We start from the raw sequence: 144,179 nt of genomic DNA on the forward strand, positions 1-144,179 counted from the left end.
GTATGAACTGCTTTTCTTTAGAAATAACAAATACAGACATAGCAGTATTTATGCTGTTGACTTTGCAAGGTGTTTATTTTGTTTGAGAGGTGAATGCCAAGAAGTTTTTCATTTATATTAAATACATTCCAGCAGTACAGCGTTTAAGTATGACAGAGTATCATACTTTATTTCTTACATACTTTTCAGTCCTTAGAGTCAGCACGCAAAGTAATATATTGTGATATTTATTCATATTTGAGGCTGCAGTGCTTTGCGGGTCTGGACTAAAAGAGCGTGGTAGATGGTGGTAATCCAAAAGGAACTTCTCTTGCTTGAAAAATTGATTTAAATGAGGATGGCTCTGTTGTATTTTTGCTTGCATTTTATTCAATGGCATTTTTTACAAAAGAGTTCTGAGAAATACGGTTACAAAAGGTGTGTGGCTAATAGGTCATCACCTGTGCAGGAGCTTGCTTCTCCTGTTTTTAGCTAAGAATGAAGGGGTTTTATGTTTTCTTACCCTGAGCTTATTATGTATGCCACTAAATACTGAGAACACTAAAAGCTACAAACCTTGTGTTTCGGACTACACACCATTGTAGTTAAGACTGAATGTGATCTTCCCTGCAGTTGCGGAGCTATTTTTCATTTTTACAGTTAAGAAGAAAATAATTTGTAATATTTTGTCAAAGAAGAAGAGAGCACTTTGATTCCTGGCAGATGCAAAACTATAATGACAATTGTGTTTAGCAGTCTATGTTGATGAGGTATAAAAAAATGCTTTGTGAAGCTGTTATCCCATAGGTTTCGATGCATTTATATTCATCTTAAAGATGGTTGTTTTCTTGCTTGCTTGTTAAACAAAAAAGATAAAGAGTTGTAGTATAATTGAAACGAGGCATCCAAATTCTGCATTTTCACTGCCCTTTTTCCCCCACACCTCCCTAATCTCTCTCTCCCCCTCCCCTCCAGGTTTATAAAAAGGATTTTGAAGAAATTGTTCTACACATCTAGAAAGCTACTTATAATAATTTCTTCAAATAGTGTCTTTAAAACCTGCATTATTGTATTCTCTTGCTAAATTTGTCATCCTTGGAACTGGTAATGTTGCCACAAAGTTCATTTGTCAAAAGATGCGGAAGTTCCAAACCAGTAAATGTACCCAACCCCAGGGTTTCTGCATTTCTCTTGCCTTTACAGTTTGCCATTTACTATAGAAACATTTTTCCCCAAGCGGACATTTGTAAATTGGTTGTATTTTAAAACCTTGTTTAGTTCAAAGTGAATTTCCATCTTAAATTTCCTTTCATTTTCAACAAGGTGAAACACTGTTAGAAACTCAGCTTGAAAATATTTTATAAGGACAAATAAAGGACACAGTTTGATGAAAACTCATGAGAAAAATACTGCTATTTTTGATCATGTTTGTAGATGAATAAAGACAAGAAATATTGTTGCCACAGTAAAGAGATGCCATTTATTAAATACTTGTTCAAATATAATTGAAAGTGTTTCGTAAGGAGTTCTTTGGACTGCTCATGTTGTTTTTAATAGGTCTTTCCATGGGAAATTCTCAGAAGGCTGAGGGTAGACTAGTGTCATGGTATTTAAACATAGGCAATTACAGGCCTGTCAGCTTCTCATCAGTCTCACACGAAAATAATGTAACAGCTGAAAGCCAGGTTCAATTAATGAGGACTTAAACCACGGTAGTATAACACAAGCCAATCTATGTTTTCATAGACCATATTTTGCAAAACGAAATTGACAGATAAATGCAGTTATTGGATTTTGTTACTAAACCTACTAATATGTAGTAACAGCAGTGGTGGTACTATATGTTGGGTATAACACAGTTATAACAGGGTTGTATGTAACTTGGTTCCGTTTGATATTTTATGAATTGAAAATGATACAATATCAATGTGACACACATTAAGTATTCCTGGCTGGCTGACAGGCCTCAAAATAAAATCATGAGTTGTGAATCATCATGTTTTTTAGTGGGATGCTGTAAGGATTGATGCTTATCTCTGCTATCTGGTAGCTTTATCAGCAGTCAGTCAGTTGACTGCTACTAGCTTTTCCAGATGAAGATTTCTGGGGTGTTATTTAATGAAAAAGTCTGTTTTGTAACAGCCCATGATCACTTGGCAAACTACCCAAGGAAACAACCCCATGTTAGTAGCCAAAGTCAAAATTGTCTACCTATGAACAAGGAGGATGACCTTCCTCCCTCCCCAAATGTGAATGTGTCTTAGCAAGCACTGACTTCAACTGTCCTGAAGTTCAGAAAAGCTCAGCTGATTTTTTTCTGTGATAATAGGATTGAAATAGGCCAGTGTGATCCATGTACCCCTGCCATGAGACAGACACAGGCTAGAAAGAATGTGTGGTTTTGAGTCTGGTTACTTACTAGATGGTTTAGCGAGAGTTGTAAAGCAACTTTTAAATCAGGACTGACTCTTTTTTTTTGAAGCAATGAATTTATTACTATTATGTTTGTGGGACCTGAAATGATAAGGTCCAATGTAGGGGAAATGTGCTGAATAGGTTATGGTAGAGGATCAGTATGTCTCTTCTGATGTTATCAAATATTTGTGTTACTAACAGTTCATTTTTAATAGAGTTCCACCACCTACATAACTTATTTCTTTTCCTTACAGAAATCTTCTGTTCCTTAATCAAAGAACCGTCCAGAAGTCATTCCATGGAACTGAAATTGATGAATTAGTCCAGGTTCCATAAAGGACTGTAAAATGGAGCCAATTACATTCAAAGTTAAGAAGCACCAAATACCAAATGATTTCTCAGCAAGTTTCAGCCTCCAGCTCATTGGTTCTCTGCCAGTGCATTCTCTAACCACCATGTCAATGCTGCCTTGGATTGTGGCAGAGATCCGGATGCTCAGTGCGAAGTCTTCCAAAGAAGAACCTAGCGTCAGCCAAATCCGACTGTATGTTTCACCAGAGAGTTTGCGATGTGAACCAGACACTGGGAAAATCCAGCAGTGGGACCCTTTGAATTATTCAGGTTTGTTTGAATACAAGCCACAGCATGTCCACAAACTGATACACAACAGCCACGATCCAAGCTACTTTGCTTGTCTGATAAAGGATGGAGCAGCAAATCATCAAAGTATCTGCTATGTATTTAAAGCTGACGATCAGACAAAAGTAAGTAAAAAGAAAAAAAATCACCAGAGCAAGCAGCCCTGGAGTTGCTTTTGTGCTGTTTGAAACTTTTCACTACAGTGTAAGATCTTAAGCTTGTATTTACAGTTAGAGATTGGATCTCAGTAAAACGTACTGACAGGTGCCACTTTACTTGATGTTAATGGTTCCGTTGAGTTTGAACTGTACAATATGTGCAGTGAAGGGTGTATGAATCTTCTACAGGATCAGAGCCTGAATTTCATCAGCTTAAAAAACACTCACGTTTGGCATATGGGCTGAAATCTTGTCCCTCAAGTCAGTGAGAGTTTTTCTGTTGATGTCACTAGGGCTAGGATTTCACCCTTGAGTCACTGTGAACTTTATCTAATCCTACAGTCGGACCTCTCAAATTTCTGTTCTCCTGAGCTAAGACCTATGTGACTGGAAAATAGAGATAGCTCTTTTCTCAGAAGGAGGAGTAGGTAGGGTGGAGCCTCGGGATGTGGGATACCTCCAACCACAGGACGCTGTGGAAACCTCTTCCTAGCTCTGTAATCCAGAGCCTCGTGGGAGGTGTCAGAGAATGAGAGAGAGGCCACACTGCAGTGCTGTGACTGTGACATGCAGGCTTGCTGCTGCATGGTGTGAGACAGGAGTTGGGTGTGCATGTCGCATGCAGTGGGTGAGATTTGGCTCAGTCTGCATTTCTCAGGGACAAGTTGTATCCTTGCTGAAAAGGTGGAAGCATTAAAATTAGTCTCTTCTTTTGTTTGAGGCCACTCTGAGACAATAACTCTCATAAGGTGAGTAGGATTTGGCAGAAAGCTGCTGTGATCTACTGGAGACAAACCAGTGACATATCCTTCACCTCTTGAGTGCAGACTGTAGTTTTATAATGTTGGAAAACAGCATATTACTACATGCTGCTTGCTTTACTCATAGATGTCCTGCTGAAGCACCGTGGAGGTATTATGTGTATATACACCATACATTTGATTTATGCCAAACTGTGCAATCTAAAAACATTGTATGGTTCCAAATCTGTGGTCTTGAGCTTAGAGCTCAAAACATATGGAAAGAGGTTTAGTTAAATCCACCCCAGATAAAAAGGCAGTTCCAGTAAATTACAAGGCAAATATGTTGTAAATCATAAATATTCAAGTGAGAAAGCCTGTCAAGTTAATACCAAATTTGTGTATGTAAGAGAGCAGAAATAACAAATAGATGTTTCAGAATTTGGCATTGAATAAATGCATTAGTAAATACATTTTTCAGTTTTTTCATGCACTTATTTTTGCTTGTGATTTTACAGGATTATGGTGAGTACACAGTACTGATCACCTCTGGTACATTTTCTTTTGCAACAAAGGATTGAAGTACTTTCTCCTAGATATGTTTGAAATTAGAGAGAACAAAATAAGTCTCCTGTTACATTTGCAGCTGTGTCTACATCTTTTTGGAGAGAACACCCAGAATTTTTGGGTGCCTATTTTAACTATTTAGTCTCAGATTCACATAGCTCTGTGTCCTTTCAAAAACTACCCTCCACCTGGGATCTTAACTTGCCTTGATTGCAAGGATTGTTTCGCCTGACTTTTTGCAGGCTAGGTTCCTCATTAGGAGGTAGACATCTAATTGGCATTTGTGGGTCTATATTTTAGCAAAATGATAATGTGCATGTCAAGTGTTCTTCTCATCTTCTAAAGTGAAGCCCTGCCAATTTTACTTAAATTCAGTGCGATTTTTGATTAATCTTACCTTTAAGTAAATCACTTATGCTTTATAGGGTGGTGTTACTCTGTCCTGAGTTGTTGTTGTGTAATGCCTTTTAGCTAATCGGTACTTCTATGGTTATCAAGAGGAATGAAATGATGTTAGCTGTTTTGCAGATACCCAATTTGCAAGCATAGGAGTGCACTGTATACCTCTGTTACACTGAGCTGTTTGTTAAAAGTGAGTTAGGATGAAGAATTTAACACTATGTTGCTGCAGCTTATGTTTAGTTTCAGAAGAAACAAATTTTAGAAATTGGACCTTTGCAGCCTATGTGACACGGCAGACTCCTGTGAACTCTTTACCCAGTAGTCTTAGACATCCAAACTTATGTGATAATTGCACTTAGTCTATTTCTTCTGTTTTCTTTTTTTTTTTGGGGGAAGGGGCATGGGCATGACAACCCAGCAAAACAACAACCAAACAAACCCCAAACAACTAGTTTTACGATTACAATAATTCTGTAAACTGCAGAAGTTACACTTCTTTGTATCTGCATAGATAATCTGTAGTAGGGCTGTATTTGGAGTTCTCAGGTTACGGCAGGTCTGACTCAGAATTTGAAGTAAAAGATACTTTGTGGCTTTACAAATTCTGAATATATTCCCACCTTAGGATAAGTAGAGGGATGTCTGTTGGAGGAGTGGGAAGATTAGTATGTTAAGACAAAAGTAGGTGAGTAGAAGACTAAACAGGGAAGGCCTTTGAAGAGGAACTTGAACTTCCTTCAGATAGATGAATAGCACTGGAGGTGGTAGAAAGTACTGAAAACCAGGATTGCTCAGGCTTTTAGCATCAGCATTGCAGATAGACAGGAGTCCATTACATGTGGTTGTACTCCTTTATATATACAAATTGAGCGAGAACATGTACTTGATTAATGAAGGATTATCTTACTGTTTAACATGAAAGCATTTTGTTAATGGGAAATTCTTTCTTTTCCTGGGTAATACTTAGCTCAAAATTGATGGGGTGTGGGAACATGTAATGGTTTTTCTGGATATGAATACAGGACTGTTAGGTTCATTGTTGCTCCATTACCATCATGTTCACTTTAGAAAAGAAATCAGTATCACAGTATCACAGTATGCTAGAGATTGGAAGGGACCTCAAAAGATCATCTAGTCCAATCCCCCTGCCGGAGCAGGAACACCTAGATAAGGTTACACAGGAATGTGTCCAGGCGGGTCTTGAATGTCTCCAGAGAAGGAGACTCCACAACCCCCCTGGGCAGCCTGTTCCAGTGTTCCATCACCCTCACTGAGAAGAAGTTTCTTCTCAGGTTTAAGTGGAACTTCTTGTGTTCCAGTTTGTACCCATTACCCCTTGTCCTATCATTGTTTGCCACTGAGAAGAGCCTGGCTCCATCCTCGTGACACTCCCCCTTTATATATTTATATACACTAATAAGGTCACCCCTCAGTCTCCTCTTCTCCAAACTATAGAGACCCAGCTCCCTCAGCCTTTCCTCATAAGGGAGATGCTTCACTCCCTTAATCATCTTAGTTGCCCTGTGCTGGACTCTCTCCAGCAGGTCCCTGTCCTTCTTGAACTGAGGGGCCCGGAACTGGACACAATATTTCAGATGCAGTCTCACCAGGGCAGAGTAGAGGGGTAATTAACACTAAATAATGTCAGGATTCTTTGCAAGGAATTCTTTGTTCTATTCCTCTTCAGAAATGAAAGAAAAGGCAAAGCCCCACTGTGGTCTTTGTCTTCATTCTGTAGGATCTTGTATAATTATTTCAATTGCATCATCATGTCGGTGTACAGCTCACTTTCTCTGCTGGTGCAGCAGTAAATAGGAGAGGATGTAAGAAGTTTCCTGTCAGTCTGCTGCTTGGCACATTACTTGAAAACAAGCACGTGGATATAGAGATCATTCCACTCCACTTAGTACTAGAAGGATGGTTTTACACTGCGTAGGGAGAGCTTTTGTGGGTTAGAGTTACTTTCTAAGCAGATCTGTTGGATATGGGATATGGAGCTTTCCTTCCTTCTCTATGCATAACTTCAGTAAGTTTCCAGTAGTTACAGATAGTGGAGTGTTTTATCCCTTCACCCTCATTCTGTGGAAGTTTTGATGGGGCCTCATGACTGAGTAATTTCTGCCTGAGGGGGGGGCTGAAGCATTAATGCATATTCTTTGTAGATGCTCAGGAATGGAGCTGGATTCAATAATATTGCCTGCAGGGAGTTTATGAAGACTACTGACAGGTCATTGATTTGGATTATGCATACTGTGTTGAGTAATGGTGATGAAAGCTGAGGAAGCTCTCCTGTAAATCTCTGCTTACAGAACAGTACCTTCATCATCAAACACAGCTTTGTTGAACAGCTTGGCCACAGTGCTTCGGTACTGTAGGGAGCATGATGGCATAAATGAAAACATACATGCTACCAGACTACGTATCTTCCCATCTGACATTTGCTTACGTTCTACAGAAATGTCAGATGGTATTGACGTCATGGTTGTTGAAAAATAAATACGTTAAAACTTATTTGTGACCTACACTTGAGATGTGGTAGATTGAAAGTATTTGGAACTGTAGGTGAGGTGTGCTGTTTCCTTCATGGGCTCATTCTCCACAATCACAGCATGGTTTTTCTGTAGGACACCTTGCTTTAGTGCATCATTCACTCAGAGGAGTGAAAGAGATAGATAATAAGAAGCTAATGACATACAGTCCTGGGGTATCCCTCTCCACTAAACACAAAGTAACCAAAACATTACAGAAGAAGAGTAATTCCTGCTCTTAGTTTCAGTTTGGAGAAGTCATTCCACATGCCATTATGTTGATCTTTATTCGGTGTATCAAATTATTTTACTTAGGTATGTTTAATCTAATTTGATGGATGTTTTGGCTAGCAAATGGAATACTGGTCACTAGTTTACCTGATCATGCCCTGGGCTAGTTTAGGTTTAAGGGAAGTTAAGGTTGCACTGTCCTTTATTATATTTTTTTATTTGTTGTAAGTAAAGAATAGCAATCCTAAACTTAAAGGTTTCACAGAAGTCTGAGTCAAAGAGGGCATTCAGTACCTCGGCCTTTTCCATGTCCTGTACTTCACTGAGAAGCAGGCCCACATTTTCCATAGTTTTGTCATCTATGTAGCAACAGATGCCCCTTTTGTTACCTTTCATATCCCTTGCCAGATTCAACTCCAGGTCGGCTTTGGCTTTCCTAACCATGTCTCTAAGACAGTGTCTACATATTCCTCTCAGATTACCTGTCCCTGCTTCTACCCTCTGTATTCTCCTGTTTTATGTTTGAGATTTTACAGGAGCTTCTTGTTCATCCATGCGGGCTTTTTTTTTTTTTTTTTGGTCATTTGAACGGACTGCTCTTGAACTTGAGGCTGAATAACAACCAGCATTCTTGGACCATCTTCTCTCCGGGGTCATTATTTCATGGTACTTTTTCAAGTAGATCCCTGAAGAGGCCAAAATCTGCTCTCCTGAAATCCAGAGTTGCGATCATGCTGTTTGCCTTGCTTCTCAGAATCCTGAGCTCCACCATCTCAGGGTCACTGCAGCCAAGGCTGCCTTTGACCTTCATATCCCCATCAAGCCCCTTCATGTTGTATGTTGTATGAGATCTGGCAAAGCACCTCTTCTCATCACCTCTCTCTGTCACTTGGATCAGCAAGCTGTCATCAGTGCTGTCCAGAAATTTGCTAGGTTGACTATGACCTGCTGCGTTGTTCCTCCAGCAGATACTTGGATGGTTGAAAATCCCTCATCATGACCAGGGTTTGCAAATGTGCTTACTATACTGAAAGTACTACACTAGAAGTACTAGCTGTCTGTAGAATGCTTCATCCACATCTTCTCCCTGGTCACAGGGTAAAATAAATTCCTTTGTGCAAAGTAAAAGTCAGCAAACAGTGTTGTCACCTTTTTTTTAGTGAAGCAGATGCTAAGAATGTTTGAAAGTTTCTCCTTTTTTCTTTATGTGATATAAACCGGGGGGTTAGAGGATTTAAGGGAGAGCCCAGAAACTTGAGCCTTATGTCTTGTAAGGAGAAGTATTTCTGTGACATTTATCAATGACTAATACAGAACTAGAGTATGAAGGAATGTAAAATGTTCAGTTCTCATTTTGTAAGGGTTTAGTTCTTCTCTCCCTTGCAAGAGTCTGGACAGAAGCTGTCATAACAGCCTGTAATATATACTTGTGTTTACCGGAGCTATTAATGTTACAATGGCAAAACACAGAATAGAACCGTTCTGTTCCATTTTATAGAGAAATACTGCTTTTGCTCGTGATTTAAGCAGGATCACAGCTGCACAAGACATGCACAAGTCTGCTTGTTTCTTATGAATCTGTTCGTAGTGTCATAAATCAGGGGCATCTTTTGGCCCAGGAACTGGGCTGCTAGCAGCTGCAGGAGTGTTGCCATGAGAGCTGCGGTGCTGGTATGGTTGCAGTGGACTGGGACACCTGCTTGAGACCTGAGCCTGCTCATGGACTCTGTGCCAAATCTGCCCCATGGCAGACACAGATAAGCCCCATCTCCTTTTTAAAATGTAACCCTGAGGCACTTTTTAAAGCGTAGCACTTGGCCTGCTGTTGAGCTGTTTGGTTACAACAGTAATCTCGCCTTTTGTTAGAGGTCTTCATTTTTTGGGTCCAATTGCTTTAACAGTTACTATGTTTTTTAAACAACCTTCACCTACTTTTATGAGGTACTTACGCACTTAAGTAGATCATGCTGTATTACCTGGAATGCAGTACTCCTTATTACATGTTGTTTGTGATCAGATTATGTGCTGGAGAAGCTGGTTTCAGATAATCAGCACGTACCTACCTCCCTGTGAGCTGCACGGAACTGATGTGAGTGAACTTCACATTATTCATCTATAAAAGGAATGGCAGACGCCCAGTGAACTCCAAAGCAGTTGTTGTGAAGCTTAGCTTCATGACTGAGAATTGTTACACAACTTGTTTTTACATTAAGCTCTAAGATGTGGCCTCACTAAGTATCTCGTTTTTAATAGCACCATTTCCCTTTCAGAAAAGAATTCAGGCAAGATGATTTTAAAGATAGGGGTGATCTTTTCCTACTGTATTTTACTGCTTGATGAGTCTAAGGAGATTAAAACATGTCTCTTCTTTTGCAAAAAGCATAAAACGCTGAAACAAAATGAGGAAACTGGACTTAGTGCAACTGAGAGCTTAATTTGGCTGGTTTCTGCCTCCTGTTTGTATTCACCTTTGTTTTTTTCTGATGGAATCTACATAAATGAAAACTGCTAATACTGCTATTTGGTTTAGGAAGTTTCGCCTGTCTCCCAAATGCTAACTGGAGAAATTAATGTTAAAAAAACCCCCAACAAAACATAATCCCCCACCAAAAAATAAAAAAAAAAAAAAAAAGAAGAAAAAAAAAAGAAAGAAACAAAACCAGAAAACAAACAATAAAAAACAGAAGAAAAAAAATCCAGCAGAACAAATGAAACATCAAATATGTACTTGTACGCATACATAGCCTGGTATATAAAGTAGGTCAAAGTTTAGCTGTGTAAATCTTAATAGCATGTCCTATGTAATTCAAACAGCTAGATGTGCTTTGGACACTCTCACAATTAATCAAGATTTATACTTATCCTGAGCCTAGGGCGTAACTGTGACTATACCAGCTCTATCCTGGGATCTCTTCAAAGGATTCGTGTATGTGAACTCTTCTTTCAGGGTGCTTTAGCGGACAATGATCCTGTCCCTAGCAGCATTGTCCCAAGCCTTTATGGGCCTCTTGTCAGACCATGACTTTGTGCCATCCTGGCTCAGCTAAGTGCTCCTGTTTCACCCTCATTTTACAAGAAATATTGTGTGATTTCCCTCAACCTCATGTATGATTGCTACACAGAGGAAGTAATTTGTGCAATACCAATGCTGTTTCCTGACTTAGAGATAAAGTCTTACCAAGGAAGATGAAATTAATCACATGGTTTATAAGGAGATGCCTATTCCCACTCTTACAGTGGCAGCAACATAAAATTATATTTTCTTGTGATTTCTTCCATTTTCTAAATCGTGCAGAAATTTCTGCTTCAGAATGACTGATTAGTATAGGATTCTGTATCAGATGACACTGTTAGTGAATTTTTCAACTTAAATAATAGTGAAAGTACCTATATGTTACTTATGCTGCCATGTGCACTTCATTTTAGAGCCAGAGTTCACACCAAGATTATTTATTGTTCCTTCACTTTTTCTGTTGGAGATTGTAGCAGATATACGAAACAGTGGAACTGAGGCTAAAATCTCAGTAGCAGATTTGTGACGCAAGCTTCTCACCTGACTGGTAGCCATTCCTTTTGTCTGACAAGGTCTGATAGTTACAGCCTATGAAGTCCATACAGGCAATTGGAGCCATAATATCAAAGCATTCTCCAGAGTCAGAGTTTCCTTTAGAAACTTCATCTCTACATAGTGAAGAGCTTCCTTGCATATCTCCAAAGAAAAGCTCACTCTTAACATCTTTGCCCAGTCTGCGTGCACCTTTTTCTCTAGTTTCATGTTACACTGTGGTATCACTCAGTGGGGCAGTTCAGAGCAATTTAAATATTCCAAAATATTGTGACCATCTTCCTAAACTTTGCAAGAGTTTGGTGATGCTGTAGTCTTCCAATTTGATTGAAAAGCTTGAACATAGCTTACTGTGGAAAAGTAATGTGAAAATTTGAGTATTCGTTCAGTCCACACAGTTCTCAAAGTACAGTGTTGGTCTTGAGATGAGAGGCTATGTTTATCCACACATTGTCCCAGCACTAAACATATTAAATTCCTTAGCTTCACAAGTGGTAACAATAACAAAATAGGTTACAGCAAAGTTACTCAGCTTACCTTACTGTAGTGCAGTAAAGTCTGCCTTCTGCAAAACTGTCAGATGCAATACACACAGAGTAAGTGAATGGGTCTTCTCACCACCTTGGAGCCTAAGCCCAGTCAGACTTGCAGCTTCAAGCCGACTCACAACCCACAGGAATTTCTGTGCAAATAAAACAGAAAGTGGGAGTTGCACCTGTGAGAAAGTTCGGAGTGAGAAAGAAAATGAGTCTAGAAACCCAGGTGGCATATACAGAGTGAAGAGTTTAGAAAATACTGTTTGATCTATAGTAACACTAGATACTAAGCTGAATTTACGATACTACGAACAGCAATAATTAATGATAAAGGAACTCCAGTGTATTTCCAGCAGTTACCCACTGCTGTGGCTTGCTGAAATTAAATTAAGACTAGGGGATGTTTGGAAGAATGCTGCGTTATTGACCTCCAAGCACAAGTCAGCCTAATCTTGATTTAGTAGATGGTTTTTATTTTCATTTAATCAGTGATTTTAAGGAATATAATGTATGCACACTTATGATGTTTTTAAATTAATTTTGTGGTTACATGGTGCAATGATATTTGTATGCAATTTAAAGGAGAGGGGGGAGTGGAACTGCTTTGAAAAAGAACAATTTTAATAAAATATCAGTCTTACTTAATACAGTGTTAGTTTTCATGGCACATAGTACAATAACATATTGAGGACAGTGTAATTTAGTTAGTGAAAGAGAGCATTCAGAGCATGTACAATCTGTTTCTAACATGTGGGAAGATAGCTTTTGTCAAATATATGAATAAACAAAGGTTATATCTGCCACGTACATTAGTACAATCTCTCCAGACAGACTCAGGAGTGATTCTGGCATGAGTCAGATTGTAGGACTGGATCCTACGTCACTGATTTTTCCTCAAGACTGGTGAAACCAAAACCTTTCTATTTTCCTTGCTTCACAAGTTTCTCTGAAAAGCTTGGTCTTCAGCTCACTTGGATCTACTTAAACATGCATGTTCAGGCAGTTGTATTTTTTTTTTTTTTTCAGATCCTAAAATGGCCCTAATTTGTCAAAATCAAGCCATCCGCATTGAAATATGAAGATATCAATTCATAAATTATGATACTGAGTAATCACCTCCCTGAAATAGCTCCTTATTTTTCCATGCAATTGGCTTTTCATGTAGAATTTTGCCTGCATTGAGCTGATATTTGTGCTGTGCCCTCAAGGTCATCAGACGTGGGTTCTCTGGCTGTAGTGGAGCAGAAAACCAAAGCAGAGGAGGCATATACAACTGCTTATTTACTTTAGCCGCACAATCTCCCATCCTATTATATGTCAAAGTGAATAACAGCAACAAATCACTTGCATAAAACCAGTGCTTTCCCTTGCCTAGTGCAGGCACTGTTATATATTTCTGGGGTTTTTTACCCTCTCTGTGGACATCAAGTTATGGGAAGGACTGTGGGAAATATTTACCTAAAGAATGATTTGTGTGACTGGACAAATGCAGGCTTAAAATGGATATGTGTGTCTGCCCTAAAGGTTGATTGTCAAGGATCTGATACAAGGATTGAGTGGATAATGCTGGTTTATACTTGGTTTGTCCTTTGTATGAAACTGCTGGTTGATGTGGACTTTCTTCTTTCCCACCCTCCCCCCACTTTTCCCAGAGTGACAGTAATTGAGACCTATTGCTGGTCATAAAAACAGCTTCGCTGCTGGTGATTCCTCTTGCATTGGGTTAAATTTGATCCTTCTACATCAGTGATTAAATGCTTTGCATTTGCAAGCTTCTCGTTTCAGCCTTTAAAAGAACCTCACAAAGCTAGTTTCACACATGCAGAATGTGCTTAAAAATTGCATTCTTAGTAACCATGATCTACTGTGGCTTGTTGAGTTGTTTTGTTGCTTTTATGCTGTGCTTCTAAATAATAATGTAAAGAGCTTTCACAGGAAGAGAGAACAAAAGATAAAATTCATAACTCTTAATTTGAGATTTCTGGAGGCCACATTCAGGACAAACAACTAACACCTGGTGATGTATTTTATGTCTAAACCTGTGGCTGACTGAAACTGAGATTTTTTTTTTGAGAATCTAAAACGCGAATTGTGCATGTCTTACTTCTGAGTCTTTGATGCTGAAATCCTGTATGCACTTTTAAGTTCAGGCTAGTTTGATTGAAGACAACAGAAATACTTCCAACAATGACACTGAACATGCTTGTAGATACTCGCCTGCCTAGCACCTAAAATAGCTAATATATTATTTTTCTTGGTTTTATCTTCAGGTTTTTCCCAGTGACAGTTTCCAATGAACAGTTATTCATATGAGAAAAAATGGTTTCCAATTTCTGTAATTATTTAGAAAGATTTTTAATGAAGCAAAAGGATTTTTAAAACCAGATAAAAAGAAAAATGATAACTATAATGCATTAACATATTGAGGATGATTAACACCCCTATTAGGAAAATTAGGTTTCTTTCTTTGATTGAAAATGCAAATGAAAGTATGACATATGTCTAGGAAGCAATAATGTGCTGATGTCTTAAGAAGAGCAAAACTCCATTCGTCACTTTTGGTTCTCTGATGACTACTCAAACCCCTGATGTGCATCTGCAGGTACAAATAGCATTTGATCCCTGCAGAGATCTCTAATTGAAACTGAATTCAGAGGCATTGCTAGCAGATACTAGGCTGCCTTAGCTTGACCTGCGGTCCAGTGATGATAACACACTTTCATTTTCCTGGTTTAAGTGCATATTTTAAACTGGCACAACAGAAGCTAATGATCTACTGGAACGAGGCACTTGGATTCCCAAAGCAGGAATGGGATTTAGGAGGCGAAGCAGTTGCTTCTGCGGAGCTCTGCTCCTGCAAAGCATTGTACAGCATTTCTGCCAGTAACATTTTCATACATAGTCAGGCCCTTTGAAAGTTTCTCTAATTGCAGGAAGTGAACTTCATTGTTCTTAAAAGGGATTAGTCTCCAGAGTGCATAACTCCTTTTTACACGCACCCCCTCCCTCTCCGCTCCCTTCACACGGATTTGCAGATTCACTGTGGTTTAAGATGAGGTGTTTAAGTGCCACTTAGTGGCTGTCCAGAGCAAATGTAAGCTGCTCCGATAGCTGTAGCAGTTTTCACCTCTCCTCCTGTTGCTTCCAGCAGCAGACTCGCTCACCTAATCTTAGAGATACTGAAGGCTTAATCTAAGACTGGTTGAAATCAATTAAAAGACCCTGGTGGGCTTTCGATAAGAATTTCAGTACTGTCATTCCCATTTTAAGTCGGGTTTGTTTAGTTTTGTTTTTTGGGTTTTTTTGGGGGGGGATTCTGTTGGTTTGGTTTGGGGTTTTTTTCCCCAAAACAAATTGTCCTTATGAAATTCTTTGGGTTCTTCTTGTGGTTTTGATGTGGGGTTTCTGTTTGTTTGGTTGGTTTTGGGGGGGTTTGTTGTTGGGTTTGTTTTGTTTTGGCACTAAATGCCTGTAAAAGTATGGTAATGAGTTGATATTTTACTATGAAGCAAACTAGTACAAGAACCAACAGTGACTAAAGATGCTGTCTCTCGAACTGAAATATTGGTGTTCCTGGAGTTTATTCTTAGGTATGAAATTCACAAAACAAGGCACGTGCTGACCTGGGGTTAGTATTTGTCATCAGCTAATGTTCTGGGATGTCTCAGCTCCCCTCAGCAGAATATCTGATAGATGTGAAAACATCAGCTCTCAGTCATGTCTGACTTTGATATAATGTGCTTGTAGCTGGATAAGGACCAAAGTTGACCTTCTAGAAACTTCAGAATATTCTTTACATGTATGTTAGTAACTCCTTAATGAACTAGATCCATCCAGGGAACAATAAACCTCAGACTTGTGTGCATTGCTCATGTTCAGGCTTTCTTTCTACTGGGAGGAGGTTTTCAATGGGCATTCTGCAGGCCAGTTGTGTACTGCAGAAGGCATGCTTCAGGTCTTTCTTTAAAATTAATTCTTTTTCTCTTCCTTTTCCTTGCCCCTTCTTATTTCAGTTTTTTGTGTTTTAATAGACTGTCCATAAGCAAGCACGGACTGGAAAAGTTCCCAGGAACCTCAACCAAACAAAACATAGGTTTCTGAAATATAGATACATTTCATGTTAATAGAAACTGTCAAGGTCCTGGGATAAATCCTTTCACACAAGTTGAGACTGTGCACTTCCAACAAGCCATATAAAAACTACATATGTGGCAAATTTTCCTTACCTGAATAACCCTCAGTGAGCTGACTTTTGCACACACACATATGCACAGGCATGTCAGTCTGTTCTGGAAGCCCTGATGCCAGCTTGAGACATCAGTTGAATTAGACTTGCAGGCCTTAGTCTTAACTGGAACTCAGTCCTAGCTGGGTTGTAAGTGAAATCAAAACATGTGCATTAGGATGACATTATGGATTTATTTGCATGTTAGAAACAACTGGGAAAACAAATTAAAGCTGGCCTACATGCCACTGCTAAATTATGATTGAAATCAACAGGAAATTTGGAATTTCTTAACGTCCTGGGGTAAAAGACCCTGCTCAGCTAACTTCTGCGGTTCACTTATTCATTTGGGTCTTTATGCCTGTGAACACATTCAAATATGTGAGCTCAGACTCACACGTTGCAGAGATATCTGAACTTACGCCTCAGTGAAGAGCTCTGTTGTCCAGGCCATCCTTCCAGCTGTGTGCAGGTATCTTCTGGAATGCCAGAATTCCCTATTGATACTGAGAATACCAAGGAAGAAGGAAAGGACAGAATCAGGCCATGGTTATTTTATTGTAACTTTATTTATTTCTGTAGTGTACCACATGTCAAGTAATATTTTGGGCTTTATTCCTGAAAATATGTACACATTTCGTAAATTTCGCCTCCTCCAGGAGTCTTACGTGAGCTGACATAGCTGTCTGACATTCTCGGTGATAAAACATGGTTAAAAACCCATGTAGTGAGGGAATGTGTTCAGTTTGCGTGGATTCAGGATCCATCGTTGTGGGATAGCTGACTCAGCATATGGAGGCTTCCATTGTTCTGGCAGAGGAGCGGAAGCACAGTCAGCACATGTGGCCAAAATGTGCAGTGGTGTCTTACAGTAATACATTCTGAGACCTTTGAAGTGATGCAGCTTTATCAAAACCACAAAAAAGCCGTAAGGACAAGTCCTGTCATTGTATTTTAAAAGTCTCTGTATCGTATGTTGTATTTCATAAGTGTTTTCCAGCGTGTTTTTAGGAGTTAAAACAGTATTGGCTTACAATAACTGAACGTGGAATATTGTTTGTAATGAAACCAGGAGCTGCAAACTTCTGAATAAAAAACGTAACTGAATGGTGGGGAAGGTGTTCTTTTCAGATCAATAGAGACAGTACTTGAATCTTGTGTTTTAAAGATGTTTTATTGCCATTTTGTGGCTTTTGCTATAATTGAAAGACAGTATGACTTAGACAAAAATACATAAAATCAATCACAAGAGCACAAGAATCCACATCATTGCCAAAGAAACACTAGATGGGTTAATAAGCCCTGAGAGGAGAGTAGGAAGGGGAGAGATAAGAAACAGTAAGTTAAAAGCATGTGCAAGGGAACATTGCTGATAAAACTTTCCACTTTCAAGACAGCTGGGAAAGAATATAATCAACAGCACAACACAGTGAAATAAAAATCACAGATAATTCAATAAAAAGGTAGATTTATATGCACCATACAAATTACTATACCGTTATTTTAGTAGGTTCCAGTGGTATTCTCAATTCTATATTACACAGGAAATATCTAGGGAAGGACTGTGCTGCAGCTTGTAATCAAATGGTGATGGGAAGCTGTGTGGAGCAAGGGCTGGGCGGGTTATTGAGTGCACTGGTTAATCGGCTGTGAGGAGCTGCTGTAGTGCTCAGCAGGCTGCTGCAGTTCTTCCACTGGGGTTTTGTCCAAGAGCACCAGAGCAGTGTGGCTTGTGATATGAAGGCAGCGTTACAGAAATTGAAATTTCTTCAGCTTGATTCCAGAAAAGAACAGGACTATATGGTATTTGTTTCCTCTTTTTGTTATCTGTGCTTAAGCTCCATAAGGATGTAGTAGCAACTTGGTGTATGATTTTAGTGGGGGCAGGACTGGATCTTTCTCGAATGGCTTTTACACCCAAGTGCTCATCATATGTAAATTGCAATAAAGCTTCATTGACTGTAGGTAAGTTATGGACCTTGCACCTGCTGAGAGATAAACCTGAACTGATATTTTTATTATTAAGCTCTTTCCATCAAAACCAAGAGTATTATGGGTTGGAGGTGGAATAGTTAACACTTAAAGTTTTATACTAACTGTTTTTTTCAGTGTACTGAAATGGAAGTTTCTTTAGAGTATCCTGTACTGCAGTAAAGGTCCAGTAGAATCTGTGTACTGTCTATGGGCATTGTGGTTGAATTCAGTTATGAGAAATCAATGCTGTTAGAAATAGATTTATTAAGTTATTAAATAAATTGTGGAGAACTGAGAAGACTGGTTACTTTTCATGGCTCTCAATACTGTGGAACTCAATATAGTTTCCTAGTCTCCTACTGTTGCAACTGAATTACACAAAATTATATGCTTAGGTGGGGTATTTTATAGTTAGTTATGTGAACCAAGAGCTAGGCTATAACTGTAAAATTATGCACACAAAATTGCATGATTTATGTTATTCATTACTAGAGTGTTGTAGTAGGATAAAGTGAATATGGACGTCTTCACTAACATGAAGTCCCATGTAACGGAAATAGGCGTTCATAGCATGTCTCTCTCCCATAGCACCTGGGGAACTGGTAAATTTTGTAATTATGTTTTTAACCAGTAAAGTGAGAGTTGTCATGTTCTGGTCATAGTCTTGTTTTCCTGAACACTTTCTAGACCTTTTTTGCTATGTAACTTAGCCATTATGGTAAGTAGAAGTGCTTAGTATTTAACTTTTTTTCGAGTTGTGAGATAGTCCTTCTCCACAAAGGAAATGGGATGTATTTTCAAATGAAGTGTCTGTCTTCCTATCTGGATAACCTGAGTTAACCATATACATTTCAAGACCTTTAAGTATAACCTTTAATTAATTGCATTTTACAAAATACTTTTTAAACTTTGAGAGGTTTTTTTTTTTTTCTTTCTCCTGAGATCATTCAGTGCTTGCCACAAGGAATCCACAGGAAGCTGGAGGAAAAGGGTGGGAAGTCCTTCCATGGATGTATATCTAGTGCCAGGGGACATTAATCTCAATTTAATTCTCACGTCCTTCATGCCTCATTGTCAGAGGGATTTGTAAAGTAAGCACTCCTGCATCGTTAGTATTTTATGGTTTATCCAGTTGTGTCAGGGGGTGTGTGCAGGTGTGTCTCATCTCTGTGGCTGCTGATGCTCTCTCTCTTAGAGCCATCTCAGCAGCCTGGATAGCTCAGCTTGAGAAAAAGATGAAGTTTCCAACTGTTTCAACCACAGTCAAGACCTAGTTGATGATCTCAAGGGTTCAACTTGTCTCTTTGTCACTAAACACTGGGAGCATCCCCATTTGATCTGAGCTCTCTAATCTGCTCCTGCAGTTTGCCGGTTTGCCTGTGTTCCACTCTTCCTGGTGCAGCTTCACAGCTGCCAGAAAACTCCCCATTGTGACACTATAAATGTGTGGAACCCCTGATGTCTCTGCGTGGCAGTTCCCCACTATGCGGTGAGTTTTCTCCATAGCTCATTTGCCACATTGTCCTTGTGGGTTTTTTGCATATAACTATTCACATCAAAGAGATCTCTTTACAAGTCTCCTGGACTCATCTGCAGATTCAGGCTGGTTTTTTTCACCCATTTACAGGGATCTGATCAGTTGATCACAATCAAATTATTCAGCAGTACACATTTGATCTTGGTCAAAGGCACAATTATGCTTGAACAGAATTAGTCAGAAACCATGGCAAAGTCCCTGACAGCTTTAGGTTTTTGTTTCGGTTTTTGTGAGGGTTTTTTGTCTGTGTGTGGGAACACAGAAAATACTCAATCCAGCATAAAATTTGCCAATCCAAAGTTTACTCATCAGTGTTTCTGGAAATGTTTGAAGCAGTAGGATTATTTCAGTCCAGATGAGCACTTTGAATTAGTTGGCCTTAATGTTTGTGAATGGGCACTTGTGAACAGTGAAGGAGGACTTCGCTGTCTGCTGAGCAGCATGGTTCTTGGGCTTTTGTGCTTCTCTGCTACGTGCTGCCTTTCCCTTCACAGATCCCTTCTTCCCTCAGTCTTCTTGCTGAGACAAAGGATCCCAAATGAGCCTCAGCACATTGTAACACTCATGTTCTGACACTCTGCTGGAGAGAAGATGGATACTGCTGGTAGGGAAGAAGACAGATAACCCATCACCAATGCTACTATTCATTCCTGAGCAAGAAATGCTATTGTCACTCAAATTAAAGCATTTGAGCAGTTACAAATTTTGTGGCTGGAAGACAATCATATATAAGCTAAAACCTACAGGAGAGGGCGGAAAGGGTGCCACTGCTGAGTCAGTGCCCACCGCTCTGGTGAGGAATTGTTCTCTTCTGTCTGCCACATGGGGAGCATGTTATCTCTGGGCACTGGCTCAGTGTCTAGTGTTTTTCATATTTACTACTGGTTAGCATATATCCAGAACATCAGTCTGCACTCTTAACTCACTAACAGTACAAAGGTTACCCAAAACATTGCCATTTCTGTTTCCACTGAGCATCTGGAAACCACCAAGAAAGTCATCCCATTTTCTCTGGTGAGAGCTGGATTTCATCTTAGTGTGGATGTGCAGCCCAGGGTGGTGGGCACCTAGGCACTTTGTGTTAAGGGCACAGCCACTCCTAAGCAGTGATTAGCTGTCAAGTCTTGCTGTTCTCTCTCATCAGGGAGCTGATGCAGATCTTGTTTGGTAAGGTAATTTGGCTTTGTGATTAATCTTTTATTTAATTTTGTATTGAGAAAAAAAGAAGTTGTTTATAATTTGGCAAAAAAGATGTACCAAAACTCACTCTTCTTCACCACAGTATCTTTTCAGAAGCTAGCTGGTCAGGCTTGATTAAGTCTTTAGATAGGATGAAATCAAAGTGGATTCATTATTCTTTTAGTTCAGTGGATCCAGATGAGTAACTTGTTGCATCTTGCATCATATAAAAGCCCGAGATTTCCTTAGACACCTTTGTTTTGATATCTTTTAATACAGCTGTGTCTGAGAACCAAACCTGACTACATTTTAAATTCACATGACAAACAGTACTCTCACAGTAGTTTCTTTCTTTCTATCTTTTCCTCTGTAAAATATGGTTCTATAAAATAGAAACCATCTAGACTACTACTTGAAATGGGAAGGGATGAGACAAAACTCGAGGAAATCCTAATTAATGATGAAAACTAAGTAATAAAGGATAAAAATTGTGGGTGTTTTAAACAAAGACCAAATAATGGATACTGGTAATTACTGGCAGGCATATTCTTTTCCTGCATTTTTTCAGCTGAATTTACAAAGGCCTTTTTGTGTTAAGAGAAACAAAAGAGATAAATGAAACTTGTATCAGTGAATGTGGGCAGAGGGGATAATTAATGAAAAGAATAGCTGCCAAAACATAATTAAGAACAATTCAAAGGAAAAAAGCTGCAAAAGGGAATGGAGTGTGCTGTAAAACCACCACCAAAGTTAACAGAAAATCAACAGGAGAGGCCAGTTCTCAGGTGGCTATGCTTTTAATGCAACTTCTTGTAAGACATCATTCAGTGGTGACATACTGTGGAGACTCTCAAAAATATTAACAGCCATTAAATCTAAAGAAAGCTGAAATCAGAGGAGAATGAGTCAGAAAATACTTTTGTGTTGAAAGGTTGACTTCAGCCTCCTTCTTAATATTTCCTCATATCTCACATCCCTTATCTCCAGTTTCTTTTAATAGAGAGAGAGTTTTGTTGGGGAAGACATAATGGGGGTAGTTCTGTATGTGTAAATTTCTGAAGGATATCTGTAAAACTGAAAGATCATCTTTCTGACAATGTAACTAGTTTGTGGCTTTGAGGTATTTTAATTGCTACTATTTTAAAAACAGCCACAAATATCCTGATAATATTTTCCATGATAACATGGAACAGTTCATAGGAATGAGGATTTTGTTTTGTTATTCAAAAGATCATACACTTAGATAAGATGGTGTCAAGTGCTACTTACTGTTTATGCAATACAGATGTTATTTGCAATACAGATTTTATTCCCTGGCCCTGAATTTTTCCATTGACCTAAAATGGATACATAGTACTTTTGGAGAGACAGTTATTTGCACAAGCCAAACTTAAAATAGAAAAATAAAGAGGTTCTGTTTTTAGAAAGTTGAACATCCTGAAAAATGAATGCACTTATTGTTCCTCCTGCATTACTAAATCTATCTTTTTTGGAAAGTGAGTGACCTTTTCGTTTACACTGAAGAATTTCATGCATTACCAAATGTTCTTATATTTGAACATTTAAGCCTAGGTGCTAGCTATTTCCTAGTGCCAAATGTGCCCACTCCTCCTGCCTTCAAGGCTAGCAGATATTGTCTCATTTAACAGATAAACTAAAGCAGAGAGAGCAGTGATGTAGCATGCCTGAAAATCATGTTAGCAGAAACTGGAATACATTCACTGTTACTCTATATCCTAATTCATTGTCTTCACCACAACAACACTCTTCCTCCCAGTTTTATAGAAGCAAGTGGGTTTCAGAGTGCATTTAAAATCACACAAACAACACTATAATAACAATTGCACACAGAAGCTAAGTAGTGTGAGGTGACTGGAGTCACTCTGGCACTCTTTGAGCCAGTTGCAGTCAGGGTGCCAGATCTTCTGACTGACATCAGAGTTTAATGTGGACTCAGAGGAGATGTGTGTATTGTTAGTTTAAAACTGTGGAAGGGTGCCAGTCAGGAAGGGGGAGCTGGAAAAACTCCCAAGCAGGCAGGATCTCCTCAAAGGGGAAGAAATAATTATTTAGAAATAATATTGTTCATACTCAGAGAAATGCAACTCTAATTCTACCACCAAATAGTGAATATACTGTACAGCTGTAAGCAGCAGATAATGAGAAATATTCTGCCTTGCTCCTGCTCTCAGTTGCTCTATGACATAAAAGCATACGTAGTTCTGTACTTCAGGAGGTAATACTTCTAGTGTTCTTGGAAGGTACCTTGCTTAAAGCCCTGAGAACAGATGTTGCTTATTCATGTATGTGCTCTATATATCATGAACAATAGCAGCAGTCGAAATTTCTCCTTCTGTCATGCCAAGAAATCTTTAGAGACCACCACCAGAATAAGTGTTGATCATATTTGTCATTTATTGGGCTTATGGCTAAGAATATCTGTGCAATCAAACTGCCCATGGCCATCATTGTACTGACAGAATGAGCTGTTGGCTTGTGAATCACCTCTACTTTAACCTGTAGAACTATTAGAAAATGGAACTCTATTCTCCTTTATGAAAATGTCAAATGTATTTGTTGTGGTTTTAATTCCAAAAACTATGGCGTAGATTGTCAGTTGATTAAAAATAGGTCCAGGCAGGACCTTTGGGCTCTCCAACCATGAGAAGGTCACTGTAAGTAACTTGCATGCTGATTTATTAGCTCATATTGGTCAGTATTTTGTGGCTCCTTGGCAAATGTAGCTCAGGAAGAGGATTTCAAATTCCCGCATCAGATTTCTTCTCCAGATTAGCTGTGTGTCTTTGAGCAAGCCAATGAAACTGGTCAAGATTTAATTTTACAGATGGGTAAACTACTGTTTCTCTAGAGAGTGCTAACATCCAGTGGCAGCTGATTTCCCCACTCCTATCAGCACCAGTTCAGCTGGGCTGCAGGGCCAGGCCAGGGCTGGGAATGCACTGCCATGCACTGGCTCATGCATCCACTGCAGCTGGATACCTCCATTCTCAGCCTATCACCAACTTATTGGCCATGATGGAGATACTGCTCTTCACTGGCCCAGTCCTTTGTTTTGCGGCACCTTTTCTGGGTAGGTGTTACTGTTCTGCATCAGCATTCTGGTTTGTTCTTTTGTGATTCTCTATCCCTTCAGAGGAAGTGGATGGAATTGTCATGCTTAGGACTGTGTTTGCTGCAGGAATGAACTGAGAACTGTTTGTGTTGCCCTCTCAGCCCACTGTGGCTCATTAGACACAGTGCTACATCGCTCACTAGTGCAGCATGAGTAGGTGATACAGCTCTCAGTTGCAGGATTATGCAGTCTGGGGCAGCAGCTGAAACTGCTCCTTTTATGTCTCACTGAGCTGCGAGGTTGGCTCTGCTGCTCCCCAGCCCCTGTGCATTTGTGTCATTCTTGCTTCTGTGGTCGTCTAATAACTTAGATTTAAGTGGAACAGTGTCAGCTCTAAACCAGGAGGTTATTCCATTTGCCCAAAACAAAGGACATGCAGGAAACTTCCACCGGGTGACTGTCCTGGAGAGAGTGTCTTTGGGCAAAGCAAAGAGCTGAATTTGGCGCTTCAACACCTAAGTTCTAGCAGTTGAATTTTATTGGGCACAAGTGCAGAACAGACCACTGTGCTTTCCTGTTATGATTTTGGAAATCTAGTTCTGCATTTTGTTTCTGTGAGGTGATGGAAAATAAAGGGCTGTTTGTTACTTGGGGCCCAGTGGATTATTTCCTGTGAAATCCAGGTCCTTTTTTTTTTTTTTTTCCCCGTATTTCTATGCCCTTCCTTCAAACTGAGGAAAATGAGTTGTTTTCAGGCGGCCCTACTCTACTGGGCAGGGGGTGTGTTCACAGGCAGTCAGGCTAGAGTAACAACAGGGCTGAGCACCTTTCCTGTCTGGGTGACAGGTAACTTCCCTTGACCTGCGAGGAATATATGTACTTTTGACTTCTGCTGTGCTGGTTTTTTAGTTCTCTTCTACGACAACTTATTTCTGGAAGCAGAGCTGCTAGTGTGTGATGTCAGATGCCATTAGCTAACATGATTGGCGACCCTGACTGGAAGTGTAACGTTTTGCAGTGATTTCCAACAGATGATTTTTGATGTTGGTGTTAAGTCAGACTTCACTGCCAGGGTATTCCCAGAAAGCTATGTGGACCTCGTGAGATTTTTGTTTCTAACAGTCGCGAATGCTGTCGTTCGCGCTGAATTTCATAGAAACGCATCGCGATGAGGTAGCAGGCGGTTGCTGGCGCTCTCGGGCCCGCTCCCTTCCCGCCTTCCCGGGGACCGGTGCCCGCAGCCCTGGGCGCCGCAGCGGAGGCGGAGCGCGGCGGAGGCGGGACGCGTCCCCGGCCCCCCGCCTGGCCCTTCCCTTCCTTTCCCTTCCCGCCCCGCAGCAGCAGCCGGCGCCGCCGCGGGGAGCCTCCCGGCCCCGCCAGCTCACGGCCCCGCCGGCTGAAGCCCGGCGCCCGAAGGCGGCGGCAGCAGAGAAAGTTTCGGGCTAGCTCTTGTCCCGGCGAGTGAAGCTGCAGCCGGGAGGCGGGGGAGAGGAGCGGCCACAGCCGGGGATCGCGGCCGGCCGCCGCCCCGGAGCTCGTAGGATGTCACCATTGTTCAGCTGGGTGTCTAAGGTAGGCGGCACCGCACCCGCCGTACTCCGCTCTCGGGAAATAAAGTCCAGCCTAAGAGTTTGCAGATGTTCGCGCTTAATTTCAAGGCAAGTCAACGGTCGCTGGGAAGGTAGCAGAGCCCTGCTGTATTGTTCAGCCAGGGAACAGGAGAAGCGCTCAAACTGACCAGTAGAAGCAAACTGATAACACTCATGGCTTGGGCTGAGAGATTAACACCCCAGCTGCAGTCCTGGCGGGGTGTGCTTACCTTGCTGCGGGTCTGTAGAAGAGGCGAGCTGTAATTAAAACGGCACAGAAGGTGGGGTCTCGCTGCCCGCTGAAGTCTTAAGGCTTCTTAGTGCTCTGAAGAATGTGTAACAGCACTCCTACTGTTTGTTTTGGACTTTTTTCCGGGGTTTTGTCATACTCTGAATTTATGAAGAACAATAAGTTAACTTCTAATGGGAGACCTACTTGTGTTAAGTTTGACCATGCATGTGTCATGCTGGCTTTTACATCTGTGTGTCTGGGGCTTCAGTAGGGTTCTCCACTGTAACTGTGAAACATATGCAGATGCAAAGCAGTAGAGATGGTTAAAGGTATCTAGAATATAATTTTGAGCTGTTTTCAACTTTTCTTCAAAGAAACAGTCATTCTGAATGTAAAATGAGCTGTATATGATATTCTGTTGTGAGGCACGGTATAACATGTAGAAGCAGACAAACAGGAGAAACAGCTGTATGACAGCCAAGAACTGGGGGTTCTTTAGAGAAATTACCTGGGGAGGGTGGTGGTGGGGAAGACTATCTTGAAATTTAACAAGCAGCCTAGCCTACTAGGCAGACCACATAAAAACTGGTTCTCCCTTTTGTTGTGCCAGGTGTAAATGGTCTGTTGCTTAATTACTGTTATACATCCTTCTTCCTGAATATGTAACAGGTGAAATGCGAACCCGAGGAAGATAGAGGTGTTTCATGTGTGACTATGTGCTTTTGTTCAGATTCTGAGATGGAAGGATTTGCTCTATTCTGTCTTAAAAGAAGTCTCTTTACTTTTAGCCATGCCCTGAGAGATAGAAACATATCATTTCCTCTTTCCTCTTGTCATTTTTTCATCTGTTTAAAGAGCTGCCGGGTGGGGTGCTTGTTAAAATAGTTCCTTCTCCTGTCATCGATGTGGCTCTGTCTCCTGGGTGATGTGAGAGGCCTGATTTGCCCTGTTATCCATGGGAATGATCCTGGCTGATTTCCATGCCAAATCTTACAAACATAGAATCATAGAATAGTTAGGGTTGGAAGAGGCCTTAAGATTATCTAGTTCCAACTCCCCTGCCATGGGCAGGGACACCTCACACTAAACCATGTCACCTAAGGCCTCATCCAACCTGTCCTTGAACACTGCCAAGGATGGAGCATTCACAACCTCCCTGGGCAACCCATTCCAGTGCCTCACTGGCTGCTGTCAAAAAAATGAGAGATACTGTTGAGTAAGTACTGCTGGGATGCCACCAAACAATGGTCTGTTTCCCTGTCTTGGTGTTCACCTGTAAACCTGGACAAAGCAGCTAGTCAGAGGAGTTAGTCTTGGAGGAAGTACAGGGCAGAACATGTAGCTCACAGAATTGGCTGAGTTTTAGAGAGAGTAACAGAAGCTCTTGCAGAAACACACTTCTAACTGCTTTATGGAATGCTTTCTGGGCTTTCAGAACTAATTATTGCAGCATTGGTTCCTTGCAAGTGTTTAGTTTTATTCTTTTAATGGCTGTTAATCAGCAGTGCTAATTTGGGAGGGAAAGCAAAGCAGTCTATTTAGAAATATAAAATGAGCTTGTTAGTGGGGAAAGCTTTCCTGCCTGCCAAAATATAATCCATAAAAATGTAGGAACTACTGCTGTAGGCTTTCAACACAAATGCAAGCTTTTCCAGTTTTTATAAGAGAGTAACCTGTTCCAGAACAGGGAGCGACTGCACGACTTGGGTGGGGGGAAACTGCCCTTCTCAAAGCAAAGCCGTCCCCCAGCATCTATTACTTAAAAATGAGTAACCCCCATATTCAGTAATATGAGTGTTTAGTGTCACCCCAGGCCTGCAGATACTTACAGGTGAAGTAATTTACTCCCATATACTATAAAATTGGTTCCTAGTGTTTGTATAAACGTTACCTTTTAATGTGTCTTCATTACAGGTTTTTACGTGCTGTTTTACCCAGCTTGTCTCCCACCTACTTGCAGGCTCCTTGGGGATGAGTTCTGAGGTGCTGCCAGGACGAATCGTGGGGCCCATTTTGGGATGGAGGATAAAGCCCTGCTCGAGTCTTATGTGGGTTGATGCTGCCCACATTGGCCATGTGGATGCTGGCTGAACCACTTACCATGATGACTCGGTAGATAATGAATTCATAAGTACTGACTTGGTTTAGTCTCCTAAAATTATTTAAATAAAACAGAATAGTTATACCTGTTTTTCCTGCACAGTTTTATACAAAGTCAGACAGTTCACTTCAGGGAAACCTTTGACTAAGCACCTTAAAAGACAGTTTGTTGAAAGTGTAAACTAGCTTTGCATTGTGTAGGTAGACAATACAGTCACTTTTGTAGACACACAGATATTTTAATCTATAATCAGTTTAGTTCACTTCAATAGCTGTTACTAAAAGTAAGGAAATAATTTTGGAGTTGAAAAACATCAGTTTTCAGTCGGCAAATAAATATAGAAATTAAGATTTTTACTGATTTGTGGTGCATTTTCACACCATTAATTCATTAGTAGGAGGTAATAGTACAGTGATAGTTGTTAAGAGAAAATTCATGTCTGTTTCTGTAATAAATTGTATATAAAGAGAATTTGAGTAAATGTGTTCTTGGATTCTCAGTTCGGTAAGCAATTTATATATAGTGTGTCTTTCTAGTTCCATATATAATATAAAAGCTGAGTTTAGCTTTAGCTTATTTTGTCTAAAGGATTATAAACCAACAAGGAACTAGTAAAGAAAACAGCTAAGGGAAAATGCAAAGCAAGGTCACATTATTTAAATCAAAGTGTCTTCTATACTGATGTTGCTGGTGTGGATCAATCAGCCCTGGTCAGCTGCCTCCAACCTGCAGGACAGCAGGTGGAAAAGGGATGCTCCTGGTTCCCTCCTGAGCAGAAGCGCACAGCAGGTTTTTGACTGCAGCCTGAGGAAACCTTTAAGAATGGGCCACCAGCACTGGCAGAAAAGGGCAGGTTTACAATGTAGCTGTCCCCCCAGCTGGCCTGGCTATCTTGGGCTTTGGACTGAGAAGCTGATCATTTGGGTTTCTTCTGCTCTGAAGAACAGATTTTAGGGTATATTCGCAATAGATGCTCTGAAATTCCCAGTAGCAAAGCAAGAAGTATTGTGGGTTTGTTTTCTAAGAACTGCTGGGTCAAAACTGCCTGCTTCAATTATGAAGCTCTCAAGCCACCAAGAAAGAAAGTTTCTATGCTGTTCAGTGGAGCAAGGCTTGATTGCTTAGCTTGTGCCATGAAACATTACTGGAGTAGTAATTATAGTAATATTGGAAATGCCACTTTTTTTTCTTGGAGTCCTAATATAGCTTAATATGTTGTGTTATAATTGATCTTGCTGGTGTTTTGCCACTATTTCTAGTATTCTCTAAGCGAGAATAGTAGAATAGAGTGCCTAGTAGGCCTCTGAGGGAGAAAGAATGCATGGGAGTAACAATCTACTTAGTTTAGGTCAGAAGCTACAAATGAAATTGATTTGCCTTCTACAGGAGAACGGGAGGGAATGAGAGAGTGAAAATCAGGAAGCCCAAGAAGTCGCCCTCTCCTCTTTTTCCTTTTTAAGTGTTCTGAAAGGATGATCTTGGCATTTTTACTGGTCTGTTTTAGGGTATATCACACTCATTTAAGAGGATGTTTTGTTCCAACTGACATGTCTCTTTGCCTTTTTCACCACAGCTTCCAGAAAGTTGAGCACCTTTGTGTGTCTTTAATCTCTCAGTGAATGACTTGCATTGTAGCCAGGCAAATCAAGGTTTGGTCTCTTAAGGAGCCCACATAACCAGGCATTTTAACACTGTCTGAAGCCCAATAAATTTAGGAGTTATATTAAGCCCACCTTACTTTTAAGCCCATTTTACTATTAAGATGGTGAATTATTTTGGGAGGTGAATAAATGTTGGTGGTATCCCATGGGGTACAACTCTTGTTTGTGCTAGTGCATTTACCCCTGATAGCCCTTTTTGTAAATGAGTTTGGTTACTTGGATACTGTATCAAGAATCAGAGAGTAATAGAGAGCTAGTGTTGGAGAAGAACTGGAAGTCACGGGGGAAGAAAGGCTCAAATGCCACAGTTTCACTTGTGGAAAAATCTCCTTGAAGCCATAGATACTGTGGGTAAGGCTGGAGGGACAGACCCTCACTTGTCTCCCAGGCCAGATGCCAGCAATGCAGCAAAGAGAAAGTTCAGATTTCTGCCGGAGCTGGGTTTTAGTGTCTGAGTTTGCACAATCCCCCGGTCAGAGAACACTACATTGCTGCTCCCCAAGTCAGTTTATGCTGAGGAAAAAATGTTGTTACCAATTGACAGGTTTTCAGATAAATGCAGATTGTCACTGAGTGCCAAGAGGTTGTAATGTGCTGTTTTCTGTATGCCAGTCACTCCCCACCATCCCCGCGGGGGTCTGAGCGATGACCGAGGAATATGCGCTCAGCATTTGAAATTAATTCAGTCCTGTGGTTAAACCTCTCTGTTACTCAGCAGTTATGTTCCCTTTGGAGCTATTAGCTTTTATTCTTCATCCTTCCATTTCTTTTTTTGCATGCCAGAGGTGAATTGCACCCACTCTGTTTAGACATCCCCAGTTTGATGGGAGAAAGACAGAATACAGTCTGGCTTGCATGGCTTTTACATCGCTGGGCAGATGGAGTAGGGCAGTGTCCTCTGTGTTTGTAAAGTACATTATGGGTGCTTAGTAAGAAGTGGGGCTTCCCATAGTGAAATTCCTGGCCATGTAGATTGCAGCTTACCAAGGTTTTTCTCCTGAATCATTTATGCCTTTCTGAATTAATTTCTTATGAGTGTCTACTTTTGGGTTCATGTTGACCTTCAGATTTAATAACAAGCCAAGTCCGACAAGGTAGCTGAGCTTGCTGTTTTGTACAGGTCCTGCCCCCTGCAATTCAAAACAGAGCTTTTAGGTTCCAGTCAAAAACTGATTGCTTTCCTTTGCTGAGCTCTCTGGAAATTGGTGCTATTAGCTGTCTTACAACAGTGTTAGTAAATCTTGCAGGACCAGGGAAAACTCCAGGTCCCATCAGAGATGGATGGTACAACTAAGGGTTTGTTGAGGGTTTTGCCATATATATGGGACACCATAGTTTAACTTTATTTGCTTTACATTTGACGATCTAAAATAATGTTTCACATCACAGCCTGCTTTTCTGGAACGCTGCTATAGTGAAACAGCCTTTTATGTGCACTAGAGGTGTTTCTGAGAACACAAAAGCAGCAGTTGGGCTCTTGATTCCCCAAGTAGAAAGTCAGGCAAAACACCTCTTTCTTCAGAGATCAGATCACAGAGCTTCAAGATAATTCCTGTTTGTAATTTCCCATCATCTTCAATATAGAAGCTGCAGCACTTGTGAGAAGCCTCTGCTTTAAGGGAATGTTGGAATGGTTTTTCTGTGCCAACAAACAAATAAGATTCTAAAACAAAGTGGTTTAAAAGACTTCCTGAAGTTGAAGGAGCTGGGGTTGTGTATAGTATACAGAGGTTGACTAGTGGCTTAACAGGTAAATCTTCAATAGAAACACTGTTAATTGAATTAAAACTTGTATGTATATAAGGAAGCTGTGAATGCTCCATCCCTGGTGGTGTTCAAGGCCAGGTTGGACAGAGCCTTGGGCTACATGGTTTAGTGGGAGGTGTCCCTGCCCAAGGCAGGGGGGGTGGAACTAGATGATCTTAAGGTCCTTTCCAACCCTAACTGTTCTATGATTCTATTTTATTATTAGAAGCCTTTACAGCTCCACTGTTCAAGCTGAAATACTCATGGATGGCAATGACTGAGGAAAAAAAATCTTAGCCTTGGTTTTGTTAGTTTTTTACATATCAGTAAAGATACACAAAATACGTCAAGAGATGTGCCCATATATGAGCTTGTTTACTAATTTATATGGGGAGGTAAGGCAGCAGAGCTGGAAAAAGCAGCAAGAACTCAGAGAGCAGAAGCCGAGGCAAGGAATTACATTAACCACTGTGTATCAGTTTTATCAGTGAGTTATTTGTGTACTGGATTGTATCTGCATTGGTTTTGGTTATGGTTAATTTTTAACCAAGTTACAGTAACAAATCCTGGATGAATTAATGCATAAATATAAATCTTTAATAGTAAAGATTTAAAGTAAAATCTCCCTGAAAACACATTTTGCTTACTGAGGAACAAGAGGGAGGTTCAGGCACCTTTATCCTGTTGAGGTGGACTAGAGTGTTAACAGCTGGGTTTCTGCTACCTGTTTTCTCTTGTGCCTGCAAGTTTCCAAAAGGCCAAGCCAATATTTGCAGGTCAGCTGGCCAGATGTGTGAAAGCTGCACAGTAGCCTAGATGAAGTCACCTGTAGGTTGCATCTACTTTAGCAAGTAGCATATAGCAATAGATTATTCAAGGGAAACTGCTGGCGCTGAAGACAGGTTGTGTACCTCATTTAAGGAAGTTGGTTTTACTTTCAACTAGCCCTTAGTGCTGTGAACAAATGCCTGTTTGCAGTGAAATGCATCACAAAGTGAAGGCTTAGTTCTATTTAAATGGACATTGTGGAGCTGTTCAGGCACTTTGAGACAGCTGCACAATGCTGTCACACAAGATGTGGGTTGGGAGATTCCACTGTCAAACATACTCCTGATCCAAATTAAAATAGTGTAGTCATACCTATATAATACTTGAGAATCCAGTTAGAGAAGCTGGACAAACAGCATGTATGCAGCTTTCCAGTAGATTCAAGGAATGGGGGTCCATCGGAGAGGTTTTGTTTTGGCTTTTGGCTACTGTTTTGTGAGGATTTCAGGCTGAAGAGGTTGTCCAGAGTTTCTGTGAGCTAGACTTCTGCCTGCCATTAACTGAAGCAGTGTGAAGAGAGAGCAAACAAAAACTTCAACTTGGCTGGATGTCTGGAAGCTTCTTCCCAACTCAAAAGTTGATAGCTTTGGACATGTGAATGCTTCTCTTTGTGCCTTTACAGCATCATTACTGTAATCAAAAACATATGTTTTTTTCCAGGGGGAACCTTTGATATGCAGTAACGAAACAGGATGTTCAGGTACAGATATCTTGTGAAATTGCAGGTTTGGGGAGAAGAGACTACTTGCGTGTAGTTACACAGGCACACTCCCAGCTACTGAAAGTGGTACAGCTGAGCTAAACTAAACAGCCCCTTTTATTTTTCAGTCAAACATGTTTATTTCAAGGAGCTGTGTAACCAAGTATCTTAATTTTATTAGGTCTTAGCATTTGCCTCTACATTTACTGGACCATTGGTCTGCTGCTATAGTACCAATGAGGTGAGCTCACTGCAGGTGTTGTCATGGAAATTTGGATGGTTAACACTAAATGTTTCGTGCTTGTTTTATTCCTTTAGATGTTTTTATAGCTTACAGTTTCCTCAGGTGCAAGCCATGGAAAAGGAGATTTGTAGAAGTGCTTTGGAGTTTTAGATAATTATGTACAAGAGGCGTGTCTTTAAAACTCTGATCGTAGTTGTCTAGAACCTGAACCAAAAATGTGTGTTGGAATTTCAGATTTTGGCTGAGTCCCACTTGGATCTGTAGGATTTAGCTTCTCTGGAAGCAATTGCCATTTCCATGTGATATGCAGTTATTGGAGGCTGACTTTTGTACACTTAAGAAAAATGTTCTTTTATATGGTAACACAGTTTATGGAGCTGATGCTATGTGTTATTTATGAAGTGCATAATTATACACAAAAATATTTATTGTAGGTTGTTATAATTGTTACAGTTCAGGCAGTACTCTTTTTTTGCTTCTAAAGATTTGATAATGCTTTCATGTATGTTTAAAAAACAACACCAAGAGGCCCAGTCCACTTGTCTGTTAGGTGTGGCTGAAATATCAGAAGTCCTTAGTGCTGACAGAGTCTGTTGGAGGGGATAGAAGTTGGCATTGAAAGGAGTCTTGCCTCAAAATCTTTTTTTCCTTCCTTTCTCCCTGCTTCCCTTCAGCTAGTCTGTGTGCTGCATAGAGCGCATCCTTGTATCTCCCCCCAGCTCTTGTGGAGATGCTGTAAGTCTGTGACATCTGTGCTTTAGAAATGTTATACACTCACCACACCCTTTTAGGCTTCCTCAGCAAGTAAGTGTTTAAATATAGAGTACTTTGGAAATATTGTGAAGGTCAGGATTCAGTTACTCTGAAAGGGGTGTGACAGCGTAGTGTCCAGCTTAGCTGCAGTTCAGTATTTGGTGCTTGTCTGTCTGATTTACCATTTTTTAAAGGAACTCAGCCTTAAACTGAGGGAGAAAGTGAAACAACAAAAAGGAATAGTGGAAAACTTACTGTTGGAAGAGACAGGGTAGGCTTAAAATAGCAATTTCATAAGAGAACAGATTCTGAATTTTTTTTTTGTGGATATTGTTGTAAGTTGTGGCCAAATAAAGTACATTGTGGATCAAATTTGGTATTTATTAAGTGGTAATACAAATGTATGGTAGGAGCTCCAGAAACGCACATGATCTTGAGAATATCTTCCATTTTCAATCAGTCTGGCACTGTCTTCCATGCTGTGGTTTTACTTTTTTTCTCCCCTTTTCTCCTGTATTGCTTTCTTACATAGGAATGAAAAGAATTTTAAGACTGAGACTCAAATTAATGAAGTTCTCTGAAGTTCACCTCTTGTTCATCAACTACATCATTAGTATTTCCAAACTCCTTTCAGGCATTATGTAGGACTTTGATACTGGTTGCTGTTACTGTATTTATTTAAATGAACCAGATTATGCAGGTAAATGATCTGATTGCAGCTTTAGAGAAATGTTAGTAAGATTGTAGTATGGCTAATGGAGAAGGTACAGAAGGATGAATTTCAGCTGTTACTCTTTAGTTACTAAGGTTTTCCTAGATACGTACTGCTTCTGAGACCAAGTAGCAGCACCTTCACAGGCCAGGTAATAGTGCTGAACTGAGCTATGACTGAGATGTTGGCTATATGCTGAACTGAGATGACCGAAACAGTTGTTGGTGCAGGCTGCAGATCTAGAGATCTACCACTGTGGGTTTGTAGTGAATTTGGCATGGGACATAAACATCAGAATTCTTGTCAGCAGGGAGAACTGTCATGGCATTTTTATCATTTGGAGGCATTGCTAAAACTTCTCTTCTGGCTTCTTGTTCTTAGGTATTTCTGGGGTGACTTAGCTCTGGGATGACTTTCAGGAGTGATCCCATAGCTCCATTTGTCTTGATGATGCCTTTTATCAATGTTGTGACAACTCTTCTCCATTCAGGCCTTAAAAGAATGTGCAGTTTTATCTAAAAAGGATATTGACATCTTGGGGTTTATGTTGGGACATGCAAATTCACTATTGACTGTCAACACAAGGAGCATGCTTGGGTGCCCTGTAACAGTTAAAATGATAAGAGAACAACCAGTGAAGGTGCCAACATTCAAATGAAGAAATGAAATCTGGTTAAAATGACCAAAATCATGGACAAGTGCAGTTGTGCTGCATAGGATGGTATTGCAGGACTGCCAGACATAGGGTAGGTAGTCTGTAACCCTGCGCTGCAGCTGATGCATTCCTACCATCCATGATGGCCTTTGCAGTGAAATGCAGTCCTGCAGGCAGTCTGTTAAGTGAACAGCACATTTTTCACACTGGTTGTCTTCTTTGAATACATTGTTAAATAACTTCTTAAGATTTCTACTATCCCATTGGTTTTCCTTTCTCTCCTCAGTTTTCTAGCATGTTTATGTACTTAGTGCAGACATTCTGGGTCTCTTACAGTGACTTTCAGAGGCACCTGATGTAAAGACTTATGGAACAACCATTCTACAAAAGCATTTTTCCCAAGCTGTTTCTTTTTTCTCACGAGATTTTTGTCTAATCTGGATCTGAGATGAAGAATAGAATACAGAGAACTTGAACTTCTTACCTACTGTAAAATTTTAAGAGGTTTGTCTTTTAACAGAAGGGAAGTAGAGTCTTGTTTGTCTATCATCAGCAGAAACTGGGAGGACTGGCTTTTTAGGACAATGATCCTTGACTCTTTGCAGTCCTTTCCTCCCTCTGGAGGAAGAATTGGTAGTTTCCCTAATGTGATCTGGCTGTATCTTAATAGAGGGGACCTTGAATAAACAGATTGCCCTTTCCTTTTCTGCCCAAAACCATTGCATTGATAGCTTCCAGTAAACGCAACATAACCTAAGGAAAGCAATGTGTTTTCCACTGTCCTCAATAACAATTTAGCAACTATTTCCAAGAGAGTTAAAATGTGACCTATCCGATTGTAGCTGAATCTCTTCACATAAAGCTGAATAGTTTTAATTCAAATTACATGATGAGTGTTTTAGTGTAAATAGTCCTTAGGAATCATAGGAGGTCAGTAAGCTTTCTGTGAGTTGTTTGTTTCAAAATACAGTTTGATTCTGTAGGTTAACAATTTCCTTATATGCTTCCTATGTAATAAAGGTCTTGCTAACAGTCTGAGAGCTCTTTAGATGTATTGTTCTTCTTCCATTTTATTGAATGCATAGTACATTAAGGATGCCTAATGTACAGTAGCATTAAACTTCAACTTTATAAAACTTTAACCTATGTCAGTACCATAAAAGTTGTAGATGTTCTTAAGATGACTATTCATGTAGGAATCAAAGGCTGGCAAACACCTTATGTTCAAAGGAAGTTAATTTTCAGAAATACATACATTGTTATTCTGTGTGTTTTACAAGGTATTTTAGGGAAAAAAAAAACAAACCCAAACAAACTAGTATCAACTACACTTGTGAATTTCATGAAGTAGGTAGTTGACAAGTTTGAAAATCCCGTTAGACCTTTTGATGTTAGAGCATCACTAGAAGTCATAACTTAGAAAAAACCCACCATAAATCAAAAAGTCCCTAGACATGAGAAACCATTTGCTTTACATCCAAAAGGACTAAAACTGGTGAACTAAATAACTGCTTTTTTTAAGTGGAAGTCTGTGTAGTTTTCATGTGATGTTTAACCATAACTTTCCCATCCTGTTCTTCTGTGAGCTGACCTGTGGCAGCTGAAATCTACTGCTACACAACAAAGCAGCAAATATGTGCTTATCTGTGAGCAAATCAGTTCACTGGCATTTGATACCAGTCAGGCAGAATTCTGGAAAAGTCTTGTCAGCTTCTACACTCCAGTTCCATTGGGGCCTTTATGAGTTTAATGTTCCAGACAGAGTCTTCCCATGAAAAACTTCTGTCCCCCTGCCTCCTCCCAGCAGTTCTAGGGAGAAGGACTCTTTCCTCTGGAAGTTTTACTGAGTTGTCAGAGTAAAAGAGATGGTGTTTTACTCTATTGCAGGTAGAGCTAACTTATGTGTCATGTCAAGCGAAAGCATTCGTAGGATAATCCTACTTATCCCCTGTGTAAACCTCAGAATATATTTTGAGAGGAGGGGGATTTTGACACGCATGTGGATCAGCAGTCCAAGAAGGTTCTATCAGAAATAACTTCAGTTGTAACAAGGACCCAAATTGCAAATGGAGTTTCCCTCCCTTCTTGTTTGCAGTTGGATATTGCTAACAGGACAGAGCAATTTCAGGCTTTGTATCATTTGGAAAGAAATTGCATTCGCTTCTGTCTGTTTTGTAGCCCCTCTTTTGCCAGTTGTACCAATTTTGGTAACTGTGACAGAAGCCTGAGAGCAAAGGAGGCTGGGAGAGAGCCTGTCTCCTGTTGTACAAGTGGAATTTAATCTGATAAATAACTTTTTTTTTTTTTTTCCCAAAATGTTCTGGGTAACTCATTTCCTGTTTTAAATCCTGTTACTGCCTGTCAATTAAAAAAACCTCCAAACTACGAAGAACCTCCCCCCCAGAAAAAACAAAACATAACCCACCAAGAAAAAACTCCTTGTCCCAAAAACTTTCAAATGTCATTGGTGTATTTTTATAACTAAGAATAGGCTTCCTTCTGTTTCCCACCCCATAGCTTCCAACTCAGCCCCTAGGCCTGTCTCAACCCCGTGGAAGGAGCTGAATTCTACTCCCACACCCTTAAAAAAGGATTTAATCTCTGTTGATAATGCATGAGCACAGAGGTTTCTAGCTATTACTTTACAACAGGTATTACCTCCTTGTAAAATGTGAGCCAGGAATCCTGCAGGTTTGACCAACTTTGAAGACGTTAATGTCTTCAGGTGCTGTTTTCATTTGTGAAATTATGTGAAAAGAAAACTGAAACTAAAGATGGAGAATATAACACTATGAAGATGTTAATGGGCTATTTGAAATATCTGATGACTTGCTTTGTTTCACAGTTCAGTTTATGGTACTGAATGGAGGAACTGATGAAACAGGACAAGATAAAAAGAGTTTGTATTGTAAAGACAGAAGGGGGCTGGAGAAAATGAGTTAGCAAATGCCATGTGATAAATCTTCCAGGTATGGGGCGGAGTATACAAATAGGCTTCCCAAAAGTAGATTTTGTAGGAATACCACCTTCAGAGCCAGTCAGGTGATGTTGTATTTGGAGGTACACTGAAAGCCCATGGAGGCCTTCCATCAGCTGCAGTTTAGTTTTGGTTCATTCATTTTCATGGGGAGATGTCCAAAAGTAAGCAGCAGTCTGGGACATGGTGGTTTATTTACAGGAAGTAGTCAGGTTTTGTTGTATTTTGGGTTTCAAGGAAGGTATGTCTTGAGAGCATGAGAAAGAAAACCTTAAAGTGTATCAGCAGCGTGGTGTATTTCAAGGAGGAAGTACCACCACAAAATAGAGCAGTCCAGCTTCACGAGAACACTGAGTACAATTATGTTCTATTTCTGAGCTTGTTTACAATAATCTATAAACAGATTCTGCAAATATTGTTCTTTCAGAAAGAAAAGAAAAACTTTTTGTGCAACTTCAAATTGCTTGGAGTGCTCTCCAACTCACATGACTTGCAAAAAGTGTAACCCTTTCCATCTGGCTGAGGAGTCATGAAGAAGGTTCTTGAGCTGAGATTTGTCTGTAATACTAAAAGGAATGTGATACTGTGAAAGTTACAAACAGTACTCACAGAATCAATCTGCGTTACTTAGCAATCTTCTGGAAGCAGCACCTGACTGCCTGATGTCTGTAGGAAGTCTAGTCACCTTTATGGCTTTTTATGATGATGTGTAAACTGTAAGAGTACGTGTTGGCTACATGGAGCTCTTCTTGGTGCTTACTATGTCAGAGTCATCTCAGAGGACATGAATGGCACTCATCTACCATGCTCAAAGTCAAAAGAACTGGATTTAAACACATGACTCTTTTCTCACTTTGGATTTTAGTGCAGTTTTGTTCATCAGCTTCTTATATACATACCTACAAAACTTGAGTCTCAGCCCCATCACCTTTGCTTATCCCATTCTCTGTATAACACCTGTTTAAACCTAACCAAGTAAACTGCTCCTGCATGTAGACACATGTATAATTTTTTTCCTTTCATAGGTCCGTGGTGATATTATTCAGGGTTTGAGCTTTTCCGTATCAAAGTTGGAATGACATCCCTGCCTTGCCTTTGCAGGTCTGGTTTCAGGGTCTTTCCCGAGCAGCACACCTGTGGTGTGGTTAGCCTGGTTGGCTGCTAGCCTGGCTGCCTTTCCCAGCCCTGTGATTGTGTTCTGACTTGTTCTCCTTTCTCCAAAGATCCACAGGTTCCCTGGTTAAATGAGGCACCTAGTGCATTTTAAGTACTATAGAGAGAAATCAGTTAGACCAACATGCATGAGTGGTGAAGCTGCAGAGAGTGCCACAGTTCATAGCTGTTTTATGAGTAGTGAGGATACAACAGCAAAGTTTTGGATCATTTGTGTTGAGGTGTGAAATGATGGAGCAAAGGCGAACTGTCTCCCCATCCAACCATTGATCTTAAATACTTAAGGAAGTGTTGGTATTATTCTCACTTTTGCTTTATCCATGGTGTATTTGTTATGCACAGAAAAACTGATGAGAGTTTACTACGGATGGTCATAATCCAGGAACTGAAGGAACTATAACCTTTCTGCCTTTGGATTAAATCTGGTTTGAAAGTGGCTTTGCGGGAGGAATAAAAGTCAACAAATAGCAAAGGAAGAAAGCTAATAATTAAAGCACATCATGGAACTGCTCATTAGGAGTGTAAAGGGGTGAAACTTTGGACAATGAGAATTGAGGTTAATGGCTGGGAAAAGTCTGGAAGGTGTAGGAGGCTGTAGAGCAGTCTTTAAGCAAGACAATAGAAGAAGAAAAACCTGTGAGGACTGTTGAGATAAGACATGAGTATAAAAGGTCTTTCACTAAACTGTAAATGTAAAAGTTTGTAATTCTTTTCTACCTTGAATTTTGACTAATGCCAAGGAAGAGGGAAATTCTGTCACCTTTGGAACTTGTTTTTTTTTTTTTTTTTTCTTCAGTAGAAAAGCGAAGGAATAAAGACTGTGGGTTTGTGCTGGAAGCTTTTAGTCCATTCTTTGTTTAAACTAGTAGGCAAAATTCAGTCTCAGATGATAGTGTCTTACTTTTCTTTTTCTGGCAGCTGTAGGTTTCCCATAGGGCGGAGGAGGTTCTGGGGTCCCCATTGTTGGAGTTACTTAGAACTCAGCTGGATGTGACCCCCAGTGTCTTGTCTAAGTTTGAAGTTGGATCTAACTTGAGAGTTTGTCTTGCTTTATGTGGGGGGCTGCACCCTCAGATGTTACACCCAAATTCAATTATTCTGTGATACTGAAAAGAGAAATTGTGCAGCATCTTGATTTAAAAAAAAAAAAAAAAATCCCAGAGAAGTCTGTAAATTAAAATGGTTTAGATCTAAAAATGCCAAACTTTAAATCCATTTAGTGACTGAAACTATTCAGAAAACTCGGTTAACCACTAGTGTGAGTTTAAGAAGTGATAAAGACATGAAGCACTGATCTGTTTTATTACTGCACAGCTGTTTTGCTAGAAGAGTGCTGACAAAAGATCAACTACTTTTTAGTACATATCAAGCTACTGAAATCAAAGATTTTCTGCAGTCTTTTAAAAATGCAAATGAACACCTTGCTGTCTCATCTTTTTATAAATGTTTTATATGTCTCAAAAATTATTTTCCTTTCTTCTGTTCCACTACTTTTACGAAGTATTCCATGATTATAAATGCCTTATGGATGACAAAAGTACTGCTGACTGTCCTGTTAGAACTAGATGTCTTCTCCCAAGACACATAGTTGTAGACCCTGTTTTTCCTGTAGCAGCACTCTCTAGTAAAATAGAGAAGGAAAGGTGTATTAACAGCAAACATCATGTTAGACCCCTTGACATATTTTATTGAGCCTGCTATGGTCAGGAAAAAAGGCAGGTAAAACCACTTAAAAATAATTCAGATGTCTTCTCATTCTTGAGTACGCAGGCAAAACTCAATCAAAACATCTATTTGCTTCAAGAGCTTTGTGAAAGATTTTTAAGGCTCTGTTCTTCTGAGGCCTTCTGAGGTTCAGCTCAAGATCTGACCCTAATGGTTTTCAGTCTCCCAAAAATTTATGGAGTTTATTGTGTAAGACCAGTTCCTGATAACACAGATCTGTTTTATGTTGAAAAAAGCCACCTGCTCCTTTAAAATAGTTTAGTCTGTGCTTGAGACCTTCACTTCCTTATGGAGAGACTGGTAGGTATAAATGGGTAGGTTTATACTGTAGGTATAAACCCTGCATAGCATCTAATGTTTGTTTGGGTTTTTTTTCCCCCAGCCCTGGCCAGTTGATATGTTAACAGTTCCTTTTCTGTGGCATGCTTTGCTTTGTTATCTAGTGTGTATTAAAGAAACAGAGAATCATGTTTTTTTTAGTCTGCCCTTATTTAACAAAAGGCAGCTGTTGCGATTAGCTGTTACTGGGCTTTTTTCGTTAGAATAGTTTCTCACTCTTTCTCAAACACACTGAGAGGCTAAAGGCATTGACATCTTACTATATGCTTATATGTATACTTTCAGGGTGACTTCTGGTTTCATGTAACTGTTTCTGTGAAGGGAAAGAGCTATTCTTTCTTCTTCAGGTCATGCAAGTCTGTGCGTGTTTAAAAATTACTGCTTTCTCTCATGATTTGGTGCATGGCATAGAAGCTTGTAGCAGACTAATGTGAATTAGAAAGTTCTAGATATTGGTTTCTGTTTTGCTTGATTACCCAAGAATCAAGTCACAAGAATACTCAGCATTTCATTTCCCTGCTTTGTCTCTGAAAAATAAACATTCTCATTGTATCAGAAATAACATGGTATACTTAAAAAAAAAATCACAGCAGTCCAGTGTTAGTTTTAAGGGTTATAGAGACATCTTTTTCTGTATCTAATTCAGACACTCTAAATGCAAAAATGTTTCCTAATATATTTCAGTTGTGTCTTCTGTTCACCAGTCCTCTTGGGCCCAAACTGAGTGATGAGAAGGTAATGTTCTGTGTTTAGTAAAGTTTCATTGTTGCTTACACTGTTGTTCTATACTTAGTTTTGTGGGCTTAGAGGAATAATTTTAGGTCGTCAGCAGTTGTTTTTCTGATTACAGAAATAATCTTTATCCACTAATTACATATTTATACTGAGAAACAAGTCTGAAAACAGTTAAGAATAGAAGTAGGAGAGAAAAGAGAATTTGTGTGGCAGGAAGAAATTGTACACATGTGCAGCAGTCCTCCCCCACTGTCTTAGCGCGTTCAGATTGGTAGACACCAACCTCCTGTATGTCTGTACAGAAGATGTTAGTGTCTAAGTCACCAGGCTGAGATGGGATGAGGCCTCTGGAGGTCACCTCATTCAGCCTCCTGCTCAAAGCAGAGTAACCTAGAGCAGATTGCTCAGGGTCATTTCCAGTGAGAGTCTGCATACCTACAAGGATGGAGACTGCAACCTCTGGATAACGTGTACCAGCACGTGGCCACCCTTACAATAAAAAAAGACTTTCTTATGGTCAGGAAGAACCCCACAACCATTAATTTAATTCAGGAGTAACTTGATCCTTGCTCCTTCTTGATACAAATTGAAGAGCCATAAAACCTGATTCAGTTTACATCTTAATTAATTCCTGGAGGTTTGCAGAGATGTGATTACTGTTTGCCCAGTGGCATGCTGCTTAACCTGGAAAAATTCCAGCTGCGGTTAATAAACATTTGCCAGGATACAGCCTACATTGTTTATATTAATAATTTGACAGAATTATAAAATATTTATGTATTTATTTACATTTCACAGGTGTCTTTTTTATGTCTCACCCTCTTTATTTAAACTAATGTTTACTTGATCTTCATGTACTCAGCATCCAGATTTGCTGAGAGCGCCAGATTCAGAGGATGCAGAGGAGCCTCTGGATTCTTAGTTTCTAGATACTTGCATAAAAGACCTGAAAAGGTACAGCTAAATTAAAAAAGCACAGATCTTGATCAGGCCAAGAACAGTTCCAGGGAAATATCTATCTCATTCATTGTAGCTTTTTTATACTAATGAAGAGAGATTGAGTTTAACATGGGTAAGGGTCACAGGAAGTGAGGTGGTGATTTGCTGCTTCTGCTGTAGCAGTACTGCGTCAATTGCCTAATCAGAAGTAATAAAATTATATTAACAGGCTGTGGGGTTTGGTTGTTCTAGGGGGGTTTTGTTGGTTTTTGTTTTAGACTAATGAGCAGGAACAGAGGAGGCAGTGTTTTTCAGTACATGTAGCACGGAAGCCAGCTGTTACTTACAAATGACATAATTCAAGCCTTAGCATATGTGAAAATAAATAATTAAATACTCCCTTTGGTTTTCATCAACAGGCCTCTTAGGTCTTCTGTCGTGGTTTAAGCCCAGGCCGTAAATTAGAACCACGCAGTTTCTACTCCCGCCCCCCCGCCCAGAGGGATGGGGAGGAGAATCGAAAGAATGTAACTCCCACAGGTTGAGATAAAAACAGTCCAGTAACTAAGGTATAACACAAATCACTACTGCTACCACCAATAATAATAATGATAAGAGAAATAACAAGGGAAGAGAATACGATACCGCCCGCTTCCCAGTAACTCCCAGTTACATCCCTGGGCATGACGTGCTGTGGTGTGGAATACCTCTTTGGCTAGTTCGGGTCAGGTGTCCTGTCCCTGCTTCCTCCCGGCTTCTCCTCCTCCCTGGCAGAGCATGAGACTCACAAAGTCCTTGGTCAGGGTAAACATTCTGACCAGCAACTGAAAACATCGGCTTTATCAGTATTATTCCTAGGCCGAAAGTCAAAACCACAGCACTTCACCAGCTACTAAGAAGGAGAAAAACTGACTGCTGCTGCTGAACCCAGGACAGTCTTCTCAGACCTGAAGCATATTAACTACTGCAGTCATTCCCTGTGATGTAGTGTCTTTCTCTTACTCTCTGTATATGAAGTCTAGTCACTGCTGAATAGCAATTTTGTCAATGTCCAAGGTGTTTGATAACAAATGACATTAAAGAAATCAAATTCAATAACTACACATCTGTGATGGATCCCTAATGCCTTGTCTGGGCTCTTAGCTCAGCTATAACCCTTGCAGCAGCTGTGCTGGTGGAAACTCTATATAGTTGTCAGAATGGATTGTGCTGGGTAAGGTAGTGGCACCCTTTGTCTGGGTGAGAGGTGGTGTTCCTGGCTTTAGGAAAGTGGGTGTTTTCCAGAAAATACCTCACTCCTTTGCTGTCACCTCTGCAGCTTTGGCAAAAGCAGAGGTGGGATTGCAGGTCTCTCTGTATTCTGGGCAACTTGGAAATAAAATTGCCCATGGCTGGTGAGACAAGACACCTCCACAAGAGTAAAACATGTTTATTAGAAAATGTTAAAGCAGTTGCAGCTTGAAATATGGGTAGAAGAAAGTTTTATGTTTCACTGTCATCCTGATACATTATGCAACTAAAAATTGAGACTTTGAAGGAGTACAAGGTAGGTGAAACTGAGACGAGCCTTGAGCTCACAGTGGCTTTCTAAAAGGTTCATGACATAGCTGAGACTTCTGAAGTCATGACCCTGTTTTCTTACCTCTGTCTTTTCTGAGTGATAAGCTCATGACTCATTCCTTGCGCTCAAGGATGAAGTAATGCTTCTTGTGTCATCTGTCTTATTTTGTAATCTGTTACTTATTCTTTTGAATCCACTAGCTCTATGTGTGTGTATGCATATCTATTTATCCATATCTATACGCCTGTGCTTCGTTGTCTCAAAAAAAGTCCTACTGAGGTCTTTTTGAGCACCCAGAATATAACCATTCAGGTTTCACTGTTCAGCCTTTTTTTTTTTTCCCCCTTGGAGTCCTTTGCTGTTTCCTCCATTGGTTTATGTACATTACTGCATTATGCTTAAGCTGTGGATAACCATAGAAATGTCTGAAAAAGACAGAGGTCATGTCTCTGAAGCATTTTTTTTTTTATGTTTGGGGATACTTTTTCTCATCGAGGATGTGGTTCTTTTGGGTTTCTGTTTTAGTCTGCTGCTCCTAGACTTCTTTCTGTACTATCTGCAACCAACTACTTGTAAACAAGCAAGCTCCAACTGATGCTTGACACAGGATATTTGTTTTGTTAGGAAACTGGCACACTTAGCATGGATTTTTTTTTTTCTCAGAATAATTTGGGGAAATTAAAAATTTGGCAGAATTATCTGTTGTAAACATAGATGGTAGCCCTGCATTTGTCATTACAGAAGCAGCACAGGCCACAGAACAACCGTAATGCCCTAGGCCAGTCGAAGCAGTGGGATGTAACCACGCATCGGCCCCACAGCAGTTTAGCAGATAGCATATGCATGTTCCTGTCTTACAACCACATCAGAAACTGTGACTGTTTAATGTTACTTAATATACTTGTAATTATACCATTGGATATATTTTAACATCTGTGAGCTGCAGCAGACAGATTTGAGAGTATCATCTAGGATGGTAGAATAAAAATGAACACCTAAAATAAGGAATGTTTCTTTGAGAAACACACATATTTACAGTTTAATAAAAAAATCCCAAACACCAAACTGCAGTAACAAGGTAATATGCTATTATGACAGTGAAAGGAAATTTACAAGGGACTCAATAACATGGATGCTTGAATAAGAGAAAGAAGTGAAAAATAACAGATTGCATAACTTTCCCAAGTAATTAGTCAGTAGCTTCTCTCATGCTTTCTGAAGTACTTTTCATTTTGAGTTTGAATTTGTCACATTATACTGGTTCCTTCAGGTGCAAAAGTTTTACTGAAAACATAGTGTATTGAAGATGAAGCTCTTTTGACAAAGTGTTGGTGATAGTGAATTCCTGGCAGGGAAACAAATGAGCAATTCGTCTAGTCAGTGTTTTAACTTTTATAATGTGCATGTTGGACAAATACAAATCACTTCAACTGGTCTTTCAGAAAACAAACCCAAATTAGCCATCCCAGAAAAATAACAGCAGGAAGCATCTCTTACTATAGCGACTTGTTTGTCATAAACAACCAGATGCTAATGTTGTGTATTTTTTTCCCCTCTTCTAGGTGCCTGAGATCATAAGTTCTATTCGACAAGCTGGAAAAATTGCTCGTCAGGAAGAGTTTCAGAATAATCTCTCGGATGTCGAAGATCCTTTTGCCAAAAAGTTTGAGGTGCTGTTCTGTGGACGGGTGACAGTAGCACATAAAAATGCACCTCCAGCACTCATAGATGAATGCATTGAGAAATTTAATCGTGCAAGTTGTACAAAACAATCGGATTGCAACTCATCAACCCAACAACATGAAACTGCCAATAACTTTGGAGGCTTCTCTTTCAGCGACAAATTTCGGTCTGTTTTCCAGCCCTTGGTCAGCGAAGAAGAGGAGAAAAAGCCAATTAGAAAATCGTTTTCCCAGCCTGGGCTGCGTTCCTTTGCTTTTAAGAAGGATTTGCAAGAGGGAAGCCAAAGGAGTAGCAGCTTTGTCAGGTCGTTCGAAGAAGATGCCATTTCACTGAACCTAAAAAGTCAACTCATCTATGGACAGAGTGTTGTGCAGCCAACAGACATTGCAGAAAACCGGACAATGTTGTTTATGGTAAAGCAGCTTTTGGTGCTTTCTCATCTTGGAGTCTGGAGTGGCAAACACCAAAGCAGACATTCTGACAGATGGCTGTTACTTCTTTTAATAACTTAATTGCAGTTACCACAGCTTAACTTAAACTTGTCTATTTCTCTAGAAAGCATTGCTAGCCAGCATAAATTGTTTTACACAGTCAAAATCAGTTTATATTAAATAGTTTAAAACAGCACTGCCTGTAATATTTGGCTTCTAAAAACAGCTTTTAGAAAGCTGCAGCAAGTTAGTAGGTAGTTATACAATTGCAAAATGGTATGTACAGTTACACTAACTAGTAACAGCAGAAATAAATTTCCAGGTGAATGAGTTAACTGTAACTAGAGCAGAAGGACCAAACCGTGACTGGGGGCTGGTAGACTGGTAGACTTTATGTCCTATGATAGGTAGCGTAATTCATGGAGGTGTTCTGCTGCCAACATGCCTGTGTAATGGTGGAGTAGTGTAATAGGTTCCTAGACTACTCCACACCTGCCTCCACTGCAGACCTACTCTTGTGTGGCTAGCAATGTCTTGCCTTGATAGGTAAGCAGCAAAATCATTTTTTAAGACCTGGGAAGTAAAGAATATGTTATTTGCTCCTCTTATAATCCTCTTGATACATAAGTTATGTAACATTTTGTATATATATCTTGTATCATGTGAACAGAATGCAAACCTGGAGCTGATGCTGTGATCCCTGGCTATCATAAGATCATCTTGGATCTGTCAGCTGCTGTTGGGGCTGGGTGGTTTTACGGACAGAAGCAGAGTGGAGTGGGTGCAGTTACAGCAGGTTTTTTGGAGGAGGGGAAGAGAAGCATTGCTTTAAGATGGATTGCCCAAGTGTTATATCTGTAAAAAGTAACACACAGAAAAAAAGGTGTAGTTAGTTATACCTGATTTAAAACTTCTGGTTAGTTGTGGCAGGCTGGCATCAGAGAGAGAATTGGAAGAAGGTAGAGAGAAATTTTATGGCACAGTAAAAATAGTTCCATGTTTACTTTCTTTCCCTGAGCATGTATATATATATAGAGAGAGTATATATATATAGACATCGTTTATAATAATGCCTAATTTTTAAACAATTCCTGACTCCATTATTCATTTGTGGCACATGCTGTAGGGATAGGGACATTATATTATAGATGGACTGCTCAAAGTCCAGATCTTCTTACTCCAGTGAGTGCATTTTTAATTTGTATTAAATAGATGCAACAGTTCTCAAAGACACATGCAGCTTCAGCCTGAATATAATGTCAGTCACCTGATGACAGGCTCATTTCCCAGTTGTGAGGTTCTGCTGATCTGCTTTCTATCTTGGGTTGGTTTTTGCCTGGGAAAATATTGTTTAGAATGCACAGTTGTATTATTTTGCTATTCAGTTGGTCTAAATTCAGCTGAATAAGGAAGTGAAGTAACTGTGGTTTGTGCCTCCGGTATCCACAAGTTCGTGGCAGAGCTGAGTTTGTTGGTTAGCCATCCCCCATGGTCAGCAGATTCTGAGTAATGGTATGCATGCAGTGTGCACAGGTCAGTCAATTGCTCATCAGTTTGTGTATGGCTACATATTAAGCTCTTAAAAGTAACTCCATCAGGAGTTCATCAGGAGGGAAAAATTTGTTTGTATTTTCACAGTTAAATTTTTTCCTTGGATATTCCCCAGGACTGCAGCAGAGGTTAGTCGGTGTATGAGGTGTGGAAAACATTATCTGCTGAGTCTCCTCACCTTGTTCAGAAAGTCCAAATTTGGTGTCTCTTCCTGAAGAACTGCTTTCCTAGCCAATTTCTTAGGATTTTTTTTAATTCATTTTAGGCTTTTCTCCTGGCTGTGCCCTTTTTTTTGGGGGGGAGCATGGGTGGGGAGAAGGGGTGTGTTGTTGGGCTTTGTTTTTTTTTTTCCTTTGCTCAGTTGGCTTCAAATGATCCCTGCTGCCCTGGGACCAAGTGTGAAAGGAGTATGTGGGGCTGAGCTAAAGGAGGGGAAGACAGCAGCGAGCAGGAGGGGGCTGCTGAGTAGATGTTGGAAGGAATAACCCATGAGCACACGCAAGGTCAACCTGGGGACAATACAAGGAAACCAACAGGGAGTTGGGGAAAATCATTGTGACTGGTTGAAGTGAAAGAAGAGGTGGAATGTGACCATTTTTAGACACACACAGGTGTGGCACATCTCACTTTATTCATACACAGGATTCCCACCTTCCTTAAGAAATTATGGATATATTGGTGCTTCTGGTGTTTTTATGTGCATCTTTGGGGATTTGGTAGTGGTTGAAGCTTCAGCAGGTTTGTTGTTGTCACACTCCTGAATGTATTGCGATTCCACCCATCTTCCCTAAAAGCTGATATAAGACTTGTCCTTTGCAGAATGTTTGGTGTGCTAGAAACTATGAGGAATTTTAATTCTATCTGTTAAAATGGTACAAAGATGTTGCCAGAAGCTGAAAAATCAAAAACAGCAGTTTCACCTTAAAAATGCCCTTTGGCCATCAAAAGTTAGGATGAGCTTTTGGGTCACTGCTGTACAAACAGCCCACAGATTAAATTAAGCTAGAAAATATGCTCCAGTAAGCTCACTTTGTATAGTTCAAGTTAAAGCCTTTAAATTAAATGGTATATATATCATAAGTAAATAAATAAAAGCCTAAAAAAATAATCAGGTGGAATATAGGTAGAGGCACACACTTGGACTTAGATTTTTAGAACCAGTTTCACTAATTCCCTTTTTGGGAATGTGGTATGTGCCAAGACTGCAGAAAATAAGAAAAGGGAGTGTGAGTGTATTTTCTCAGTGCAAACTAAGTTATTTATGGTATAATGTTACTCTCATCTAATTAAAGTCTCAGTCTCTTGTCTTGTGAAACTAAATCTTAATTCAGTAATGTGGGGAGCTCTGAATGCCAAATCAGTGTTGTTTCAGTATTCTTGCTTTCTCTGGTACACTGATTGGTCTGTACACTGATACAGGTAGAAAAAAATAGCGACTTATATCCAAGAAACATTTTATAGCGAGACCAAAGGAAGCGTAATGGTATTTGTTACCATCTTGATTTTTACTTTGCTCTTTTTAGATTGGCCAGTCTGAAGTTTACCTTATCAGTCCTGACACAAAAAAAGTAGCAATTGAAAAAAGCTTTAAAGAAATATCCTTTTGTTCTCAGGTAAGATTGCAGTGTATTCTCTCTGGGTTTGTTTTTTTGGTTTTGTTTGTTTGTTTGTTTTGGTTTTTGGGTTTTTTGTTTGGTTTTTTTGTGTGTGGTTTTTTTATTATTTTTATATTCTCCACTTGTAAATGCTCATATACTCCTTCCTGTCTCCTAGCATTTCAAATGGATTCTTATCCCAGCAGTGTCAGTGATTGCTATTGACAAGTTGCTGGTTAATCAGCAATTTTGTAAAACCATGGTTATTTTCTCTTGCTTTACATTGTAAATTCTGAGATAAATACTCACTTCTGTGTGCAATGGATGAATAATATGATCTAGAATGGACACCCTGATCAGCTCTGGTTTAAGATTTCAGCAGGCCTGACACACAGTTGTTCGAAGTCCTGCTTGGCATCTTCACATGGTTTAAATTTCACTAAAATTTCTAATATACTGTGATTTATCATTATGGTTATTGATACACCAGTGTATTGCTTCTCTTTATTTGATTTTAATATTGTTGTGCTATAACATTTAGCAGGTACTAAGATGGTGCTGAGCATAAATGCATTTCTATAAACAGACTCTACCACTGTGCATGCAATTCATAAGTATGAGTTGTTGGGTTTTTTTCTTTAAACAAGCATGGTGCACTGAGGGGATGTGCACTGCGATCACCTAACTCAACTCATCTGAAAGTCTTTTCATAAAAGAAAAAAATTCCCAGCAATTAAAAAAAAACCTTCTTATCATTTTACCAGGATGCAATGTTTATCTACTGTTGCTGGTTGATTATGCCTGAATTTGCATGCCTTTAGGGAAAATAAATGCTTCCATGTGTGATCTTTAAGTCCTATATTAAATAATTTTCATTTTTTAGCTAGCCAAGCTTTTATTTAGATAAACAAAAATGTTTATCCATTTTTCACTATTGCTTTCATTTGCTCTTAGAAATGTAAAGCAATTGTTGACCACTTAAGCAAAGGAGAAGAAAAACAGAGTGAGCTTTTTGCCCCCCTGGTCTTTCTAAAACTGAGTAAAATACATCTTGAATAGCATTTATTCATCTCTGTAAGTGTTTTCCAACGAATCCATTCAAATTGTCATTTAAAAAAAAAGAGGAAAAAAAACCCAACAAGAAAACCCCACCAAAACCAACAAACAACCTTAGACTTAAGTGAAGTTTAAGATTCATGAAGAAATAGAATAGATTTTTAATGGCCAGATGACTTTAATGTAGCTGTAACAGTGATATGGGACCTACCTGTAATGCTGTTGGGCCTTTCATGCTTCTGTTACTTGAAGAAATACTGGCACAAAACACTGAAAGTACATATGACTGCTTCATTACTGTTGTTTTTGTACTAGGGAATTAGACATGTGGATCACTTTGGGTTCATCTGCAGAGAGTCTGCAGAAAATGGAGGCTTCCACTTTGTTTGCTACGTGTTTCAGTGTACAGATGAAGCACTGGTAAGTGCCTAATGGAACAGTAGGCCCTAAAAGTCTTCTGTTGCTCTATGCTCTTTATTTTGCTGAATGTCTTTAAATCCTGCTCTGCTTGGAAATATAATTATTTCAAAAAGGTAACTAACATAGCAGTCTAACATACATGTACTTTATAGTGCATGACCAGCAGGTCGAAGGAGGTGATCCTGCCCCTCTACTCTGCTCTCGTGAGACCTCACTTGGAGTATTGTGTACAGTTCTGGTGTCCTCAACATAAAAAGGACATGGAACTGTTGGAACAAGTCCAGAGGAGGGCCACGAGGATGATCAGGGGACTGGAGCACCTCCCGTATGAAGATAGACTGAGAAAGTTGGGGCTGTTCAGCCTGGAGAAGAGAAGGCTGCGTGGAGACCTCATAGCAGCCTTCCAGTATCTGAAGGGGGCCTACAAGGATGCTGGGGAGGGACTCTTCGTCAGGGACTGTAGTGACAGGACAAGGGGTAACGGGTTAATACTTACACAGGGGAAGTTTAGATTGGATCTAAGGAAGAAATTCTTTACTGTGAGGGTGATGAGGCACTGGAATGGGTTGCCCAGGGAGGTTGTGAATGCTCCATCCTTGGCGGTGTTCAAGGCCAGGTTGGATGAGGCCTTGGGTGACATGGTTTAGTGTGGGGTGTCCCTGCTCATGGCAGGGGGGTTGGAACTACATGATCTTAAGGTCCTTTCCAACCCTAACTATTCCATGATTCTATGATTCTAAAAGTACTAGTATGTATGTTAGTACATAGTACTAACATAAAAGTTACTAAAATGTAACTGACATAGCAAAGGATTTTTAATTTGCTTTGAAGGCAGAAGCTTAAATCCCCTTTAAAGTCCAGTAAAACAAAGTTAAGACTATTCCTCTTTTTGGGAAGAGGATTTCTTCATAGAGCACCCATTCAGAAAATCAGGACTACACTGTGCTTTAGGTCAGGCTAGTGCATCACAACTGCAGTAAGCTTTTTTATCACAGACAAGATAGAGGTAGTATCTTTTATTAGACCACAGTCATAAAATTAGGTGGCCTGGAGTGATATGACTTCACAATGAGTTTTGTCTTCCCTTTGTGTTTGTGTGCAGAAATGGCAGGGGAACAGCTTTTCTTTTTAATCATAACCACATTCCCAAACAAGCATCAGTATTCTAAAAGACTGTCGTGTTTGCATTAAGGAAAACAGAAGCTCAGTGGAAGAGTGAAATTCTGTTCTTTTGCACTCTACTCTTTTCAGGTTGATGAAATCATGATGACATTGAAACAGGCTTTCACCGTAGCTGCTGTGCAGCAGACTTCCAAGGCACAGCCCCAGCTCTGTGAAGGATGTCCTATGCAAAGCTTGCATAAACTCTGTGAAAAGATAGAAGGTGAGGTTTAAAAACTTCCTAGTTGAATATTTCTTCTAGTAATTTTCCTGGGGGACAGTCTTATATGTGAAACTCTATGGGAATGAATGCTTAAAAAGAGCCTGGAACTTGGGATGGAGGGTTGAAAGCCAGTCTTTTTATTTAGCAGACTGCAATGTCAAGTTGTCTGTAAGGTAATAAGAATTTTCTAAACAAAGGTTAAGCTCCTTTCTTATATTTTAGTTGAATTTTTGAAAACTAATAGAGTCTAAATATTACTGAATTGCATCTAGCATGGCTCTATTAGCCACATAAATGCTGAAAATTGCAGGTAAGAAACTCCTTAAGAATATATGCTGCAACAGCTTTGACCTCCTGTCCTGTGGAATCCACTTAAATACCAGCATTACACTACCATAAACATGAACTGAACAGTATGCTTTTTATTCATGTTTGTGGTGTTGATTTATGCCCCTTCATGAAAGTGCAACAGTTAAGAGTTTTAGGTGTTGCTCAGAAAACAAGTTTAAAGGAAAAAAAACCAAACAGAACCTCTTTGCATTTCAGCAAATTTCACAGTTGGGTTTTGTTTGTTTAAGTATTATCTTGAGTGAATAAAGGGCAACAGCAGCTTGTCAGATCACGTGACAGTAGCTTGTTGGACTAAAACCTATCTAGTATTAATTTGATGAAACTGGAGAACTTCCAAAAGCATTTTTCACTCTATTTTGGTCTTCAACTAGCTATGATTTTTGAGTAATTTCTTAAAGGCAAAGGATTCTTAATGCCTTTAATCATGCCATCTGGTTAAATATATCATCTGCTTCTGAAGGAGAAATGCCATGATCAGAAACTGAAGTACAAAATACTGTTGATAGTCTGCTCTTTTTCCACAGAAAATAGAGGAAGAGAAATTAATCCAGGATGAGAGCAGGAAAAATAATCTGAACGAGAGTAGTCTGCTTTAGACTGTCGGTCAGTAAATGTTGTCAGCGAGAGGCAAAGCAAGAAATTTACTAATATGTAATAAATTTACTCTTTTTCAGAAGAGGCTAAGGTATACAAATTGGAGAAAATCAATGGAAATCATATTTATACCATTAGCAAAATCTAAGTAGTACTGCATAAACCACCAGCAAAGCAGTCTGCTAAAATGCAGTCGATTGTGGGTTTATTTTATCTTGTGTGATAATGGAATCTTCAACTAAGAGTATAATCCTGGTCTGCTCAGTAAATCTCCTCGTTACAGAGTTCATGTCCCTCATTTTAAAGACATGAGTTCACTAACAGCTTTAAATTAACCTAGAGTTCTTTCTAATGCCCCATTATGAAATCACTGCAATGGGTCAGCTTGAATAACTGACAAGCATATTTATGTTGATTGATTAATTCTGACAAATTTCACCCTGTGATTTGTTCCTTTTTATTCTTATTGGCAGGGTTACACCCTTCTAAGACTAAATTAGAACTACAAAAGCATCTAACAACACTAAATAACCAGGAGCAGGCCTCTGTTTTTGAAGAGGTTAAGGTAAGCTCTATGTTTCCTACAAGATTTCAAAGCAATTGATGTTTTTGCTAGCATCAGCATCAAGCACCAAAGTTGTGGGGTTTTTTGTGAATTATCTTCATTTAATAGACTGTTAATCACCTTGTGCTTTAATTTCAATATCATTATTTTTTAGAGCTGTTAAAAACTTGTCCTGTTATAACAATGACTCATTTTACTTGTTTTTCTTCTGCTTTCAATGAAAAAAGTTGACTTCTCTCTGAGTAAAAATGCACACATTTTTTGCGGGTGAAAGCAAAATAACTTACACTGTGAGAACATTCAACTGTTAATTTGACCAAACCAAATTACTGTAACATTCCCAGATCAAAAAAAAATCCTGCTTAAAATTTATCCTTGGTCTTAATACTTGTCAAACTAACTAAAAAAGTTTAACTTTCTATCTTCTGAATTAAATCCATTTTAGCACAGAGGAAAGCATAGCTGGATGTAAGACAGATTAACATTGTAGGAAATCGCTTTGGGATTGACACACTATTGAAGATTAGGGAATTTCAGACTTTTTAAAAATAATATTTCCTTCCTCTCTTGAGTCATTTCAGTCTCTTTGTGTGTTTCCTTGTGGCAGTTCATCATCCAGTACCAAATTTGGAAGTTATTCTGAGGGACTGATTCCATGACCTAATTAATTTCTTAGTATATAGTAGCTAGCTGGCATTGTTGCCTTTTAGTATTCTGTACACATTTTAAAGGTCTAAAGCTTCTAGTAGTCACAGGAAACTGTTAATTGATTCTGATGAGAGTCTGCAAATGTTCAACTTGGTCAAACCAAGGGGATGTCTCTCTTGTCTGCCTTTTTCAGCTGATTTTTTTGAGTTGGACTGCTTGAAATTTTAGTTGTAGCATTCTCAGAGCTCCATATGTTGTAACCATGATTTGCATTTTTCGATAACTGTCCTTCTAAAGATATTTTTATTAATCTGATGTGCTACCTTGGCATTACCTAATTCATAAGGTATCCGCTGCATTACGTCATTAGTCTTAGAACAGCATATACTTTTCAAAAGTTAGGTTTCTGGGGTTAAATTCTATAATAACTTGTTCTAAAAACATTTTCATTTACAATAGTTCAGATCTAAATAGAATACAGCAGGGAAACATGTTCACCTTGTGCACTGATTTTTAAAATACCTGTGTAATTTCCTGAAACTGAAATGTCCAGTGAGGTTTTCTAGCAGAAGGGTTTTGCAGCAGAACCACAGTATTTTGGTTTTCATTACATCAAAAGCTGATTGGCAAAAATATTTTTTATGTCTTAATATGCTTGTGACAATTTAATACCTCCAGAGTTGTCCTTTCATGTGAATTCTGCTGTGTATGAAGTGAGGTCAAGTGTTTCCATACCTGTGTCCTGCTTTGCCTGGGACACTGGTGTCCTCTGGTGGACTGGAGTAGCAGCATTAACCAAGTTAAACTGGTTCTTACCTTAGTGATGTATTGACAGTGACAAGATGAAAAGAGTAAATATTTGCTAACTGGTATACAAATGTATAATTACTGTGCTTGTGGTGTTTTCAATTAAAGAAATTAAGACCAAGGAATGATCAAAAAGAGAATGAGTTGGTTATCTCTGTTTTGAGAAACATGTATGAAGAAAAACAGAAGGACCATGTCCACGTTGGAGAAGCAAAACAGGTAAGTAATCATTAAGTTTTAGTTCATGTAAGGAGAATCCATGAAAAAAAAAACTCCATTCCATTTTTATATCTTTCCAAAGGCAAATTTCCGTCACTGGCATTTTGGAACTTCAGACTGCCGGGAACAGTGAACGCTGGTTTTGCTTATGATTCATAGGCTGTTGTTCTGTGCCACAACAGGCATATCTGATTTTGAGGTACCCAGTACAGTCTGATTTCAGGCCTAGGAGATAAGTATGTGAACAAGGTAGACCACTGATCTGGTTGTTGCTTTCTTCTCACTGCAATGAAAATTCATTGTGTGTGAGAGAACGAATTTGTAATTGCTCTTGGATAGTCTGTGGCGTTTGCCATCCCGCTGTCTGTATGAGTTAGTGTCCTGACAACAGAATGGATTTGATTCTTGATAAAGACTTAGATTTACTTAATAGCTGGAAGTTACTTCTTGTGTACAAACTACCGTTGGAAGTGGCCTCAAGGAGGAGTAGCTGAGTAGGATTGCTGCAGAAACCACATCTGCAGCTCATCCATTTCTGCAGAGTTTTCATTCTGTATCAGGGTGAATCAGTGCTGTTTAACTGGCTATTTATACAGCACAGTGAAGATTTTTCAGAAGGGGTTAGTGATTTGGCATGCCTTGCTTTGTGACTAACTAACTAACTTGAGACACCTCGGGGACATTTGTGTTTGAAAGAGGATCAGCACCAGTTCTCTGAAAACTTTCAGTTCCATTTATTTGACCCTTTTAAAAATCTTGGCTGTCACACCACTGCTGGCTGGTAATTCCACCATGATGACTGCTGTTGTCCATTTGTGATATAAACTAGCAAGTAAATATATGGAGTGTAATGAGACCCAGAAGAAATTCGGGACATAGCAGCAAGTCTTTATTTACTGTTTGTTCACTTTGCTAATCTCTTCTTTATGGCTTACTGGCTAACTATTGACCTCCCTGAGGAAGCAGGAAGAAAATTTTGCATGTTTTGTTCTCTGATTTTTTGCCTTGGGCATCTCACCAGAAATATGCTTTTAAGAAAAGAGCATTGTAGTTGTGGTATGACAGGAAGAAACATTGCCTGAGGTCCTCTATCATCATACCTGAAATATTTTTATTTAGTCTAATGCCAGCCGATTATCGAATAGTTGTCAGTCGTGAATGGCTTGGAAATAGGGATATAGGAAGCAAGATAATATCTTGATATGTCTTCAGTGTGATTTGAAAATCCCTAAGGCCTGCTGCAGTCTGTTTACTCAGTTCCTGGAACCAAAATTGGTTAATCTAACGTTTGCAAAGATGCCAATGCTGTAACAACAGAGTTGACTTGCCCTTAGCCCATCATTTGTCTTAGCACAACATTTTATATTTACTCTGATAATTTATCTCCAGTGCTGTGTAATAGCAGATACCTTTGAACATGTACACTGGCAGTGTTATTTGTCTCAGCAATTAGTAACCCGTAACACCCTGATGTCCCTGTTCCCTTCTTTTCTGAAAAGGTATTCACTTTACAGCTTTTCATAATTCTTTTTTTTCCGAATATTTAAATCAGGAGAGGGAAAAATGTAAAAAAAAAACCAACCTCAAAACCTGATACTGGTACATAGATTTTATGTAACAAAAATGACCTTCAAATTAAGTGTCTTTTTCATAAGAATGTAATAGCAGGCAGCATCAAATTTGTCCTTTGTGGATAAAATGAGTGAAGGTAAAAAGAAGATAAGCATTCGGAGCTCTGAAGTTAGAGCCAAAAAGATAGAGCAGCCTCAAGATGAACCCCCAAGACAACACTGAAAATTGTGCTCTGGTATCAGCTGCAGGTATTAGGTTTGGATGGTAATATGTGCATCATAGAGTCATTTTTGTATTTGCTACGCTGGTCTTTGCAAGCACTAAAAATGAACTGAAATATTTAAAAAGCAAAACTCTCAATAGACTGTTAGCTTTAAGATGGAAGTATTTCTACTGGTGAAATATATAGAAAAATTAGATTGTTATACATCTTCCTGACCTTTAAGAAGCCCTGTTTTAATATAGTGGAGACACTTAAGAGTTTTTGTTAATCGTGAGCTTCACCATTTTTGATTTATTTCTTGGCAAGAAAAGTAAATCCATTCAGCGATCTCTAATTTGTCACACTTAAACATTTTAAAATTAAAGAAAATTTTCCAACACAACCATAAATCCTTATTGAAGGGGCACTTCTTCTGAAGCCACTACACTCAACACATTTCCTTTAGGAGATTTCCTGGTCTTATGTTAGGATAGTTTGTTAAATTTCAGTATAAGTATCAAAAGATCAAAAGGCATGAAATGCCAAGGACACCAGGAGAAAGTATTGATCCAGGTTATGGAAGCCTTCAGACTGTTCACTGAGATCCTGCTCCATGCTGTTGAGTATTTCACATTTATATTTTTAAACACTTGCAGACTTCACAACCCCCTGCTGAGAATGCTGTAAATGAAGTGCCCAGCACTGCTTCGAGATTCAGATTAGATATGTTAAAGAACAAAGCAAAAAGATCTCTGACAGAATCATTTGAAAGCATTTTGTCACGTGTAAGTATCATCATGTTTATTGCCTCTGAACATAATTTCATTGTTTTATTTATTTGAATGATAGAAAAGTAATATTTGTTATCTTTCCAGCTTGAATGCCAAGCAGCAAATATTAAAGGAACAAAAATTTGGCAGTCTCATTTCTCATCAAAGACTTAGTACAGTTTATTGGCTCATAGACATGCAACTAGTAGTGACAAAACAAGGCTTTCAAAGCTTATTTCAGACATTGTATCTAACCTGCTTCCATGAAACAAATGATGGCAAAAGCATGTTCTCCCTGTTATTATTATGCACATAGGGAAGATTTTTAGTTACTTCCCAGCCAGCATTTCTAGAGTTCACCCCTGTAAAATTCTGCTGTGAGCATGTTCAGTGTATGAAACATAACGTTAGTGGTGCTACACAAAGTATAGTAGCTACTGTTGTAATTTTTGCCAGTTTGTCCTGACTGGCATAAGGTGTTTTCACATAAGCACAGCTGTATATTGATTGCATTTTCATTGTCTATTTTAATGGAAGTTCTTTATTTTTATTAGATCTGAGGCATTTTGCCTGATCTTGAAGGAGAGAATAGTCACTATTGTGAATAATTATAACATTTTGTATTTTACCTAGAATAACAGCTCAAAGAGAACATAAACCTTAACTTCAGAACATAAAAAAATGATACCGTTTAAGGTGAGAAAGATAGAAATTCCATAGTTGTGTCAGCTTATAAGAACCCAATAGTATGTTTCTTGATATTTCTTTTGGTTACATGAAAACATTATAGAAAAATACTGTTGAACAGATTATGCAAAAATATTTATGCTTTCTGATTTGTAGGCTTTGAAATGATAATATCAGAAATGATGTTCTGTTGTGTATTAAATTTATATGGTTTTAAGAGCTTTATAAACCTTCTTGTTTCTTTTTATCTTGGTAAGAAGTACCTAGTGTGAAAATTTCCCATTTGGAATTCAGAAGGTACTTTAACAGTAGTTACAGTACATGTGTTCAATATGTGATTATGTACATATCATGGAAAGCACATAATTTCCCATGAGAATTCCTCAATTCCACCAGATCCTTTAGAATATCCTGAATGAAGCCTTTGTTTCTCACAAGGACAAAGGCTGTTCTTAGACATTTCAGGAAATATAATTGGATACTGTCTTTGAAAATTAAAGATCCTGACTATACTACACAAATCTTTTTTTGGTATTCGTATACATCATAATCCTAACTGTTGGTGTGCTTTGTCTCTGCAGGGCAGTAAAGCCAGAGGTCCACTGGACAGTGCTGGTGCTGTGGATTTGGACAGCTCTGTATCCCGTTCCTTAAGCGGCACACGTAAAGTAAGTAAAGTCTGGGGTGAATGTATATACTTGGAAACTTCAGATAATATGCCCTGAAACAACTAGTCAGATGTGAAATGTGGTTACCAACCACTCATATAACTGTTCTGTTCTAGCATCTTGAATTTTGTTTTGATTATTTTTTGGGAGTAAGCAAGCTAACTGATTGTATGTGAAAGGAAATAAACTGTAGAGCAATCAAACAATATGATAAAAACAGTATCACAGAGTAGGGAGGTAAGAATATCTTTTTCTTCCTACCTGCAAAAGTCTTTTTGCCACTTGCTTATCCATAGGGTCTGTCTTTATTCCTGTACCAAGTCCCTCTGAGGGTGACAGGGCTGCATTCATTGCAGGCAGCCTCTTGGATCAATGACTGCCTTTCCCTTTGCCCCATGTCATCCCTTCCTTCCACTCTCCTGGCCTCCAGCTTGAAGCAATATTTAAATTTTTTAGAATTTGCTAGTTGATTATCCAAATCATTTTTCATGTATGGAATTTGTCAGAATGTGTGCAAGTCCTCTGAGGGACAGCTTGAGCAAAATAATTTCCTAGTTTACTCTGGTAACAGACTTTCAGGCTAAGAAATAACAGTCATGTCAATACAATGGTGACATGTAAGATGCTGTTATCTGTAGAGCTTCACTGGAGATTTCCATACTGTTTGACAAGATGGGACTCTTAGTAAATCTGTGTTTCTGTTCTCCGGAAGTTTCAAGTTGCTTTCAGACTTTTCATTCTGTTCCCCATGCTATAAAAAGAGAGCAGTGCAATTGGGTCTCTATTTGAAATAGAAAAGCCATGTTACTGTAAATAAACATATATTTTTTATGTATCTTATTGTGTGAGTCTATATGTGTGAAATAAAATATTATATAAATCATCTGAATCTTGCAAGAATGTGCAGTAAAATAAATGCAATAATTGCCATGCTGCAGATCCTAATCTGGTTGGTTTCAGCCCTGAAAGTGCATAGTGTGAATGCAGCATTGCATTAATCAGAAGCATAAAACTCAAATAAAAGGTTGAGTAATTTCCCCTTTTGCATGGTTAGAAAGCTTTTAGTCTGAATAAAACAATAGAAACAAGCAGCATAGAAGAAGCCAGCCTTCTTCCGTGGGGGCAGCCTAGTACTCTGCAGGTTTGGATACAGCTGTTGATTTTTCTCTAGTGCCTCATCACCTATGGACTCCTGACTTCAGGTAGTGAAGAATCTATTCTTACTGCTTATGTTTTTGAAAGAACGGCCAGCTCTGCAAGAAACACATGAGGTGGTCAATGAAGAAATATGCATGGTTTTGGACTGAAACAGGCATCTAGGCATAGGAATGTTATATTCTCAGATGGGGTGCAATCGATATAGTACTCTGAAATGTCACCCTTTTCATTGCTGTCACTGTTACCCAAATATTACTCTTCTGTACTGTTCTGACCCCATTTCTTCTGAGTTGTATTTGATATACTGTAAAATACAATTATTCTCAAAATTACTTTTCCTCTGTAAAATGGAGACTGTGATTTTTTGACCTAAATAATTAATAACAAAGAGATAAACCATCAAAGATTCTTTCTTTAGGCTATCATGACAAAATATGCAAGTTTAAAGAAGATCTCTGGGATGTGAATAATGATATGAGACTGCAACCTCAAAGATTGGTAACTCTTGATAAGATTGATAACCTTATATTTTGCACTGCTAGGAAGCACCATTGTATGAAAAGGAGAAAGACAGATTTCCTGCACTTCCTACAGAAAACACTGTCAAGACCAGTGAATCAGTGGGTGATCTCTTCAGCGATGCAGATGATTCTCCAATTGAGCAGTTACCTCAGCAAAGCTTTCGGAGGCGGGCAAACACACTGAGTCATTTGCCAACAGAAAGCCAGGAATCTCTGGTACCTGTTGAAACATCACCGTCTGTTCCACAGAGGAAACTTATGAGGTATCACTCAGTGAGCACAGAGACTCCTCACAAAAGAAAGTAAGACTTACAAAAAGCAGGCTATGGTTTTGTTTGTTGAGGACATATTTTGGGATGATAATTGCACACCAGGTATGTCCTCTTAATGGATAAGAAATGTATCACAGTAGTGTGTCACTCACTGGAGGTTTGTAGGTATTCTGTTTAAAAACACTTTTAGCCCTGTGTACTCCACAGGGGAGAGAAAACATAAGATGATGTAGTTCCACAGTATAAGTGTAAGCACAACATAGGATTGCTCCTATGGGGTTTTATTGTATTTTTTCAAGCAATATTCCTTAATGTTGGTTGTTTCGCTCTGCAAGCAGTATAAAGAAATGCTACTTCTTATTGTCTATAGAGAAAATTCTGGTAGCATTTGTGATCCTGAAAACCTTACTAGTTGGTGAATTCACGTGTGACTTCAAAATAACACAAAAACTGACATAAATTGCCTAATTCTTGATAGAGGTGAGGCTCCTGTCTAACTTTTCAACAAGCCTATATAGATTTTACTCATAAAAACAAGTTACTGCTTGCCTTCATGCTAATATTCTTCAAACTGTCCTCCTTCAAAAGCCTGCCTCCACATCTCTAAAGTCTCCTCTTAACTTTATGGCAGTTTTCTTTGCTCCCTATATCTGGCTTTTCCCAATTACTATGGAAACACTGTCTGTAGGCTTCTGTTTTGCTGCCAAGATGCTCGTTTACACAAGTTAGACAGTAGGAAATCTGTATGCATTCCAGCTCATTTTTTCTCTGCAGGAGGTGGGGCAGTAAAAAAACACGCCTGCATGTTTTGCAGGCACAGGTGATGACAGTGAAAAAAGGAGAATTATAGTATTTGACATGAAACATGACCTGGGTTGCCTTTTTGTCCCTTCTTTGAACCTTTTTAATTCTATAATACTAGAAATTTTTTGTAGTGCAATTTAAGACTTGTAGTGTTTGTTGAGAGTTGCCCTGCTATTTGTAGCTGCTTGTTCAATCAATTCTTATTGTACTGTAGGAATGCAGCTAGAAATTAAGTATGTTTTTAATTTCCTTGGTTATTTTTATTTGGGTTTGATCGTGTAATTCTTAGTAACACCGACTGTGCATGCTCCCTCACATAAAGCAAAAAGAAATCACCACTGCTTCCCTTTTTAGCAAATGTATAGAACTAGAGGAAATGGAAAACTTAGAAGAAAAGTATACTTAAAGTTCTCAAAAATCACTGGCATTACAGACTTTTAACGAGTCTTGTGCATTTTATAAGTGTTTTTGAACAGCTTACCTCAATTCTTCAATTGTTTCCAAAGTGTAAGTAAATTCAGTTCTTCATGTAGCATTTCACTTCTCATCCATTAGAACTCTTGATCGTATGCCTGGCTTTATCATAGAAACCAGGAGGAAGTGCATATGAGGGAGAAGAAAGGGGTGTGTCAGTGACAGTTTTTTGGGAGTTTATTTTAAATACAGTCATACGCTGAAATGCCTTGCTGAAGCCTGTAAGTGTGTATTTGGGACTTTGCTGATTGGGTTAAAATGTTCAGCCTCTTACACTTACTGCATTAACTGTGAAAAACATAGGAACTGGCTCATTTGTATAGGCCAGGTCTCTTTCAGAGATTAGAGAAGTGATTTCCCTTTTTTTTTTTTTTTTTTTCCCCTTTCTCCCTTTTTCCTCTCTTTCTTTGTTTTGTTCTTTGTGCCACCTCAACTCCATCACTCTGGTTGGAATCCCACTATACAGTTTGAACACATCTGTTGGTGAATCTAAAAGTTCTTCTGGTCAACTTGCGCGTTCTCCTACTCTAACTCGTCTTAATCCTTCAGCCTCTTCACCCAACTTCTTTAAATATCTAAGGCATAATTCAAGCGGAGAACAAAGTGGGCAATTTACGCAAAAGAGGTGAGCTAGCTAGCATAGTTTGGGGAAGTGTTTGTTTTACCATGTCATAAATGTGAAGCAATAGTGTAAATAATTTAATATAGACCAAAGGTCGTAGATCTTTATGGGAAGGGGGACTAACTGCTCTACTACTGAATGCAGAACTGCTATCCATGTAATTTTTTTCTTTAATAAATGAAATTCTTTCAGACACATGGACACATGACTTGCTTTGGAATAACTGGCTCTAAAGAAACTTGTTATGCAGCAGACAGCAGCACTACTTAAATTGTGTGAGGAATAAGTTGCCAAGAACCTGTGATTCAGCTCACTTTGTCCTTCCTGAATCATTCGGTTCTGTTCTGCTTTGTTCGTGATAACACATAAACATATTACTACTCTTTTGTGCCTGACATTAAGGGCAAATTGGCAAAGTTAAATAAATGGGGCAAGACGTAGGACTGTGGACAGCTGATACAAAGAAAACCCACAAACAACCAAAAATCACAAACAGAAAAACACTCCCCCCAAAACCCAAACCCAAGAATAAGCAATCAAAAAACCCCAACCACCAGCTTATGTATTTGTTTTCGTTCCTTTGAGCAATATCAAATAATACTTTTCTGTGCCTCCTTTCTTAGAAATTCTTTATGTATAGAGAATGTTGAGCAAAGGACATTAACCCGTCATTTCCCTGAAAATCTGAAACAAGTAGCTCCCTAAGAATCTTAACCATGCAACTCTTTCTGAAACCCCTTGAGCTAAAACTGTTTATTTTAGCTCAAAAGGCTAATGAGACCAAACATCCTTGGAAGTGCTGTTAACAGTCATTGACCATTGGCAGGCAATTTTTATTGCTGTTGCTGTTTATTGTTTGGTTTTGTTCTCTCAGGTGAAGGTTTCCTGTTTTCCCAAAGTGTTGATTCTTCTGACCGTGAGAAAATACCCAATTGAGAACCTTGTTTCACCAGTTCCTTCAGTTATATTTGTGGACTAGCATCTCTTTAATTTAGCTTCACCTCAGAAGTATGGTGTAGGAAATGAGTTTACAATGTCCTCTTTAGTCTTCATTTTAATAAGACTTACTTGAATCCTGAAGATTAAACTCTCAAAAGCAGATTTTTCCAAGTAGATTTGGTAATGATTCGGCATGCAGAGTAGCAGCTTCTTCCCTTTCCCTGTCATTTAAGGGTATACCATATCAAACCTCTAAGAAACAAGACTGAAAATGGAAATTTATAGAGATTATCAAATGGGCTAATGAGTTTAAATCAGTAAGGTCAAACTACCTAAATTGACTGTATTCTGTAAGTGAAATTACCATGTAATTGTGATGGATTTACAATATGATTTTAAGAAAAACCTCTTTGCAGGGCACACCTTATCGCCTTCATGCTCAATACCATCTGCTAAAGAAGAGCTTCACTTCATACTAGTGCTTATCTCAGGGTATCTCCATCCCACTCACATCTTCAGGTGACAGTGCTAAATGCCATCCAGATATATAATTTGTGGATTATCAGAAGCAGTTCTTTTTTAAACTTAGTTTTTCAGGAGTAAATTCTCCTACTCGCCTATTTTTGTGTACTCTTCTGGGAAAAGGTCTTGTAGTGTCATTAGCCAAATAATTTTATATCTTTTAATTCCATGCAAAACCTGTTCATTATCTGAGTTGTTCTCACTTCCATCTATTGGCATTCTTCTGAGCATGTTGGGGGCTTGTTATTTTAAAAGGGAGCGGCAGTATGTTGGCCAGAAGACTGCTGATGAAATTTGATTAGTGTTCCTGTCTGTTGCATAAATACAGCCACAGTCCTAAATGATCACTCAGAAGGCTCAACTTTTAACTTAAAAGTTCCAAGCTTGTCTATTAATGTGTCACAGAATGTTTTTTGCCCAAGTCTTAGTTTTCATTTGCCACTACAATGATTATCAGCATCAGCTTTTCCTAACCTTTTCCCCCAAACTTAGTCATTGAAACTGGTATTTAAGTAAATGTGCAATGATAAAGTTGGCATCAGTTCCGATTAGATTAAAGGAATTTACTTGAAACATGCACTAAGTATCTTGGAATATAGCAAAGAATAGTAACTTCACTGGAAGTACATTTATTTATATTGGAACATTTTAGTTTGCCCAAACAAATATGTATTTCAAAGTAGCACATTATTAGCAATTTCAGTTTTGACTTTGGTTTCCTTGATATTCAGGCCTTCAGGATTAAGCTGCTTTTTGTTTGAAATTTAGCAGTATGTATTATTTTTATTCTGTGGATTTATACTTCTTTGTTCTAAACTATACTTTTCCCAACTGCACTCTCAGCATCTCCTACCGTACTGCCTTAAGGAAAAAGCTTCATTCTTCCTCTTCTGTGCCAAATTTCTTAAAATTTCTGGCTCCTGTAGATGAAAATAACACCTCTGACTTTAGGAGCACAAGGTAGGGTTCTCTCTTAAAGCCTGCAGGTAAAACTGTTTTCAAAGGTTTCTTTCAACTATTTCAAATGCTTCTTGCACTTGCAAAATGTGATTTGTGCAACAGTTCACTTGCATGTATTCTGCATGTGATTGCTGTCAAAAGGATGGAGCTGTACCAGACTCCTTTCCCATTATGGTTGCAGAACTTAGCCATTTTTATGTGATAATGATCATACAACTTCCACCTATGCACTTCAGTGATTATTCCTGCCAAAGCATTGTATTAGCAGTTTTCAGTTAAGAGTATATACATGGTTCATCCTAAGTAGGATGGAATAAGCAATGAATAAAGATGTTAACAACTGAAAGTTACTAATGGGATTTTTAATAGGAAAACAGCATTGCTGTTCACTATTTCGTTTGATATTCTGAACACAAAGCTTTGTATGTAGTTTGTGGATTGCATCAAATGAGTAACATACAAGGTTCCTAAACACTATTCCAAAGGTTGTTGTCTATTTCAAATGGTGACTTGTGAACACAAAGGGCAAAAGTTTTGCTTCAAGTCTGTGTTGTGGATGAACATATTACATACCCAGTTCACAGGAGGTTGCAAATTTAGTTGGTGTTTATAAAGCTCCTTGATATATGCTGATAAAAGGTATCAGCAGTTCTTTGTGCCTCCTATGAATAATTACTAGATTTTCTGGATGGCATTTAAATAGAATGGTAAAAATATAATATGGTGTATGTGTCTTTAATGCATTGGGTTTCATACACTGCTGCAGAGAAAGTTGAGAATTGATTAAAACTGGAGAAGAGCTGCCAGGCCCTTTTGGTGAACCTGTGTGATGTTTGCAACCTTGTATAAATCTGCTGCCACAAAGCAAGCTTCACTCACTAAGAGCTTGACCCAGCATGTGCACAGCACACTACACTCTGTAGCTGATGGTCACTGTTGTTACATTCACTGAAGGCTGTCACTGTTGATAGCAGATTCAGGCAAACTACTCACGAGCCATTCTGTGTTCACTATTTTAGCGGCTATGACTCCAAACACAGCCAGCAGGCCATTGGTGAGGACAGCCCTGTAAGAACACGACGGCATTCGTGGAGGCAACAGATATTCCTGCGAGTGGCAACCCCTCAGAAAGCATGTGATTCTCCCAGTCGATATGATGGTAAAGTCTGTGTTCATTTGCTTCCATGAATGTTGTTAGTGGAGATAGTGTGGATCATTTTGTCTACTGAGCAGACAAATTTGCCTGGTGCTTTGTTTGTACTGTCTTTGCACTTTCCCACCTACTCTTTGGTCAAGCCAAGCTCATCAGCTGTTGTGGCTTTTAGTTTTCAGCTTTGTATGTAACATAGTTCCAAAGTTGTGTCATATTAACTAACTGGAGAAGCAATTATTTTTGTTTGTACTGTTTTAATGAGTTCTGGGTTTAAAAAAAGCATCACCAAGTGTTGCTCTGAAGAAAAGGTGAGGCTTCTGTTTCATCTTTCCATGCTGCAATATAGAACTATGGACTAGAAAAATCCAGGCTTAGCAGAAGGAATTAAATTTCTTTTATGACCTCAGCTGAGTTCTGTAAAGTGTACTTCATACCAGACTGAATTTGACCACATTTGACCAGAGTGGCAGCTCCACTCTGTGACTTTTGCCACTTGAGACATAGTTATCCACTGTTCTCATATTTATCTCCTGAAATTCTGTAAAGCTTAAGAACCACAGACTAAAAAAAAAAAATCACTGTACATGAGAGTGCAGGTGTGGCATTTTATGCTTCTCACTTTATATGAGCCAGGTACTACAGCACATGCTGAGGCCAAGAATGCCTCAGAAAAGCTTGTGTCTGTAGATAATGGTCTCTGGCTCATTAAAGCTTGAATTTCACAGCATGAGCTCTGCAAGCTTTACTTCCTTCTTGCATCTTAAAGAGAGACTTTGATTAACTGGACACAGCACATAACACAAGTGTTGTTAATGTAATGCTTGCAATGTAATTTGACTGATGTTGGGGAAGCTGTGTATGGGCATAGATGCCTCTTAAATTTAGTGTATTTCAAAATGAAGTGATCTCAAGAGCATGTAAATACACTTTAAATGCTCCCCTATTCTGCAAGGCATGTGAGGGATCAACCTCAAGCCATTCTGTGAAGCTACTGATTTTGCAGATTTGATGCATCTTTTTGTGACCGGAAATAGTCTTACTTGTTTTTGAAAGCCACAAAACTTTCCCATATTAAATAGGGAAAAAAACCACCCTAAATTGCCTATCAAAGCATTTCCTCTGAGACATAATAGCTGCAAGATACAATCTTAACAACCTACAGCTGGATAAGCAGAATAGTTGGAGAAACAAGCGTGGCCAAAATAAAATAAGGACGTACTATTAATAGAAAGAGCAATTTAAAATATCTGGCCTTTTTCTTTACTGTTGTTTTGTTTTTTCTGTTTTTGTTCCAATGTACATATTCAATTTATGAACCCAGAGAGAAAACTTGGAGTTAGGTTTTCTTTTTTATTTTTTTTTTATTATTATTTATGACAAGTATGGGGTTTTCTGTTAGGGTTTTCATGCACCCCCTGGAACATTTCTGGCAGTAAAAAATACTCATTCATGTTCCAGCCTCTGTAGCCTTTAAGAGAGCTGCTATACAGATGATCTTACTTTGGTCTCGCCACCACAGTTAACTTAGTGACCTCTGTAGTTCCAAAGTAAATGTAGCTATCATTCATCGTCTTGTTCCTCTTTCTTTGGTACTCTCTTCAAGGAGAAGCAGCACATGCATTGGAGTTTATTGGTTTTATGTTACCTGTACTTTTAGTCTTTCTCGCTCTTTTTATCTTGATTTCCTTTGGAAACAGAAGTTATGCAAACAGCTGATGTATCACCAAAAGATTGATTTCAGCCCAGTTGAACAGAGGGCAAAGAAGGTTTTTAAGATGATGTTATAACATGTTCTGCAAAAGTAAGAATAAACAGAGGGAAGCAAGGGAACATTGTGAGTTTCCCTTTATAGACTGACTCCAGTGACCAGTTTCTCCATTCAAGTGCAGTAGTCCATACACCCATCCAGGGTACTCTGCAGGAGAGCAGTGAGAAAAAAAACCTAGGGATTTTTTAAAAGTCTCAACCAGGAGACATGGATCTCTGTGAATCAGAGATGATAGAGTTATTCAGGCTTAGCATAGGCCTAAACTATGTATTGCTTTGACCACATGTGGGCAGGCACTGTCAAGAAAATGATACAGCTCTGTGGCAGTAACTTCTTTGGTTTGTAATCAGTAAATATGCATGTGTAAGATGTCACAAGAAACAGAGACAACTTTTAACTTTGTACACACAAGAAGATCTAGATCCCTGTATTTGTGATTTGTATAGGCAAACGGTGAGCTGGATCTCAAAATGCATTGTGTTTGTTGCCACTCTGTGTAGTTAATGCAGCAGGATAAGAAGGTGTATTTACTAAAAGTTTGGGGTTTTTTTAAAGGAAAAATTTCAGCTTTGGCTGAAATTTTGAGGTTAATCTTATGAGGTTAATCTTATGAGGTTCTGAACTTTGGAAATGTCTGGTGTCCTGAGTTCTCACATGAAGCTGACAGCACTTTGAGTCCCACTGTCCTGCGCTTCTGGGTCCTCTACTTGTTTAGGATCCAGATAGTTTGCACTAAAACTTCATTTCCTGTCGCTCCGCTGGAAAGAAATGATTGCTGGCAGTGCTTTGGTGGTTGCATTGTGTATACTAGGCAGAGGTCATGCTGTTTGTTTTGCAGACACCATTACTTAAAAGGAGGGGTTTATTGTACATGGAGGAAGGTGTCCAGGAGAGTAGTAAAATGAAAAACAGTTCTGAATCAGTAGGATATGAAAAAAAAAAAAAAGTATTGCAAACAGATACACTAGAAAGCCATTTTTGTCTTGCCAGTTGAGATTCCTGCCTTGCTTGAAGACTGGACTCAATCCAGCTGCATTTAGGCAAGACGAGCACTCTGAGACAACAGAAAGCCTCAGATTTAGGAGGCTGTTACTTTCGGTTGTTATGGGAGCAATGTTCCAAGTGCAGGTCCTCCTTCAACCACCTCCTGCTTGTGAATGCTGCCAGTTTCCCCTTTCCCTGCTATTTTCCTCTGCTTCTGTACATAACTTTACAATGAAACACATGATTTTGGAATTTTTGCCTTATGCAACTTGCTGCCTGGCAGGACAGCCAGGTGATGTCTGGTGAACCTGAAGAGGAAGCTGATCTCCAGTTTGGAGATCTGGAAAGGATTTTCTGCGTAGGTGAAATGTTCTGTAGAGATTTTTATTGCTTTCCAGCTGGCAGCTGGATGTTTGCAGGGTTGAATTATGGTAGTTCTATTGTAGCAAGCTACAGTTCAAATGTCCAGCCTCATCTGCTGCTGTTTGCCACTTCCCATGGAATGGTTGTGCTGCTGCGGGTGATGTGGAGCACATAGGGGAAGCATTTCTCTCATGGCCACACCACCACCTTGAGACATACTCAGTGTCTTGTCCTCTGGTATTTTTCTTTTTTGTTTGTTTGTGGGTGTAGAATTAGTGTTGTATCCTGCAAAGTGGAAAGACAAAAAAAGAGGAGCACAGGTCTCTTGCAAAATGGATCACATTTGGTGTGTTACAATTCTATATTTCTTTTGAAAGAAGGTTTTTGTTAATCTCTTTATCTGAAGCATTTTTTGCCTGTTTTCTGTATGAGTGCGCAAAAGTCACTCTGGCTCTCCCACTCACTGTCTAAAACATTTTAAGTAATAAAAGTGTTTCTTCAGTTCTTTGATTTTTACCTTTATACCTGCCCATCCTACTTGCAGCTGGATCGTCATACTTCTAGAGTCTTTCTAACAAGATCCATAATTTTGTGGCTATGCAAGTGGTTTAGGACATCCTAGTTCTCTGTCTTCGCTGTTAAAATGGGAAAGGAGCATCTTGGTGATCATTTCAAACCAGCTGAAGTATGAGCTTACTCAGAAAAGGTGATTAGTTTTCAGCTGGATGAGTTTTCTAGTCCCACTCCTGGTATTACACAAGCACTAGAGCAGGCATAGGGAGGCAAAGAGGGACACATGCAGGGAAGCTGAAGGTGGGTGCTCTTACCCTGCTCAGAAGTGGGACATGCTTAGATCAGTGCAGAGTGATCATGAAACTTCACCTTGTGCTGCAGTGCAGCAGAATATTTGCATATTTCTATTCAGCATCTACAAATCTCTGTGCAGTGGACTATTTTCACTACAGTTTTCACATACTGACTATTCAGAATTTGTTGTAGTGGGAGAACTGTTTTGCAGATTGTCAGAAACTCCCAGCAGGGTAAAGTCAAGTACTACACTTAAAGAGAGTGTGAACAGGTTCCTGAAGTAAGTGGTGAGAAAGTGATGATGTTTGTCATGAGCTGCAGGATGTTGGTGGCAGTAGACAGCAGGATTTTTAAAACAGCAGTGTCAGTTTTAGAATGGATGATTTGTTTCAAAGGTGGACAGCGGGTTGGAGTTACATGTTGGACGGTGAAAAATTGCAATTCAGAGGAATGAGATGCTTAGTATTGCTCAGCAGCACTCAGAAAATAGATTCAGGTGGGAAGAAAAAAGAACTTTAGCCAGAACTACTACATAGCATTTTACAACTTGACTTGCAGAAAAAGAATTCTTTTAGAAAGTACAAGTATCTCTGTATAGGAAAAAGAACTTGATTTGTTCATTAAAATGAATTGGGCTTCAGTCTCTGGCAGACAGAGACTCCAAACTGTTAAAATTTAAATGCTGAAGAGAAGTTTGAAGAACTGTTATTCTTAAAACCAGTTGTACTTGCCACTTACCTAACTTTGTGGTGAGGGTTATATCTCTTCCATTATTTACGCAAAAGTATTTTTAAATCATTTTGCAGTAGTACTGCAAATACTGTGAACTGTTGCTTTAGCATACTGTACTTGAAATGTTTATGTGGTGTAAATTGTGTAATGTGTTTTCCAATGCTGTTTCAGTGGTTCTTTTTTAATAGCAAAATTATTAATTAACTAATGACTAGTTCTGAAAATACTGTAGTAAAGCCACTTGGTTAGAAATTACTACTCAGTTCTGCCTCTCTCGGGGTGAGTATACTCCTAATCTTGATTTGTAGCACAAGCGCTTGGCTGTGTGCAGTAAGTACCACATATAATGTGTGATAGCTTCTGTGTCTATTGAAATATCTGGACATTAATTTCTCATTGCTTAATAAGAGGTAGTAATAACTTTTTAAGAAGCTCTTGGCTTTGAAAGAAAACTCACACTCTAAAGAATCTCTTTATTTTAATCAACTGCATCGAAATACCCGATTTTTCAAGAATTCCTCATTCAGCCATTGTCTTAAGTTCTGTGTCAGACTAGAAGAACTTGCTTCGTGTGATTCCATATCTGAAGCTTTCTGGCAACAGAAGGCTTCTGGTCATGGTACCACATCTGGTTATGAAATCAAATAATACAGACATCTCTGTAAAATAATAGGAATATTATATCCTTGATCATGGAAGTTTGCAGTTCCTCTTTAAATTTGTATCATGTATGAAAGAAGGTGTGGCACTACCTGAATGGAAGATCTGAAGAGAGATAACTAAGGATGTTGTGATAGTCCTTTGGGCAGTTAAATCTTACATGACTGTGGAGATTCACTTGTTTGTTTGCCAAGTTGAATTTTGTAGTGTTTAAAATGCAACAAAGAAAAACTGTGTAAAGCAGAAAACAAAATGCTTAATGGAATTCTTCCATCCACATTCTTGCCATATCTTGCTTGAGTTCTTAACCCTGGAGAGCAGATGTGACCGGTAAACACCGCATTTAGAAAGCCATCTATAAACAACTCTTTAGTTGGGATGGCGATAGCGCATTTTATTTGAGCCTCCTCCCTTTTAGCTTCCTATAAAAATAAAACAAGCCCTTTTTTTCTGTGTGAAGTGTTGCATTTTCTAGTCAAAGATGAATCTTGTTATCTTGGTTTTGGTATTTGAGGTTGGTTAGACCGAGTGCTTCTGGAAGAATGTTTTTAAAATTTAGGCCTTTAGGTGGGTTTGTCACATCTGTTGTTTTTTACTTTGCGTGTGTGGTTTCTCTTAGTGGGTTTCCTTTTTTTCTTGTTTTTGGAAAGCCTTGTTTAATACTGAGGTTGTTTGAATAGTGAATTACAAATGAAATTTTCTAAAAAGTAAGATTTAAGGCAACATTTTATTAACTCACTGTTGGAATGTCTTCCCACAGGTCCCAGCAAGTGCTCTGTATTCATTGTAGCTGCTCCTGGAGCTAATGAAATTTCCTGTTCATATCACTACCAGTCAAATATTGTGTAATAACTACTGCAGTCATTCACCAAGCTTTATTTAGTATGGTGCCTGGTAGTAATATGCTGTGATACTTTCTTCATAATCTTTGTATTTTGTTTTGTGTGTTATCTTTGCACATGAGAATTGTGTAATACAAAAATTCTGTAGCTTGCAGATGTACCATATATGAGGTAGAATTTAATATGGAAGCTGCAGGGAAAGGAGCAACATATTTGAAAGGGGTACAGGTCAAACGTGGAACAGGAGTCAACGAAAGTTGACGAGGTTGGCAGATGAACAGGGAAGCAGTCTTTCCATGTGTGCTGAAGTGTTCAGATCCTGCTGAAGTGCACTTACTAATCTTGTAACAGTTTTGAAGGCTGCACATTACTTAGATTTAAACGCATGGCAGTTTGATTCAATGGAATGTGAACTCCCAGTTATGTTCAGCTGAATGGGTCTACTATTTATCTTTGCTTTCTCTACTATCCTCCAGATCATTTGTGCATAGTAATGAAATACTCAGTTTCTTGTTACAGTATTTCTACTCTTGTTTGGATCTGGAAGCTGGGTGGCATGTCTGTCCATCACTTGGTTGTATACCCATGGAACGTGGGTTTGTGTCTGGAGTTTTACTTTGCTTTGAGGGATTACCTGCACATTCCACCTCCCCCCCTTCTTTAGCAGCCAAACAGCTGATGCAACTTTGCAAACTTTAGACAGGCCACCTGAGCAGTTAAACAGGTTCATTTTGGTTTCTATACATCCTGCCACATGCCAGCATGGAGATGGGAGGGAAGGAAGGTTGTAAATGTGTTGAACTTTATCAAAGTAGACTTTAGACTTTCTGTTATATGCCCATGAGTGATAAGAAGACGGAAAGAAAAGATAGAAAAGCAGTTGCAATTTGGAAGGCAAGATCAAGTCTAGGACTCTTCTACAGAGGAATCAGAGGTAGGGTTGATAATCATAATTGTTCAGCCTATAGAATTTTGTAATCTTTCTGCTTTCTTTTATAGCCTTAAGCATTGTGGGTTAAATTTCTTTTACTGAATAGTGATCTTATCAGGTTAGTCAATAATGGACAAGAAATTTTCAGCCTAAGTGGAAGCAGGACCATGGTCTTAAGTAATTAATGCTTTGCAGTGGTTCAGGTGTTGCCACAGTCAGTGGAGGATGATAAGTGAGTAATATCTCTGATAAATTGGAAGGTGATCTTTTGTCAAGTTGATACAAGAAAGAGCAATCCACAAAATTTGCACTGGGAAAGTAGAATGTGTATGTTTAAACCAGGAAGATTCTAGGAATGCAATGTGTTTAATTCATTTGCTTGCATCTGTTTTGCCAGCCTGTTGGGTTTTGTTTTGGTTTGGTTTTTTGGTTTGGTTTGGTTCTTTTGCTAGTAGGTAACCCTAAGCTGTCTCTGTAGGTAGTCTAATATTTTCTAACACGTGTATATATACATAAGTAAAACCAGAATACAATCTGACTCTAAGAGATCCATAAACCACTGAGGCCATGTTTAGGCTGAGAAGAGATTTGTTTCTCCCAAGATATACGTGCATTCTATATTGGATGCTGTGAGAATGTAACAAGAACTGAATAGACTTAGTGTACAGTAAACAAAGTGATCTGAATAGGAGTACCTTTTACTTTTTGCATTGATGTTTGCTGACTGTTTTCATTAATTCCTCTTTCTTACGGCAATGTTATTTTGTGCATGTAATTCAGCCTTAGATGAATCCCTTGATGATGGTGGTCTTATTTTTTAAAATTTAATATTTTATTCAAGCAAATGAAGCAGATTCTAAGAGCATTTTCCTTATAATGGTATGTAATATTCACTAAGGAGAATTGGGATGAAAGTGACTATATGTAGTCATTCTACATAAAAATACGTAGAGCATTGTTGACAGTATAGTGTGTGCATCAAAAACAATCAAAATAATTTTCCTTTTGTTGTCAACACAAGTTGAGAATTATTGTGTGTTCCTTCTTTATTTGATGACATTTACCTAAACCTCTTTCATAATTGTAGATCTTAGCTCACAGAAGTCTTTCCATTTACCTGTAAAGAAAAAGAAAAATACATTAATGCATCCCAGTTTCTTTTAAGGGATATAATATAGTTTCTTCATTGTATGGATATTTCTCATAACCAGCTGTGTTTCTGAATGCGTTTGTCAGTGTTTCCTACTTCTCTTTGCAGCAAATGGTGATTGCCATTAAAGTGTCAAATGTTTGTCCTTGGCCTAATTCTCATTCCCATCAAGTTTGCTGTTCTCTGAAATGCAGTAAATACCCAAAGTGTGGGTATCTGCACTTATATCCAGAGTCCACGTTTTTAAAGGTTTAATTTGTTTTGCTAGCTGAAAATGTTGCATTTTTATATGCATATTTTAGCTCTTGAATTAAACTGTGGTAATAAGCAAATAAATGTTGTATAAGGAAACAGGTGGTATTTGAAGCCACCCTATTTATCTATGACTCCTTGAGAGGAAAAGATTGACAGTGGCAAAACTGAGAAAAACAGAAGCCAACAGCTGTGAACGTTTCCATTCTTATTTAGTCATCTGAGCTCAGTTGTGTGCCTTTGAAGAAACAAGAAAAGGATAGCTGCATATGAACTGTGTGAGTTAATATATGGTATAGCATTCTGAACAGAATTTGAAGGGGTGAAAAACCTGCATATTTTGTTAATTTCTAGAAATGAGATAATGTGTGTGTTTAATTCAAAATCTTTATCGCTGTGCGAGGCAATGATAAAGAAATGGACCTCTGAGCTACCATCAGAATGGCTGTTTCAGCAATGCTCCTTCTCCAGGAGCTGTTTGACATTACATGCACAGATGTACTTGTCCTTGGCTGGAGAGTCTGGGGAATGGTTTCTGTTGCATTGATTTTAAAGCATTTTCTTGTATGGATAACTGGTCAGCTTGTCCTTGGGAAGATGTTTCACAGCCATCTTGTTGAGATGAAGGAGAAGTGCTGTTGTGGTGGCTTTCCACTGGGATTTGGTAGGAAGAGATGGGTGGTTTTGACCATTCATTTTGAAGTTGGTGCTTCCAGTAATTTTTCTTCTAGATACAGTTTACATCAAAGATTACTAAGCAGTCAGAGTTGTTTTATAAACCAGTAAAATTAAGTGGTACTAAGGCAGGCATTAAGAACACAAAGTATAAGAACTTATGCTTTGTGTTGAGAACTTGATTGAAAACAGTGTTGTTTGCCCTTTCCCTAAAGATTTTTGAATTTGCTTGAAATTTATTTAATGTTTATTTTCTTTTGTACTATTTTCAGTCTTAGAATTGCCCTACATGCATGCCAAAAAGACATATTTTGTAGGAGACCAGCTGAAGCCAAAAGAAAAAGTGCAAATGGTTAGGATATGATTAAAAATTAGAAGTAAGAGCAAACATGTCTTAGGTGCCTGTCTCCTTTTGCGTGTTTGCTTTAAGAAATGTTAATCATTCCAGTGAATGGCCTTAGGTGGTGTTGTGTTTGTGCAGCTAAGGGTGTGTGTTTTCTTTGTTAAGCAGTTCAGAAATGATTCTTTAAATTATGTGGTTACCTTATTTGATTTGATCTGCTATTTGAATCATGCCAGATTTCAGCTGTAGGTTTTATTTTTGCAATTTCTCAAACTTGCCTTTTCTATTTAGTGCTGTCCTTGTAAAGCTGTAATAAGCAAGCCATGGTCTCGGTGTATGTTATAATGTTTTTATCAGGTTCTAGAAAAAAAAAATGTTCCAGGCTTTGGCCAGTATGATTCTTACCCAGAAGAAGCTTCTGAATCTGCTTGAAGCAGTCATTTGGTAAACCTTGCTTAGTCTTGCTACCTCTTAGATATGTATGTATATATGTGTGTATATAAGTAGATACGTGCATACATACATTTGTGTACGTATATGCAGTCTTTCAAAATGTGTCCCTTCACCTGATCATGAAATCTAAGTAGATCACAACAGTTTCTGTCTTTTAAAGATTACTCTGAACTGGGAGAACTTCCACCCAGATCCCCATTGGAACCAGTGTGTGAAGATGGCCCCTTTGGGCCAGTGAAAGAAGAAAGGAAACGGACACCCCGTGAGCTTCGTGAGTTGTGGAAGAAAGCTATTATTCAGCAGATACTACTTCTTAGAATGGAGAAAGAAAACCAGAAGTTACAAGGTTGGTACACCCTACTGCAATAGAGGTTAGCCTTTTCAGTTGCTCCGTGGCCTTGGCAGTGGATTGGACCATGCCTTAATGAAATGTTTTAGGAACGTACAGTTTAACAGCATCTCTCTCAGTTCTCATTAGTGTAGGTGACGATTTACATTAATTTTTTCATCACTACACCTTATTGTTTGTTTACTTGATCTGAATTGGTACTCTTAGTCTTACCACAGCTGAGTTTTTTTAGGCTGGTGTCAATAAGCTCTGGCAAGGAATTCAGTGCAATAAAGTTCTGCATTTGCATCCATAGGTCATTGTCTGAGTATTGGTTATGGCAGTGTTCTGTTTAGCTGGTCTTGAAGTTCTCAAGGAGCTGATTGCGGACTTGAAACTGTGGGTGCCTGCTGTAGTGTACGCATTGTGCAAGCAAGGTTTGCATGGAGTAGTAATGATTTAGATCAGTCATAAAGATGATAAGGAGCTTGAGAAACTGTAACTTGCAGGGTTTTTTTACCCCAAATCTGTTGTGACTATTTTTGCATATAAAATGTAGCTGATTAAGAATACATGGTTTATTCTGGCGGCTGCATACAGAATCACAAGTGATTGCCCTGGAGAGCTGCTCCTTTGAGGATGTGAATGATAGGGAGACAAATGTTTATCTGGCTGATTTTAGATGTCCAGGAAGGGAGTAAGCACCTGGATCCTCAAGGGGATGAGGTACCTGGCCTGAAAATGGCAATTCTTCTTTGCCTTTGTGAAAACTTGAGAAAGGATTGTCTTCCAGGAAGAACAACTGTGTAGACAATGAGCCCAGCCATGTGAAAATATCAGTATACCAAACATGAAATTCTTCTTTCAACTTGGGCTGACTCCTGGCTGGAAGGACAGAACACCTCTCTCAAACATTGGATATGGCCTCCCAGAACACTTAGCCCATTTGTAGGCTTCTGGTAGTGTAGCTTTTCTATTTCAACCCTGATATCTTAACACCTGATATCTGAGTTTCCTGAGAACCCCACAGGTGACAGGCATGTTCCCAGCAAATGCTGGAACTGCTAATCCAGTGAAATAAAGTATGGCAATGAATACCACATACATGGCACCTTTGGCTAACAGGCCATCTGAAGAAAGAGGTTCTGAAGGCAATGATTTATACAATCAGATCAGCTTAGAGCTGTGAAGAAATTTTTCCTAATATCCAATCTAATCTAAACTAACTTCTAAAATTTGGAATTAACACTGAGCTCTAGAGTTAATTTTTATTTTTGCCGTGATTATTTGATGCTTTCCCAGCGACTGCTTTTTTTTTTTTTTTTAATCCCTTATACGTAACACTTGAAAATACAATGCAGTATTCTTATAAATTGTAATCTGACAAGATCACTAACACTACAGTGCGTCTCTGCTCCAGGAGCTCTGACTATCTAAAATGTCTTATTTAAGACTGAGTTACGCATTGACCCTTCTTCTTATTTCTTCATTGGAGATACTAAAAGGCCCTCATGTTTGTAGAGACTGCATCATGTTTGTAGTCCTATTTGTGTTCAGGGTTCTGAAATTTTCTGTACTTGAACTTTGCTTTTGATGTAGTCTGTAAAAATGGATGTATGAATGATCACCTTTAAATTATTATTTTTTTAATTTTTTTTTTAGTTTGTCATGACTATCATGGAGCTGCATGCATAAGAAATAGACGACTTATTAGTTGTGTATTTTTATGTGGTGTAGGTCTTCTGCACTGTTTTTTTTCTTTTAACAGCTGGGAAATTGAAAAATCCTGATGGGAAAATCTTGCATGTATTTTATTTATTTTGTCCTATCACTACAGTCACTGTTGAAGAGTTCCTCTCTGACACCCTTCTAGGCCTCCAATATCCAAGTTAATACATGTTACAAATAGTAAACAATATTAACTGGTGTGTTCATTTTATCATTTCCTAGCTTCAGAAAACAATTTGCAGAACAGACGTCTGAAACTTGACTATGAAGAAATCACACCATGCTTAAAAGAGGTAACTTTGATTTGGGAAAAAATGCTGAGTACACCTGGAAGGTCAAAGATTAAATTTGATGTGGAAAAAATACACTCTGCTGTTGGGCAAGGTAAGCACAGTTTGCTATTCTGAGTTGTGTAAATGCACTTAAATTGTGTTAGAAAATGAATGGTGTGACCTCTTAACCACTCCTTATAACCAGATTCTCACTAAAGCTGTTCTTCAAGCTGATGACCAAACAAGTAACAATGTTGGATATCTTCATGATTATGCGTATACAAGTAACAGCCCCTGTCAGCGGTAGCTGCGATTCTGTTACTGGAGTTACTAGACTTGGTATTCAGTTTTGAATTAAATTTGCTTTTATAAATTAGAAGTTATCATTAAAGAAGAAAGCCTGGGTAATGCCAAAGAAATGCCTGTGTAAATAACTGAAGAAACTGACTATATGGAAATTCTCTGTTCTAGCCTGGGTAGTATGTGTGTACAAACAGTATACATGGATATCTCTGTAGAACTGCCTTTCTTCCTTTAAATTCAGCCACGCATTGTACCTGCAAGTACCACCTACAGTCTTCCTCACAACTGCAGGGCTGAGCAACCATCCTCTTTCCACTGCATCAAAAATAATGTAACCTAAGGATAGTTTTAAATGTGCTACGAAATTAGAACATTTGAGTAATAACATTATTACTCAATGTTAGTTATGCCATGGTTGGATCCAAAGGCATTATGCTGAGTGCTGTATGTAGCCAATGGGGAAGATGGCTACTCCAAGGAGTATTTTATAGTTCTAAACAAAGCTTTCCAATGTGCAATGGAAGTGTCAAGAATTCACCACTAGGAGGAGTTTACTATTTTAAATATTGCACCTACCTATATGCAGTTATTCATCAAGTTAAATCAAATTGTCCATTTAAGATAATTAGCACATCTAGATTTCTAACAATACTAAATGTCCTAAGCACAAACCACTGGAGAGTGAGGGAAACTCATCACAGGTTTCTCCCATTAATGTAGGTAAAGGGCTCTGTCCAGTCAATGTTGAGAGTGAGAAAAACTTGGTTTCTGTTGATAGTCCAGTGATGCTGGCCTATGTTACAGTTCAAAATAAAACTTAAAAAACTCAGAATGATGCAAAATAAATAGAAGTAGCCAGTTGGTTATCCGTAGCTCTTACATAGCTATTACTATGCTCTGCTCTCTAGAGCCCAGTTATGTTGGAGTTCTTAGAGTGATGTCAAATTTCATACATAGGCAGAAATGAAAAATGCATTTAAATTGAGTTTAGGAAGTTCTTGTTTAGACCAAAACCATTAAAATTAATGTGAGTAAGCAAGGCGAACAGGTAAGAATTTCAGGTTTCAGTTAGCATGGGGCTTAAACTAGGATAACAATATATAGAGAAAGAAATTCAATCTTTAAAACATTTTTACATGTAGAAGTCATTTAGCAAACCACTACAAATATACAAAAAAACTACAAATATAATACTTGCTTTCTGATTATCTGCTTTCTGTTGTAGTCTAGATCACATCTCATTTGTACTTGTTTATACTTCTGGTATGTGTGCATTCTACCATCCTAAAACTTACTCCTAACAACACTGTCAGTGCTGTATTAGTGAAAAAATTAATTAGTTCTATTGTAGTGCTCTATTGTGTACTTTACATGGAAAAAATGGGGGATAAGCATAAAACTTTTCTGAGACAAGCATTGCAATTTTTGCTGCTTCTTCTAGTACTTCTCAGACTGCATGCAAGGGTAACCTTAGACTTAGGCAGCTCACCCTGTTTCTACTTTTAATCTCTCCTGTTAAGATAATGTCTTTTATTGGTTGAGGAAGTATAAGCACTGTAGTTTGATCTGCTTCTGTGGTCTACTGGAGATAGCAGATACAAATCTAGCAGACACGTATCTGCTTGCATATCTAGCAGATATGGATCTTCAGTTCCTCAATCCTGTTAGCTGAACTATAGCTGAACCCTCGGTAGAAGTGCAAATTAAGGTTTTAATGACTTTCTTCTCTCAGGAGTACCACGTCACCACCGTGGAGAGATCTGGAAGTTTCTAGCAGAGCAATACCATCTTAAACATCAGTTTCCCAGTAAACAACAACCAAAGGACACACCTTATAAAGAGCTCCTTAAACAACTAACTTCCCAACAACATGCAATACTTATTGACCTAGGTAAGTACAGTAGTGGTTTGAAATTAAAATAAGGGGTTTATGGTCTCTGGAAAATAATTTAAAGAAAGTGACACACAAAAAGCCTCTCACCATTTAGGAACAGGTTGTTGGTAAGAACTGCTTTTAATCTGGTGTGAGAACCATTACTTGACACCATCAGGAAAATCAAAATTTGCATTTCAAGCACAGAGGTCCTTTGCAACATGTGGTAATAAGAGGCTGCTAGATATAACTGTGAAAGTTTTGCTTTTTGCTTTTTTTTGCCTTTGTCAATGGGTAGTTGGTATTTTTGCTTGTATTAAAATAATTATTAAAAGATATTTTTAATAATATTTTTTTTAAAAAAAGAAAGCTTTTTTAAAGACAGGTTATTCACATTGCTGAATTTTAAGCAGTAGCTGGCTCCTGACTAGCTAGGGAGAATGAATCGATCTATTGAGGCACATATAGTTCATTGAGTTTAGCAGAGAGAGGTTAGGAATCAAGGCTCTTAAATATGAAATTTAGGTGGGCTTCAGGCAGGCTTTTGATTTTCTTGAGTAGTTTTCCATTTTCCCTCACATTTATTGGTCAAAGCTTAAAAAGTACTTTCTAGTGTTAGAAGGAAACATGAGAAAGGAAATCTAAATGGAATTAAATTATTGTTTTAGGGTTGGAGCAGAAGAGTTTGCTTCAGATAATTGTAAAAGACCAATCTACATATACATCAAAAATATTTTGCCATTCTTGCCCCTTCCTATTATTTTTCCTGGTCGTTTTCCTTCATCCGTTTAGTTCCATTGTATGAGATTGTCTTTCATTGATTGACTCTCGCCACTGCTAGATTAAGACAGTAATAAAATCCAGGAACATTCAGTAAGACCAAGTCAATACCCTCTGTAAGATGTGGATCATTGTTACTGTCTTTGGTTGCTGCTGCTCCCAGTTGGTTTTGTTAAGGTCTGTATCAGTACCAGTGACCGCCTCGTCTCAGAAGCTCCCACAAGACAGCCATTTGTTTTGTAGACCTCTCAGAGGTGCTTTTTGGCATCTTCTCCATCTTCCCTCATGAAGGCGCTTCCCTTTTCTCCCCCAAGCAGCGCATGGCTGCTCCTCAGCTGGGTTAAGTATTCTGTGGAATCTGTTGCAGTCATTAAAACATGTCTAACGTGACAGTAATTACTCAAATATATGTGATTGTTGATTGGATGTTCATGTCTAACCTTTCCCCTGGCAAAAGCATTTGTGTTGAATGCAAGCCATCTGATGCAAGTTTATAACACCTCACGGCTTTATGGCTGAATTGGAAGTTTTTACAGATAATCTACAGGTTAGCCTCATGAATATGTAGTTGTGGATATTTTTAAAGATATTGGTTTTTCCTCCCTTGGATGTTTTAATTCAGTTTATTGTCTGAGAAAGCAGGAGCCGATGTTTTTCCAAGAGGATTCCAGCTTTTGTGTGTGGGATAATCCCACACTGAACTCAATGTTCATTATGCTCTTTCCTTAATAAAGGAGAAAAATTAATAATGTCTTCCAGAGCATGGTAGAACTTACAGCGGGCTTTTGTTGTGGGTTTTCTGGTTTGGGTCTGAGTTGTGTGGAACAATTTAAGAGATTCCATAATCACTAAGTTTGATTAAAGGGGGAAATTATGTACTGCACATAAGCAAATGTCATGATAGAATGATAAAAAAATATGGGAAAATCTGTACTTGGTTTGACCTCAATGATTAAAACCTCTTGTATTATTTTCACTTATATCTTTTCTGTGAAGAAGTAATATGGAACAGTCCTATCATGCTTCTGTTCTTTATAATTACTCATATAGTATTTGAGTATTTTTCATTGCAAATGGAAGGCTATACCATCTTTCTTCCACATGGAAGAATTGTTCGATGAGGGAGGGATCACCTAGACCCAGAACTGTCGGGGGCACCTATTTCTTAAGAACCCAGTGTGCAGGCGATCTTCTGCAGGTACTGAACTGTGAGATTTGTAAAGTTTAGATAGTGACCTAAGATTTATATGGTAAATAAGAATATTTTCTCCTTTTTATTTATTTTTTTTTCCAACACTTTGTAAAGTGAGTCAAGATACCAAGGTAGTGCATGCAAAATAAGAATCCGGTGGGACAGGCATGTTTCTGCAGAAACTGGTGGGGAGTTGAAGTGGGGAGGGTGATGGTCAATGACACTTTCACTTTCCCATACTTGAAAGGCCTGTCAGGTTTCAACTTGGCACTAGGAAGGTAACACTCCAAGGAATCTTGTTGCCAACTAGGAATAGGCAGCTGCAATGTAAGTAAATTATTGCCCTACAGACTTTGTCACACCAATTCTAGGAATTCCCCTGATCACACAGCAACAGAAGTAGTCTTCAGTTTTTGAGAGAGACATATATGTGCAACCAGAGATCATTCTCTAGCAAGTACCTGTTGATCAAATCAGCATACCTGGTGTTGATACCACTGGCAGGGAACTCTGTGATTCTGTCACACTGGAGTGCCTCAGTAAGGGGTAAACACTTCTGTGCTGGGTTAGTGAATTGAACAACTTCATCAGAGGAGAGAGGTGTGTGACAGCTCCTGGACAGGAGGGAGCACAATCAGAGTTTGGTTGGCTCACACTGCATTTTGGGGCTTGCTGGCTCAGCAAGCTTTTCATATTTTCTGCCTGGATCTGCACATAAATACTTTCTTATCTTAGCCATGTGCTCTGCTTGTAGAAACAAATGACTGCATGTGTTCGCAAATTGGTAACTTCATGGTGGTTTTCATGCAAAGTGGTGTTTTTGCTAGGGAGCTATTTGCCAGCCCATTAGCTCAGGGAAGGATTGGGCCCTATTATTTTAGTAAGATGAAACCAGGAAGCTGAAGACTTCCTAGTTTCCTAGTGATTCATATTGAAATAGAGTAGTGCTGCACAGTAACAGACAGCATAACTGGATATGCAGCTAAAAGGAATTTGCATATTCTGATTTATGTTCCTTCAGGCAATCAGAAGTGCTTTCTCTTAAATCTTTAAGAATCCGTCTGAAAGCATGCACTTCTGCCTTGAGAGAAGAATGTTCTAGCAACATGTGGTTATAATATTTAAAAAAGCTTTCCCAAATTCAGCTAAAAAGATCTAGCTAATGCAGTATGAACCAAAGCTGTAATACCTTTCACTTAGTTGAATCGATGCATCTTCAGCTGTAAACAGTGCTTCCTGGGAATGAGGACAGCAGTGTGCATGTGGATGCAAAGGTAGGGTGCAAAAGCCACTTTCCTGGTTCAGTTTACATGTCACAGTGCTATTTCATTATGTGGACAAGAACAAAGCCACAATTCCCTGAAGACTTTTTTGTATATTTCCTTAGTGGCCCCACCTGCACAACCAGTGCAGTCACTGAGAATTTCAGGTCCTGAAAACCAAAGTCATGTTCAATGAATTATTTCATTTCTCGGTAAGGTAAACTGACTTCCAGATGCTGTTGGTGTATGAAACTCACCACTGAGTGTTTGCAGAACATAGAAAATTATGGTGGTTTTTATTACATTTCAAAAATAAATAGTTACTTTCTCATTCTGGTGCTCTTATGTATCACAGTTCATTTAGAGTCCTTAGAGTTGTTTGCTCCTAAGTGAAAGCTAAAATTCTTAAGTCATCACCAGGGCACTCAGAAACAGAACTGCTTCTGAGTTTAGCAGTTCTGCTTCTCCTTGATTCGCTGTCTTTTAGAACTTCTTTGCATTTTTATTCTTGCTCCGTTTGTAACTTTTCTTCATGACTTACATGAAGGGAGCCTTGCTGTGAGTAAGTACAGGTCTGCCATCAGACCATGCTGTAATAACTTGTCATTCAGGCAGAGGCTTCCTTTGCAAAGGAACACAAGCTCCTTCTCATTTGGAAGATAGAAATACTTCTGTAACTTTCAACTCTTGTGACAGCCTGGCCAGGGGAGACCTGCTTAGGAACTGAGTGCCAGTGTCCCATGTGACAGGCTAGAGTAGCTAGCAAATGGCAGAAGGACTCTGCCCCAGGCTTTGTCTTCCTGAAACAGGAGCTCTGATATTATCTAGCAGCACAACAGCATTCCTGGAGCTAAAGGGTGGGGTGATATTTAACAAGTGTGCAACTGAAAACCAAGCTTCCCTTAATACTAGAACAAAAGAATCTGTTTTCAAATTTCTTCTCCACTGAGGTATTTCATTTCAGAGGGGAAATCTGATGGAGGAGATTTTTTTCCTAAAAATTTAAATGCTGCCTCTTGAAAAAGTTTTTGGAAAAAAAAAAAAAATCTGTAAAAGTTAAGTGTTTAATGTCTCTGTTCACAGAATCACAGGGTGGTTGAGGTTGGAAGGGAGTGCTTGATATCATCTGGTTCCTGCTCAAAGCGAGGTCATCTAAAACAGGTTGCCCAGGACCATGTTCACTGAGGTTTTGAATATGTCCATAGGTGGAGATTTTGCAACCTAAAAAAGAAAAAAAAATTGATTTTTTTCTTATGCTAGGTGAATTTCCTGTATTTTGCTTTGTGCCCAGTGCCTCTTGTCCTCTCAGTGGGCACTACTGAGAAGAGCCTGGCTCCCTCGTCTTCATTCCCCCACGTTGAGTATTTGTGCACATTGATAAGATCCCCCTGAGCCTTTTATTTTCCAGGTTGAAGAGTCCCAGGTGTCTCAGCCTTTCTTCATAGGAGAGATGCTCCAGTTGCTTCATCATCTTAGTGACTTTGCTGGATTTTCTCCAGTATGTCCATATCTGTCTTGCACTGGGGAGCCCAGAACTGGATACAGCACTTCAGGGGTAAACTCACAGTGCTGAGTAGAGAGGAATGATCACCTCGCTCGACCTGCTGGTAGTGCTCCTCCTAATGCAGCCCAGGATACATTAGCCTTCTTTGCTGCAAGGGCTCACATTCAGCTTGGTGACCACCAAGTCAATTTTCTGCAAAGCTGCTTTCCAGCTGGGTGGCTAATAGCACATACTGGCAGCAACCCCCCTGTAAAAAGGGATTTTTCTGCCAGGTTAGTGAACTGGATGAGCTCATGGAAGACTGAGCTTCATGCTGTAGGAAAGAAGGAAGGACCCATAAGACTGGGAGGGACACAGGCAAGGAGAGTGGGGGCAAGAGACACATTTACTGGGGAAAAAAGAAAGGGAAGAGGCACCAGCCTAGAGAGCTCAGGTCTTCTAAGTCTGTGCCTGGATCCTAATAGTTGTTTAAAAAGTAACATTTTAATCCAGAGGACTGGGTGACTCATCAAGCCACTGAAGACTAGAGTCTCTCACTATTGTAAGCAACCCTATAAGCCCTTTAACAAACTGCTCAAGGACCAGTCTTAAGAACCAGTTACTCAGCTGTTCCAGACAAAATACTGTCACCACCCCTGACAATTTTTAAGTTAATTTTGCTGTATCAAACGGTAGTAGAGCATAAGAGTCAATTGTTCTGTATTGTTAACTTTTTTACAGCCTTCCTGGGGGTTGATTTCAGAATTGGCCTTTCAAGAGGATCTACCTTTTTGAAAGACTGTTTAATTTGATAACATGGCAAGGGTTTTTTGATGGTTTTTGTTAGGGGTCGGTTGTTGGGGGTTTTTTTTTTGGTGGTGTTGGGGGTAGGTTGTGGCTGGGTTTTTTTTTCATTATTATTATTTTTATTTTTTAATTTAAGGCACTACCTTTGTTTTCACAGGACGCACATTTCCAACACATCCGTACTTCTCAGCACAGCTGGGAGCTGGGCAGCTGTCACTCTACAATATTTTGAAGGCCTATTCACTTCTGGACCAGGAAGTAGGATATTGCCAGGGCCTTAGTTTTGTTGCAGGAGTCCTATTACTTCATATGAGTGAAGAAGATGCTTTTAAAATGCTTAAGTTTCTCATGTTTGATGTGGGCCTGAGAAAACAATATCGTCCTGACATGACAATTTTACAGGTATGATTTAAATTCTTCTAATGAAGGGATGCTAATGTTAAACCATAATAATGCAGTACAGATAGGATTGTCAAAATCTGGACTTGAACTTAAATTCAGCTCTCAGAAATGAGGAAGGATAATCTGTGAACAGAATACATCACGTTAAATGCATTAGGTTAAATAAAAAGACTACCAGGCAAACTGAAAACCATAAATAGGAAGAATTCTTTTATATGCTGTAGGAGGTTTAAATGATCCTGCAAATGAGCATGTCCTAGGCTCACAGGTGACCCATCCTGGGTCTTTTAGATGGCTTCTGACTATTTCTTTTCTTCAATCCATCCAAACACTAATCGACAAATACCTTTCACTGTTTCTAATAAGCATGAAACACAGATGTTACTACCCTGAGTGTTAAAATGTGTTTATCTTTACTCTCTTTGTTCTTATTCCCTGCAGATCCAGATGTATCAGCTGTCTCGACTTCTTCATGACTACCATCGAGATCTCTATAACCACCTAGAGGAACATGAGATTGGCCCCAGCCTCTATGCTGCTCCCTGGTTTCTCACCATGTTTGCCTCCCAGTTTCCCCTTGGATTTGTAGCCAGAGTGTTTGGTAAATCTTCATAAACCCCTCTATCTGTTCTTTTTGAAGTTTTATATTTAGAATCCTGTTATTGGGAACAGCATTATTATCCAACCTGTTTCAGACACCCAGGAGAAATACTTTACTTACTATTGATGAACAGAAGATCAACGGAGGTCGTCTTTTGGAACATGTAGTTTTTATCGTAAAATGAAAAGAGAGAGGAGGAAAGCATATGTCAGTGCCAAACTGTTCTGTCTTTCCATCCTCATTGTTACCTTTTCCTACCCTGTAACCACTTGTAGAGGGGATGTAAACTTTGATGCCATGAAGGCATGGTGTTACAACAGTGGCAGTTCAACACCACGATTAGTTTTAAGCTGAAAAGATATGTAACAAAGGTATCATCTGAGAATTATATTCATCTACTTCATTATTTTTGTCTCCAACAGTGTCAGTGGAAAATTATATTGAGGGTTATGTTTTTAAACACACCCAGAGGTGGCCCTTGCAGTTTAATCATGGATTTACTCTGCAGAAACATAGTCTTTTAAACTAGTGTTTCTTATCCTTACAATTTTAGCCTGACCGATAATCTCACTTCCCAAAAATGTTTGAAAGCATAAGTTCAGGCTCTAAAACGTAGGCTCCTAATAAATTTAGGCTCTAAAGTCCCTTCTGTTACTTATTTTTTAAATCTACAGAAGTAAAGTTCTCTTTTTTCTTTTCTTTTTCTTCTTTTTTTTTTTATTTTTTGTTAATTAAATTCCAATTAAGAATTTACCTTCATGCTATGTTATGGATTTATATTTTATTGTTTGGTATTTGAAAAGATACTAAATATAGTCTTGTCTACCACAATAACAGATAGTGAATTATAGATTCCAAGAACCACCAACAAGAATCCTTTCCTGTTTCTGTTAAAGGACATGCCAAAAGAGGTCACAGTGAAAAGAATGGTGTATAGCTAAGCAGATCTATGTGTCTGTGATTAGCATCTTAACTCCAGGGAAAACGGCACTTTTTTTTTTTTTTTTTTTTTGTCTGGAACAGTTCGAAGTAGGCTAAAGGACATCAATCACTATCTAGTTGACAGTAATAATCGTTAGGAATTAAATCAAGTGCTGTATGAAAGTGTCATATACTGAGTTTATAATCAGTTCATCTTTCAATTCTTCTTATTCATAGTGTTGTACATGATAAGAACAGTCTTTGAATTGGACAGTTGAATGCAGTAGAGGTATTAAAGTGCCTTGTGTCTCCAGTATATTTGGATTTCTGCCTTAATGCACGGATTAGTATTTTATCTGTCAGTGGAGGATTGTAAGGCTTTAGAAAGCAAAGATATTACATTAGAATAGAAAGCATAGATACATGATCTTCACAGGACTGATTTTAGGTCAGAAACAGAAAAGCATGTGTGACTGAAACTGTAATCTCTTAAAAATATCTGATTTTTTTTTTTTTTTTAGACAGTCCATCACAACCAACACTTGCAGTTTTTAATGTTTAAAAATGTTTAGTAATTTCCTTAAAACAGTGTTTACGGGAACTGTGTAGGTCAAGAACATTGGACATTTTTTTACATTAGAAAGCAAGATCTCCTCTTCACCCACGATGAAGACTGAAACACAAATATAAACCTGAAAAAGGCTAGAGCTGTCAGTTTGCTAGCAGCTGTCATTAGCAGCATGGCAAGTTAGGATCCAACCAGTTCTGACCCATGTGTTCACACACTTTTGCAGAACATACACACATTTTTGTTGCTCACTTATTAGAACCTTTGGGATGAAAGAACGTTGCCTTTTAATGTTGAAGTAACTCATCTGTAGTTTACTAAGGCTGTAAAATCGCTCTGCCATTTTCTAACATCGTATCTCTAAACCCTTGATATTGGAAGCCCCACTGCTGTTTAATAAGATAATTGTTATAGACCACTTCCTTTAGATTTCCATAGAGTATAGTTTCTGCAAACATCTTACAAAGCAATATGTAAAAGAAATGGGCCAGAAAGAGGTTGAGCCAAAGACTGTTTAATGAGTCCAATAGTAAAGCTTCTTTTAAATTTTTAATTATCTATCCAAGCTTTCAACACTTCTCCTAAGTGGGATCTAATGAAAGCGCAGCATTAGCAAAGGTGCGTTCTTTAATAATCAGATTTACTTATTAATGGAGGAGCCTTGGTAAAATAGTGTTTATTTTATTTCAAGATTGTAGATAAAACTTGGGGTTTTTTAATCCCGGAGGCTGCCAGTCATGCTGACATTGATTTGGGTACCTTCACTGTATTGCTGTTGGCTGGCAGCCCACTTAACGGGAAGTGTGGGGAGTGGATAACAAATAGGTCTTTGTCAAGTCTTTGCTGTTTTAAATGAGAGAGAGATTTCAGCTCTGTAGTACCAGCTTAGCTCATACAGACATTCATTAACAACTTGTAGATCAACTCAAGGTGACCTATGTGACTTTCTGGGTCAGGTGCTGAATCAAAAATGTGTTATTTTCAGCTCTAGTTTTTTCACTTTGTGTTTCTTAGATGTTCTTCTGCATTTCCTGTCCTAATATAGAGCTTTCTCTATAAAGCTTTTTCCCATAGCTTTCAGTTTCAGTAGAGAATTGAGGCTCTGTTACCACTTTTCAATCATTCTTGACTTTGGACTTGTCATTGAATCAGAATTGAAAAATTTTACACCACTTTTAGGACAAATGGTGGCAAAGTTTAAGATTTATGGTTAGTTGTTACTTTTGCTTTTCTTTCTCAGAGAGAAAGAGAGAGAAGTGAAATGAGTTATGGCTTCAACATTACAAGCAAAAGCACACAAGGGGAAATTTCATTCTGATACAAACTTGAAAAGAGCTGATTTTACTCTTTTTCCAGTAAGAAGGCAGTTAACCAGTGTTTTCAGATGTTCCTTACTACATCAGATACACCTGTAGTTTTGCTAGCAGTTGTTTTTCTTACTGTGTAGCAGGGTTTGTTTCTCTTTTTTCAGTCTCCATTATTCTTTTTTTTTTTTTTATCATGAAGACAAACTGTCTATTTGGTGTCTTTGGTTTACTTCATAAGTAGTTGTGATTTCATTCACAGCTTCAAATACAAAGAAGGGAAAGAGCAAGAGAGAAGCCCTTTAAAAATAAAAATGTATTTAGGAAATACAGAATAAACCCATAGTATCTTCTCTTCCTTTTTCCACCTCCATTAGTATTGTTTCTATGTTAGATGCTTTTGCCTGCAGTGAGTCCATCAGAAAAATAAACAAGAGCAGATCTGAGTTATAATAGCAGGAAAGTAAATGCAGGGCCATGCTCTCTATGCTGTGGACAGATGGGTTTGTGAAGATAGGTTTCTTGTCTGATGCTTTCATTACAGTCTTCCATTTCTTTCCTCTGTGAAGACACAGGCCACTTGTAAAGGAAAAGAAAAGAAAGGACGTTGCATTGAAAGATCACTATATACTGTAGTTTCAGTGTGCTTGTACATATGTCAGGTGCTGTCATTGCAGAGCCACAGGCAATATTGACACTTAAGCTGTATTAGAATCAGAATCAGAATTACCAGGTTGGAAGGGACCTTCAAGATCATCGAGTCCAACCCATGCCTTACACCTCGACTAAACCATATCACCAAGTACCACATCCAATCTCTTTTTAAACACATCCAGGGATGGAGACTCCACCACCACCCTGGGCAGACCGTTCCAATATTTTATTATTCTTTCTGTGAAAAATTTCTTCCTAATATCCAACCTGTACCTTCCTTGGCGCAGTTTGAGACTGTGTCCTCTCGTTCTATCAGTTGTTGCCTGATAAAAGAGACCAACCCCCACCTGTCTACAACCTCCTTTCAGGAGGTTGTAGAGAGTGATAAGGTCACCTCTAAGGTGACCTCTAAGGTCATCTCTAAGGTGACTAAGGTCTCCTTTTCTCCAGGCTAAACAACTCCAACTCTCTCAGTCGCTCCTCGTAGGGCTTGTGGTCCAAGCCCCTCACCAACCTCGTAGCCCTCCTTTGGACGCGCTCAATCATTTCTACGTCCTTCTTGAACTGAGGAGCCCAGAACTGGACACAGTACTCAAGGTGCGGCCTCACCAGTGCTAAATACAGGGGAAGAATAACCTCCCTGTTTCTGCTGGCCACACCATTCCTAATGCAGGCTAGGATACCATTGGCCTTCTTGGCCACCAGGGCACACTGCTGGCTCATATTCAACTGGCCATCCACCAATACCCCCAGATCCCTTTCTACCTGGACACTATCCAGCCACACTGTCCCCAGCTTGTAACATTGCAAGGGGTTTTTACGGCCAAAATGTAGGACTCGGCACTTAGACTTATTAAATTTCATCTTATTGGATTCTGCCCATCTATCCAACCTATCCAGGTCTCTCTGCAGAGCCCTCCTTCCTTCCAAAAGATCGACACAAGCTCCCAGCTTAGTGTCGTCTGCAAACTTACTGATGAAAGACTCAATACCCTCATCCATGTCATCAATAAAAATATTGAACAACACCGGTCCCAGCACAGACCCCTGAGGGACACCACTGGTGACTGGTTGCCAGCTGGATGCAACACCGTTCACCATCACCCTCTGAGCCCGGCCATCCAGCCAGTTACTGACCCAGCAAAGAGTGCTCCTGTCCAAGCCATGAGCTACTAACTTCTCCAGAAGTATGTTATGGGGGACAGTGTCAAAAGCCTTGCTGAAATCCAATTACTAAGATTTCAGGGTATTCTTAATGTAATTTTTAGAATATTAATGTAAGTGGCTGAGACACATACTAAAAATAAGCATATGCACATGAAACCTGAGGCTGCTGGAAGGTGTGCATTTAGCCTTATCTGCTCAGTGTTGTATTAACTAAGTATCCTGGTTTCGGCTGGGATTAAACCCCGACATTGAGGTTTTGTAGCTTTCTCCACCAGAAAACAGAACTTTAGATCTTTGGTTGTGTCTTCAGGTGTACTTTTTGCCTGTTTTATTAGGGTTTTTAAATAGCGTTGGGATTTGAATCTATTCAAATTCAGATTCCTGTGAACATCTCAAAAGAAATTACATGCACAAAAAATGGTAACACTGGCAAACCTGGTTTATTGTGCACTTAGCTTAAATTTGAACTGGATTTTTTGGAAAAAAATTGCTAAACAAGTTGGAATTTGCTATTCCTAGTAATAACCTTGACCCTGAAAATCTTCTAAGACCATAGCCACAGTAATTAAAGCATGTGTCTGGCACAGTATTTAGCCTACAGGTCAGTCCTATGAGAAGTTGTTGTCTTTGGACATTTTACTGGTTTAATAGTTTTGTCAAAAGATGTGTTTGCTTTATGTACTTTCTTTTTTCTTTGTTTTCACAGATATGCTCTTTCTTCAGGGATCAGAGGCTATATTTAAAGTGGCTTTAAGCCTTTTGGGAAGCCACAAGCCATTGATTCTGCAGCATGAGAACCTAGAAACTATTGTTGATTTTATTAAAAGCACTCTCCCCAACTTGGGTTTGGTACAGATGGAAAAAACCATTAGTCAGGTATGAAAAGATCTGAACATATAAGAAGTATGCAAGGGAATGCTCTTTTTAACAAGTTCTTGACAAAAAAACCTCAAGTGTCTTGTGTTACTTTGACCTGAGAATCCTGTTATTGTAGTTCTGAAGATTGAAAACTTTTGGAAGCTCATGTAGTACCTCTGTATTCATACATCTACAAGTTGGTTATGGTCACTTTATGATGCTTTTAATGAAAATGTGGTTTTTTTAGGTGTGTGACTCTGTTATTTGCAGGAGTATTACAGCCCATACACTGTGCATTCCACAAAACTGTGGGCTAAAAGCCTTCTGAATCTCCAAAGAGTCTTGCTCTCCAAGTCTCATTTCAGAAGCAAAAGCTGACTTTCAAGAGCTTCACAGATGTTAACCTTACTTGATGAAATTGGGAGTCCCTCCCTACATTGACTTTGTCTATACTGGCTTTTATGGTGCTGGCTCAGTATGTTACACCAGTGCCTTTGTATTCCTGCCAGGAGTACATGGGGTAGTGCAGTCTCTTGCAGTCACCAGTGACTCTAGACAGGAAAAACTGGGAATCCGTGCTATACTATTTTTAAATGGCAGACAAGGAAGATGATGCAGTATTGCTAACCTGTCAGAAGAATCCAGAAGATAACTATGGAATTTGAGAAAATCACAGATTATTGCAGTTAAGGCTTGCCTTTTTAGAAACCTTAACTGTTACACTTGACATCTAATTTGCAGCAGACAAAGAGATGATGTGGTTTGTTTTCCTGAAGGCCTTTTGTGGTCTAAAACATGGGGGGCAGGGGGTACTGTGCAGAACTACAAATGCCTGCCACTCACCATGGGCAGTGGGAGATCTGCAAAGCCTGTGGCTTGATAAAGAAAGCAGGCAGCTTGTGAGGGGTTCCTTTCTGATCCCTGGCAGCAAAGCTTCCGGGGGACATTAATTAGACATGAATTAAGATCAGGAAAATTGCTTCTAGTGCTCGTTGTCAAAGGAAGGAGTGGAGAGCTAGGAAGCCTGTGCAAGGGAAAGGAAAGCAAGTGATATCTAGGGAGCAAAGGGCATTGTGTGTTGTCTGCCAGGCTGAAAGCGTGGAGTGTACAACTCTGCAGAGACTTTCAGTACTTAGGCAGGCAACCTTGCAGAAAACGGTTGGCTTTGAGCAGAAGGATACTCTGTTTAGGCAGCTGTATAAATTTAAAGTAGGCAGTGAGTTGAAGGGAGAGCAGAAGAAAGCCCATTGTCTGACCAGCCCTGCAGTCCATACACAGCTCCTGGGCTAATCCCCATTCTCCTCACGCCTTCTGCAGGGTGGCCTCTGGTTTACATGCCCTAACATGCCTTCAGTTAGCTAGTTTTCATGTCAAGCTTTTGATTTGCATCATGTTTGCCGCCCTTCAGATTTGATACTTTGGGTATGACAGCAGGGATTTCCCTCACTTCTCAAGAGCACAGGGGCTAGAAGTGGCAGAGGTCAGAGGAAAAGAACTAGCATTCTGCCCTACTGAATTGCACCATTTGTTTTACTGAAATGTCAGCAGTGTCTGTTCTCCAGAGATGCGCAGACCTGCAGAAAACAAAAGATCCATATGTTTAACCAAACTCAAAATTGTGTTTCAGCCTTCTGTACTTAGATGCTCAGTATGTGTGTTTCTGCTGGTATAAAACTATGAGGTAATTTTTTATAGCATACATAGCAGGTATCAGAAACAGTTCATAAACTGGTATTTTCTTTAGCCAAGAAAGCTTTGTAGACAAAGCAGATAAAATAGATAATAACTATTATTATTTCAAGACGTATTTAAGACAGGATTTGGTATTTGACTCATTTTGACTCATTTCCAAAATGAACAAAGTACAAGAGGTTTAAAATAATTAATAACCCTTGAACTTGTATTTTTGGGCTATTTTCCAGATGCATTTTTAAATCAACTTTAGTTTCTGTTATGTTCTTTGATTAGCACATTTGGCCTTTTAATTTACCACCTTCTTCAGTGCTTTCAGAGGAGATAACTGGCACAGGGACAGCAGAGACATATTTTCTTAATAATTTGAAGGCAGATGTTTGCCAAAACCTAGAAAAAGCAAAATACAATAGCAGGGGGGTTTATATGGATCACTCTGCACCTCAATTTGTTTATCTTCTTTTATAATAAAAGGTTTTCTTAATATTCATGTGTAAGACTGAGCGCTCATTTTGGTGATTCTTAGTTAACAATAATAGGAATCTACTTTGACATTACATAATGTGTCCATTATGTGTATTAGTGTAAGGACAGATTAGTTCATTTTCAGTCTCTAGGAGTACTGTAAAATCATAAACCTAGCAGTGTTTACTGTTTCTCCTTCAAAGCTTTCATTCTACTTAGCCTTACACTTGCCCACATGGCACATGGGCATGGACCACAGTTTTCTAAAATGACATCTAATTCTGGGTATGTCTAGGAATGTTTATGCCACACTCAGATGTATTAAATTTAAATCACATTTTTAGTGAAGTTTTTAAGTAGATCTAATTCCAATGTTTTGCACTCTACTGCCTCAGTCTTGCTATGTGAATGACAAAAATAGTCTTTTTTTTGTACACAGGGATTAGATATCTAAGACTAGATCCATGGATTTCAAAGCATTGAATGATTTTGATCTGCACAGCACCTAATATTATTTTTGTATACAACAGGTGTTTGAAATGGATATTGCCAAGCAGTTGCAAGCTTATGAAGTTGAATATCATGTGCTTCAGGATGAGCTTATAGATTCTTCTTTAAATGACAATCAGAGACTGGATAAATTAGAAAAAGCAAACAGTAGCTTGCGCAAACAAAACTTTGATCTCCTGGAAGAACTGCAGGTACAATTTATATTTCATAATTAACATTTTAATTTTTTTGCCTTTACAGAAGAGATTGTCCTACACCAGGGCACAGGAGAGACTGGCGCTTGGTCTATTGACTTTAAAGCATAGCCACTAGCAGTTTTATTTAATTTCGTCTTTAAAGTTTAAATTCAGAAGAAGTCGAGAGGGGTGGATAGAGCATGTGCTTACAATTAGTGAAAAGTTGATTCATCATACTGTCTCTTCTCTGGTAATTAAAATCATAGCTGTAGAAGATAACTAAAAATGCACAAAGTCCTTTCTCAACTTCATTTTTGTTTTCAGCAGGGATACTAGATGGGAAAGCTGATGCCAGTGTCACAGTTTAGAGATACGTCACATATGGGACACACCATCTATAAAGACATACTGCTTCCTACAAGATTTTTTTTTAAACTGTTGCTCAGATTGTTTAGACAATATGTGAAATAGCAATTTCAAATATATGCTTAGTGCCTGATCAGTATGCAGCTTTTTCAGAGGCAGGACACCTGGTCTCTAGGGGTTATTCTTTGGTTAACTGTTTAAGAAGTCAGCTTTTTGGCTGCTTTATAATAGGATGTTTGTTATAAAACTTTTGACTATTATTTTAGTTTGATGAAGAAGGGGACTTCAGGAGTAAGAAGAAGAAATTTCAAGCCTCTTGATTAATGTTAGAGGCATAGACTTTGTAAGATAATAGCGGAGGGGAAGGAGTTTAGGTTTCTCAGCCATTGGTCCGGTATCATGACTAAAGCTAGAAAACTGTGATTAGATTTAGATTGCCTCTCCTAACAAAAATTTGCTTGAGCTGTAAATTCTGATCCTGTGAGATCTGAACCTGTTTCGGGTACTAAGATGAGCCTTAGAGAAGTCAGGGGAAGAGGTGCTCCTTTGCAAGATATTTTGATATCTTGCCAGGCACATGGGCAAGGAAATTGTTGAATGTGGCACAGGGGAGAAGGATTTCTGGGATGAGATTCAAGATGGAATATCCTATAGATAGCTACATCAGGGGATCTTCTACCCCCTTCTGTCCATCAGAACACCATAGCGGGGAACTTAACTGTAGTGTTGGAACAGTCCCTTTGTCTTGCATGTGGGGCTTCATCAGCCTTCATTTCCTATAGTGAAAGGTCCTCCATTGCTGATGGGAGGAAAGTGCATAACCAAACAATGTGTGCCGTGGTTTGTCAATATTTTTCCCCCAAAGGCTGAACTTGTAAGCCCAACACAATTACATGAAGAGCAGTGAGCTCATCAGAAGGGCAAATACTTCCCTGAAAGCCAGGACCACGGTATTGTCTCCAAATGTTATTCAGTGCTGAAACTTTGAAACAGATGTCTGCTTTTGTCAAAGTAGCTCAGCTACGAGTCTCACATGATGAGATTGGATGGTCTAATACTTTGATTTGCCATGAAGAGCAGCCTTTTGAAGGAGAGTTTTTGGAATTTTTCATGATGTGTTTTCCGTTTCCATATTGCTCTAAATCCACTCCTTCCCCTTCACCTCCAAAGCTGGACTAAATGTTGAGATGACATGAGGATGGGTTGGCTTTGCTTTGCAAAGCATGTACAATTCCACAAACATGGTTGGCTGAGATGGTCTCCTAACATACCCATACAGAAGCTTATGTTAGCCTTCAGTTTTTTAGTATATAATTTGCAGACTTAGTAACATTCTGATTTCATTACTTTGCATTGTATTCTGAGTCTAATTGTGAGCTAATCAAAGCAATCAAGTTGAGAGAGGGAAGTTTCTTGTTACAGGCAACAGTAGTTTCTTACTGTAGTCTAAAGTACACAGATCTAATAACATTCATACCTCCATTTACCTTTGCAATTTTTCATTTGGAAATTACTTTATATGTATTAATGTATCTCAAAAAATACTTTAAAGTTGGTTTCAGTTATTAATGAATTTCCACTTTCTTTTTTTTTTTCCTTCCCCTTTCTTCCTCTCCCTCTTCCTTTCTTTTTACTCTGAAAGGTGGCTAATGGAAAGATCCAAAACCTTGAAGCCACAGTAGAGCTTTTATTGACCAATGAAGGCAAGCTGAAGCAGTCCATTCTCACACTTGAGCAGGAGCGAGCAGCTTTGTTGAAAACAATGAAAGAGATGCAGAGAAAGATTGGTGATACAGATGGGAAGCCTCTGCTTACTAGACAAGGACACATGGTTGCTGACTGACATTCACAGTAGTAATGGAGCAGAGAAGCTGAGCAAGAAACAAAGGGAAGAACTGGGTCTTTATGTCATGATCCGTGGGGACTTGACATTATCATTTTCATTGCACATGCCTTACTCTGCAGCAAAGCAAGGTATAGACATGGTGGCTTCCTGTATCAGAGAAGCTGGTTTCTCACAGAGAAGGCTTGCTCTTCTTAGTATGCAGAAATACAGTAAGATACCACATAATAATAAGCAGGAGAACCTTAATAGCACGTGCAGTCATACACAATATGCTATAAAGATGTTATGGATTTTTCCATAAGTGCTTTTAAACCTAAGTGCTTTGTGTTTGTCACAGATTTTGTTTGTGCGTAGATCACCACCATTGTTAAATGCACATCCTTTAGAAGGCCCATTGAAGAAATATGGCAATGTAAAGCCTTTGAATGCATGACCGCCCCATTGCAGCTATGCAGTGGTAACATTTACAGTTTTGTGATCGGACTGGAGATACTTTTGACAGTGTAATTCCCCTACAGCTTGACTGGGTTCTGTTAATTATGTTGTTTACGCTTCAGAAGACTGCTTCCTGATGCTTGAAGGTGCCAAGCCATTGGACTCCAGAGAGCTGGACTTCATCATATGTAACTATGCATAACTGGGGGAATGCCATCTTTTTTTACATTGGTTTAGTATTTTTTTTTTTGTTTATCAACCATTAATTTAGTATATTGTTAGTTGGCATTATTTGATAAACATACTGTATATAGTAACTGTATTATGCTTAAAAAAAATACACTGACATCGGTTTGGTGAAGCCTGTGACTTTTGCAACATCATCCAAGGATTTATATTCATACTCTACAAATTTCATCTTATTTATTTCTGATCTGCAATGTAATGTAAGACAACCTTTTCCTGAGAAACTAATGCTCACTGTCATGGTTTTTTATCTTCATTCAGGCATTTCAAGAGCTTCATGTTGTGCCAGATGTGCTTAAACTGTTTTATAAAGAGTATGGCATTCTTTTTACAATGCATCTTTCAAGTAAGATTACACATGTAGAAACAAATATTTCTCACTTTCCTTAATACAATGAAAGTAGTTTTCAGGCCAGTTAAAGTACCACTGCTACAAGTGCAATAATATCCATGGATATCCATTTGTTTGGGTTTGCTTCAGAATTAGGAATAGTGTCGTAGTTTTGTCCAGTCCCCAAGCACAGAGGTAATAGGTGTCAGTGTTTTGTTATGGTGGAGATTGGTTCAGGAGATGTGGGGGGGATTATTTTTTTTCTGTCTTTTTTTTTAAATTTTTAAAGCACACAGTGTTTTCTCTGACTGGCAGTGTAGAAAAGGTTTTGGTTTACTTTTTCCTTTTCTGACACATTGTGGTTGTAGTTTAATAGCAGACCTGTAACATTCATCTACACTGCAGAACAAATACCTCTATGTAGGTCAAAAAGAAAAAAGATCATTTACTCTTCAATTTCTAGAAGCTTTGTTTGACTCTGTTGTGTCTTAAATATGTCTGGTTCTTGCAAATCCACTCTGTATTCCCTTAGTATGGAAGTTCCAGATAAATCAGTTATTGTTAATCTATTTACCTCTTAGGCTTGGCTTTTTATTTGGAAATCATATTGGAGCTCATGCTTCATGTTTAAAACCTTGTCATAATGGACCTTATACTGTTAGAGCACTCAGTAGTGTTGCATTTTTACAGCATAGTGCCATAATTCATACACTGACTTTTTAACAATAATAATAAATATAATAATAATCTATGCCTACATCTATGTCTGCACATTTTTTGACATTTAAAAACAAAAACATAATTGGTGGGGTGACAGTTCAGAATGGTGTCAGATGAGAATTTCCCTGAAAGTACAGTACCATCTACAGTGGTTATTAGTCCTCAGACTCTTCTGAACATGCTAAGGATCCACCTGTGATCTTGGGACCTGCATCTGTGTATGTTGACCAAGGCGAAGTATGTTCCACATGACTCCAGGGATGCATTCTTTGTGATGTTTTGCTTCTCTGCCAGTGTAAGTGGAGGACTACTTCTAGTCCAGAGCCTTTTATTCAGAATTTGGGTAATGGCAGAACTAAGCGCATTTAGATAAGGACTAAAGTCACCATTCTTAGAATGTGGCAAAAAGGTAATGAGAAACATTTAGCTTTTGTGACAATATAGATGCAACTGTTTCATTGTACCAGGGAGTGGAATTTTCTGCAAGTAAAAATGCACTTTCTATTTGTACGTATGCAAATTAATACAATTCTGTTAAATATGTAAATGCCTAGTCCTCAGCAGGAATCCCGAATGAACCACTCCTGGAAAATCCAAGTTGAAATAATCAGCATTGTCTCAATCTCGCTTTTACTGATAAAAATCCTCAGGAGTGATACTTAGTTTTTGAAGAAAAGAAAAAACAGTGAAGAAGAAAGGAAGGAAGGAAGGAGTTCACTTGTATGTGCAACCTAGGCTTCCAGAGATGCACAACAAAAGCATCAAGGTGTGCAGTCCGAATGTGCTAGTGAATGACACTGATGCAGTAGTCTGGAGAGAGGTTGGCCTGAAATGTGGAAAGAGCCAAAGTCGGCATGCATAGCAAGGAAAAGGTAGCTCCACTAAACCATAGAACTGAATAGTACTGAATAGCTGGAGAGCTTGCTGTGGTGTTGTTCTGGTTAGGTTTTTCCAACCAGTGCAAGCAGTAGTTTGTGGTAGGTAGTTGTGATTCCCTGTGCTTCTGGCTGTTCGATGTACTTTTATATTTTGCCCTTTTGTCTACCCAGAGATCATTACTTAATACAAAATCTGAGAATGATGGCATTGCCTATCATGGTCAAAGCAGTTTAATAAAAGCATGAATTATAGGTCTTCCCTTGTTCAGAGTGAGAATTGAGGCACAAAGTTCAGAGACTTGTGCCAAATATTTGGTTTTTCACTGGTTGCTGGCGCTGAAACCTAGATCTTCCAAATCATGGTCAAACTCTCTTGCTGGTTGTCTGAAAGATTGTTCCACAAGGTCTGTAATGTGTACTCATTAGTTACACAATGCTGTGCTGAAGCAGTGTAAAATGGGAAGTGCAGTCACTGGAACTTTGTCCTTTACCGATAGCTGTGCCTCCCTCCCAACAGCAACTCTCAGTTCTGCTAAAACACGCTGTACCAGGTACCTCTTCTGCAGGTATTTTTACACTCTCCAGCTCTTGCTTCGTATGCTAGAGTAGGTGCATTGCCAGCAATCCTGAGCAGCATGGATGGTAGTAGCTAGTGCTTTTTCTCCTTTGGGATCTTCCTCCGTCATTCAGTGAGGTAAGAGCTAAATCAATTTTTGGGGGACTTTGAAGTCCACCACGATAGCTGCTGCAATTCCACCATAATAAAACATCCTAGTATATCAACATGGTAGAGCACACCACCACTTCTTAGCCAAGTCAGCTGGGATAGTGTCAGTGCCCCCAGTTAATTCCCCTGTCTCCTGGAGGTTTGGGTGCTTAATTAGATAATGTACCTTAGATAATAAAGATATCTGCCCTTGAAGCACTTCTGGCCTCAATGCCTGCTGATCTTGCAGCCATTCAGCAAAAAGCTGGAGGAAGTCAGGTGCTTCAACCCTACAATCACCTCTTAGGAGCTGCATTTAAGCTGAGGCTCTTGTGCTTGGTCCCTGTCTGAGACATGTTGCAACCACACTTGTGTCTGGCTGTGTCCCTTGTTGATCCTTACCTATGGATTTGGCCTCAGACATGCCTCACCACCACAGCCTTGTCTGGTGACCTGGACTGGTGGCCTGTCTTGCTTGTGCTTTTTTGGGTGTTGTGAGGCAGCTCCCTTGTCAGCAAGTTGCCCCCCTCAGCTCATGGCTCATTTTCTCCTTCAAAGCTGTGCCTGCCATTGCTGCTCCCCAACACACAGCCCCATAGCACAGCTCAGGTTACACGTCTATATTGCTTCTGATTCCAGTGCTGAGCTGGTCAGACCTTGTTTAGGTATCACTACATGACACTGCTTCATTGAGCAAGCAAGCCAGTTCTTTTTAGAGCTTGTTATAGGGATCTCCAGTGCAATGGTCGTGCTGTGTGAAAGGGCCCTTACTAGTATCCCACCTATTTCAAAATACTGTGATCGTGTTCTTTTCCACTTCAAACAGTGCACCATATATGCATTGTTAAAATTGTTAAATTAATCAAAATGTTGATGACACAAAAGAGTGCCTAAATGGAAAAGACTACATTTTGACTCCAGCTGGATGAATGCCATGATTGCTTGAGACACCTTAGATCATTGCGCAGTATTTATACAGTGTCACACCCTGTGATGTGAAGTAATTTTTCTTCAACAGATCTTTACTAGAACAGGTCTGTGGGAGGGAGAGCAACACCAGCAGCCAGGCTAACCATTGGGATGCAACCTAGGCATTGCTTTTGGAAGGTACATGTGTGGCTTACACCCACTACGTTTTACATAACCTAAATTAGGGTACTCATTTGCTCATGCAGCTGCCAGAAAGTGTTTCTTTCATATAAACAAACCTGAGGCTGCAAGAATTCAATGCCTCAAAGTACGCAAATCGGGAAGTACTTCATTATGTAGAAGACTCTAGTTACTCTTTTGCATAAATGGATTTTTTTCTTCTGTCTAATTGCATCATATATTTTCATGGTGTTAGAAAAGCTTTGGGGCTATAGATGCTAAAAGATGATGAAGGTGCTCTTGCAGAGAGAACAGAGATGATTAAAATAGGGGCTCTGGGGAAGCTTGTACTAGCTCCATGTCCTTGACTGTTCTCATGCAACATTTCAGAACCCCAGAGAGATTTTAGGAAATTTTTCTGACATTTCTGAAGTGTTACTTTTTGTAAGTAGAAATTCCTGCTACAGAAAGAGATGGAATCTGCTTTTGATTAGGAGTAAAATGACCAACAAAGATGTTCTGGCAGCGGTCATATTGGTCCTAGGTTCAACTGCATGCCTGTTTCCTTCTGTCATTGTCTGGCACTCTTCTGTAATACTCTTTTTTTTTTTTTTTAACGTTTCACACTAGATTTCATGTTTACAGAGCAGATGTAAATACACTTCATTTTTGAGCTAAGAGCGGAACATGATAATTACCTTTTGTATCTGTCCTTTTTTACTAATGAGATGGTGAGTTTCCATTTTGCATTAGTTATTTGCAAGTCAGTCTGAATCAAAATAGTCCTTCAGGAAGGCCTTCTTGCTACAGTTTGGTTAGTCCTGCTTCTCTACAACGTGTTTTGGGGTTCTTTTTTTGACTGTTTAAGTAGTATTTAAGAAATTTCCAAGTTCTGTCTTTTTTTTTCCTCAGGATTTTTTTTTTTCCATAAGCTGTTACAGGATGAGCAAACACAGCACTCCTATGGAGAGTCTTTTTCGATATTTCCAACATCTGAGGTTGTTGGCTCTGTAGGTATTGAAATGTCATGCAGTGTCAAAGATTTGGAATTGACAAGGCAAGAACTGAGTCAGAGTATGTCTCTTGCATGTATTAGTTAAGATGAGCTGAGTAGCTTGAAGAGTCAGCCACTGATTGGGTCTTTGATTTCATGAAGCCATAGATGCTTGATGGGATTAGTGGTACATGCATGTCTCTCCAGCTTGTTATTTGGAGTTTCATATCACAATAGGTGCATATCATAAAAAATCTGATTCCAAAACAACCTAAACATAACCTGAAATGCAATCGTTTAGTATTTAATGGCCTGCTGCACCAATTGTGTCTAGTATTTTTTGGTAAGGAATCTCAAATGGTGGTTTGAGTGGTTAGAGACTGAGGTAACAGGCAGATACTGAGGAGCAGTGAACCTTGCACTTGGCAAAGTAGCAACATATTTTACAGTATGTGAGCAAGGAACAGTTGTAGAGCCTTTGAAGTGCATTCTATACAGTAAACTTGAAAGTTGTTAATAAACATTATATTCATTTTGAGAGAAAAGAACCTTATTAAAATTGGACAGAGATGGACTGTTGAGAGTAGGTAGGACCAGCCATGATAAAGCCATGACATTTTCAAGACCTGCAGTAGGATGTCTAACATACCATAAAGAGATCTGAGTGCAAATATCCATTGAACTGAGAGGCGGTACAAGTTTGAGCATAGTGAAATAATCTGGGTAAGCCTCAGAAAACCTTCAGGGTTTTTTGCAGTTTTCCCAATGGGCTTCACAGAGGCAGGCCTCAGTGCACAGTTTCTCTGATGAAGAAAAAGTGTCGTTCTTTTCAAACACTGGAGAAAGTCACGTAAGACCTGATCGCGTAACTTAGTCATCTGGTCAGGAAAGGTTGCTTCCTGGTAGAATGGAAAGTAAAGGAAGAATTTTTAGCACAAAAATATCCTCTGACAGCCTCTGGTTTATCTCTGTGATACACTGATGTCTTCATAGCGCTGAGAACAAGTGCCAGCTTCAATAGTACCTGGAAATGACAATCAAATTGCAATTTAAGTAGCTACTTCCAGCCATGGACACTTTTACAATATGTAACCTTGTTGGAGCTGAAATGAAAATAGTTCATGATGCTGGCCTATTATCTTAAGGGCAGATGTTTGCAAGACATTACTAAATAGGTTCGGATTAAGACAACAATTGCTTAATATTGTCGGCAAATTAAGGTATGTATATTTGGACATCTGAGTGGATCTGCACTGATTATTATTAGCTGAGTGTGTGTCCCAAGTACAGTATATTCTTGTTTCCCCTTTTCTAAAACTTCATGCCTCAACAAAGGATAAAAACTTCCATTGTCAGCTTTTGCTTAAAAAAGAAGTAGGAAGTTCTGTGATTAAAGGAACATGAGTGTATGTGAGAGGAGGAAATGAGAGTTTCAGATGGTAACTATCTTCTTAACTACAAGTGTTAAGCACTTTCTGTCTCTCGGATCTAGCATGTTCTATCTGTGTAAGAGAAGAAACACAAACATTGTGAAGTATTACCCTGCTGCATCTTACCAGGAAGGGAAGAAATTGAATTTTTAAAAGAAAACCCACAAAAACTTTTGGCAGAGATTTATACTACTTTTGTTATTGTTGTTTCATTTTACTTTTCTTCTAGTGCCTGATATTAAAGGACCCAAATTTATCCACAGGGTGAAGGAATTTAATCATTGATTCCAACAGGAAAAGGATGGTACCCTTATTATTCCTATCTCAGATAACAAACTGCCTCTAGGGGAGGGGTTCCTTTGTAGTTGCTGGGTTATGTTTTTTAATGTGTTTATTACCCTTGGAGTGTAAGACCTAAGCCTCTAATCTCAAAGCAAAGCAGCAATTGTGACCCTAAGCACAGGAAGTGCTCTAATGCTGCTGTTCACTATTACGCAAGCTGCTGATTGCTGTGCTGTGCAGAATGCTTCTGCCTCCTCCAGACATCAACTTCCACAAGAGCTGTGTACAGAAAGAACAGCAGAGGAGCTGAACCAAGTTCTTGGTATGGCTTTTTACACGTGTGCACATGGCTCTAGGCAGACTCTTTCTACAGGTGAAAATACGGCCCTAATTATGGATAGGTTTAAAAGCGTCCATTGGCCTTGATTTTTTTTTTTTTTCTATCAAACTTCCTACTTTGGCATTTGAGTGCTGTATAAGGTTAGTGTCTCCAGAGGATGGTGTGTTTTCTTAACAGTTAACTTTTGCCTAAATCAGAGGTTTTTCGACCACAGGGGATTGATGAGCTGGCCAAGTACAGAACTGCAAACTGTTTTCAGCTACGATGCTGAAGGACATGTAGCAATCAGGGAAAGAAAGCATGGAAGGACAGGGGCAACAGAGATGAGACCAGACAGCTTTAAGAGGGTTGCTATGTATCCTGCACACCCCTAGTGCTGTGCTTCACTGAGGAGGCCCCACTGAAATTCCGGCTGTTGTGCCAAAGGCTGTGCAGGAGAAGCAACTGGTGGGACATGTTAGGGAAACATGATAAACAAACTGAGCATCAGAGGGAAACTGTAGAAAGGGCAGGCTGGAGGGTGCACTCTCCTGCCGCCACTACCCAACTAATCATCAGCATTGTCCTGCACACACGAAAGTGCTGCACAGTGTTTGGTGCCAGAGACATCAAACCTCCTGCACACAAGGATGAACATGTGAAAGAGCTCATTAGGTAGGGCCTAATGAATCTTCCAGAAGAAGCCATGTGGCTGAGTGTGCCTCAAGATTGCCATTTACATCAGCCTGAAAGATGAGAGTTTGGGTTTGGTCTCTGTTGGTTAAATCCAGGCTCTAATTTTTACATAATTTGTATATAGAGAGTAATTGAGGTTTGTTATCTCTTTTCCACATACAAATTTAGGTGCTTTGCCAGAGTGAATATCAAACAATGTTTCCTTCTGAAAATCATAAGGGGAATTAAAACCCTAATCTAGAGACTCTCATACTGATATCCTGCATTTCCTGTGGTTGTAATATTACTGATCTGCAGTACAACTCAAAGATTCTTTTACTCTTCAGTGAAAGCAGTCAGATAATTTCAAGCACTGGTTTTCAAAAGTAATACTTAATTGACTTTCTAATTCTGCATTTGTGCAACAGAGTCACAAAGTGTGCATGTCTGCATTAAGGAATTCCCATCCGTGGTGAATCAGATTCTCCACTAGATGGTAATGTTGTTTCAGATGATTTGTGTTGAGTTTCTCTGCCAACAACTCCAAAAGGAAGTGGAAGCCATGAGACTTGTCCAAGAAATGATCTTTGGATGATTTGGGTAAGAAAAAGTTTCCATTTATTAGAAAATAATTTTTGTTTTGAAAAGGTTTTAATGAAAACCTTGTACTGTAATTATAAGGATTAGAGAAGTCTTAGTTCATGAAACAACTTTAAAAATGTCTAAAACCAATGAATTAATTGACAGAGAATGCAAAAGACAAGCAGAATGATCTCTGCTTCATGCTCTTATCTGATACCCATCTTTGTTGCTGAGTGACTCAAAATCCTTCAGTTGTTTCTAGCCACAGTTTTGCTGGGAAGCAGAAAAATAATCTTCTCCTCCTTTTATGGCAATGGAAACAGAGAAGCAAAACACCGTTGCTGCACTGGGACAAGAAAACCTCACTAGCTCCATCAGTGCAATCCTGGGGGTAAAATAGCAGCTGTGCTCCTTTTCCATTGCCTCCTGGGACTTGGTTGGGCCAGGCTGGCATGTTCAAATAAAGTACAAACCATGATGTACATGCAGCACAGGCTCTGGGCAGGCCCTGCAACCAGTTCACACCAGCACTTGCTCTATGGACTCTACAGTGCTGGTGTGCAGCAACAGTGGTGCTCGGTGATGAGACAGGAGAGCATGCTGTGTACTACTGCCATGTGGTGTCACTCTAGTAATATTAGTCCACTGTGGTAAAAATCAGATCAGGGGACAAGTACCTTACCATTCACAGTGAATGTGGGCTGCAGCTGGGACCAAAGGGTGACCTTTATCACAGAAACATGATTTATGTTATTTGCATTCAGCAAAACACAACCACTATGAAGTGAAAAAATGCCAACATACCCCACAAGGAGAAGGAGAGTTCCTGCATGTGCTACAAGCAAACAGCTGCAGGCTTGCTCCTAGGCAATGTCTCAGGCCATTGCAGCTCTGGAAAATGTTTTAATAAGTCTTTAAATAGCACTTAGCATTAAAGCTAAATATGGTTTCCACCTTAGATCTTGACCTAAGGTTTCTAGCTTCTATACTAGGATTTACCATGAGATTCAGTGGACTCTTTAATGTTGAATTCTACCTCAGTATGCTGATAGATCTCAACTGCAGCATTACAAATAGTAACCTAAAAATAGCTCAGTTTGTTTCTTAGAGGCCATCCACCGATGTTACAAATTAAAAGCAGAATGATGGTACTTGCAAACAATAACATGCTCTCTACTAGTGCTGGCTGAGAGCATCATCACTTAACTTGCATCGAGTGAAAGAGTCTCTGTCAACAGTGGATCCTCTGATCACATGACACTCAGTTACATATACTTCAAAGTTCATCTGTGATAGTTTTATTTTTAAGAATAAAGTTAAGTTTAAAAAAAGCCTTTTCACCTTCCACTTGGAACAGAGAGTAAGAAAGATACCACCAGGAAAAATTCAGTTGAGGCTTGATTTAAAGTAAGTATTCCATGTGACTCTGTTAATTGTTGTTAAAGGATTATTTGGGCCTTGGCTACAGAGATGGTTATGGCTGTAGATACAGTTACAATTTGAATATAATATAGGGAGGAAAATGTAAAGCTTCTGCTTCAGGTTTGGTTTAGTATTCCATATTCTGTAATCAGGCACACTTCAGCCTGATGAAAACATGGATAACTTTTTTGCTCGAAATCAGAGAAAACAGGTTTATCGCACTCAGGAGACATAGGATGATTCTCACACTCGGGGAAGTCTCTGCAGGTCCTTCGAAGGGCACTTGCCCAATTGCTGCTTGCTGCTCCCCTGCCTTACCTCGACAGGCAAAATTTACAGTAAGAGGTAATAGTTTTAATCAGAGCTACCACATCTGATGACTTTTTGGGTGCTGATAATATTCAACTGTCTGGATAAGAAGCTGCAAAATCAGAAACAAATGAAGGTTTGGCACACTTGCTCTTACTTCGTGTGTGTATCTATTACTCTCATGGCTGTATCTATTTCAGTCCCCAACTGACTAGCAAACACACCAGCCAAAACAATCTTAGTTAAAAAACCCAAAGATGTAGTTAATTCTAAAGATGCTAAATGGTGCTGTATCAGCCATAACTGCCAGTGGTTTCCACTGGGGTATGGCTTCAGGAAGAGCTAAGTACAGGACTGAAGGTTAAAGACCAGATTTTCCTGAGAAGAAGGATGAGTTTATCCTGGTTATCCAGCCTTCTGTTGCCACACTAAGACTTGGGGACTGCAGCATATATTTTGATTTGAGCACAGTCTTCTGTCACAAACAGCTGCTCTGATACTTAATAAGATAATTTCAGATTCGTATTATAATGACCTTTACAACCATCACGAGCCTGTAGCTATGTGAAGAAGTAGTGTCTTCACCTTGCAGATCATCTGAACACAAAGAGAGTATTCTTTCTGCTACTCTTTGCAGAACAAACCTTTAGGGAAATCTCGGGGCAGCCCACCTCCTACACACAAAACAAGTTTCTGTCCGTACTCAGTGACAGCTCATTAACCCATGAGACCCACTCAACATTACAAAATGCAAGTGGCTGCCAGCCTGACTATTGGCAAAACAACCTAAACATGCTACTTCCACAGAAAACATGCAAGCGACCTGTAAAACCTCTGTTTTTCTTCCTTTTTTCCTAATTTACACTTGCTTTCATGCCTCATTCTGAGATGCCAGAACACGCTGGGTATCAGACTCCCAGAGGCTAGGACAGTACTTGACCCTGCAATTTTTTCTGACCAAGTTTGACGGGCAGAACCTCTTTCATATCACTGCTGTATGGCACTGCTGCTGGGTGAGTTTGTAGATATGGGCAGAGAAAAAGATCTGAAAATGAAAATGGTTTTAAGTTGAAATGTGTCAGACGTTTGTGTCATACTGCACACAAATTCTCATAATCTTTCAATATTATAAAATCTAATTTAATACTGGGTGTTGTAATTCGGCAATAAAAAAAAATCTTATTTAGAAATAATGTCACTATTTCCACTTATCACCCCAAATCAAAATCCCAGGAATTTTACAGCTCTCTGTTTGAAAAGAGCTAGTTAGAAAGTGTGATTCCACTTCTTTGCTCTTATATAAAGCTTTTCATCTTCAGATTTTCAAGTGCTGTAGAGGACAATCCCATTTTCTCACAGTAGTGGAAACATAATGAGTTTAAATGTTCCTGTTTGGGCTCGTCCTGCTCTGCAAAAGCAGAGACCCAAGGGAGATGGATGTTGGAGAGCCCTTAGATCTCCTAAGCCCTTCTAACCCTTAAATCACCCTGCCTTTCCTGGGTATAAACTCCTACTCAAAGTGCAGAGCATGGTGGCACTGAGCCAGGAGAGAAAAGCAGAAAGCATAGAAAGTTATTATGGACAGGGAGGTGGGGGAGGTGTTAGGACATATGAATAAGCAGCAACCCACATGCAACTGAAGTCTTAAGAGTATTTTCACTTTCGGCTATACATTAGATGTCTGAACTATATGCTGGAAATAGAGCACAATTAAACATGTATGTTAACCTTTAGAAAGCTGGAATATTTAATTGTTGGGGGACACTGGGAAAAGCATCAACATGAGAGAGCTGATGGGCACCACTGAGACATGACTTAATTGATTTAAACAGTCTGGTCTCTTTTATTTGTCCTGTGTTGCTGCCTGTGCATCCTGGAGGGACACCACCTCAGCGCACAGCACACACAGGCTCAACAAGTGACAGGATTCGCCCTGTGCATACCTTTCTGTGCAGAGCAAAGCACATGGTGGGGTGGAGCAGAAAACATCTCTGGGAAAGGCGAACTACCAGAGCTGAGCTTGCTGTGCTGAGAGCAAATGTGGCAAGATCCTGTGCTGTGTCCATACAAGGAGCCATGCAGAGTCCAGGGAGAGGATGACACAACCAAACTTTCTAGGGCTGGTCATGGGACTGGAAAAGGAACCATGGCCTAACATAACCTCGAGGTTTGGCTTCCCACAGGCTAACCAGCTGTTTTTTGAGCACTTCACAGCTGGAGTAGAGCTCTGTGCTCCTGCTCTGCATTGCTGTCCATACATGAACCAGCATAGGGGTGTCTGCTCCAGCTCCCGTTGTTGGTGTGCGAGACAGACAGACACATCCCAAGGCTCCACAGGTCACTGGAGCAGCATGGCTGGCCAGCTGCAAGCTGTGCCTTTGTGCAGCCCATTTCTACAAAAGATGCTGAAAACCTGCTCCCTCAGCTCCAATCCCCAGTGCATCCTTGCTTCACCTGATTTCAGCTTCTTCAGCAAGGTGATCCCCTACAGTAGGAAAACAGAAGAAGATGAGTAGAATACCTCACCTGTAGCAGCTTTGTGCTGTGAAATGGGAGCAGGACTGAAGGAAGAAAGCTTGTACAGGTAAAAAAGGTGGGCTAATGAAGCAGGACAGTGCCACTGAAATAGTACAGGTGGCTGAGGCAAACCTCCTGCAAAAGATCAGGAAGTGATAGCACCATGTAAGTGATTTGCTGTGACTTTTTGATGTCATGTCATAGTAAATATGGCTATGTGTAAATACCAATGCTGATTGGGAAAATAAATGTATAAATTTGATGTCCAGAGATTTTAAGCAAAAATATACTGACAATGGAACAGGTACTATCCCTGGTCTTTTTGAACTTAATATCCAGAACAAACAGGAAGCATTAGAGCATAAGTAGGATTTCCTCCTAGTAAACCCGATTTCCCCCTTTTAGTCTAATTACATTGTACTAAACATTGTCCTTTTTTTAGCTGACAGAGAAGTTAAATAAGAGAAAGAATAGACAGAAAAGCAAAAAAAGAAAAGCAACAGAGCATGCAATTGCATTGCCTTTGGCATGGGAAAAGCTGCAGCCAGAAGTGGCTCATGGATAGACCGTGTCTTAAGGCTGTGTACAACTTGTACCAGTGCCTGAGCTGTCCTTACAGCACTCCCTCATAGCAGCTGGTGCACAATGAGTTTGGACTACTTTCCATGCATACTTGTTTGTACTTACTAATGAAAAATGAAGCCTAAAATATTGTGTTTCTTCAGCCATTTGCCAGCCACCTGATTCCACTGGATTTCACCTCTCTCTACTTGTTTGATTTCACTGCACTCTAATTTTCCCTCTTATCTTTTCCTCAACAGAGCCTCGTGTTCATCCAGATAAATCTTATTTGCTGGTGATCTCTCTCTATTATTTTAGCTGTAGGCTCTACAAAGGTTTTTATTATCAAGAATCTGCAAATTATGTAGAATGTCTTCTTTTGCCTTCAATCTGCTGTCCCCTTCACATTTAGAGCAGTGACCAACACAGCCTTTAAAATTACTCTTCTGAGGATTTTTCCCTAACTACTGGCTTGTGCAAGATGCCATGAGAAAAGGGATAGAGAGGCCAGGGGCTGAAGCAGAAAAGGCTCAGTTATGCTCTCGGGAGAGAGCAGCACGCAGGACACCCCATCCAGCTGCAGAAGGTGCAGTAGTGCAGGCTGAAGTTTGGAAGGTTTATGCTGTGAATGGGGCCGCTGTGGCCCGCCGGCAGGTGTGGCTGGTGCCTGTGGGAGCAGCGCCTTCCTATTGGGAGCGCCAGCAGAATGCAAATGTGGAAACATTGGCAGGAGGGTGCGCTGGGGGCAAAGCCAAGAAATCGCATCCGCCGGAGCTGCGCGCCGCGGGCCAAGCGTCAGGCGTTCTCCCGGAGGGTCAGACAGCCCCAGCCGCTCCGCATTGCTTCATGAGATAGGCAGTCACTTGGCAACAGCCCCAATCCCGTTCACAGCTGCGGCGGGTTTCGTGTCCTCCCCTGCTGCCAGGGTGAGGGTAGGGGCAGAGGGGCAGCCTCTGAGAGAAGGGAGGCTGTGGCCTGCCCCAGGCTGCGGCAGGTACTGCAATCGGACTGTAAAGGTCACCGTGTAGCTTCCTGAACACGTCACAGAAACAAGGCTGGCAAAGGGCACACACACAGCAGCAGAAGACCTTGAACCCTTTTGCAAACTTACCAGGGGATATGGAAAAGCAAACACGGAGGAGCCAAGCGAGAGCTGTGGTGGTTAAAGCTTCCTCTGAATAGCAGTTTTTAACCAGAGTTGGGTCACGAATTTTGCAAACAAATACTTTCTATCAGATACTCCCCGCTCTGGTCAGGCTTGAGAATTTTTCACTGAGACATATATGTATTGAACAAATCCTTTCGCCTTTTCCTTTCCTCTCCTCTCCTTTCCTCTTTATTTTTCTTTAAAGAAAGAGGAGTGCTCCTGAGGACAGAATAGGCTATTGGGTCATAACATCTCTTTAGTCCCTTTCCCGCAAGCAGCCAGCAGTGGGGTGATTAGAGCCCTCCTCTGGGATGAGGAAGGAGCCCAAGTCTGGATACACCCCTTGCCAGCTCCAGGCCAAACGAACAACAATCTGTTTTCCTTCCCCAGTGTTTTCTCTGTTGGGGAGTGATAAGGTATATGCTTTTCAGTGGTTTCTGTGAAAGCTCCTATGCTTGTTGTAAAAAATGGTTCATTTTACAGAAGTAATTGTTTCCTTTTTGGTTAATAGTTGCTCCCACCTTGGGGCAGGTGGAACAAATGACTGGCTTGCTAGCCCAGGTTGAGAGTCAATCAGTGCTGAATGCCTCAGACTAGGCTCTTGGCTGGTGGGGTATCTATTGGTTTTTGCAAAGCCCTTGGGCTCTTTCCAGCTCGGAATACGAAAGACTTCGAAATTTTGTAGTTTTGTGGGATGAAGAAACTATTTTCCACCAGACACTATTCCTTAGAAAATATGTGATGAGGCAGCCAAAGAAACAGGGAGAACAGCTAAGTCTTCATCTGTCAAGCTTACTTCAAGCAGGGTCAAGAAATGGTTGGGTTCACTTCCATTCTGGGCTTTTAATGTTCTGCCTGCCTTACTGTGGGAGTTTATAACAGAGTGAGAGTTCCCCGAAACATTTTCAGCTGACAATTGTGATTCCTGAAAATGAGCTGAAGGATATTTCTGTTGAGGCTGGGTTGGGGATCACTGGGACCTTGAGCTTAGAACAGCAAATAGACAGCCTAACTATCTGTATGCAACTCTGAGGTAAGAAATCCATACATTTTATGGAAACACATTTTAATGATGGTGTGTTTAAAGGCAAAAAAGTCTGCACGAACAAATATTTGTGTCAGTGCTACTCTGTTGCAAGCAATTTACTGGCAAAGCTTCTTGAGGCAGGCACTGCCAATAAGTCACGAGTGAAGTCACTGGCAATTCAAGATGAGTGAATATTAGGATAACAGGGAGCTGTATTTGGAGGTGACACTGGAGGAATTTTTGTTCTTGTCCATGTATGTTAAGAGCTTTGTGCAGTATTTTGATACATCATTACTCCAGAGTTACCACCTTTTTTTTGTTGGTGTTTTGGTGAACCCAGAGTTCAGCAAAAATGTTCTTTATGATTTTTTTTTACTTCTCTGTTTCCATATGCACTTCCAAATAGCTTCAGTTGACTGTTACTTTTACTCAGATGAGTTTACACTTTTTTAAAGTGTAGGCAGTAAAAATTTGTTTATGACATCACTGAATAATTAATAATTCAATGTGCACATTCCTTATTTTGTACACTACAATCATCTCCTTGGCTTAGATATTCCCCATTTGTCAGCTGATGCCTGTCTTTGAAAATGAGTTTCTAAATGTCAGTAATTCCAAATCTGTCTAGTTCCAATAGCCTGCATGATAAAAGACTGTGTTCTGGTTAGATGGATAATTTACTCCTCAACTGATAAGCACGAGACATGGTGCAATCGCTCTGCAAGGTTCTTGATGTGAAAGCTGTTGTGTTCTCTACATATTGCTTTTGATGGTTTGGTTAGCTTTCCCCAACATTACTAGGTAATTTTGTGCCAATGTAGAACACAAAATGTTTCTCTGGCTTCTCTGAGAGCCATTTCTGCTGTAGGTTTCTAGGAGGGAAGCTTGGTCCTTCCATAAAGGACTATGACTTCTATTTTCCACATACTTTTCATGAAGCATGTGTGAAGATACAGCTCTTTGTGTCTGTTCCTTTCCTTCGTATCACTTCAAGTCAAACTTGTGGCCCCTGCTTCTTTGTCACAATAAAATTAATTCAAAGGCAGTGGGGGAAGTCGGAGGTAAAGGGAAAATGAGTGGCTGAGAAAAAAAGATGTTTTGGGTGGTGTGAAACAAAGTGAGAAGAAGGAGTGATCTGCAGTCTGTGAGAGGAGGAGAGCAGAGCCAGGTCACTGTCATGGCAGGGTAAGAAGAAGCTGAATTGTGTCTTTGTCCCAACAATTGCTTTGTTGGACATCAGCAGTGTAGTAGTACAGAGCAAAAAAGAAAAGTGCTGGTTTTTAATGGCATATATTACAGTTGACATATATTACAAGCAGGGAATGTTTAAGTAGGCAGTGTACCATTGACGCACAGTTAGTCACCCTTGTGAGAACACATGTAAACCTATTTAACAGAGCTCCATTTTCCAGTGTAATTCACAGAGACTTATCTATGTAAAGACATACTGGAGGAAGTCTCCTGCTAATATTGCTTAGCTAGGAGACACTTTGGGCCTCTGAGATGATCATTAACTCATCTTTTTCTTAGAGTGCTGTTTGATGTCTTTCCAAGCCACATACATCTTTTTTAGCACAAACTTTCATAGTCTTCCTTTTTCCTCTGTTCCCTGCGGATTCCACTCCAGGGCTTGCCTGCTAGCTCTGATATCTGATTTCTTCAGACAGTGGCTAATCCATTTCCAGTTTCTTTAATAGTAGCTTTGATGCATCTCTCTTGTACTATACTGTGCTCTCATTTGTTATCCGTCCTACCATCCATTAATGTCTAAAAAGTGGAGGGATTGCAATGTTTTGAAGTAATCTCATCAGCTTCTTTGTGGTCTCCAGTGTCTGACCTTTCAGTAAAATTCTCTTTACACTGGTGTTCAGAATTGAAGTTTATTTGTCCGTCAATCTTAATTTCTACATCACTTCGAAACTAAAAGCTACTGGTTCTCCTCCAGTCCCAGTACTACTATCTCCTTCTATCACAGGACTAACTCAAGAAGTTTCCAGCCTGAATGACTGCTTTTGACAGTGTGTTTTGCTATATTATTCAGTATCCTTTTTATCTTCACGTTATCAGCCTTTATCAACTTCCTGCTTTGCAAGGTTGCTTGTTTCAGCTTCCTCCCATTGTCAGTCTTTGGAGTCACACACCATCATGTCTGGTCAACGAATCAGATATCATCTGTGAACTCTTGGTCTTCCAGCGTTTTGACTGATGTTCACCACATCCCTGTCGGTGGTATTCCTCAGTCAATAAATGGAAGAACTAGCAAGAGTGTTAAGAAACCTGCTTATCTCACAGTAGTCTCTGCTTTGAATGACTGGGAAAAAGCTGCTTTCTCAATTTCAGCTATTAACAAACCTCTCAATGGCCCAACTCTCCATAGATCAAATGTGTTCTCAGGGTTTACAAAATGTGTTGATTTGACTGCTGAAAGATGCTCTGTACGGTAGGTGCCCCTAACACAATTTTACTATCCTATTACTGGTTTTGTATTCTGAGTTTGACATGATAATTTCAAAATTAGGAATCCAGTGCCTCAGATTCTCTAGAACGTTCTTGACAAGGACATACATAATATACAAATAAGCCTTATCCTCCAGGCATTTAATCAAGGTGCCTCTTTCTACTCATGGGCAACATTTTTTTTTGTCTGACTTACACCAAGAAGTTCATTTGTGGCAGCAGTAGAGGTTGGGCCTCTTGTATTTAACAGCTCAGCCACGATTCACCCGTTCCACAGACTGCATTTTCATTATGCAGGGCTGGAATGGCTTTCCACAATCGTGCACGTTTTTAAAACCCAGATTGGGAGAGAGGCAAGAAAATGAGGTTTACACATTGATAAACAGAGCTGTTGATTTTACAGAGTCTTTTAGTCCTGAATTCTTTTTTTTTTTACATCTAAATGTTTAACATAGAATCATAGAATCATAGAATCGTTAGGGTTGGAAAGGACCTTAAGATCATCTAGTTCCAACCCCCCTGCCATAGGCAGGGACATCTCACACTAAACCATGCCACCCAAGGCCTCATCCAACCTGGCCTTGAACACCACCAAGGATGAAGCATTCACAACCTCCCTGGGCAACCCATTCCAGTGCCTCACCACCCTCACAGTAAAGAATTTCTTCCACATGATCTATGAGGAACATTTTGGCCCTTGAAGCCTCTCATCCTGCCAAAGATCCTTGTCATGCAGATGTGACTTTCCTTGTCTTCATCTGAAAGGGACATAAGATGGGAATGCTCAGCAGCTGGCAGCAGTGAGCTCTTAATTATTAAAGAAACTGAATGTCTTGCAGTGCTGCTTGCCAGCAGCCGGTACCAGCTGCTGCAATGACAGCTTCTGGGGCGATGCTGGTTGGCGCAGATCATGTACCTTGTTGAAATTTCTGTGTAACATTGTGCAAAAGGAAGCCTTCCCATGTTCCAGTGTCATAATTGTGCTAACTTCCTTATATTCCATCCGTTTGCTAATACACCTCCCCACTGTCCATTTTTTTTTTTTGGCTCTTTACTCTTGGGGCAATTTCAATTGGAATTGCCTTGCGTATTTTCCACTGACAAACTGGACATGTAGGCATGTCTGTGGAACAGTGGCAGAGCTGATCTGTGCCAGTAACTTGTGTGACAGCTCTTATTTGTGTGAAACCTGACAGGGTTAAGCGTATGGTTTTTCTGCATTAAGCTCTCCTCTCCGGGCCTGGTTTCACACCAGCTCATGGCCTGCGCCTGCATGAGAACGCCTTGCTGGGGGAGTCCCCACATTCACCATCCTGTGCCATGTCTCAGCATGGGTAAGAGCAGCACCTGTGCAGGAGTTTCACAGAAACACAGGGCTACCTTTGCAGGGGAGACCACACGGGACCATCTCATGTGGAGGTCAGATTTCACATGAGATACTGCTACTGCTACAGCTTCAGGTCAAGCTCAGCTTGCCCTGCAGAGAGACTTCCAGCCTGGAATGTCTGCGCCTGACCACAGCTCCTCCCTCGCAGTTGCATAAGGGGAATGGAGGCCGTTTGCACTGAGTGTGAGATCTGGCATAAAGACAAGGGGGGGGAGGGCGAGGATTTGAGTCAAGTGTGGAAGCAGAGGAGGCAGCCAGAGAGGCTTCTCCAGGGCATGAGAAAGGTGAGGGGAAGAGGGACTGGAGAGCCTGGCCTGCCCTGAAACAAGCGCAGGGCAGAGCTGGAGTGTATCTTTATCCCAACAACTATTTCCACCCTGAGCAGCCCAAGGTAGCTCTAGTGATAACACTTGGCTTTTCATCTGTGCACTGGGAGAAAACACATGGAAACTCACCACTGGATCCAACTGTCCTCTCAATATTTTGACTTAAAGGAAGTGAATTGGCCCTCCGCAGGGAAAATGCAAGGGGATGCTACACAGGAAAAAGGCTCTGCTTACTCTTTATATTTAGTCAGGAAATGCATCAAAATGGATTTCAATTACTGGTAAAAATTAACTTCCCTGGTATGGAGAAAGACAGATGAATCTTCCCCTTATTTTTCAAAGTGGTCAGGTCCTGCACTTCTCCTAAGGCATTTCTTCCTTGGGAATCTCCCAGGAAGAGTCTCCTCCCATCAGAGGCAGTGTGGCCAGGCTGTTAGAACCCATTAGAACCTCCTGTAGGAGGTGGCTTTCCCACAGCACCAAGTTCTGCAGATCCCTGACTGGTTTGTTCCTCAGCTTCATGTTTGGTTTGGAGGCAGAGGCCTGCTGAATCCGTGGGCTGATGGTGATCCCTATGTTGGTGTCTCCACATGGGTGTCAGCACCTGATGGGTGTGTACGTGCCAGGGTGCCCTGCTTCATCACCTACAAGGATGGATGAATGACTCTTAGAAGTGCTAAGCACGACCTAAGCCTGCGCGTGGTGATGTCAGTGGGGATTTTGGTGTTGACTTAGGAAGCAGGTTTTCTGAAATGCCACATTTGTGTTGGCTTTGCTGCCTCGCGTGAAACAGGGCATGTGGGGTCCAGCAGCTTTTCTCCAGCTTGCTGTGACCCTGTGCCACTGGGAGCCCAGAGGAATACTAAGCCACACCAATGGACAAGCCAGGTGGGATGCAGGGTGGGGTGGGAAGCTGGAATCTTTGGGACCGGGTGAACCAGATCATCTGGATGCATTTCAGCAGGGCATATCCTTGCAGGTTGCTGCTCAATCCCGAGGCGAGTGCCTGGAGCCATGCAGGTTATCATTCAGTTTCTGACCTGGGGTCAGACACCTTCAGTGAATTAATCCCTCTCAAGCACATCCCTGCTTGATCTATTTAACATTGGACAAGGTGAGCATGGTCAGGGCAGGTAGTGTTACAGTGCCATCGTGTTTTCATTTGGTGGATCCAGTTTGCTTTATTCACATGCCTTTTTCTGCCATTGTAATTATATTGTTTGTTTTGGAGGGGACTGTTTTCTTAATCTTCGTCATTTCCCAGAAAACGGTACAGATTTTCTGTTAGGATTGTTTCAAAATTAAACTTAAAGCACGGGATCAGATTCTTTCTTATAGGAAACCTTTCTATGAAGCCTAAAGTCACAGTCCTGGTCCTAAGTGATTGGCAAAGAAAACTGGATCAAGCTCAGGTTTCCATTCCTATACGTATTTGAAGAATCAAATCGTATTTGTGCAGAAACCAACAGCTAAACTTGCCAATGGTCTTCAAAATGGAAAAGGCTGAAAATAACAGTGAAGTATATATCAAGTATATAGAATTTACTTTAAAAACAGTTAGTAGGTGTTCTCGTGAAGTGTCCCTCTCTTGTTTGTTCTGCTTGTGAAGCTTTGAGAAACTCAGCCCAGCCGACCTTTCTGTACTGACCTGGAGACTGGAGGCCTCAGGAACTTCCTCTGTAGCTGTACTTCACCAGTAATCCCAAGAAGCATGTTTTACTTTATTCAGACTATTAGTTTTCTATCACAATATGTATCTTTTTAGAGGTTAGCCTCCTTTTGTGCTAGATGCTGTATAAGCACAGTGCCTGATCTTTTGCCATCCAGCAGCAGACTGACAGCAATGGCACAACCATCTGATATTTCCTTTTGTAATTAAGTAAAGTGATAGGTTTCTTCTTGGGTTAAATTAATCCTGTTTCTTCATTCAAACCCTCTGACCTGTCATGGAATGCTTTCTTATTACAGAGCAGGAAAATGGCTGATTGTTTTCATAGGTTTTAAGGACAAAAGGGACCATGTTGACATTTTCTTCAAAATACAGACCACAGAATTTCTCCAAGTGATTTCTGTGTGAAGTCCAGGAATCTCAAGAGGAAACAGCAAAATGTTTTCATTTTCATTTCATTTGAAGGACATTCAATCTTGATATCAAGACTTCAGGTCATGGGCAATCCATCACAGCCCTCACTGAGGTCTTCCAGGTTTTAATCATCTTCACAACTAAGATTTCAAACCTAAGATGTTATGGTTCTTTTTGGGGGGGTTCTTTCCAATACCCTTTAAACAGCAAACTAACTACTGGCTTTTGTCACTTAGCAAACATAAATAAGATTATTTGGGGCCTCTCCAATTATCCTCTTCAGAGAATTTTCATACCAAAGATCCTCCTTAAGGCAGCTAATTCCTATATGTGGAAGCTTAAATAATAGCTCTGCCTATTTATAGCTATGTTATGTTTTCCATTTATTTCCATCTTGATCTTGTGTGTAAGCCTCTACCATGCCTGCCATTTCTCAGCAATGAGCACACTGGGAACTCGTATGACTGTGCACTGAGAGAGGAATATGAACACCTCTCCCACCACCTTCCAGGTTTTGTATAGGTGTAGAAAAAAAATTAATGGTACCACTAGGAATAAAGAAGAAAAGACAAATTCAAACAAACAGACAGTTCTTCAGTTAAGCAATGTTTATTTTGAAATTCTGATCTGGACTTGACATTTGGCAAACTTTCAAGCAAAGTACTTTATATAATAATGACCATTGGGATGCAAGCCATGAGCCGACATGTTAACTATAAAAAAACCACCTTAGTAATGTGCTTTGTTAGAGACGTAGAGGTCTCAGTTCATCTGCTTCTGTACAGTTGTCCAGTACTACCTGAGAATACTAGAGGGTCCCCACCTTGTCCCCAGCTTTCTCATATATTCATATCTCATGACAGATTTTCCGTGTGTCATATCTGTCAGCTGCATATGGGTGTCTCGTGCACCCTGGGACCTCTTAAGTGGCACTAAATGCAAAGATGTGGACAAGGAGGCAAACCATGCATTTGTTTCCTATTGAATTTAAATGATGAACAGGTTATAAATTACTGTCTCGTTCAGGTTTCTTTCATCTAGCAAATCTGACTTGCTTGCCACGTCCCTACAGAGGCACTGTTACGGTTTTCTGGAGTATGCTGGTGTACAGTGCGTGATTTTTTTGCAATTTATTATATCATCAGCGAGTTGAGTTCTGTAACCAGTTACAGCAAAGCTGCCTTTCATTGAATTATCATTTCTTCTGAAGAAAAGACTGTGAAGAAAACGGAAAATCCATTTCCGTTTTAGCTGTGAGGGAACATAGGATAAAATTGAGTGACACCACATACAAAGCTGCAGAGAAGGAGTCACTGAAAAGCAGGCTGGGTCTCTGAGCAGATATGAGTTAGACATGATTTTCTTCATCTTAGTGTCTCAGGTCATGGTAAGGTATTGTGTAACAGAGATGTTGAGTTTATTTTTAAATGTTAATTTGTAAAATCATATGCCTGATAAAAGTTATGTGGCATTGGACAGGGCATAAAGTAAGAAGCTTTTCCTGTGCGTATGTGAACTGGCATGGAGAGTGGATTAAAGGGGCTTTGGGACTACTGTGTAATCCATTAGTGTTTTGTGAGAGAAGAAAAAGGAGCAAAAAGGAGAGACTCTTGAGCCATTAAACACGTCCATTCTTGGCATTACAACTACACTTAACATTTTGTTGTATCATACCTTACAGAGGTTATGGCTGTACCCAAGGACAAACTGACCCTTCAGACAATGTACCTGATCACTCAGCTGCTGCCTGGGGAATTTAGGCATGCCAGCTCAAGCACAGGAGGTATGTATATTCCTGCGTCCCACGAGGTGACCAGGAATTGAGAGCTCCAGAGGTCTGAGTTTGGCTGTAACATCAACTGAATTTCTGAAGGCCTTGAATTCCAATCAGGAATAGCAATAACAGAGCTCATAAGGACAGCGGAAACAAACAGGGCCAGTTTGCCAAGGGCTTCAAGCCTATGTGTAGAATTTACATCATTAGCTTAGACAGAGTACTGAAGAACCTGCCAATGTCTTGATATCTGATTAACATCAAGGTAAGTATAGGAGGAGGTATGTTCAGTTTCTGCTGTATCTGAAACAGACACCCCTATGCCAGAGGCTCTGAGTTTTTAATTTGCTGCCCTATCGATACCCAGAAGGGTGGGACTGGGAAAGGTTTTCCTCAGGTAGATCATCAGCAGATATGGCTGAGCTTGTTCTTGGAGGAGCCTCGCAAGGCAGGCACAAATAGGAGGCTGATGCCTTTGCAAGTCAGATGTGTGATATATCACCACTTCAAATGATAAAGGAAAGAATTTCAGAAACATATGTAGAATAAATGGTGGGGATGAAACAAAACAGTCTTTACAACTCTGGAGCTAAGCCTGGAAGGAAGGAGGCCCATAGCTCTTACCCCTTGAGCTCACAGTGCCCAGCTGAATCTGTCTATACCCTGACAATTCCCCTCCACCAACATTCACTGGTTTGACCACTTTCTCTGTTGGCCTCAACCCAGTCAAGCTAGTTCATGGTCTTCCTAGTTTGAACCTCATCACACATTCTTGCTTCTCTTCAATTATGTCCACACTTGTTCAGCCCATATACGCATGATCCAGTGATACAGTCACAAGTAACATTTCTCACTCACTTGTATTTTGATCAAGTCAAAAGTGAGAAAAAAATATTTACAAGATGTACTATTGTAACTATTCACTTCAGGAAAAATATGTCAGAATGATAGGGCTTTGAGGAAAAATACCAGAATGCCAACATGATTGAAAACCATGTTGAAAATCTCACATTCTTAAAAGCAGCGTGTGCCTTCACAGTGCAACATTAGGACCAGCTGCCTGACCTATTATGAACATTTTGGTCAGTCATCCCTAATGTAGGCTACTGGACAACTGAAAATAAACTGGTGAAGGGCCAAAGCTGAGAAATACATGTCTACTGCTAGTATCATACCTACAATGAGCATGTTTATACAGGCAAACATCTCATTATTTACCTGCAGGTCATTTAAGGATAGGACAACAAAGAATTGCATTAAGAAGGACTAGGTTTCATTTGGGGTATGAAAAAATTCTGTATTACCATAAATCACCAGGACTTTGTCTACACACCTACTTGGTTTAGGCTGAGACTCATGGTGCTGATGGGTGACATAGTTATTCATTACTGGTTATCTTACAGGAAGTCTGAAATAGGAAAATTTAAGAAGGACATTAGAGACAAGAAGCGGATGGGGCTGATGCTTTAGTTAAAAACAACAACAAAAAAAGGGAATGAGGAATCGATTAATTTCATTTCCTAGAATATTGCAGATAGTAAGCCAGCACAGAGTGATTTAAATTCTGGGGGTACATTATAAGAAAATCTGACACAAGTCAATAAAAGATCAAATTAATTACTAACTTGAGATCAGACAGTGTTTGCATCACTTTACCTCCAGAGGGTTTGAAAATGCATAGATCAATTTATAGGCTGGATATCAGGAAAACTTTCATTTTACATTGTAACCAAAGGATCTCAGTACTTGCCTGGTGACTTCTTTTCCAAGTGGGTGCACGTTTTTCAGGAAATAATCTTATTTAGAAATGAGATGGATAGCCCACAGCATCCATAGCCCTTCCACAATTAAGTGTTACTGCTTGGAAGTTCATTTCTAGCCTGTGTTTGCTCCACTACAACTCGCAGCCTTTGGACTTTGTCTTACTTTTGCCATATTGAACTCACTTTCATTTTTCAAATGCAGAGTACTCTCCTTGGGACAGCTAGAAGGTCACAGTGGCCTGGTGGCAGCTCAATACACAGGGTTGCCGGAGGCCTCTGCTCTTTCTCAGCTCTGCCATCAGTCACTGGCTGGTTCACTCAACTCCCCCGTGACTAAATTAAGGGTATAAATTCCGGTGAAATGCAACCGAGGAGAGTGTTTAAATACAACACCGCTACCCCTGCCAGTTATTTCCGTCTAAGTAGATTGGTACATTGGGTAAGTTCCTCTAAACATGTACTTCTTAGATATGCACATAAATACAGCTGCCTTCTGTGATCCTGGATGTACAGGATCTTGCACTGCTATGTTTTATCACAGCCCACCAAGGGTCCCAGGGAGCAATGGGTTGGTATCCCATGCTCTTCCTTGCTCGCCTGCCTGCTGGTCTCCCCGAGACTGCAGAGCTGCAGGCTTCACGCAGCCAGACATGCCCCAGCCTCTGGGAACCCCAAGTGCCAGTAAGGAACCACTCTACAGCAGGAATAGATGTAGTGTCATTGAAGAAATGGCCTTGTAATTGACTGGCAATCTGGCTGGCTGAAGTTGAATTAGAAAGATATGCCAGCAATATCTCACCCAGGCTCTTATTTTTCCATCTTGCTCAGTTAAAATTGTATTATAACAATAATATCTGATTCTGGCAGTACTCAGACTACAGGGGAGTAGTGCGCAGTGAAGCTTAGACAAAGTTGATTTTAAATTTAAAATAACTTATTTTAAGATAATGACATTTCAGTAGCTGGCTTTGGGATGTTTAAGGGGTTCATTTTTTTAATTAAGAAAATAAAGCCCATTAATTCTAGATTTCATTACCAGACAGCACCTGTGCTGGTTTTAGCTGGAATAGAGTTAACTTCCTTCACAGCAGCTAGTGTGGGCTATGTTTGTGATTTCTGCTGCAAACAGTGCTGATAACACAGGGATGTTTTTGTTACTGCTGAGCAGTGCTTACATAGCGTCAAGGCCTTTTCTGCTCCTCACACCCACCCCACCAGTGAGTAGGCTGGGGGTGCACAAGGAGTTGGGAGAACACAGCTGGAATGTGTTCTGACCCCAACTGACCAAAGATATTCCAGACCATATGGCATCATGCTCAGCAATAAAACAAGGAGGGAGTTTGATGGAGGTCACTGGTCAGGGACTGGCTGGGCATTGGTCTGTTGATGGTAAGCAGTTGTTTTGTTTGCATCAGTTGTCTTTCTTGGGTTTTATTTTTATCTGTCTTTGCTATCCCCACCTTTTCCTTACTATTTATTGTTGCATTATTATAATCATCATCATAAAGAATGCTTGCTGCAGTGAGATGTATAGCCTTACTACCCGTGAGCAGAACTCTTTAGGAGTTTTGTAACCATGTAGCTCTGTAATGTGGCCGTGGCAGTGCTAGAGCATTATTTCTATAATAATTAGATCTATAATAATAGTAATTCGAGAATTAGGCTGCTAAATTTTCCATTATACTAACAGATTTTGGATTTACTTATCCATGAGGATACCCATGAGGAAATCAATTTACTTATCAATGAGGAAGGTGTGCTTCTTACTTATTAATTGCTTATGGCCTTCAAAGGAATTCCTACACTGTTGGAGATTTCTTTAGTGCATAGTGTCAGCAAAAAGTTTATGAATTATTTAAAAGCTTCAAAATCTTAAAAAAAAAGGTTAAATATACCTATTAAATTTTGTGCTTGCTTTTTCTGATGGGAGTGAGTTCCACCACAAGTGAGAAATCTAGAAAATGATTTTTTTGTTGTTCTTTGCTTTTAGTCTTTACTTGTCTGGTAAATACTTCTATTCCAGAATAGAAATTGATTAAACACAACAAAAGCAAGGCATCGCAAACCCTCTCTCCCCATTTACCACAAGTGAATTCAAACCTCCAGAAGATCACTAACCACCCTTCTTTGCTGTTGAAGTGTAGGTGGGGGTCTGTGCACGTGCTATCAGTGCATCAAGAGGCCCCTATGAGCCAGATCAGATTGTGAGACTTTGAGGTGGGGAAGAGAAGCACTGAGAGATGACCCAAAGAACAGGACACAGCAGCAGCGTGTGACAGCAGTGCAGGTGATGTGTAATCCAGGCCTCCTAATTTCACACCTAATGCTCTTTCTACTGGTTGATAAGATGTCACACAGTATCACAGTATGCTAGAGATTGGAAGGGACCTCAAAAGATCATCTAGTCCAATCCCCCTGCCAGAGCAGGAACACCTAGATAAGATTACACAGGAATGTGTCCAGGCGGGTTTTGAATGTCTCCAGAGAAGGAGACTCCACAACCCCCCTGGGCAGCCTGTTCCAGTGTTCCGTCACCCTCACTGAGAAGTTTCTTCTCAGGTTTAAGTGGAACCTCTTGTGTTCCAGTTTGTACCCATTACCCCTTGTCCTATCATTGTTTGCCACTGAGAAGAGCCTGGCTCCATCCTCGTGACACTCCCCCTTTATATATTTATATACACTAATAAGGTCACCCCTCAGTCTTCTCTTCTCCAAACTATAGAGACCCAGCTCCCTCAGCCTTTCCTCATAAGGGAGATGCTCCACTCCCTTAATCATCTTAGTTGCCCTGTGCTGGACTCTCTCCAGCAGGTCCCTGTCCTTCTTGAACTGAGGGGCCCAGAACTGGACACAATATTCCAGATGCGGTCTCACCAGGGCAGAGTAGAGGGGAAGGAGGACCTCTCTCGACCTACTGACCACCCCCCTTCTAATACACCCCAGGATGCCATTGGCCTTCTTGGCCACAAGGGCACAGTGTTGGCTCATGGTCATCCTGCCATCCACTAGGACCCCCAGGTCCTTCTCCCCTACACTACTCTCTAACATGTCGTTCCCCAACCTATACTGGAACCTGGGGTTGTTCCTGCCCAGATGCAGGACTCTACACTTTCCCTTGTTATATTTCATCAAGTTTCTCCCTGCCCAAGTCTCCAGCCTGTCCAGGTGCCGCTGGATGGCAGCACAGCCTTCTGGCGTGTCAGCCACTCCTCCCAGCTTAGTGTCATCAGCAAACTTGCTGACAGTACACTCAATTCCCTCATCTAAATCATTGATGAATATATTAAATAATACTGGTCCCAGTACTGACCCTTGAGGCACTCCACTAGATACAGGCCTCCAACTAGACTCCGCCCCATAGACTACAACTCTCTGGCTTCTCTCCTTCAGCCAGTTCGCGGTCCACCTCACCACCTGATCATCCAGGCCACACTTCCTCAGTTTAGCTATGAGGATGCTGTGGGAGACTGTGTCAAATGCTTTGCTGAAGTCAAGGTAGACCACATCCACCGCTCTGCCGTCATCCATCCACAATGTTATTTCCTCATAAAAGGCTATGAGGTTGGTCAAGCATGACTTCCCCTTGGTAAAGCCATGTTGACTGCCCCTCATAACCCTCTTATCCTTGACATGCCTTAAGATGGCATCAAGGATAAGGTGCTCCATCACTTTCCCAGGGATGGAGGTGAGGCTGACCGGTCTATAGTTACCCGGGTCCTCCTCCTTGCCCTTTTTGAAGACTGGAGTGACCTTTGCTTTCCTCCAGTCCTCAGGCACCTCTCCCGTTTCCCAAGACTTGGTAAAGATGATGGAGAGTGGTCTAGCAATGACTTCCACCAGTTCCCTCAGCACCCGCGGGTGCATCCCATCTGGACCCATGGATTTATGGATGTCCAGATTGCTCAGCTGGTCTCTAACCCATTCCTCATCGACTAAGGCAAACTGCTCCAGTGACCTGGCTTCATCTGAGGTCTCAGGGGTACAGGACTCTTCAGGACTGCCTCCAGCAGAGTAGACTGAGACAAAGAAGGCATTCAATAACTCTGCCATCTCTGTATCTTCTGTCACCAGGGCACCCACCCCATTCACCAGTGGGCCTACCTTGCCTCTGGTGTTAGTTTTATCAGCTATGTATTTGAAAAAGCTCTTTCTGCTGTCCTTGACCCCTCTTGTGAGATTTAATTCTAAGGAGGCCTTAGCCGTCCTAGCTGCCTTCCTACATCCTCTAGCAGCAGCCTTATATTCCTCCCAAGTGGCCAGCCCCTCCTTCCATGACCTGTAAACTCTCCTCTTCCACTTGAGCATACCCAGCAGTTCCTTATTTAGCCACGCAGGTCTCCTGGCCTTCTTCCTTGACTTCCTACGTGTCGGGATGCTCTGCTCTTGAGCTCAGAATAAGCAATCCTTGAATGCCAGCCAACTATCTTGGGCCCCTTTACCTTCAAGCAGCCTTGCCCATAGGATTTCCCCTAGCAATTGCTTGAAAAGGCCAAAGTTTGCCCTGCTGAAGTCCAGGGTTGCAATTCTACTTGCTATTGTACTGGTCCTACCACACAAGATCCTGAATTCCACCATCTCGTGGTCGCTGCAACCAAGGCAGCCCTCAACCTTTACTGCTTCAACCAGACCCTCCTTGTTAGTGATGATGTCCCTCCCAAACCAGCTACATCTCTCAGACTTGTGTGGAACACCCTTCCTAGTCCCCCCTCTCTTCATTCCCTTGCACCCCAGCACCTGAGACTTCCCCTCCTCATGGCTTTCTCTGTCGTCAGAGCTGAACGTGCTTTGGCAACATAGCACCAGGGAGATTATTTCTTCCCTTATGGAACCACTTGACAGCACAAAATAAGTTCAAAATGGATACAAAGCCCTTCTGCAGGGATTATACGAAATCCCTATTTGTAGCTACCTCTCAGTAGTTGTTGCATGTATCTCAGCATCTATCAGCTCAGGATGCCACCAGAAGGATGCTCTTCTGGCAGCATTGCCTTCATTTTGCATTATTTGTGTTATTCTCTAATACTTCTATGTACCCGGAACTGTGAACATCACATTCACAGTGACAGCACTGGCAGGACTCCTGCATTGAGGAGTCTGGGATATCAGGAAGATGTGACAACTGCACTTGTGACATCTGACCACAAGTAGAAATAAATGCATAATTATGATATTGCTTTTGCATTATGATAGACAGTGCACATGGGCTTTGGTTGGCTTCAGGAAGGTTTACTATCACATTAATATAATGAGATTAAACTATGGTAAAAGGCCATTAAGAAGGGAAGAGCGAAGCTCCAAAACTTTGCTCAATAAATTAGCAAAAGGCCTAAACATCTTTAATTCTGCCCCTTTGGCATACCTCCTGTGATAATACTTTCACTACCTGACCATATGCTGCTTTCTCAAGAGGCTTTATGCTTCATTCAAATCACAGCTGATTCTCTTCAACACTGGTATTGCATGATATTACTGGAGGAGAGGAGTGTGAAAGGCAGGATGTATGGGAAGATTTCACCTGACGCATAGGCAAGAGGTACTTATTTTAGGTGTAAAACCAGAGGTGAGGCCTTGAAATCCAAACATCTCCAGAAACAGAAAGAATGGAGGTTCTTTTATAATACTGATTAATATATAAACTCAGATTAATGACAAATGAGGTTTAGGCCTATAAGGTTCAAGAGAGGTGAATTTTTAAACTGGCAGGCAAGCATTCATTTTGCTAGATTCAAATACGTTGCTGGAATGTAGCTTTGTTGTGGTTTAAGCCCAGGCCGTAAATCAGAGCCATGAAGTCCACTTCCCCCCCAACCTTTCTTCCCTCTGCTCCTGGAGGGACGGGGAGGAGAATCAAAAGAATGCAACTCCCACGGGTTGAGATAAGAACAGTTTAATAACTAAGGTATAACACAAACCACTACTGCTACCACTAATAGTAATAATGATAAAGGAAATAACAAGGAAGAGAATACAACCGCTCACCAACCGGTACCTCACCCCCACCCTGCAGTGATCCAGCCCTTCCGGGCACTCTCAGTTCTACATCCTGGGCATGACGTGCTGTGGTATGGAATACCTCTTTGGCTAGTTTGGGTCAGGTGTCCTGTCCCTGCTTCCTCCCGGCTTCTCCTCCTCCCTGGCAGAGCATGAGACTCACAAAGTCCTTGGTCAGTCTAAACATTGGTGTTATCAGCTCTGTTCCCAGGCCGAAAGTCAAAAACACAGTGCTGCAACAGCTACTAAGAAGGAGAAAAAACTGACTGCTACTGCTGAACCCAGGACAAGCTTTCATTCTCCCTCTTGACTATAAACAAATAAATTAATCCAAATCTTATCCTGGCCTTCATGTATGTCTTTTGGTCTGATTTTGCTTTAGTAAACAAATAGACCTACAAAAAAAGAAACCTTTTGCACCGAAGTTGCAAGAAAATATAAGAAGCTGAAAGAAGCATCCAAGTGCAGACAGATACCTCAAGCTGTCTTACCTGCAGTGCTGAGATCCCTGCATAACCAGTCCAGTTTTCATCTAATTGGGTGTTATCATAGAATCATAGAACAGTTTGGGTTGGAAAGGCCTTTAAGATCATCTAGTTCCAACCCCCCTGCCATGGGCAAGTATGCCTCATGCTAGACCAGGTCAGCCAAGGCTCTGTCCAACCTGGCTTTGAACACCACCAGGGATGGAGTTATTATGAAATTATGATGGAGTTATTATGAAGTTCTTTGTGTAATGACAGAAAAATCATACGCAGCAACCACTTGTTATGGCTATTTTCTTCCTGGAATTTTGTTTTGGGGGAGGCTGACCCCATTAGAAGCAAAGCAAGGCAACCTACTACGCTTGATTTATAGCACTTCGCTTTGCAGATATTGGGAGGCAGTCACCTGTAGCTTCATTATCCAGCAGTGAATTAAATAAAAACCCAGTTTTCAAAACAGCCTTTTCAAATTATTTTTTTTTCTGCTGAAATCCAAGAAGATGCAAAGGCCCGGACACAGCCGTAAAAGGGCTACAGAGTTGCAGTGATTATATGTCCCTGGAGAGGGCAAGAAAACAGGAAAGGGAGCCAGCCAAGAGGCATAGTTAAGGGAAGGTTCACAGACTTCCCTATTACCTTTGGGATTGTTTCCAAGCTCTAAAGCTGAGAAAGAAAAACCTGGACTTGGCAAAATAAATCATCTGCATTGTACAATACGTGATGTCTCAGGATGAGTTGTGACATTTAGTAATACCGTATGTCGTGAATGGCACTGAGGGAATAATTCACAGAAATGCAGCTGCTTGGAAATTGCTTCCAAGATCATTTCTAAATGAACAATTAAATCAAAATTTTGCCCATTTCATAAGCACTAACACAAAAAAATTGTTTTCTGTTCACAAAAGAGCTATTGCAAAAGGGGAATCTTCTCAAAAATATTCTTACTGGAAATTACTTGGCCGAGATCATTTTGATATTTTTCATAATTTGTTTTTTGAGATGGTTGTGACTAGAAGAAATCAATCCCATGATACTGTTCTTTATCAGTAATTAAACTTAGAGTGGTTTTTCTGTCACAAATATGCAAGAAAAGCAAGTTTAGTTTATTACTTCCTCCAAATGGCCATATACAGATGGTACTCACAATTAATTTCTTACAGATAACCTGATTGTACCCAATTTAAACTTGATCTACAAGGAAAGGCATGTACATTAATCAAGGCAGTTCAGGTATATTTACATTGTTTCTGCTCAGTGCTAGTCATGTGTGGGACATTATCCATAAACAGTAACAGGGAAAAAATGTTTTTTATCATGCATTCTTCACTGTTTGTAATTTTTTTAACAGACCTAGTGGAAAAAAAGATTTTTTCTGTATTGGAAGTTTCCTTTGCCAAAGAGTTACTTTAAAAAAGTCTTTCCTGAATCATCTCAAAAGGTTTATAATGTCCAGCAAAAGTAAAATTTATATTTATTGGCTGTAAATCTGTAGCTCTGTCATGTATCTTTTTATTGGTGACACTTGCCAGGACAAAATGCTGTCTGTGATACCTGAGCCATGTATTAAGCCTTTTAAGTAACTGTAGTTGATGTCATACCATGAAAGGTGATGTAACTAAAAGCATTTATGGACTATTGTTAAAGGAGAAATGGACTTCTGCAATGCTACTTTTCTCACTAGAATGAAAGAGGAAGCAGAAATTTGTTTGCAATGAAGATTTTATGTCTTTATAATAAGCTTGAGGTACAGCAGACTTCAGCCAACTTTGAGGAACTGTTGCTGTGTGGGAAGAGCAATGTGTATGGTGAACTGAGGAACTACCTGCTGGTTTTTGGTTCTTTTGATGCCATCATTTACTTTCTACCATAGGTTACATGCTTGCTGCTACTGTTTTCCCATAATTTATGCAATCTAATTAACATGCCAGAAGTGCATATAAACCCTGATAATTCTTGCATTCAAACTTGCAGGCTCATTGTGGATAATGACCATATATATTCCAGCATTAGCTCAGACCTAAATTTTCATGCATTTTCATCCTACCTCTCACTAATGCTATCCCCGTTAGAGACTAAATAGTGTGTTCTGCATGTGTACGCTTCCTGGGAACTGAAAATAGGCAAGAGTAAAAATGGCCCAGAGCCCAGGGAATCTCATGAGTCTTTGTGTTTGTGTAAAAGAGATTCCTGGTCTATCATGGGAGCTCTTAAATACTACCTAAATAAAACACAGTGCAGCAAATGGAAACTGCAGTGCATGAAACCAGAATAAGATTCATTTGAAAACTATCACCTGATTTTCTATGACATGCTTTCCCATTCTAATGCAGATTACATTTTTAGTAATGACATGTATGCATAGAACTATAATATCAGCATTTGACCACAGAGACATCTACCTGGCCAAGGGGAAAAAAATGTAATCCCACCTACAGCTGTATTCTCACAAGGTCACCATTGCACACAGTTGCATTGAGTTAAACTTGGATTCTCCTCTCCCCAGACCACTGTCTTTCTAGTGTGCACCAACGGCCAGCGCTGGTACATCTCTGCTGGTACTTGGGTACTAGGGCACACCTCCAAACGTAGTAAAGGTATCCTTCTCTGCTGTATCCAACCAATCATCCCATGTCTGCTGATGGAAAGCATCTCAGGGACAGTATAGATACGAAGCAACCAGACTTTCAAGAAACTACATTCACCTCCATTGCTGCCAGTGCAGTTAAATGGAGAAATTAAAGCTTACTATGATAGTACAGTGGTGATAGACCGTGGTCCACATGCCGTCCTGTCTTAGTGGAGTAATGAACTGCTCCATGATTGGAGATGTGTCTGTGCCTATGTGTGTATGACAGAATAACATTTTCCACACAAAAGCAGGATTTTTCCCAACCTTACATAAAGCAGCCTCCCTGCACTGACTATAAAATTTGCCAGTGTAGCTGGAGAAATGAAAATCTCCTCTCTAGGCTGTGTCCTGCAAAGTCTCTGGCTAAGATGAATCCTTCCATGGTGTATTCAGAGAAGCAGCGCCCTGTGGAACTCTGAGGAGGCGAGCTTCATGCCATTCACTTTGCGAAACAATACTTAGATCCCACTCATGATGGGCTCACCCTGCAGCTTTTGCCTCATAACCAAAGGCTTTAAAAAGGCTTTACACTTCCATTTTGAAATAAACCATTTGAATACCAGTTCTTCCTGTGCTTTTCTGGCAAGATCTGAACTCTTGCAAACACAGGGGAGGACTCCAGGACAGCGGAGCATTTCCTCTTAGCACACTGCGTGCCAGGCACTATGTCAGAAAGCTGTTTTGGCAATATCTCTAGAGTTGATGAAGAAAGACTTACGCCTCCCTCTTTGCACCTGCTCAGGGGAGATCCAGCCACCACCATCATCATGATATGAAATTCCTAGGAAAAACAGGAAGAAGTATTCTTTGTTAGAGATTAATTTGGTTTATGGTAGCTCTTTACCATTGGGGTGAGGGGAGAGGCTCACAAGAGCCTTTGTACTCTGCCCTTGAACTAATAAATAGAAATAACAGCCACTGCAAGAGCCATGCCCTAATCTTCTCCATAGATACCCTGAGGTGTCTCCACATGCTCTAGGCATAACCTTCACCCTCTGGAATTTCTCTGCCTCTCCCATTTTGGGGCCTCTTTTGACAGTGCTGGCTGCAGCCTCCTTCCCAGGCAGCCCTGATCTCCAGCATGGGTGCCTTAGCAAGGCACTGCTCCCATCCTGGCCCTGCCAGCAGCAAGAACTTGCCCAGGGATAGTGATTCCTGACTTGTGGGGATGCCAGGAGGGTGAGAAAAGCCACTCTCAGCACCTTAGGGGTGAAGCATGTGTCTGCCCTTCACCCTCACCCAGACCTGCTTACAGAGACGACCTCTCCTTCAGAGCTGCTGAAGTGTCCCCTTTCTAAAGGGGATGCAGGCTGACCCCTGAAGATGGTGGTGGTGCCTCCTTCATAAACAGCCCTCTCTAGGCCACTTTTGAGGGATTTCTTTGCTACCTGGGGAAATGCTGATGAATGGATGTAGAGTCAGAACTGTACATCCTTATGCATTCACGAAGCTTTTTACTCCTTCTTAAACCATCTAGAGAAGGTTAGAAGCTTATAACTGAGGTTTAAAAGCGACAGGAGAAATCCATATAAAAATGCACACAGAAGTATTTTATCAGGACATGGAGCTGTTAGAGCAAATCCAGAGGGCCACGAGGATGATCAGGGGACTGGAGCACCTCCTGTATGGAGACAGACTGAGAAAGTTGGGGCTGTTCAGCCTGCAGAAGAGAAGGCTGCGTGGAGACCTCATAGCAGCCTTCCAGTATCTGAAGGGGGCCTACAAGGATGCTGGGGAGGGACTCTTCATCAGGGACTGTAGTGACAGGACAAGGGGTAATGGGTTCAAACTTAAACAGGGGAAGTTTAGATTGGATATAAGGAAGAAATTCTTTACTGTGAGGGTGGTGAGGCACTGGAATGGGTTGCCCAGGGAGGTTGAGTGCTCCATCCTTGGCGGTGTTCAAGGCCAGGTTGGACAGAGCCTTGGGTGACATGGTTTAGTGTGGGGTGTCCCTGCCCATGGCAGGGGGGTTGGAACCAGATGATCTTAAGGTCCTTTACAAGCCGAACCATTCCAACCCGTGCTGTTCTGTGATACTATGATTCTATGATCAGAACTTTATACAGAAAGTTGCTTAAAAGAATATCCTAAGATCTGTGATAAGATGAACATTTCCCCTCACCCAGAGTAGCTGGATTTATACCTTGAAGTCTATGTTAAAAATATTCTACATACATTAAATCATAGTGGTTTCAGCTTTAATATAGAGTTTATGTTATAGTAGAATAAACACCTCTCTTGCAATGTTTTTCCTCCAGGGTACATTTTATTCTCCTAGTACCTAATCAGAAAGGCTTTTTAATACTTTGGTGTTAAGTTGTGGCTCTTTGTTAGGCAGAAGACAACAAAGGTGTTTCCTTTCCCTTCTAACCACACTTTTTTTTCACAGGCAAGCCATAACATGGCTGTCTACATGATTTGAATATCAAAACAAGGTGTTTGCAAGGTCCATAGTGGCCATGGCTTAGTGAGATGGATTGTTGTGGTGGCCTCATTTATGCAATCTAGACAGCACTGTGGAAGCTGGGGAACTGTGTCATAGACTTGCAGTGGGCATGTCAGAGGAGTCTGCCAGGCCACGTCATCCCATCTTACAGCTAACTTAGAAATGCTGTGTCCAGTCTTGCCTTATGCAAGCCCACAGTACATCCATCACTGCAACTTGCTGCAGTACTCAGTGGGAGTATTAATTTAGCTCTCAGAAGTGAGGAATACTTGTGCTCTCAAGCCAGTGATATTCAGGCACATCTCCAGAAATATAATATTCTTCTTAAAAAGGGTATTCTCTAATATCAGGGCTTGAGATTTGCAAAGTGATAGCAGCATAGCCCAAATGAACAATTAAACTTTGGCAGACTACTTTTCAGTTCCCATTTAGAATAACAAGAACTATGTCAGAGTTTTATTTGATTAACATTCACTATCTGTACTGATCAAAGGACTATGTCTAAAAAATTAGCATTTTAGGAGAAGGTCTTTGATAGCCAGCAGTAAAATTCTCACATTTAGCCTGGAATCATTCCCATCTGAATTCTTTATTGGCTTATAATTTATGAAGTCTCATTAGTGAAATCAAACAGATACTAAGCACACCTAAAGCTTCATCCTAACACAAAGTGGACTCCACATGGTTAGGGTAATAGCTATTATTTCACTCCTTTGCTCTTCCCCTCCTGCAGTTGGAATGATTTGTAGTTCAAGAGGAAAAGAGTCAAAGACTTCTCACGAGATGCTGCTTTAATCTCACCCCATGTTTTGTAGGTGCCTTCTGAAAAAACAGGTTCTGACTCTCCCTTCATCAGGAGCTGATCCATTGATGGCTTGATTAAGTGGATCATGTCCAGGAAGAAAAAACAATAAATAGAATTGGTCTCTTTAGCTGGAGTTTCGCCTGCTACAGCACTTAAATTGTGTTTTTCCTGTACTATTGACAGAATTCAAAGAGCACGGCTCGTATAGCAGATGCTTTTTCAACATGTACAGTGCCACTGGGCACAGTACGTGAGGGAATCTGACTATTTATTGACAATCGGTATACTGCAGAAATCAAGGAACACAAAGGGTAAGGAAAGATTACTGTAGCGGGAGTTAGCTTGAGCTTGCGCTGTTTTTCAACACTGAGACCATGCAGTGTAGAACATCCTTTTACAAATATGACCTTTAGAATATATTGCATTAGCCTAGTAATGCCACAAGGAATGTTTTATTTGGGTTTATGCAGTTTTAACAAAGGCTAGTAAGGAAGCATCCATCATTTATTACTTCTGATGGAAAACTGTATTTCAACAAATCGAACTTTTAATGGAAAAATGTCTACAGAAAACTATCAGTATTTCACAGGAAAAAAAATGTTGTGAAAGAAGTGCAAAGTTCATTGCTTTCAGGTGGGGAGTAAATGTTTTCCATTTGGAATTACAGAGCAGCTTGCATCTGGGACTGACAACGTGTTTGCCCCTGGTTCCCAGCTCCTCTGTGATCCTGGCTCTCTAGGTGTAAGCACACCTATTGCACTTGCAGGGATGGTGCTGAAGCAGCCACCTCAGCTTGGCAATTGCTTGCCATGGCAGGGAGCCTGCTTCCCATCACCCGTGGAAATGCAGCAACAACTGAGCACTGAGCTCATAGGATGCCATGCTGCAAGCAGGTGACTGACTATTGTTTGCCCTATTTGTCCCCCTATCTGCAGTGAAGCTCTGTGATGTGTGTGCATGCTGCCTGGTGCATAGGCGGCTCATGGAAACCCATGGCTGCTCCTTCACCAGGGACCATGAAACCACAGTTGCAGTCGGGGGGGAATGGTGGCACCTTCAACAGTGCCTCAAGATGTCACTGAAAGAGAGGAGTCTCCCCAACCCCAGGAGTAAGGTACTGCCCATCCTCATGTGTTTGCTTCCATCATTTCAAACCAGTAAAGGCCAACACTTCATGGTAGCAAATGATTTCTTGTCCTCTGCAGTGCTGAAAGTGACTGGTTTACTGGTTTACATAGAAGCTGAGAACTACAGATGGTGATAATAACAGCGCTCACACTTATTAGGTGATTACCTTGATGGATCTACCAGGGTGCTGTTTCCTATCTAGTCAGTAATTAGTCGACCAATATGATTAGAGTTCTGGCATGAGAAGCTAATGGGTACTGTTTCCTCTTGCTGGCTTTTGGAGCAGGCTGATGAAAAGCAGAATGACTGTGAATGCCTCATTGTTTTAAACTGCATAAACCTCGCTGCGTGGTGTGGAGGCTTTGTCACAAAGGTGTATCAGAAATGTATTCTGTACATTCACCACACAACTGAAAGACTGCAGCAGTATCTGCTGGAGACTCAAGTGTCCCACAGCAGTAGTCATAAGGGAAGAAATGTGCCCACAGCCTCAGTCATGTACAAGAGACAGATGGAAAAAATTTGAAACTTGACACTGAAGTCAAGATTCCGAAATTTTGTGGCAATTTAAGAAAAACACATTTTCAGAAGTCAGATTTTCAAAGCACCTCACAGAAAGTGTGAAAGCTGACAATCACTCCACGGTTTGCAGGAATCATATCAGACAACCTGGCCATTTTGCATTGGCAGAAGTGGCTGTATTTGTCTTCCAATCTTAATAAATTATAATGAGGGAAGCGGTATTTATAATACATTTTAAGCCATATTTAAGTATATCCAATGTTTGACAGATTGTGTGCGAGCAGAAAGAAAGCAAAATAGTCCTACCATCACCTGATGCAATACTGGTTTGCAAGACAGTAGCTGAAACTGAAGTTGCAACCATAGTGGTTTTAGATTTAGATCAGCAGCAAAGGTGCTCTGCAAGCATTCTGCAGGTTCTCTGCAACACGTTGGATCCTGAAGTTTTAACAGAAATTAATACAACATAGCTGCACGCCAGCTGCCTACAATACTACATGGAATGTAGAAAGAGTGCACAAGGTGACGAGGATAACAGATCTGAATCTGGCTCTGTGAGACTGCACCTGTCACAAGCACATTGCCTGTGAGTAATACCGTACACAAGATGACAGGGGTTTGTCTCATGCACTGGAAGTTACGCAAGTTACATACCTGCCCTGTACAAGTCCATGGGAACACTACAAATAGTGAGAACTTACTGCAGTGTTATGGAAAAGTCTGAAGCTTCTTGGCCCAGCTGCATGGTCACTGCTGCCTTAGCACTTAATCAGACAATACATTGTTCAGGATCAATGTAATATTCAGATGTGATACTAGATGTGGTCTGACAGTCCTTTGTACCACAAAACCGGCTTGTAGCATTAACAGAAGTATTGAGTATTATAGTTTATGATAAACACCCCTGAATTTTTCTTGAAGTATTCCAAGAGGCTTTGAAAGCATTAGCATTTTAGGGTGTTTGACTTGGAATTCCAAAGTAAAAGAGAAAATTGTAGCTGAGGAACAGTTTTGGGTGCTTCATGAAAAGTTTAAGGACGAAGACTTCCCATTATATCAAAGTTGTAGCTCAAGATGTGCATTGGCAGCGAGAAAGCTGAGAATTGCTCCACTGCTAAGGAAGTATTAGCTCCTATAAAGTGTGTACCACTAGTCTTCAGAAACCTCTGTTAAAGAAGATTCAAAGTATAATGACAACAATTTTTAATAGCCACAACATTCCCACACAGAATTCCCAAAATCAAGGGCAGACTGTACTTTTTTAACTCAAACCTTCACAGCCTGTTTTTCAAAACCATCCTTATCTCAGCAGCAGAGTGTGCTGTGGGTGATGCTATCACACCAAATAGGTACCCACCATCATTTACAAGCTTACTGATCCAACTTCATGTATGTAGAATCATAGAATGGTATATACAAAATCAGGCTATTGAAGATGCAGTGCAAATAGCGCAGTCCACACATCATAAGGCAAGAGGACTGTAATTCCCCTGGAATTACAAAATCGCAATTTAGAAATTCTCCTGGAAATACAAAATCGCAAATTTACCTAATTTTGTATCATAAGAGACCATTTAGCCCATGTGTTTGTTAGCCTAACACATGAAACCCTTTTTTCCCTGGCTGAGGGTCTGCACCCTGGCCAGAACTGTCTGTGCTGCTGTGAGTGGCCGGCCCTGGTAAACAGCTGTATCCCTCTGGCAGCGGTTGTTAATGCAGGTCTGTAGATCAGTGTGTACAGCGATTTACAAGGAACTGAAAGTAAGTCATCACCTGCTGGTTAAGCCCGCCACTGTCAATAGTTATATGAGGAGTTAATGTGCTAACTGGGTATGTATTAACTGAAGTGCAGGATCTATTCAAGCCTTTGTGGACAATCCTTCTGATGAAAAAGAAAAGCCTTTTATGTCACCAGCTCACCAAATAGCTATCTCATTTGAACCATCAGCACTGCTCTCCTAAATTCCTGCATTATTTTCCATGCTTAAAGAGCACGTGTTGAGTGGCAGCAGCTGAGACATACTAAAAGCCATCCAAGAAGCATGAAAAGTGGCATCAGACTGTGTGATCCTGCAATAATCCACTAATCCTTTTGAACACATTCTTTTATTTAGGCAGACTTTGGTTATTAGATTTGACACATACTGCACGTATTACAACAGTGATCATTATTGTGTAGCTGGCTAATCCTCAGTTTGAGGAAGGATTGATTTTTGCACTCTTTTTAAAAAGGCTGTCAATATAAGCGCTAAAACTGTTTCTAAAAGTATGATATGCTTTGTTTTAACAGCATTATCAGAGAATTGATACAAATGATACGTAAATTTACATGAAGGGGAAAATGTATATACTATGAACACAAAACCACATCATGGCCAGTGATTGAAGTAGAAATGAGTTTGGTTCTCTGTGTACCATGTGCTTGGAGTTAGATGATGGATCTGTTTTAGTAGGCAGTTAAGCATCTCTGTAAAGGCTGATGTAGAATCATAGAACCATTTAGGTTAGGAAAAACACCCTTAAGATCATCAAGTCCAACCATTAATATAACACTGCCTAGTTCACCACTAAATCATGTCCCTAAGCACCACATCTATGTAATAAAGTCAGGAATAACTACGGGAGAAATATTAATTTAGGTCTATTTTGATGCATTTTTTGCCTAAGCAGTAAAATTAAAAAAAAAAAAGTTAAAATCAGAAGTAAGAATGTATTTTTAATATACGTATTCACAAAACAGCCTACTTTTGCCTAACTACATAGTACCCAAGACATTCAAGGCCAGGCTGGATGTGATTGTTAGCAACCTGATCTAAGTGAAAATGTCCCTGCCCATGGCAGGGGGGTTGGACTAGATGACCTTTGAAGGTCTCTTCCAACACAAAACATTCTATGATTTTCCTTACAATGCTTCTCACTAACTTGAAAAAATAATGCTAACTAAATCTTACAGAATAAATCAATTTTTTTACAGGTATCCAGACTATTAGAAAGTAGGTTATAATAAAGTCACTGAAACTTAGTTATTAACACTGGAGTTTGATGAGCATCCCTTAACTAGGTCTTTAAGTATATTTTTCTTTTTAGGTTCTCAGAATGCAGGTTCACTATTTCTTTCTAATGTCTGTGTTTTAGTCACTGTCCAGGTCACTGAAAGACTTTCAATTTCCATTACTAGGGCACAGTGATGCTTCAGCCCAGATCACATGGTAGGATCCCATTCCTTTTCTAATATTCCCTTTTCACCTATGAATGAATGCTGAAAGTCCAGAGGCAGCTTTCTGACCTAAACAGGGATCTGTGAGAGATTTTTAGGAACCCATTTTGAGGAACCCATTCAACATCAGTTGTTTCAGAAGCATGTTTCTGCATTTAAGATCAGGCCTTTCTAATCTGCTGTTTTAAATATGCACTTAGATATTTAGTTTTGGGTGCAAGCATTCATTCTTGCTAATGGGATGCACAGAAGTCACTGGTAAATTTGAATGATGATAACTTAAAAGTGTACACACACCCTTACATTTGTGACAAGCTTCTATGGCTGCAGGCTTCATACAAAACTAAAATAAGTCTAAATAAGTTATTATCTAGGTAATGACCTTGAATAACATTTTTACTGCTTCTTTGGTGTAACCATTTTATAATCAGATTTGTTTTGCTCTTGCACACCATATATTAAAATAGCCACCTTCTCAGCTTTTGACAGAATGCGATGATGAATGCAGTACAACTCCTAGGATATGTTAACACTTTTCCTCAGTAAATCAAACCTAGACGAGAACCATGGCGAACCCTGAGACTTGATGTACCATCCAGATGATGAGATTTCAGGACAGGGCACTTAAATGAGTATTCTTTGTCCTGAAAGTGATGTTGAATTTCCCTGCTAAAATGCAATTCTCATGAAAATAACAGTACACAAAAACCTGTGTGGTTGATCAGCACAAAGTTTATACCACACTTACACCATATTTTAAAACTTAGTGAAGGACTTTACTTATGTGCAGATCTGGGGTTCTCCTTTGCACTATAATGATTTCCTACTGGGAATGTGAATTTGCACACATTATCCTATTACCATGCCTCTCTCCAGGCTTTATTAGCTTGAGCACAATACTACATGAACATAGCTGGGCTGCCTTCAGACATGAATTGACTCGTGCACAGCCAGTACAAAAATCGTTGCTTTTCAGAGCTCTGTAGGGTGTTCCCATGCATATTTTTCTGTATTGTTCCTTGTATGTTTTTATTACAGTCTATGTCCACTAATACTATATTTAGCCCTTTACTTCAGGAGAATCTCATCAATGTATTATATATTAATCAGAATTATTCATCAGTAACTTGTCCTGCATCAGTACATGGCAGCACTTGTATGTGGAAAAATGAAAATTATTTTATTAACTCCATATGGAAGATGATTATGAGGGTAGTAAAAACTGATAAGAGTAGCAGAAAGGAAAAGCTGGTTTAGCATTTATTCCTTTATTTAAGTGAAATTGGTCACTGTTTTATACTGACTGGAGGGGAGTGGTGAGAGAATGTGAAAGTTGGTTGATGACAAAAAGTGGAAATCTCTTCATCCAAATACTGCTCAGGTAAGGGCTAGCACAAGTTTCTCATGAATTGACTGTCTTCAGAGGTGTCAAACTAACAATCTCACCCCTTTAGTCCCAGGCTTCTCTGACAGTTAAGATGCCGACAGCATCAAATACGGTGTTACAAGTACTTGTTCGCTGGAAGCCTCACTGATCTATCTTTTGTGTCCCCTGCAAAGTGGGTTCCTGAACTAGACCCCAGAGATTCGGTCACAGTGCAAAAGATGCCAGTCCCTTGTCATCCACTCCAATGGGAGCTGTTGTGCAGAGGTGGCAATGCCCCACTGGTGCCTCTGGCAGGAGGGATGCAGTTTCTTACCAACACTTTTGTCACTGACACCTAGAGTCACCGATTCTCATTGCAAGATGTTGTCTATAAGATTAGTTTGTTGTTTGTTGTTTTATTGCAATCTATTAGGGCAACGCAGAGCACCCTACAGGCACAAATTACAGTCCTCGCTGTGGTCATGAAACATTGCAATCAAAATTTCAAAAGAGATTGGGCAGCCATCCAGCGTTAGATCCACCTTTCCTTAGGAAGATTCTCTCTCCACCAGCATGCCCTACCCCAATTCACTGTGAGCTAAGCTCTCCCCACCCTGAATAACAGCACTAATTAAGAAAGTTTTTGGCTAATTACATTTCATACTGCCGCTTAGGTTGACCTAATTTGTGCTTGGCAGGCACTGTAAGGAAAGTTAGTCAGTGAAGAATAAGACACTGTTGCTGTAAACAGCTCAATGCAGGCAATATGTGGGCAATCTTAAATAGACATTTGTATCTCTTCAAAGGTGAAAACAAGAAATGGTGTTTCTTTGTTGTTAATTTTATAAGCACTTTCTAGGGCGAAATTAAATAGTGTATCTATTGTAACACAAGTATTGCCTGAGATGTGTGCAGAAAACTGGTGAATCATTTCCTGTTTGCTGCATTATCACTCCACAGCTTTCCCCCAGCAAGGGGAATGATGTTGCCCAAAACAACCTACAAAGCACGTCTGGGTGCTGGGTTTCATTTACTCTCCCAGATCCCTCTTGGCTGTGGAGGTCTGTAAGCAGTGGTGTATGTGGAGTGCTGGGTGCTGGTGCAGTCACAGGGGCCCAGGGAGGAGTGGAAGGAGGCAGGCAGGGATCGATGCTCCACCCAGCCTTGCCCTTTCCTGCAAACTGGCACAATGGGAGATGACACTGACTCGATGATGCAAATGCCTTGATGAAACCCACTTTCTCTTTAATGCTGCAGATAATAAATTGTTAGGGGGAACAGGGAGCCTTAAGCTCCTTTTCTGGCTTACCTGGCACGTGGATTCCCATTCCAGTCCAATGCAGGGATCTTCAGCAGTCCTGGCAAACACACAGAGTGCTACTAAAGTCCAGCCAGGAATGACACAATTGCATTAGCAGGGCCTAAGTCTGAACAAGAGTCATGATATGTGGCTGCACTACGTCACATGAATGAATGAAGGTATTGTGATTGGAGTAGCTCGTTGCTCGCTTTGCTGAAGCACTGCTTGAAGGTCAGTGGCAAATACATAACCACAGAAATGCT

The 144,179-nt window shown here is 39.9% G+C and overlaps 1 protein-coding gene across 4 annotated transcripts; it reads left to right on the forward strand.

The window, feature by feature from the left end:
- Positions 1-2,741: 2,741 nt before the first annotated feature.
- TBC1D1 (TBC1 domain family member 1) lies at positions 2,742-100,341 on the forward strand (the record flags this gene model as incomplete). 4 transcript variants are annotated; one of them, XM_080622072.1, is made up of 21 exons in its annotated part: positions 2,742-3,158; positions 45,981-46,514; positions 49,607-49,696; positions 51,050-51,154; positions 52,406-52,538; positions 53,957-54,048; positions 55,612-55,722; positions 58,153-58,281; positions 59,535-59,630; positions 61,322-61,563; positions 63,317-63,475; positions 65,777-65,893; positions 66,913-67,052; positions 77,167-77,352; positions 79,285-79,446; positions 81,370-81,528; positions 87,192-87,436; positions 87,878-88,037; positions 93,358-93,527; positions 96,197-96,367; positions 98,361-100,341. In XM_080622072.1, 21 exons carry the CDS (start codon positions 2,742-2,744, stop codon positions 98,559-98,561), a joined length of 3,819 nt encoding a protein of 1,272 aa, XP_080478198.1. In that variant the 3' UTR covers positions 98,562-100,341. The 4 variants fall into 4 exon arrangements, with proteins under 4 accessions (XP_080478198.1, XP_080478196.1, XP_080478197.1 ...); XM_080622070.1 differs by having other exon boundaries at positions 59,535-59,621; positions 61,322-61,602; XM_080622071.1 differs by having other exon boundaries at positions 59,535-59,621; positions 61,322-61,602; positions 63,347-63,475.
- Positions 100,342-144,179: the final 43,838 nt, after the last annotated feature.

This window comes from Psittacula echo, assembly GCF_963264785.1.
Source record: "Psittacula echo genome assembly, chromosome: 1".
NCBI lineage: Eukaryota > Metazoa > Chordata > Aves > Psittaciformes > Psittacidae > Psittacula > Psittacula echo.